The 144,179-nt window shown below is 43.8% G+C and overlaps 1 protein-coding gene across 1 annotated transcript; it reads right to left on the reverse strand.

Annotated features, from left to right (window-relative positions):
* Nucleotides 1-3,502: 3,502 nt before the first annotated feature.
* RBBP8NL (RBBP8 N-terminal like) lies at nucleotides 3,503-99,511 on the reverse strand. Its single transcript, XM_082271621.1, has 14 exons — nucleotides 99,426-99,511; nucleotides 60,697-60,813; nucleotides 46,475-46,517; nucleotides 40,784-40,879; nucleotides 38,825-38,937; nucleotides 25,493-25,565; nucleotides 25,157-25,326; nucleotides 24,222-24,304; nucleotides 23,692-23,849; nucleotides 22,254-23,055; nucleotides 16,815-16,902; nucleotides 11,386-11,468; nucleotides 7,417-7,510; nucleotides 3,503-3,712 (listed from the first exon to the last, which is right to left on the reverse strand). Exons 2-14 carry the CDS (start codon nucleotides 60,761-60,763, stop codon nucleotides 3,597-3,599), a joined length of 1,986 nt encoding a protein of 661 aa, XP_082127747.1. The 5' UTR covers nucleotides 60,764-60,813; nucleotides 99,426-99,511; the 3' UTR covers nucleotides 3,503-3,596.
* Between the last annotated feature and the right edge of the window lie 44,668 nt (nucleotides 99,512-144,179).

A 144,179-nucleotide genomic window follows, 5' to 3' on the forward strand; every position in this document is an offset into this window, starting at 1 on the left:
GATGATTGCTATTAGGGTCACTCAGCAAGGGGGAGGACTCAGGACCACCAGCAGGGGGCCCAAAAAGAAGAGGATCTGGGCTGCTCTGTGCAAAACCATTGCACAGAGCAGGTAAGTATGATGTTATTTATTTATTTTTTAATTATTTCCTTTAGAATCACTTTAAGCCTGCCATACATGGTTTAAATCTCAGCAAGAATTGGCTGAAATTCGATCCGTGGATAGTCCGCGAGGGAGATTCATCAGCTTCATGCTTCATTCAGCATAGATTTCTTTCACTTAGCCCCCAAGCTTAGCTAAAGAAATCCATAGTCCTTGAGTCTTCAAAAAAAAAAAAACAAATGAAATGGCAACACCGTTTCTGAGTTTCTAGCATAACTCCCAGGGGACAGCAAGAGGAAGGACAAAAATGTAAAATGGGAATAGCAGATTTGACTGAAAATACTAAAGTAGCCAAGTTGTACTGTATTTAAAGGAGAAGTAAAGCCAAAGCTTGTTTGGCTATAGTTGGATCACAGGAGTGCAGTGCAGGAGTGCAGTTCGTTCTGCTGAAACCCACTGTTGGCTGACATCAGAGCGGGTCCAGGCTCGGTCAAGATCGCAACAATGGAGTTGGGATCCGCCCACATGCCTGGACCGGCATCCGGCTCAGCCTCTCAGTGAGCCGATGAGAGAAGGCCGTTCCTGTGCACTCCACAGCCCAGCGCTCTGGTTAGCGTGGAGAGGCAGAGCAGAGAGCGGTGACTGACAGTCAGCAGCTCTCTGCTCAGGGAGCTGAGAGAACCGAGTGATCTGCAGTGTTCAATCACTCGGTTCTCAGTGTTAGAGGCACCGGAGGCAGATGCAGCTACCTAGGTAAGTAACAGTGCACTTATTTGCTATATACAGTGCCTTGCGAAAGCATTCGGCCCCATTGAACTTTGCAACCTTTTGCCACATTTCAGGCTTCAAACATAAAGATATAAAACTGTCATTTTTTGTGAAGAATCAACAACAAGTGGGACACAATCATGAAGTGGAACGAAATTTATTGGATATTTCAAACTTTTTTAACAAATAAAAAAATGAAAAATTGGGCGTGCAAAATTATTCAGCCCCTGTTAAGTTAATACTTTGTAGCGCCACCTTTTGCTGCGATTACAGCTGTAAGTCGCTTGGGGTATGTCTCTATCAGTTTTGCACATTGAGAGACTGAAATTTTTGCCCATTCCTCCTTGCAAAACAGCTCGAGCTCAGTGAGGTTGGATGGAGAGCGTTTGTGAACAGCAGTTTTCAGTTCTTTCCACAGATTCTCGATTGGATTCAGGTCTGGACTTTGACTTGGCCATTCTAACACCTGGATATGTTTATTTGTGAACCATTCCATTGTAGATTTTGCTTTATGTTTTGGATCATTGTCTTGTTGGAAGACAAATCTCTGTCCCAGTCTCAGGTCTTTTGCAGACTCCATCAGGTTTTCTTCCAGAATGGTCCTGTATTTAGCTCCATCCATCTTCCCATCAATTTTAATCATCTTCCCTGTCCCTGCTTAAGAAAAGCAGGCCCAAACCATGATGCTGCCACCACCATGTTTGACTGTGGGGATGGTGTGTTCAGGGTGATGAGCTGTGTTGCTTTTATGCCAAACAACGTTTTGCATTGTTGCCAAAAAGTTCTATTTTGGTTTCATCTGACCAGAGCACCTTTTACACATGTTTGGTGTGTCTCCCAGGTGGCTTGTGGCAAACTTTAAACGACACTTTTTATGGATATCTTTAAGAAATGGCTTTCTTCTTGCCACTCTTCCATAAAGGCCAGATTTGTGCAGTATACGACTGATTGTTGTCCTATGGACAGTCTCCCACCTTAGCTGTAGATCTCTGCAGTTCATCCAGAGTGATCATGGGCCTCTTGGCTGCATCTCTGATCAGTCTTCTCCTTGTATGAGCTGAAAGTTTAGAGGGGTGGCCAGGTCTTCGTAGATTTCCAGTGGTCTGATACTCCTTCCATTTCAATATTATCGCTTGCACAGTGCTCCTTGGGATGTTTAAAGCTTGGGAAATCTTTTTGTATCCAAATCCGGCTTTAAACTTCTCCACAACAGTATCTCCGACCTGCCTGGTGTGTTCCTTGTTCTTCATGATGCTCTCTGCACTTTAAACGGACCTCTGAGACTATCACAGTGCAGGTGCATTCATACGGAGACTTGATTACACACAGGTGGATTCTATTTATCATCATTAGTCATTTAGGTCAACATTGGATCATTCAGAGATCCTCACTGAACTTCTGGAGAGAGTTTGCTGCACTGAAAGTAAAGGGGCTGAATAGTTTTGCACGCCCAATTTTTCAGTTTTTTATTTGTTAACAAAGTTTGAAATATCCAATAAATTTAATTCCACTTCATGATTGTGTCCCACTTGTTGTTGATTCTTCACAAAAAAATTACAGGTTTATATCTTTATGTTTGAAGCCTGAAATGTGGCAAAAGGTCGCAAAGTTCAAGGGGGCCAAATACTTTCGCAAGGCACTGTACATAAGAAACCATTGTAACATTGTAATCAACACACTAAAACACTACATTTGTTTAATTAGAAATTTATTGCATTACTTTTATCTCTCTTATAATCATAATATACTATACAATCACAGACATTGCTGTCAAACGATTGGAGGCATATAGGAACATAACATGATACTTTGACCCTTTCTGACTGCTGGAAATGAGATGGGCCTCTTACAGGACTAACATTGAAAAATATGGGCCAAACAAAATAATGTGATTGCATGAATATATACTGTTTATATACATACACCAGGTACTTGGATGTACATCCTGATGTACCAGACTGTAGCTGGGGTCATATGAAGTGAGTGAGCTATGATGCACAGAGAACCGGGTGCCTTGTGAATCCATCAAACAGGACAAAGTGTAAAGACACCATCAGTCAATACAGAGATGAATTCCTTTTGGAAAAATGGGCATGGTTTATATTAGGTGTATATTAAGTACATCACTTTACCAAAATAAATAAAATGTGGATAACGTTATATATGTACAACTGGATAGGATCCATTGAATTAAAGTTAAAGTGAACCTGATTATTCCTTAAGACATTCTAAACCCACCAAAACTCTGGCACACTGGCTTCAACTGGAGAATCGGAATGGCTGCTAAATGTCCAATTTTGTGGGATAATTCTTCCATTGGACACCCACTCTGCCCAGCCCAACACCTAATACTTGTAACAACTCTAGGCACTGAGAATAGGATTCTAAAGGAAAGTGTGTTGCTAATAGTAACAGTCATTTTAGGGTGAATAGCTGCTGGGTTCCAATGATGGGGACAGACTTAAATAAAAATGAGCAAAGACCAAAGTGTCTTCATTACAGCCAGTGAAAGTCCACTGTCCATGGTATTCATATTGTAGGTCAGGAAATGAAATAGAGTTTGCCTGCTGCAGACAACATCCTAGTTTCCCCGTATCTCTGATTGTAGTAAATGAGTCTTTGTATATGGTGGGATTGTGAGAAGCCATATGTGTAGAAGTGCTCTTTCTCGTATCTTTGTATATACACATCTCTAGATTCATCTTTATATAATGGAATCCCATAACTCATGCCGGTCTTTCTCGATCAAGATCTTTGCCGGCAACATTGTCATCTTGGGAGATGTCACTCTCTGCTGGGTGCTCCAGAACCTTCTTCTGCTTCCTCAAACGTTTCTTGGAGGCTATGAAAACAGAGGAGGATCATATATAAAGGTTCAGATGGTGCAAGTCAGGAGTACCGTGGAAATCTCTTTCAGATGTAGAGATTATGAAATTACAGAATACTCCCCTTTATTATGTAAGAAATTACGGTAAGCACATTATTCTATGTGTACACTACAACTACAGAAGCACATGGAGAGATCAGTACCATTATTGCAGAAAAAAATTTCACTGGTGAGTTTTCTTTTTTTTAATGAAAGACTTTCACACAAAGATATGTGGACTGTCATTGCTGAAATTCTTCTAAAAATTGCTAGTTGCCTGTTCTTCTATACTGCTGCCCATGTAGCTTCAATACTTTCTCAGTTACTGTCTGAACTGGACAATTACTATCAGTTCACGGCAAAATAGCAACATCTAGCATAGACGTGCGCAAGCGCAGGCGGCCCGGGCACACCCCAATCATCATCCAGCGCTGTGTTTGCCGCTCACTATCTTCACTTCTAAACACATAAGTCGGCCGTCTGTATTTAGAAGTGACAGCTTCTCTCTGAGCAGCTGCACTACACCCTTCCCACCAATCCTGGGCACAGCTACTGTGATATACAGGAACAGCAGGGAGGAGGGTGGGAGGGGAGTGTGAGGTTAGAAGTGAGCACCAATGCAATCACTAGTGCCAGGCATCCTGAATCCTGCACTCTGTTCATAGTGCACTCCTGAACCCTGCACTCTGAACGCTGTACATAGCGCACTCCTGAACCGTGCATTCTGTGCGTAGCGCACTTCTGAACCCTGAACTCTGTACATAGTGTACTCCTGAATTCTGTATATAGAGCACTCCTGTACCTTTATCTGAACAGAGCGCACTCCTGAACCCTGAACCCTGTGAGTAGCACACTCCCAAACACTGTACATAGCAGACTCCCGAACCCTGTATTCTGTACATAACTGTATGTAGTGCACTACTGAGCTCGGCACGCTGTAAGTAGCGCACTCCTGAACTCTCCATTCTGTATGTAGTACACTTCTGGTATTTAATCCCACTCTAAGATCCTCCCACTCAATTTGGCTACACCCACCATTTGCTGTGACGTGCTCTCCTGCTCCACACACGTGTGTCAGGAGCACACCGTATTGAAATTGGCTGCACACATCTATGACTGCTAGCTTCACCGGATTTGGAGTAAAAGTTGGTGATGTGTCAAATTCTTACCTTGCCCTCCTGTTGGCAGCCATCCTGGACATCACTTGCCTGCTGCTTGGGTGTTGCACAGTGATGATGCTGCACACCTGACTATATCAATCACTTGATGGGTTACAGTCCTTGCCATTGTGTTTGTGCTCCAAGGCGCATCACTGCTAGCAGCCTTCTGTTCTCCGTGTTCCTCTGTGTCTGACCAGGCTTGGCTGACGGCTCTCCTGGCTCTCGACCCTGCATTGGCAGACAACCCGGCATCTGCAGATAACCCACTTCCGGACCCAACCCCCACTTGGATGACTGCCTGCTTCTGGACTCGACCCCAGCTTGGATGACTACCCACTTCTGGACTCGACCCCAACTTGGATAACTACCTGCTTCTGGAATTGACCCCAGCTTGTTCCTGATCCCGCGCCTCATTTTTGCTGTGCGTTTATTGCTGTTTGCTCCAAGAAACTACTTTATTTTACTTGCATCTCGGTGTGGTCTGGTTTTCTGGCATCCTGACATGACGTTACTACTGCTGCTCATTGTTCTGCTTGCTGAGAAGAAAGCTGTACCTGGGGAACTGTAAGCATGCAACTCCCTGCTTCTGCTTCATTCTCTTTGTGAATCTGTGCTTCCCCCACTGATCATACTACATCTTGATTATTTATCCATCATTCATTAGGTGGGCAGCTCTAACATAAGGCGGTAAAGTATTTTCTTCTTTCAAGATAGCCATCCCCACACAGAGATACTATGTGGAACATGCCATGGTACGTCATAAATGGTAAAAAGATTAGCTGCAGGTAGCCTATAGACAATACTTGTGACTTGTCCTCCGCTGGCCTTTCTAGGCACAGTTTCCACAGTAAAAGTAGAACTAAGGGCAGAACATTTTTTTATTTTGGATAGAGTAAGGAAACCCCTGTCATTTTTTTTTTTTTTACATCAGAGATTTCCCTTTAGCCAAAGTGAGAGGAAATTCTTCCAAAGCGAGGATACTGGTTACTGGTTGTCACCATATATACTGCCCCCCTTTGAAGATTTGCCCTTTATTCCTGTTTTAGTCAAAAACCAAAATTTGGGATTTGTTTTTTTATTCACTCTCTGGGATAATAGTAACCAGGAAAATTAGAGAGGGTGAACCTCTCTTATAGGAGCATAGAGAGCAATAAAAACCTGACAATCGCAGTAGTAAACTCCTTAATTAAAAAAAAAAGTGGGCCCCAGGGTGATGAAGGGCATAATACACTAAAATGTACAGCATACTAGCACATTATGAAAGACTTATCCTAAAACAAAGCCCTCCAGAAGTACGCTGTCACTGCTGTCAGCGCTTCCATCTTCACTCAGTCTTCACACAGTCTTCCTTCTGGGTTCTCGCTCTCCAGCTGTATGAATGGCTGGGCCTCGATGACATCACTCCCGTAAAATCAGTGTGCCGTACACTCAGAGCGTAGTGCGCATGCGCTGGTGATGTCATCGGCTGTTTCAATCGGGAATATCTTCTAAACGCAAGTTTAGGAGACATGCACTGTACCTTTAACTGTGCCTATAATACCTGAAGAGTTAACTACCACTTTAATGTGCTCTTTTACCCACTAAAGCAGGGTACACACTAACAGTTTTTTGGGTGGGTTGCACAAAAAAAAAAACTGACAGGTCCGGTCGAAGCCGTTGTACTAACCATCCGACATTAGTACAGCGATCAATTTCCCCTGCTGAGCTGTTGTGTTCTGACAAGGAGACGCGCCCCTCCCCCTCCAAACACTCTGATCGGAAGTCGGTCGGCTGCTGGTTTTTCAGCATGCTTGTCTGACAGAAGCTGGCCAAACAGCTGGCTTCTGTCGGACAGACTGGCATACACAAGGGCCGAATGTCGGATGTTTTTTTTTGAACCGTAAAGGTCTCCCGACACTCAGCCCGTGTGTCCCTGGCTTTAGTCCTAATAATTAGTTTTAGATGAACCTGCTTTTTCAGTGTGGGTTCACACTATTGCGATGTCAGACATTGCATGTGATTCACACCACACTGCTATGCAAATCACATGCGATGTATGTGCGATGCAAATTTAGCCATACAGATTGCATGGTTGAATTCACATAGCATTCAGTTGTGCAGGACCCTTTTTTTTGGTCCGCACCAGAATGGGATCGCATGGGTGTTCACACCCATGCGATCTGATTCCTGTCTGAATTGACAGTTCGCACTGTGATATGCAAACTGATCTGGGGGTGTCATTAACTTTGTAATGATACTCCAAGCAGTTCGCATATGGCAGTTTGAACTACCTGTGAGTCAGGTGCGATGCAGGAACCCGCAGTGGATTCGCAGGGTTCCCGCATCGCACCAATGTGAACCAAGCCTAAAACAGAACCAAAATGGCTTTCATACTAATCTAGCACATCGTGTTGACCTTGTTAATTTGGTAAAAATGTTTCTGTGTAATTCAATAAATAGTTTCCTCAAGTATACTGGCTGCTAATGGAACTGCTGTAGTACACCTCTGTTGTAGTTCCTTGAAAGTTCTACTACACCCACCTTGAGACACCCTCTTCTTCCACCGGCTGTGATTCCTTTCACTAGAGTAATTGCCTCTGGATGTCTCTGCCTGGGAATGCTGGGATCTTTCCATCTCCCCCTGTAAAACAGAATTTAGAAAGAGGATAAGAATTCCAAGGAATTCCAGCAAATTTTGCCAGCTGAAGGATGGAAGGGCATTCTGAACCTTGCAGTTGCAAGATTCAGCATGCCCTGCATGCCTAGAGCAGTGGTCTCCAAACTACAGCCCAGAGGCTGAATGCAGCCCTTTGCTTTCCTTTATCTGGCCCCTGGGGCACTGTTCCTCTCACTGACACCAATGATGGTGCACTATACACCCTACTGACACTAACGATGGGGCACTATTCCTCCCACTGATGCCAATAATGGGGCACTGCTCCTCTCACTGACACCACCAAAGATGGGGCACTATTCACACCACTGACACTAACATTGGGACCTTATTCACCCCACTGACACTAATGATGGAGCACTATTCCTCCCACTGACACCAATGATGGGCCACTATTCACCCTACTGACACCAACGATGGGACACTATTCATCCTATTTACATCAACGATGGGGCACTATTCATCCTGTTTAAACCAAGGATGGGGCACTATTCCTCCCACTGACACCAAAGATGGGGCACTATTCACCTCACTGACACTAACAATGGGACACTATTCCTCCCACTGACACTAACGATGGAGCACTATTCCTCCCACTGACACCAATGATGGTGTACTATACACCCTAGTGACACTAACGATGGGGCACTATTCCTCCCACTGATGCCAATAATGGGGCACTGCTCCTCTCACTGACACCACCAAAGATGGGGCACTATTCACACCACTGACACTAACAATGGGACCTTATTCACCCCACTGACACTAACAATGGGACCTTATTCACCCCACTGACACTAACGATGGAGCACTATTCCTCCCACTGACACCAATGATGGGGCACTATTCACCCTACTGACACCAACGATGGGGCACTATTCATCCTATTTACATCAACGATGGGGCACTATTCAGCCTATTTACACCAACGATGGGGGACTATTCCTCCCACTGACACCCATGATTGGGCATTATTCCTCTCACAGACAGCAACGATGGGACACTATTCCTCCCACGCACACCAACACCCAGTCTCCATAAAGTCTAAAGGACAGTAAACTGGTCCTTTTTTTTAGAACGTTTGGAGACCACTGGTTTAGAGTACCAAGACATGCTGACTCATGCAGTTCCTTGACATCAAAAGAGCTATAGTCTCATTCTCCACATGGAGAGTTCTTGTAATTGAGAATAAGTACATAGTTGGAGGATATACGTTAAAGAGAGTGACACCTTGTTATGTCTCTGTGGGGGGAAGCCGACATGTAATTCAATCTATTAGTGCCAATCCATGACCTAAACATCAGATTTCGGTGGAGTAAGCCTTTACATAGTTTTAATTTTAGTGCAGTATAATGCAGTCTCTTTAGGCCCCAAAAATAGCAAGGTGGCAGCAGGTGGAAGTTGGATCCACTTAATACAAGCCCTTAGTACTGAGCATTCTCGAACACGTTAGATATAATAATGGTTTAAAAAAAATAGATCTGTCTAAAAGTTTAGCAGGTAGAGTTGGGCAAGCAGTTCGGCCCGAACATCACCTGTTTGCCCGTTCGACAAACATCCAAATTTGCAGGGCGCTTGGCAGGATGTTCACTCATCGAGCTCCCCACAATGCACTGCATGCTGCACAGTGCATTCTAAGCCCTGACTGGGCAAAGCTTTGCCAAATTAGGGCACAATGAGTAGCTGGTTGTTAAGGAGTGGGTCGGGAAGGCCAGCCGTGGCATCCTTAATAAAGGATGAGTCATCAGCTGTCAACACAGGCTTCCCTGCTGACAGCCTAATGAAAAAAAGAAACAACTTTGCCGGCAATAGAAAAATTTAAAAAAAAGAAAAAAACAAAATAAAAAAAAAAAAACAGCGTGGGGTCCCCCCACCAAAATTCATACCAGACACTTAGATCTGTATGGATTTTGAAGGGAACCACCATGCCAAGATTTAAAGAAAAAATGGTGTGGGGTCCCCCCAAAATCCATATCAGACCCTTATTCTAGAATGCAGCCTGGCAGGCCAGGAAAGGGGGGACAAGCAAGCGCCCCTACCCTCCTGAACCATATCAGGCCACATGCCCTCAACAGGGGGGATGCTTTGGGGTGGGGGGGGGGCATGTTTATGGGGACAAGGGCCCTGTTCCTCACAACCCTGGGCTGTGGGTGTGGGGGTTTACGGGCAGGAGGCTTATCAGAATCTGTCATTACCCCTACCCATTCACCAAAAAAAAAAGATGTTAAAAAGAAATAAAAACACACACACAGTTTTTGACAATTCCTTTTTTAAAAATAAAAAAAACAATGCCCCCTGATGTAGATCCCTCGTCAATCACGATGCCCACTGCCACTGACGGACCCGAAAAAAAAAAAAAGGCTTCGCCCGTGACACTTTTTTGGTGAATGGGTAGGTCCATACTCATTCACATGGGGGGAGCCGGGATCTGGGGGCTTCCAGATTCTGATAAGCCCCCTGCCTGTAAACCCCCACAACCACAGCCCAGGGGTGTCAGGAAGAGGCCCTTGTTTTTTATAAATGTCAGTTTTGCTGCAGCAGGTTCTATACATGGTAAAGATGTGCCACTTTGCAGTCAGACTAAGGGGACCCCCAGGCACTATATTTAAAGGAATTTTTCATTTTTATTGTTTCACGTTAGGCATCATTAAAAACACTGCTCCTGTAAAAACTTTTTTTTTTTTGCATTGATACATGTCCCCCAGGGCAGTACCTGTGCCCCCATGGCTTTAACTTGCATATAAGCCTTTAAAATAGGGGCTTAGGGTTAGAGTTTGCGACTTGGGTCCAAACATTTACATGTTTGAGAGTTCTGGTGCGAACTGAACACGGGAATGTTCGACCCAACTCCATTAGCAGCCAGGTCTTAGAGCTTTGAAACAGAACTAAAGTCTAAAATAAAAGAAAAAAATTGGGAACATGTAGGCTGTTTATTGCAGCATAGAAAGTTAATTTTGCTTTTATGCAATAAAATATACCTACCTGCTTGCACACAGTCTTCTGTAGAAAATACATACTTTTGCAGCTTGGTCTAGATTCCGGCCTATGTGCCAGGATGACTGCACTCCTACAGTTGCACAGGAGTGACGTCATACCTCACCGGTCAATCAAGATGGTTAAAGACCGGCACTAAGAAAAATTTTGGGAAAAGACTTCTGTGCCAACCAGGGATTTTGTGGGCAATGGACTGCTGAAGCAGAAGTAGGTATTTCTAAATGTAATTTTGCATTAAGGGATATCCAATATTCAAAATAATTTAAGACGGGGGCTATGATTTCTTTTAATACAATACATTTTTAAACAGACAGCTTACAGAGACCCTGTTGTCAGACCATTCATTCAAACAACAGTCATCCCATAAAGTTACCATGTGTAACTAAACCCCTGTTTTTAACGCAAACTGTTAGACAGGTAAATTCGGTTGGTTGCAGGCTGGCTGACAAGTTGAGCTTGGCATTTTCTTTGGTTTTGTTTTAGAAAGTTACAATGTGCATTTACCAAATTTCAGTCATATTATTTACCTGTAAAATCTCCCCTTGTGTAAACATCCAGAAGCTCTGAGTCTGCTGCTGGGCGTTGCAATCTTGGATGTAATGTTATCTGCCCCAGGAGACTCAGAGCTGTCATTCAAGTGACACTTTAGTATTACCTTCGTCCATGGCAGCTACATAATAAGTTATGCAGGTAGGTTAGGGGGTTGGCAGCTAGGTCAGCATTGACAGCAGTTAGACACTCCCAGAAGAGGATCGGGCTATGCTGTGCAAGTAGTAGGCAGGGGCTGTGATAGGGCATTGACTCTTTTTAATAGTATTCGTTTTTGAAGGAACACTACATACCTCACTATCGGATGTATCTAAATCTTCATCCATTTCTTGATGCGGTGAATTCCCATCTGTTGCTTGTCTTTCTTCCTCCTCATCTGTCGGTACAGGACAGGCATGTTATACAGTCCAGTTCCAATTTATATTACTAACTGCCTACATATACAAAACACATGGCTGCTACGAGTTGGAAGAACATAGGATTAAAGTATACCTGTCATGAGAATAAGTACTGCCACTGCTGACCTCTCACAATAGATATGAGGCAACATCACTTTACCCATTCAGAGCAAAGAGACAGTGTCTGTGTAAAGCCCCGGCCCCCTGATACTTACCTGTCCAGAAATTATTCCTTCCTCTTCTGATGCCAAAATACTCCTGTACTTCCAGAAATGGGAAAGCATATGACCTCCTCCTATAATGCAATGCTGAGACCTGCCAGCCTAGACTAGACTAGAGCTGAGCACTGGCACATTACGAAGGGGGCTATGTCACTGATCCCTCTAAGCTTTAAAAGAATCAGAGAGAAGCCAGTATTAAAGTAAATAAACCTAACAACAAACTTCTCTTAGGAAATGTTAAATATTCAATTGAAAGTGTTTTGCTATCCAGTAAAAAAAAAATCTGGTAAGTTTGAATACCAATTTAACCAATAGTGATGAGCCAAACAACCCCCCGGTTCAGTTCGGACCAGAACACCGCGAACGGGGGAAAAGTTTGTTAGAACATGCGAACTCCATTGAAGTCTATAGGATTCAAACATGAAAAATCAAAAGTCCTCATTTTAAAGGCTTAAATGCAAGGTATTGCCCAAAAAAAGTGTATGGGGGTCTGGGTACTGCCCTGGGGGACATGTACCAATTCAACATTTTTTTTAAAAAAACAGTCGTTTTTACAGGAGCAGTGATTTTAATGATGCTTAAAGTGAAACAATAAAAATGAAAAATTCCTTTAAATATTGCGCCTGGGGGTCCCCTTAATGTGCCTGTAAAGTGGCGCATTTGTACGATGTATGGAGCCTGCTACAGCAATACTGACATTTCTAAAGGTAAAAATGTCATTTAAACTTGCTCGCAGCTGTAATATATTGTTGGCTCCCTGCAATACAGATAAAAAACATGAAAAAATGGCGTGGCCCCCCCCCAAAATTCATACCAGACCCTTATCCGAGCAAGCAGCCTGGCTGGACAGGATAAGGGAGGGGGACAAGCGAGCGCCCCCCCCCTCCTGAACCCCCATGGGAACAAGGGCCTCTTCTTGGATAACCCTGTGGTTGTCAGGGTCTGTGGGTAGGGAGCTTATCGAAATCTGGAAGCCCCCTTTAACAAGGGGGCCCCCAGATCCCGGTCCCCCCCCCCCCATGTGAATGGATATCAGTTACATCGTATCTCTACCCATTCACCAAAAAAGTGTACAAAAAAAATAAAGACAAAAGCCAGTTTTTGACAAGTCCTTTATTAAAAAATAAAATTAAAAAAATAGTGTCCCCTGATGTAAATCCATCGTCAATCACATCGCCCACTGCCGCACCCGAAAAAAATAAAAAAATAAAGAAGCTCCTGCCTCCTCAGACGCCTCCCGTGTAATGAGCTGTTTGAATTTGACAGCTCTTTTATTAGGAATCTGACATCACGAGCGCCCCATAATGCACTGCTCAGGTGCAGTGAATACATTACTGACATCACATCAGAAGGGGCGGTGCCACCAGGTGGTGTCCCCGCCCCTTTCCTATAAAAAGGCTGTCACAGCTCCAGCAGCTCATTACGCCGGAGGCGTCTGAAGAGGCAGGAGCATTTTGTTTTTTGTTTTTTTCTATTTTTCGGGTGTGGCGGGCGACGTGATTGACGATGGATTTACATCAGGGGACACTATTTTTCTATTTTTTCAATAAAGGACTTGTCAAAAACTGGCTTTTGTCTTTATTTTTTTTGTACACTTTTTTGGTGAATGGGTAGGGGTACGATATACCCGATATCCATTCACATGGGGGGGGGGCGGGATCTGGAGGCCCTCTTGTTCAAGGGGGCTTCCAGATTCCGATAAGCCCCCCACCCATAGACCCCGACAACCCCAGCCCAGGGTTGTCCAGGAAGAGGCCCTTGTCCCCATCAACATAGGGACAAGGTGCTTTGGGGGGTTCAGGAGGGTGGGGGCCCACCCGCTCGTCCCCCCTTATCCTGTCCAGCCAGGCTGCTTGCTCGGATGAGGGTCTGGTATGGACTGGGGGGGACCCCACGCTGTTTTTTTCATGATTTTTATCTGTATTGCCAGGAGCCGACATCACATTACAGCCGCAAGCAAGTTTAAATGTCATAAGAATCAGCCCTACACTACACTGCTTGATATATATTCTGCAATGACTACATATATATATATATATATATATAGATAGATATAGATATATCACTGCCTGATCTATTACTAGATACAATGCATAATCCACTAAGTACCTGCCTAATCTTACCCCTATCTCTCCTAATACACTATACATGGCTGCCATATAAGCAGCAGCTTTATATAGCGTGGGGCGTGGACACCCTGCCTTTGGCCAATCACGGACATTGTACTGTGGTTGCCCAAAGCTTACAGGTACTGTGCATGCTTTTCCCAATCATCAGACAATCAGTAATTTATTCACTGCACCAGCGGAGTGCATTATGGGGCGCTCATCGGCAGGCAAGCTTCCCACCGAGCGCCCCATTTGTTTGTGTGTTCAGCGAACACACAAACGCTCGATATTCGAGTCGAACTTACGTTTGACTCGAACTTGAAGCTCATCCCCATTCACCAACTTCATGAATGTAGATAAGGCCCGAAACAAAATGGGAACAAATGCTGAAAAACAGAATGTAAGGCCTCATGTACAACGGGCATTTCCTTTTCTCCTCTGTGCACTAGAACTCCTGGCAGGAGAAAAGCTGCTTAAACACAGTTATTCTGTTGCCCTGGAATATTTCTGGTATTTTTGATTTACTTATTGATAATAAAATAAATGTGTTATTGGTTAAGTTTTATCAGCTTAATTGAGCAGTAAGGAAAAGAGAGAGGACGGGAAAAGGGGAAAAGAGAATTTCTTGGTCTGGGTTTTTTTTGTTGTTGTTCTTGTTTTGTTTATTTGTATATGTTTGTTATGTAAAATAAAAAAAAAAGCTAAAAAATAAAATCTAAATAAAAAAAAAAAAAATAAATAAGCTTCTCTAAGATTGCGTTCACACTATGGTGTTTCGGATGGCGCCCGTGATTAGGAATCCCTGCAAATCCCGGGACATGCTTATGATCCCCGTTACTTCCAATGGCACTCAGATCGTGGCGCGATTTTGCCACGATTGTCGCCTGACAAATCGCGATAAAATCAGCCAAACAGAATCGCGGGACGCCTGTTCTGGAACTTCTATTGAACGACAGGCATCATGCGGTTCTGTTTACGTGATTTTACCGCAATTCGTCGGTCGAAAATTGTGGCAAAATCGTGCCGAGATCAGGGTGCCATTAAAAGTAACGGGGATTGCAAGCACATCCTGCATTTTTCATCGATTCGGGATCGCACACAGAATCGCAGCGATTCTGCCCACGATCCGGGACGCCTAGACGTGAACGCAGCTTTAGGATCTTAATATACAATTGAAATTTTTTTGCTATCCAGTTAAAAAAAAAAAATCCAGTAAGCTCGATTACCAATTTCACAACTTCATAAATGTAGATAAGGTCAAAACAAAATGGGAACAAATGGTGAAAAATGGAGTGTAAGGCCTCATGCACACCAGGAATTTGCTTTTTCTCCTCTGGACATTAGAACTCCTGGCAGGAAAAAAGCTGCCTAAAAGCGTGCCCAAAGCCACGTTTTGCACACACGTTTAGGCGCCTAAAGTGTTTGAGCACCAATGGATTCTATTAATTTATCTGGCCATTGGAATGCATTATTGCTCAAATATGGCTAATGCTTCATGTATACACTGCCTACTTTGTCTGCTAGCCGCAGGAAAATGCAAACTTGGCAAAATCGCGGTTTTGGTGCGGTTTGCGTTTTCTCGCAGCCGGCGGTCAAAACGTTTCTATCCTGAACGCGATTCTTCTGAGTTCAGGAGAGGAAGGTTGAGGGAGCTTAAAGCAGCTGCTTCTAAACTCTGGTAAAAGCCTATGTGTACACGACTTATAGCCTTTTAAGGAGTTGAGTTTAGGAGCTTTGGCAAAAAAATGCCAAAACGCTCCTAAATTGGAGCTTAGGAGCTGCTAGTGTACATTAAGCCAAGCGCACTTAACATTTCTAGACCTTGAAATAGGACCCTAAGGGTGACAGTTCTAGGAGGGCAACAAATGAAAGGGATAAGGGAAAAGATTTTATAGTGAACCTACTTCATTTTCAGATATGTTAAAGGAGCTACAGTAATGCTCAATGTAACTTAATATATGTAGCTATGCATTACATGAATGAATGCAGCTACAGTAATGTAATATGCGGAATATAATATAGTGTAAAATATGTAGCTATGCAGTACAGAAATAATGTGCACTTCTCTTTAGGAAGCATATCTTATCTGGCTCGGACTGGCTAAATGGCACATGTGAAAATTGATAGAAGGTTAAATGTGTATAGTGGATTGTTCACAATTCCTGAACATCAAACCTTTAGAATAGGATGCTCTGGGCTTTCTTCAAGGGAAACTACTGTATATACACTATATTTTAGGAGTGTGTCTACGGGAATGTTTGCACTCTAATTCATCTCAAAGGTGTTCTTTGGGGTTGAGGTCAGGAGTCCATGCAGGCCAGTCAAGTTCCACCACCCCAAACTCACTCATCCATGTCTTTATGGACCTTGCTTTGTGCACTGGTCCAAATCATTTGGTGGAGGGGGGATAATGGTGTGGGGTTGTTTTTCAGAGGTTGAGCTTGGTCCCTTAGTTCCAGTGAAGGGAACTCTTAAGGAGTCAGCATACCAAGACATTTTTATCAATTTCATGCTCCCAACTTTGTGGGAACAGCTTGTGGATGGCCCCTTCCTGTTCCAACATGACTGCGCACCAGTGCACAAAGCAAGGTCCATAGAAACATGGATGAGAACACCGTTGGGATGAATTAGAGTGGACACTGTGAGCCAGGACTTCTCATCCATATCAGTGCCTGACCTCACAAATGCACTTCTGGAAGAATGGTCAAACATTCCCATAGACACACTCCTAAACCTTGTATACAGCCTTCCCAGAAGAGTTGAAGCTGTTATAGCTGCAAAGGGTGGGCCAACTCAATATTGAACCCTACGGACTAAGACTGTGATGCCTCTGAAGTTAATGTGTGTGTAAAGGCAGGCGTCCCAATACTTTTCATAATATAGTATACTTTTCTGTGCATCACCCTGTACTTTCCAGCAATCCTCGAATGCTGAGTAGCCTACAGATGCATTTCATTTATTTGCAGAACTTTTTAAGCGGTCTTCCTTTATTCACCTGATTCCCGATGTCTCTTGTTCCCCTTTCCTGGTCTCTTCACGATGGGAATCAACTCTCTGGTCTTGTCTGTGCCCACGCCGTGTTTCTGAAAGAAAAGAACTTTGATTAACAACTGTAATTATTTTTTTATACGTTGTGTCTACAATTGACTTTCCTAAGGCTCCTGATGAAGAAAGTTAGGAAAGACTTTTAAAATAATTCAGCTTAAATACTAGAACTTTTTTTTTTTAAGTGGAAGGATTATGTATAACAGAGTGGTGCATATAAATGGTGCATATAAATATGGGGAAGTATTTTACATCTCTCATTTGACAGTGCTTCAGCCTGACTGGCCAAACCCAGAGGCCCGAACACTCGGATGTGGGGAGAGACAGTTGGGAAGCTACGAGGGAGCATGTATGGGTGAGTAGAATTTGCTGTGAATGGGGTGGTGATTGGGCTATCAACAGATATTTTCAGTTTGCCCTGAATGGGCAGATGACAGCGTCCCTTGTTTATTATTATTTTTGACAGGGGTAACATCATTACTCTCCAAATGTGCAATATGTTTAAGGCCCCTTTCACACGGGCTTTCCGATCAGGTCTGCCTGTCAGTTTTTCAGGCAGGCCTGATCGGATGCTCCATGCAGCCCTATGTAGCAGCGGATGTCAGCGGTGACATCTCCGCTGACACCCGCTGCTATTCGATCCGATCCTGTCTGTGAAATCTAGACGGATGGAAACCCTATTTTCCATCCGTCTGGAGGATCGGATCGGATAGGATCAGATGAAAACAGACAGGCGGTCCGTTTTCATCTGATCTCCCATAGGGGAGAGCGGGGATCTGACAGGTCTGTCTGTCATCCGCCTGCTCAACGGAGTCCACTGGGCGGACCCTTAGTGCGTTGACCTCAGTTCTCTTTCAATATAAGTTGTATGTCACAAGACATACCCCACTGCTTTCTGAATGTAAGTTCTATTTGGCAGACTGATATCGTCAGTATCCAGGTATACTGTAAGTTATAATCAGATAATGACTAAACTGCAATGTAAGTTCTGCTCTACAGAGGGACATTGCTACCTTTTGAATATGTTATAGTTTAAAGTACTGACATCAATACTCATCACATATAAGGCTCCTTTCACATGGAGCGGACCGTTCTGCGATCCGCTCCGACACTTTCTTTTTTTTTTTTTCACGGACACGGATGACATTTGTGTCATCCGGTCCGTATGTCCGCATATCATCCCATCCGTTTGCGGATGATATACGGACATAATGCATGTCTATGTGATTGCAGATGTCTCCTTGGACTAGGGTATACAGTATCTCAGTGTGCATTTGAGAGTCATTAACAACTGTCCTAGTTCTGGAGTAGGGTTACATAGTTACATAGTAGGTGAGGTTGAATAAAGACAACATACCATCCAGTTCAACCTGTGTAGGTGTGTGTGACTGTAATCATCTAACATAGCCCTTAATCTCCTGATCCTTGAGATGTAAGTCTAAGAGTCTTTTGAAAGTCACCATACTACCCGCAGAAACCACCTCTTGTGGTAGACAATTCCACAATCTTGTAGCCCTAACAGTAAAGAACCCTCCTCGTTGCCTGAGGTTAAAACGCTTCTCCTCTATTCGCATTGTATGTCCTCGAGTCCTCATGCAATTCCTTCGAATGAACAGCTTTTTTTCTAAGCTGAGATCCCCATTAAGATATTTATAAATTGCTATCATGTCCCCTCTCCGACGTCTCTTCTCCAGGGAAAATAAATCGAGCGATTGCAGCCGCTCTTCATAGTTAAGGTCCTCCAACCCCCTAATCAGTTTAGTTGCCCTTCTCTGGACTTTCTCCAGCTCCAACACATCCCTCCTGAGGACTGGCGACCAGAACTGGACAGAATACTCCAGATGCGGTCGGACCAAAGTTTTATAAAGTGGAAGGATTATAGTCTTATCTCTGGAATACATCCCTTTCTTTATGCATGCTAATATTCTGTTGGCTTTGGAAGCTGCCGCTTGACATTGCATGCTGTTGCCTAATCTATCATCAACCAAGACTCCCAGATCTTTCTCCATTTTTGATTCCCCCAAGGGTTCCCCTCCAAACGTGTATTGTGTTTTTATGTTTTTAGTCCCCAAGTGCAGAACCTTACACTTCTCCACGTTAAACCTCATTTGCCATGTCTTTGCCCACTCCGTAATTTTGTCCAGGTCATTCTGTAGGATATCTGCTTCATGCTGTGCAGTTATTGCCCTGGCCAATTTGTGTCATCTGCAAAAACTGATAACGAACTACTGATCCCGTCCTCAAAGCTGTTTATGAATAAATTGAACAAGGTTGGTCCCAGGACTGAGCCCTGGGGCACCCCGCTTACAACCTCAGACCAGTCTGAGTATGCGCTGTTTATTACCACCCTTTGGACACGGCCTTTTAGCCAGTTCCGTATCCAAGAGCAAACCCTGCTGTCGATACCTGCAGACCTTATTTCATAAATTAAGTGCTTGTGGGGAACTGTATCAAACGCCTTAGCGAAATCCAAGTACACCACATCTACTGGTCTGCCCCTATCTAGCTCACAGCTCACCTCCTCGTAGAATGCTAAGAGATTGGTTTGACAAAAACGCCCATTTGTAAACCCGTGCTGGTTACTGCTGATGATGTTGTTGTCTTTAGCATACTCTACGATATAGTCCCTTATCATCCCCTCCAAAAGTTTACATATTATTGATGTCAAGCTGACAGGCCTATAATTTCCCGGGATATGCCTCTGGCCCTTTTTGAATATCGGAATCACGTTAGCCTTCCTCCAATCCCCTGGTACATCTCCTGTCCTAATACTGTCAGCAAAGATCAGGAACAGTGGTCTGGATATAACCTTACTGAGTTCCTTGAGTACTCTCGGATGTACGCCATCCGGACCTGGTGATTTGTTTGTGTTAAGTTTATCCAGTCTTTCACTGATTTCACCCTCTGTTAGCCATAGTGGCAAGTCCTGTGTATTACTACTAACCATACAGTCATGGTCAGTGTACCCCTCCTTTTCCTGTGTAAAGACTGACGAGAAAAAAGCATTCAGCACGGTTGCTTTTTCAGTGTCCTCTGTAACCATCCTCCCATCATCGTTAATTATGTGTGCAATATGCTCTGCCCTAGTTTTTTTGCTGTTGATATATTTAAAGAATTTCTTTGGGTTTTTTTTACTATCCTACGCTATTTGTCTCTCAAAGTTGATTTTAGCCATCTTGATTTCTTGTTTACTTTTCTTATTTGCCTCCTTGTATTGCTGGAAGGCCGATACTGTGCCCTCTGATTTATATTTCTTGAAGGCCAATTTCTTTCCCCTAATAAGTTTTTTAACGCTACGGTTTAGCCAGCCAGGTTTGGCTTTGTCTCTTCTAAATTTATTTCCCATAGGAATGCACTGCAAGATGCATTTGCTTAATATGTTCCTAAAGCATTCCCATTTTTCCTCTGTGGTCAGGGATCCCAGTTTACCCTTTCCATCAATGAGTACAATTTTGGAAAGTTTGCCCGTCTGAAGTTTAGGGTTCTTATGTTCCCCACTTGCCTTGTTATATTGTTATTTATACTAAATGTGATCATCCTGTGATCGCTAGAGCCCAGGTTGTCCTGGACTCCTACCTCCGAGATTATTTCTGGGTCATTAGTGATTAATAGATCCAGGACTGCATTTTCTCTGGTAGGGGAATCCACCAACTGTGACATGTAATTATCCTGTAAGGTTTCCGTGAATAGACGAGCCTTCTGTGAGTGTGCAGTCCCCTCTTCCCAGTCAATGTCGGGATAATTGAAGTCCCCCAATATGATGACTGATCCCAGTTTTGCCACTTTACCCATTAGTGCTAAAAATTCCTGCTCTACCTCCTCCCCTTGGTTAGGTGGCCTATAGCAAACCCCCACAACTACTTTTTCCTTATCTTCTTCCCTATCGAGTTCAACCCACACAGATTCTAAATCCATGCTCATCCCATCCGTAATGTCACTCCTTTCTATCACCTTTATATTGTTCTTGACATAGAGACATACCCCTCCCCCTCTTTTTCCTACCCTGTCCTTCCGGTACACCGAATACCCTTGGATATTGGCCAGCCAGTCATGTGAGGGGTCGAACCAAGTCTCTGTTATTCCCACAAGGTCTATGTCCTCCTCATGTACTAACATTTCCAACTCCTCCATTTTATTAGCTAGGCTCCTGGCATTAGCATATACCCCTCTTAGTTTTACGGAAGTTAAACGTGATTGGTGGTTATGTTTATTTCTGTTTGGTCTGCGGTTTTCCCGCACAGACCCGTCAATTGATGTTGTGGACCTACTGTCGCTGCTCACCCTACCACTGCCTTCAGTCCTCTGCTCCCTCCTGACTGATTCTACTTCTGAGCCCTCCCCCCGTCTCCTAGTTTAAAAGCCCCTCCAACTTGGTGGTACCGTCCCCATTAAGGTGCAGCCCATCCTTACTAAAGAGCCGGTAGCCGACTGAAAAGTCAGCCCAGTTCTCCAGGAACCCAAACCCCTCCTTCCTACACCAATTCCTCAGCTCAGGGTGTAGCTCCTATTACAATGTCTTGAACCCTATGTTACTATTTTGCACTATACTGCCTCAATGTATGCTCAAAATTTCAGTAAAAATGATCGAAGAGAAAAACTAGGCCTGTTTCACACGGTTCAGTTTGTATAAGAGCAGTGTGAACAGCAAGCTTTGATAAAGCATTTGCAGAGCTTTAAGCATGCTTTGTTGAAGCTTTTAAAGTACTATTCAGCTCCAGTTTCTCAATGTTGAACACAGATTCTAATGTTGATTGCCACTTTAAAGAAGCTGCTAGCAGGCTTCAGCACTTCTTGAAGCTTATTGAAAGCCTGGTAGCAGCTTGCTTAAAATGGCAATCAGCAATCCTATTATCAACTGTGTTTAACATTTGCAAGCTGGAGCTGAATGCTGAAAAGCTCTGCAAATGCTTTGTTAAAGCTTGCTGTTCACACTGCTCTTATACAAGCGCTTATACATGTGAAACGGGCCTTACATTTTAGGCCTCATGCACACTGGAAGTTAAAAAACACCAGTAGCATTAGCTGTTGAAAGCTGTAGCTGTAGAATGAGTTTTCAGCGTTTTTTAGCTTTTCTTAGCAATGCTATACTCCCACAAAAGCTTATGGCTCAAAAAAGCTGATAAACGCTGAATAGATGCGTTTTTCAGCTTTTATCAGAGTTAGAGCGTTTTTACAGCTGAAAAACGCCTCTCAAAACCCACTAGTTCTGGGGGTTTTTTTCCAGCCAGAAAACGCCCCTGCCAAAAACTGCTGATAACAGCCCATGTGTGCATGCACACATAGGATAACATGTTGGGGAGTTTATTGGCTGCAGAAACAAAACGCCTGGAGCCAAAAACAGCCGCTTTAAAAATGTTCAGCGTGCATGAGGCCTTATAGTTGTACTCACCATTAGGTCCTGCTCAGTGACTCTCTCGCGTTCACTATTAGCCACCAACATGAAATCTTCTGTCCGAACTCCATGTACATGATCAAATACTGATGCCCTGTTTGGAGGTGAATCATTATTTCTGGAGGATAGATTTGCCATATGGCTTTCATAATGGCCCTTTGGTTCTCTGTTGATGTCATTCTGAGTGCTGTGATACCCTCTCCTGGTATCAGACAGATCAAGTGGCTTATCTGGCATGACATCTTCTTCAGAATGGACTCTCTTCTCTGGCTCTGCAGACTTTTCCTCTTTATGTGACCAATCCTTCTCTTCCTCTCGGCTGTCTTGATGTCTGTTGTTCTTCCATTGTGTGCTTAAGACTTGTATCAGTGACAGCTCCTTCTCAGCAGGGCTTTCCCTCGTTAGATATTTAGGCACATCTGTTGGTGAACTGGGTGATCTGAGTCCTTGGTTCTGCTTGGCTTTCACATATTGAAGCTTGTCTTTTTGGTTGGTTAAACTCATTCTGTTTTTGTATCCATGCTCCCTCATGTATAACATTGCACCATGTAACTCTGCCATTGCAGCTTTTTCCTCCCAGTCATCATCCGAACGCTTCCTCTCCACTGGCGGCTCACGATTCTTGGTCATAACATACCGAACTGGCCCGTCACTGGACATGCCTTGATTGCGCTGTGTAAGGCGCTTTTGTACGAAGTGTTGCCGCAGAAGGTTTAGTTGTTCCTCAGGGATGACATGTTTCAGAGAATCCAGAGGGGAAGGTGGTTCAGAAAAATCTGTTCTGTTTTCATTTGGATGTCTGCAAATTAGACTAAATCAGTAAGAATTAAATACTCTTTTCGAATTACTCAATAACGCAGTACTAGAATATATTGCCTGAATGCCCAACTACAGGGCCGGGATAAGGGGTAGGAAGAAGGGATGGCTGCCCTGGGCACTATGAGGTGGGGGGATGCCATAAAGAGATTGGAGTGGAAAGGATTTGAGTCGGAAGGGGGTATTTGAAGCCGGGGGGTGGGATGTGTACTAGGAGGGGAAATTTTAGGGATAGGAATTGTGCTAGGAGGGGTGATTTTTTTTTTTGAGGGGGCATGTTTGCCCTGGGCTCTAGATGACATTGTCCTGGTATTGCCCAACTATATAGAGAAACAAGCAAGCAATACATTAAATCAGTCAATAAAAAGGTATTTCTGTCTAGAAAATACCACACCTTTGCTAAAATCCTTAACCTCCTAAGATGTATGTCCACCCAAGCAATAAACTTGGATAGCCTGGGCCCTTAATCTGCATTCCAAGGCCTAATTTTGAGTTTTACCTGCTGTGTATCTATAAAGATACCTATAGGCAAAGGACAAGAAAACACATTTCTCATTAGGAAACAAGAAGCAATGAGTGGATGCATGCAGTGAACACAAAGAAAGTAGATATCTCTTACACATCATTGGCAGAGCTGTGTCTGTGAATAGGTGACGATGTGCCGCTCTGTCCGCACTTAGCTCCTGGTCTCATTACAGCGATGGTTCCATGAAGCTGGTTGGAAATTCTCTGCTGGTTATGAGTGGACAGAAGGAGCTTCTGCACCCCGGACATAGTCTACAATAGGACAGACAAGGTTGAGCCATATATCTAAAAGGATATTCTCAATAGTTTCATTAGGTACGTTTTGTGTGCTTCCAAGACCTAGTTATGTCAGGCAACTCACTTCACACTTCAAACCAGTTAAAATTTCAGGTAGCTGGAGGGGTTGGGAAGCACTGCAGAGCAGTTAAAGTGCAATTAGTTTCAGCGGGGTCAGCATTAGTCCTGCATGGTGCACACACAGTAAAGTTTGACTCATTCTGCATTTTGTTTTGTGCTCCCCCCTTGGTGGGTAATGATTGATACACTTCATAATCATCCATTCATAGGTGTAAAGCTCACCTTCAAAGGAGGTGCCAGAGAAAAATGCTGTGATACATCACGTACCAAGTCAATATGCCGAGTTTCATTGTTCATCATCTGGACGTTCTTGAGCACTGGTGACAAAGTTAGGACAGCAGGACTTGTTTCTGAAATTAGATAAATGGATTGTCAGTGACGGCATTTTACAATGGATACAGTGACACAGACACTGATAAACCCAAGGAAAAGCATTTATGATTGCCACAACATCCAACCAGAATACAGCTGCCATTTTTATTTTTAAGTAAATCCCATCTCTTTGTGGCTCCAGACTCACTCCATATTGGGGTCATGTCCAAAAGGCTAGGCATATGGTCACAAAACCTTTGCTAAAAGGAAGGAACAGTTCTTCTGAACTCCCCTCTCTTTCAACAGAGGTCACATGACAATGCTCATGCCTTTGGATATGTGGTCAGCAATAACATGAACTTTACGGAAAATTTTCTCTAAAAAAGTAATTCTGCCCTTCTAATACTTTTCTTTATCTATTCCAGCAATATTGTTACTTAAAAAAAGGTCTTCTTTCTTGTAAATCCCCCATGAAAGAAATATTAAGGGCTTTCATTACTGAACTTCTTTTGAAAATGCCTTTTTCCCAGCTATCAAGCTGATGCACCAACGTTAGTACTTTCTGAATCACTAATCAAGTGTCCATCTCAGAAAAGTTGGAGGTAGGTCAGAAGTTCTTATCTACATATCTGTTCAGTGATTCAAATTGCTTAAGCAAGAAGATGAATTATACAACTAGGTAACCAGCATTTTCAGAAGCAAAGGTCACCAATGGCAGCCTCCATGTTTCCCCCCACAGCAGGATTACTTTAAAAATCAGTGTGCTCCCTCTAGTGGCTTCTACTTGTCACTGATGACAGAGTAATTATACCTTGAACCAACTATGATGGGAATGCATATAATGCTATATAAGTCACACTTAGGAAGGCCCTAGGCAGGGTATTACTGACCTTCTGAAGCATTGTGATCAGAAACATTTTCTTGGGCCTCGCCATCTTTACTTGTCTGGGTAATGTTTTGTTCTGGATTGTTTTTGGGGTTGGCAGCAGGGACCTCTGAGTGCGGTGATTGTGACGTAGCATTACTTTCGGGGCTATGGCTTCTGGATCTGTTCTTCTCACTGCAAACAAGCACAAGTTTTGTGTATTATGAGAGTTTCAGCAAACTCTGGTCAGAGTCGCATGAGAGCTCTAGAAGGAAAGCAAAGTGTAAGAGAGAAGAGACAGAATGTAAATTTCTACAAATGGCAGCAACCATCCTGAAATGATGAGGATCCGGTAACTTACTCCAAACGCCTGCGTTTTCTCAGCTCTTCCACGAGAGACTTGTTTTCTTCTTTTAATAAATTAATTTGATTGGCTGAAATAAAAGCAAATGAAAGTGTGCTAAAAATCATAAAGAAAAAAAAAAATGAATAAAATAGCAAAAGATGTCAAAGATGCATTACATGTGTTCTATTAAATGTTTGTTTAAAGCTGAACTCCAGGCAAACAGCTAAATACAGAAATACATACATGAAAGCAGTTTTATCCTCTAAGATTATTATATATGTCACATAGCATAGCCAACCTGGTGACCTAACTTTTCTCTGCTGTAGTTAAGCCTTACAACTTGGTCATCTTCCTGCCCCCAACCTGTGATTGGACAACTATGAAGCACAGGGCAAACCAACGGGGTCATCTCTCTATTCCTGTCAATATGTTTGTTATGAGAATATGTGCATAGAAGACACTCAGATGTCGGAAGACGAAACATGTAGGGCTGGGATTGTCTGGATGTGATGTCAGCACACATGCCAAGGTCTGTGCTCGCAACCAAGTCATTGTGGCTGGAGCTGTCCTGGCTTTAAAGAGAATACCCCTGTATCTTAGTGTCGGTGGTGACACATGTCTTTGTAAGTGCATTTGTTTGGATTATATAAATAAACTTAAAACGTTTTTAATAAAATCCGGAATCATCCACCGCACCCCTGTGAAATGGACGCTCACCGGAAAAGCTGGCTGCCATTACAGCAGCAAACATGCACTCAGTGTAGATCCGCCATCTTTTGTGGGGAAGGCTGTTCAGCAACACTCGCACCAACCATTGGGGAGGAGACACTAGTGCTGACATCAGGCCACTGTCCGCTACTGGGTCGGTAGTGGCACCCATTGTCATATGGTTTTATGATTCATTTTATTTTGGCTTCTAACATACAAATCCAATAAATACTACACTGTGGAGACTTCATCTGGCTCCCGGTGAGCTTTATTTACCACAGCTACATCTGGATGGTGCAAGTTCTGAACAGTCTTCCACACAACAGATGGCGGATCTTCACTGAGCGTGTGTTTGCTGCTGGTGTTTCTTGACCCTGACGGCAGTATGCATACTTCCCTGTACCGGAAAAGTACGGCGGGAAATACCATACTACACTATACAAGTGGCCACCCACGCTCTTTAGTTTCGAGTATTCCATACTCCCAATATCTTAGGATACGACGAAACTGCACCTTAGATGCAGATTTCGAACGCGAAGCCAAGGCCCTGCAACTACGATTATTGGAACGGATCTATACTAAAAGCATCCTAAAGAAAGCATATAACAGGGCCAATAACCAACAAAGAGAGGGTCTAATTTTTGGGCCCCATAAACAAAAAACTTCTAATACTACTAAGATGATAACCAGGTTCAACCAACACCACCAGAGCCTAAGAGGTGTCCTGGCAAAAAACTGGCACTTCCTTACAGATGATACTATCATCTCAAAATATGTCAAACCCTACCCCGAGGTGGTCTACCGCAAGGCGGGTTCCCTCAGGGATAGATTAGTGCATAGTCATTACTCAGTCCCAGTGGAGGTGGAACCAGGTGCTACGGGGGGTTTTGGAACCTTCCGCTGTGGTAACTGCGATGAGTGCCCCTGGGTTAGAGAGGGTCACCTTTTGCCTCTCCCCCGGGGGGGTACACTTAAGCCTAGGTTCTATGCCACGTGCTCTACGGAGGGGGTTGTATATTTGGCTACCTGTATATGCGGGGCCTTTTACGTCGGCAAGACGAAAAGGCCCTTTACCCGGCGCATACACGACCACCTGTACTACATTGATACGGGCCTGATGTACACCCCTATCTGTAAGCACGTCGGCATACACCACAAGTTTGATCCTTACACCATACTTTTCTCCGTATTGGAAGTAATCAAACACAACCCACGGGGTGGTAATTTTGATAACAATATACTTAAAAAATCAGGTTAAGTGGATTTACAGGCTTCAGGCCACAAAATCCCCCGGTTTAAATACCGCTATATCCTACAAACCCTTTCTGGAATAGGATGGTTGCATTGTGCCCCGTTGTGGGTCCCCTCTTTGATCCTCCAGCCTTTCTTTCCCCCCTTTTTTTCCCCCCTTTTTTCCCCCCCTTTTTCCTTTCCCTTTTCCTTCCTGTTTCTTTTATTCCCCCTTTCTTTATTTTTTTCTGCTACTTTCTCAATTAATTTTCAGTCGCTTTTCCTATGCGATTTTTTGCATTGGATGTTTTGGATATAATTATATGTGCACTTGTTGCACCCTGACACAGCCCCCCTTTTCAGGGCTGTGTCTAGGGTGTTGAAAATTGGAAGTTATTTATTATTCTGTTAATTGCTTATGTTTTTATGCTGATGTAAAACTGCCTACTGCATTTTTAGCTGGAACGTGCCTATGTGGTTTACCGACACCTGTTGTGTGCCCCTTGGCCTTCGGCCAGTGCTCGGGCGCCAAGCCGGGGGCTAGGGGGGTGTTTCAGCGGAGTCATCCGCTCCTCCCCCTGAGGCTCCCGCATCCGCCCTCTCAAGGGACGGATGTTTTGGCAGGACGTTGGTGCTCCCCGCGCATGCGCGGTGTGCGCTCGTCTGACCACTAGTTAGCGCCCGCACCGGAAGTGACCTATAGAGGCCGGTTATGGCCGTGTCACTTCCGGTGGGACCGGACTACATAAGGACCAACGGCGGCGCAGTATGATCAGGTCATCACTACCTGACGCTGCAGTGCGCGGGACGGGTACAACTCTGATTTGGCTTGCTGGTAAGTTCTGCCTTCTGGCGGGAGTACTTTTTGTATCCACTACCTCCTCTGCATTTATCACCACTATACAGTCTTATTCACGGGCCCTTTCTTCTTGGACCTAGGTCTCACTGATCTCTAGATCGCATGCTTGATCACTTGGAATCTATTTCAGGTTATCATACTGGTTCTGATTTGGGTGTATCCTTCCTTATTCACTGCCACTCAGGTGCTCAGCGGAGATATATATATTCTTCACATGCTGTAACTTTCAACTATCTGCACCCTCGATTTCATCACTTTCCCACTTTTGTTCCTTTCTCATGGCGTCCCCATAACAACCTGGGGACTACCTACACAACCACCCCTTAAACCCCCCCCCTTTTTCCCTTTTCAGCTTATCACTGGTTCTCCTTTATTTCCCTAGCATGCACTTGGTGTTGCATGAGGTCCTATTTCTGTTTCCTACCCCTATTCTGGGACTTCTGGCTTTCCCCTGTGGGCCTCTTAATTTCCCCTTTCTACGTGGAATATGTATTACCCTTTACCAATCTGGTATAAGGTATAATATGCTTGACCAAATACAACTTCTAACCAGTTTGCAACCAATCCCTCTCCCCTTTCAGAGGCTGGAATTTCTTATCCTGCTTTGATGCAATTGATAAATTAGCCGACTGTTCTGTCCCAGCCCGGTCCAGCATTGGCTTGGCCTATCAAGGCATTCACTACCCCGCGTCCATTTAGGAACTGGGGGAGGGTCCGGCACCACCCAACATGCACGACCAGCTATGCAGTTCACAGTTGCTCTGTTTATGTTAATTACGTGTTGGTAAGTTTTGAATGCTTATCTGTATGTATATGCCTCAAGTAACAATGCATTGATCTGTAATCCATGCGTTTACATGCGCACAATAAATACTACTAACATTTCTATTTATTAGTGTTTAGAGCCATTGCGAGAGGTCACAATTCACTTGGTCCCTGACGAAGCCATTGAAATGGCGAAACATGTAGGACCCCGGTGACCCCCTGCATCTCCTCGGTTCACACGAACGTAGTATTCACATGTATATCAACTGTAACCTTTGTTTTATGAAATAACCTTTGACTATGAACTTTTGGATTCAGCTTACGTATCCTTTTAATTCACAATGTTAATTAATAAAATTTAATATTTTTAATTCACTTTTTGTTTGCTCTGTCTGTGCCACAACCATACACCTTTAAAGTCCCATCACTTTGGTGGTCCTATGGCTGGTTTTCCAGTCCATCGAACACCGGATTTTGCTGTTATATGTTCATACCAGGGATGTGGTGGTTTTGGTTGGCAATAGGTGTAACTCTGTCAGTCACCCAATTCCATTTTGTCTGTATCTAGTCTATTGGGGTGAAGAGCCCTTACCTTTTTTGAATGACTGACTTTCGTTTCACCCAGACAGTATACTTCTAAATCTACTTTGTATATTATTTTTCAGTGTTTATTATCTTGAATATTATTTAATAATGTACATTATGGTGATTTTCCATCTAGCACAGATGGTTTAGTTAGACTGAGAATTCTAAGAATTAGCATCCCCCTTTTTTGTTACGTATTTTGTACCCCTTTCCTACTCTTCTTTTTTTTTTTTTTTCCCTTTTCCCAACGGTTGTGCCCTCTTTTCCTTTGGGGGGGGGGGGGGGATCCTTCTCTATCCAGGTGGTGTGCCTCTTGGGTTATTCTTTCACTTTGCATTCTCTAATCAAAAAATTATTTTTCAATTTCTGTCATAGTATCTCCCTCAAGTGGAAAAATGGCTCAATTCAGTGGGGAAAAATGGAATGAATTCCTTGATACTATTGAAAGGACATGCACCATGGAAACCCACGTGGATGTTGGGTTAGAGGTATTTTTCCAGAAGTTTAAACGGCTCTTGGAAAGAAAATCCAACTTAGGCTGGCACATCCGATTCTTTGACAAATATATTGCAGAGGGCCTTAACCCCATGGGATTACGGATCCAGATTTTTCCCTCATTTGAGATGAATGATATACTCTTTAGAGAAAAGTGGGAGAAAAATCTGACTCTATGTACCTCCACAATGATGGAACTAATAAGGGATAAATATAAATCTGATCTGATAGGCATTGATAAAGACATTGAAAATTTACAATCTAAATATCGGTCCCTGAGTAGAAACGCAGACTTTATCAAAAAAGAGCAGGATCTGCAGATATACTTGGAGAACTACAACAAAAACATCTTAATTAAAAAAGATCAAAAGTTTTATAAAGACAAACTTGCCTTTACCGGCGGTTACGCGTACAGGTGGCAACGCCCCAACTATACGCGGAAACAGAAACCATCCAGATTCCCCACAGATCGAATCTCTAACAACTACCGCTCAGATTCTGAGATATCATTAATATCATCAGTATCATCCTCTAAATCCCATACAAAAACTGGCCGTAATAGACCCGGGGGTAAAAGAGGCACGAAACCTCGAAAACCGAATGATGAGGGTAACAGTAGCGCATCAGGTGTCGATGAGAGGAGTAACCGGAAACGCTTATTGTCCTCAATCGGCACCTAACGCAAAAAGGTCCCCTAACATGCATATGGTCCGAGACCTGGGCGCAATTCCCAAAACAATCAGACCAATATCTGATACCAATCCTCTTCCCTCCCTTTAGGACCCCCTTTAGGCACACCACTTCCCCCAACCTATCCGGAGGAAAAAGAAAAAAGAATAGGACCCCTCGACACCTACATGATAAGAAACTCCATTATCCAATCCGAGTAACTCATCATGATTACCAAAACATAGACTCCTCCCCTGCTGTATGTCCCGTGGACATTAACCATGCACAGGGTGATATAACTGAGGCCACTGAGACCACGTCCCGTGTAAGCGATGGAAATGATGATGTGCAGGCCAATTCAGTGGCCTTGGACATTATCAATCTATCGTCTTACTTATTATCAGAGGAAGAAAGATCTGTTTTACAGTTAGGCCTTAGTTTCTGCCCAGATCAAGGCCTCAACAAGTTTGAGGTCGTTAAAGATCTTCATCTTTTTGCCAGAAGCTTGACTTACAAGTACTTGTTCGACAAAGACAAATATAAAGTTAATACACGGGACGAGGATCTCTACAAAGGCTTCAAAGCAAAGGACTTCAGGAATCTTAAAACCCTTATGCAACTCCTACAGGAAAACGAGGAGATGGAATGCGATGATTCCTCGTCCTCGGAGTCTGACTCTGACGACGAGGATAACCATGCACCGAACCCTCGTAAATTTAGGGCGAAATCCACCAAATTCCCCAAACTTCAGACATGCCCAGCAGTTTGGGCTTTCCTTAAACAAAGTCAACGGCACATAGACAACTTGACGGTTCCCACCCATGGGACCTCCAATTTGTCTGTCTCCCAAAAACGCGCTTTGGATAGTCTTGTCCATAACGACCACATTGTCATTAAACCCTCTGATAAGGGCGGCAATGTGGTCGTTATGGACAGACACCAATACGAAAATATGTGCATGGACATACTTACCAATGCAGACTGGTATGTCCCAGTACCACAGGAGAAAGTAGAGGAGTTCAAGATCCAGTTTAAAACTATCTTGATGAATGCTCTATATACTCACATTATAGATCAGGAGACATATGAATTTCTCAATGTTAAGTGGCCAATCCTTCCTACATTCTATTCCTTGCCAAAAGTGCATAAATCTTTGGATAGACCCCCCGGTCGCCCCATTGTCTCGGGGATGGGTTCAATGACAGAACCAGCCAGTCAATTTGTGGATGACCAGCTTCGACCACATGTGACACGCCTCCCATCCTACCTCAAGGATACACTAGAATTGCTTCAAGTTGTGGAAGGACTAACGGTGCCGGTGGGTTCCCTGCTGGTCACCTTAGATATCGAAGCATTATATTCAAGTATTCCCCATGATCGAGGTATGGAGGTGATTACTACCTTTTTAAGGAAACAAACCCACAAAAAATGGCCACTGGCAGAGTTCACTTTACAGTTACTGAACCACATCCTCAGGACAAACGTCTTTACCTTCGCTGGCACTACATTCCTCCAGGTACAGGGGGTGGCGATGGGGACGTCATGTGCCCCATCGTACGCCAACCTGTACCTGGGGGGATGGGAGAGAGAGCTGTTCGCCGACGATTCCGCCTCGATGTATCTGCGCCACTTGGCCTTGTGGCGCAGATACATTGATGATGTTATCGTCGTGTGGACAGGTTCACCAAATGAACTTTCGGAATTTATCAAATATATTTCCAACAATATCTTCAATCTTAAGTTCACTTACCATTTTGACTATGTCCAAGTGCCTTTCCTGGACACCATGATGTTTCTTGACCCTGACGGCAGTATGCATACTTCCCTGTACCGGAAAAGTACGGCGGGAAATACCATACTACACTATACAAGTGCCCACCCACGCTCTTTAGTTTCGAGTATTCCATACTCCCAATATCTTAGGATACGACGAAACTGCACCTTAGATGCAGATTTCGAACGCGAAGCCAAGGCCCTGCAACTACGATTATTGGAACGGGGCTATACTAAAAGCATCCTAAAGAAAGCGTATAACAGGGCCAATAACCAACAAAGAGAGGGTCTAATTTTTGGGCCCCATAAACAAAAAACTTCTAATACTACTAAGATGATAACCAGGTTCAACCAACACCACCAGAGCCTAGGAGGTGTCCTGGCAAAAAACTGGCACTTCCTTACAGATGATACGATCATCTCAAAATATGCCAAACCCTACCCTGAGGTGGTCTACCGCAAGGCGGGTTCCCTCAGGGATAGATTAGTGCATAGTCATTACTCAGTCCCAGTGGAGGTGGAACCAGGTGCTACGGGGGGTTTTGGAACCTTCCGCTGTGGTAACTGAGATGAGTGCCCCTGGGTTAGAGAGGGTCACCTTTTGCCTCTCCCCCGGGGGGGTACACTTAAGCCTAGGTTCTATGCCACGTGCTCTACGGAGGGGGTTGTATATTTGGCTACCTGTATATGCGGGGCCTTTTACGTCGGCAAGACGAAAAGGCCCTTTGCCCGGCGCATACACGACCACCTGTACTACATTGATACGGGCCTGATGTACACCCCTATCTGTAAGCACATCGGCATACACCACAAGTTTGATCCTTACACCATACTTTTCTCCGTATTGGAAGTAATCAAACACAACCCACGGGGTGGTAATTTTGATAACAATATACTTAAAAATGAGTTTAAGTGGATTTACAGGCTTCAGGCCACAAAATCCCCCGGTTTAAATACCGCTATATCCTACAAACCCTTTCTGGAATAGGATGGTTGCATTGTGCCCCGTTGTGGGTCCCCTCTTTGATCCTCCAGCCTTTCTTTCCCCCCTTTTTTCCCCCCTTTTTTCCCCCCCTTTTTCCTTTCCCTTTTCCTTCCTGTTTCTTTTATTCCCCCTTTCTTTATTTTTTTCTGCTACTTTCTCAATTAATTCTCAGTCGCTTTTCCTATGCGATTTTTTGCATTGGATGTTTTTATGCTGATGTAAAACTGCCTACTGCATTTTTAGCTGGAACGTGCCTATGTGGTTTACCGACACCCGTTGTGTGCCCCTTGGCCTTCGGCCAGTGCTCGGGCGCCAAGCCGGGGGCTAGGGGGGTGTTTCAGCGGAGTCATCCGCTCCTCCCCCTGAGGCTCCCGTGTCCGCCCTCTCAAGGGACGGATGTTTTGGCCGGACGTTGGCGCTCCCCGCGCATGCGCGGTGTGCGCTCGTCCGACCACTCGTTGGCGCCCGCACCGGAAGTGACCTATAGAGGCAGGTTATGGCCGTGTCACTTCCGGTGGGACCGGACTACATAAGGACCAACGGCGGCGCAGTATGATCAGGTCATCACTACCTGACACTGCAGTGCGCGGGACGGGTACAACTCTGATTTGGCTTGCTGGTAAGTTCTGCCTTCTGGCGGGAGTACTTTTTGTATCCACTACCTCCTCGGCATTTATCACCACTATACAGTCTTATTCACGGGCCCTTTCTTCTTGGACCTAGCTCTCACTGATCTCTAGTTCGCATGCTTGATCACTTGGAATCTATTTCAGGTTATCATACTGGTTCTGATTTGGGTGTATCCTTCCTTATTCACTGCCACTCAGGTGCTCACCGGAGATATATATATTCTTCACATGCTGTAACTTTCAACTATCTGCACCCTCGATTTCATCACTTTCCCACTTTTGTTCCTTTCTCATGGCGTCCCCATAACAACCTGGGGACTACCTACACAACCACCCCTTAAACCCCCCCCCCCTTTTTCCCTTTTCAGCTTATCACTGGTTCTCCTTTATTTACCTAGCATGCACTTGGTGTTGCATGAGGTCCTATTTCTGTTTCCTACCCCTATTCTGGGACTTCTGGCTTTCCCCTGTGGGCCTCTTAATTTCCCCTTTCTATGTGGAATATGTATTACCCTTTACCAATCTGGTATAAGGTATAATATGCTTGACCAAATACAACTTCTAACCAGTTTGCAACCTATCCCTCTCCCCTTTCAGAGGCTGGAATTTCTTATCCTGCTTTGATGCAATTGATAAATTAGCCGACTGTTCTGTCCCAGCCCGGTCCAGCATTGGCTTGGCCTATCAAGGCATTCACTACCCCGCGTCCATTTAGGACCTGGGGGAGGGTCCGGCACCACCCAACATGCACGACCAGCTATGCAGTTCACAGTTGCTCTGTTTATGTTAATTACGTGTTGGTAAGTTTTGAATGCTTATCTGTATGTATATGCCTCAAGTAACAATGCATTGATCTGTAATCCATGCGTTTACATACGCACAATGAATACTACTAACATTTCTATTTATTAGTGTTTAGAGCCATTGCGAGAGGTCACAAGTCACTTGGTCCCTGACGAAGCCATTGAAATGGCGAAACATGTAGGACCCCGGTGACCCCCTGCATCTCCTCGGTTCACACGAACGTAGTATTCACATGTATATCAACTGTAACCTTTGTTTTATGAAATAACCTTTGACTATGAACTTTTGGATACAGCTTACGTATCCTTTTAATTCACAATGTTAATTAATAAAATTTAATATTTTTAATTCACTTTTTGTTTGCTCTGTCTGTGCCACAACCATACACCTTTAAAGTCCCATCACTTTGGTGGTCCTATGGCTGGTTTTCCAGTCCATCGAACACCGGATTTTGCTGTTATATTTTCTCTGCTGTAGTTAAGCCTTACAACTTGGTCATCTTCCTGCCCCCAACCTGTGATTGGACAACTATGAAGCACAGGGCAAACTAACGGGGTCATCTCTCTATTCCTGTCAATATGTTTGTTATGAGAATATGTGCATAGAAGACACTCAGATGTCGGAAGACAGAACATGTAGGGCTGGGATTGTCTGGATGTGATGTCAGCACACATGCCAAGGTCTGTGCTCGCAACCAAGTCATTGTGGCTGGAGCTGTCCTGGCTTTAAAGAGAATACCCCTGTATCTTAGTGTCGGTGGTGACACATGTCTTTGTAAGTGTCTTTGTAAGTGCATTTGTTTGGATTATATAAATAAACTTAAAACATTTTTAATAAAATCCGGAATCATCCACCGCACCCCTGTGAAATGGACGCTCACCGGAAAAGCTGGCTGCCATTACAGCAGCAAACATGCACTCAGTGTAGATCCGCCATCTTTTGTGGGGAAGGCTGTTCAGCAACACTCGCACCAACCATTGGGGAGGAGACACTAGTGCTGACATCAGGCCACTGTCCGCTACTGGGTCGGTAGTGGCACCCATTGTCATATGGTTTTATGATTCATTTTATTTTGGCTTCTAACATACAAATCCAATAAATACTACACTGTGGAGACTTCATCTGGCTCCCGGTGAGCTTTATTTACCACAGCTACATCTGGATGGTGCAAGTTCTGAACAGTCTTCCCCACAACAGATGGCTTCACTGAGTGTGTGTTTGCTGCTGTTATGTCAGCCAGCTTTTCCTGTGAGTGTCCATTTCACAGGGGTGCGGTGGAAGATTCTGGAGCACTGTGCTGGATCACTTCTTCACTTTTCAAGTCATCACCAATTTTTTGTGCACATCTGTGTACTGAACTTTGTACTTTCACCAATAAGTTTATATTGCTGATCCTATCATGGGACTGTGCATTTAAATCTATATTTTTCACTATATTGTTTTTTTATTGTTGATTTTCTTTCAAGATTGGACCGCTCCGTATGTCCGTAATTCATCCCATTTTTTTGCAGATGAAAAACGGACATAATGCACGTCAATGGGATTGCGGATGTCAGTGGATGACCAACCGCTGACATCCAATTTTCGTTCTTTCAGTTCTGTTCCTTTTTTTGGAACGGAACAGAACCCTATTTTTCTTCCGTTTAAAAAACGGAAAGGATGCAAAATCGGATGTCAGCGGTGTCATCTGCTGACATCCGCAATCCCCATAGACCTACATTATGTCCGTATATCATCCGCAAACGGATGGGATGATATGCGGAAATACGGAGCGGATGACACAAGTGTCATCCGTGTCCGTAGAAAAAAAAAAGTACCGGATCGGAATAAAAAATCAGGGCGGCCGTGTGAAAGAGCCCTTATTGTGGTCAGCACATCACAAGAGGTGGATTACATAAGGAACCAAGGTATTTGGGAGAGAAGCATTTTGTATGAAATCTACAAGTTTGGCACGGGACACTTTAATTATTGGAGACAAGTGTCTGAGTTTTTTCACACATGTGAATGGGACGTTTATAGGTGTGATTTTATGCACTGGTCACTTTAATACTATTGTTTATTAACAATATTTATTTATTTTTTTATAACATTATTAATTAAATTTTTTTTGGCCCGTTTGCACTTTCAGCACAAGGCCCTTTACAGTATATCATTTATGAATTATTTGATTGATGAATTGCTTAATTTTTAACAGATTTTGTGTAGTTTATTGTGGGTGATATCACTGTCTTTTTATATTCTACTTATCAGTTGGTAAATAGGTTTTTAGGTTAACTATGAAAGTTTTAAATGGCTTCTGTAGGTTCTAGCCCTCTGTGAATATAGCATTATGCTAAATTATTATGCACCTAGAACTGGATCCCCTGCTACTAACAACAACATATACATTTTAGGGACACTCTTGGTTATCTCACATCCCAGCAATACACCTGCTATATTTTCTAGCAGCAGAAAAGAGCTTACATGGAGTTATCGGGAGAAGTTCTTTCTTCAGAGTCCAGCATTTAAAGCAAGAACAGGGAACAAAGAAATCCTGTGACACAGAGTCTATTCTCCTGTAATCACAACACTCCTTTGTATAAAATATTGCTGTACTTTTATTATAGTGCTTCACACAACATGTGACTTGATGTCTGAGACTTCTGTAGGCACGATAGCTGGCCATACATGGATCGAAATTCCGGTCCCTTTTGAACCGTCCCAATTTCAATCTATGTGTGGCCACTGTGGTTGAACAGAATTCGATCTTCAGATCGACTTCTGTTTAACCACCTTATCAGATTTTAATCACTTGATCAGTGCTGCAGGCTACAGCCTGCAGCACTGATCTGTGTATTCTAATGGTGGGGAAGTCTACCCACTGTCAGAGCACAAAGACAAAGTGGGTGTGATTGACCTATCCACATCAAATGTGTGGATGGGTGAATCGGTCAGTTTATTTTGTTTAACCCGCTGGCTGAATGAAAAAAACAGACTCATCTATGGCCAGATTTAGACAGGACTTGGGCATCCCTTACCAAAGTGTGTGAAACAGGAATTCAGGGTTACAAATCAGATGTTGATTTTAATTTCCTAACTTCCTAAAAAAATCAGATATGGAATCTGACGGGCCAGGATGGGCAATGCCTCCTTTTTCTTTCCACTGTTTTTCGTCAATGATGACCAAAGGACTGAAAAGAAGTTTTGAGGAAATTTTGAAGTGTTTCAGTTACAGGTTAGAAAGTGATTGGATTCATAGTAATAATGTTAATGGTTTAACAACTATCACATGTAACTCTGTACAAGTATTCTGTTCATGTCACAGTTATTTAGTGATTTGTGGTTCATACCGCACTGTGTCTAAATTCAATGGCTCAGAAGTAAGGTGTCTCTAGGCTCCATCTTAAAGGATCGGCCCTTCCAAAATAAACATTAACATTTTTGGTAGATGCTAGAGAGGTAAACCTTCTATCTCTTGGGAACTCTAGTGGTGAGATCGCTGTGCAGGGTCCCGTGATCTGCACACCTGCTGTGCCCATTATGAGGGGCTTCTACCATCCTTGCTGGATTTTTAGATTTTTTTAGATTATGGAGAATATAACAGGTGAAGCTGGAGCACACAAAGGTGAGCAGGAACACCTCAAACTCCCACCTGTACAGGAACACAGCCAAGATTTATGGCAGGGAGATCTCACTGTTAGAGTATCCAAGACATATAGGAAAACAATGGCTGACAAAGCCAACCACATTCCAGCTAATGCTAAAATATCCCATTTGGGTGGACTGACCCTTTAACATGATGGTAACTGTGTCAGTGGGGCACTCAGGGCCCTGTGGGAATACTGTGGCCCTCTGAGTATACTTACTTAGAGAGGAAATCTGCTGCAGATTGTGGAAATGATAGTTCTCATATTCTTGCTGCTTCTTCTTGGCCAGTTCTTGGGTCACCGTACACCTGTCACACAGTCCGGCTCTCAACCTAAACAACAAAACAAAAAAATAACATAATTAACTAATTTGACATAAATAATATTTTAAGCTGAACTGAAGGCCAAAAGGTAAAGAATTTGAACAGGCAGACTTTTTATTTCAGAGGAGACATAAATGGTCTCCTCCGAAATATAATACCTGTTCACAGTCCCCTTACCTGTTCACAGTCCCCTCTAGAATTTACAATGAGCTGCACATGTGTGGGAGTGACATCATCCCACGCCTGCCAATCAAAGCAGCCGAAGACCAGCACCCGGAAGCTGGGGAGAAGATGCCGACCCTTGCAAGAGATCTTGCAGGCATTGGACTGTTGGAGCATAGGTGAGTATTTGTGCCTATATTACAGCTTTAAGTGCATGTATAGCCAAAAATGTTTTTTTTTTTTTTTTTTTTTGTGATAAAGTAAGGATTAGATTCCCAGTCTTGCTTTTTTGCTTTCTGTGGTCCTGGTAGGAAGAGTCATCCTTCAATTTGTCCTGGTGGATATTTTCATCAAAACACAGTGAGAGAAAATCCAATAATTTACTGCTGTCACCCAAGCAGGAGTTGAAGGAAAATCTACTAATGGCAGGGGCGTACCTACAAGGGTCGCAGGGGATTCAATTGTAACCGGGCCCCATGCTCCAGGGGGCCAGTGTGGCGCCCTGTACACCTGGATAGGAGGGGTGGCTGCATTTTGAAGAACCAATCCCCTTCCTCCTATAGTCGCTGAATGCCCGCTTCTCCTCTCTCTCCTGCAGGCATTTAGTAGCTGCAGGAGGGAGGGGATTGGTTCCTCATTATGCCGCCACCCCTGCCGCTCCTCCTATCCAGCTTCTTAATGCTTCCCCTGGGCTCCTGTGCTCTCCCTCGGCCCCCCCCCATCCCCTGAGGATGCTGTCAGGATGGAGAGCGAGGAAGGGGGTCTGTAAATATTTAATTTACTGGCCCCTTCCTTGTCTGAATGAATAGAGTCAGTGATCTGAACCAATCACTGTCTCTGTCAATTCATAACTGAAACATAGTAAACTGTGTTTACTATGTTTCAGTTTGTGAACTGAAGCTATTCCTGTCTATTCATTCTGTACAGTGGAGGCTGCAGAGATGGAGATTGGGGGCTGTGTCCTCAATCTTCTTTCTTTGTCTCAAAGGTAAAACATCAGAGGTCTGTTTAGACCCCTGATATCTCGCCAAAGCCCCCCAAAGGCTTCTAAAAAATTGTAAAAGATAGTAAAAAATAATATTATAAAAACAATAAAAATAAAATAAAATGGTAAAAAAAAACTACTGACACCAGTGGCGGAACTACCAGAGTCACAAAGGAAGAGTTCCGCCACTGGGCTTGGAGGGAAGGGCCCTAGATGGAGGTAAGGGGGGCCCTTCATGGTTTCTTGCACCGGGGCCCTGAAGGTTCTAGTTATGTCTCTGACTAATGGGATACCTGTTTTAATGACAACAATCTAGGAGGCTGATATGCTTACTTTGGAGACATTTCCTTAAACTCTCTGTTGTATCACTAGGAAAGGAAGTGAGGAGAAATCTCCCCATTGGGACGCTGACAGCAAAAATATACTGACCCTTTCCTATGCTATTTAAAATAAGAAAAAACACTTAAAGAGGGAGCTCTGTTGTGTAGTATTTGTACCTGGGGGATTGGTAGTTTCTGGAACAATAGAGCTGAGCCCTGCTTGGTGGAGTTCTTATTAAACACATTAATTTGTATTAATGAAAACCTGTGCTGAAATTTTTAAAAGCGATTTGAGAACCCACACACCTCCTGATGCATAGATAATTTTCTCTTCATTCCTGGGGTGACATGGAATGTAGGCAAGACCCAGATGAAACTCTGTTCTCACCTGTTCTCAAGCACTTTAATGTTTTCATTGAGGATTTTATGCTGCTCCCGCAGTATGTGATTCTTAGAGAAAAGCTCTTCAAGCCTCTGGGTGTCCCTAAAGGTATAGAGAGAAGACAAAAAGATATGACACTAGGAACAGCTAAAACATTCTGCAAACCATACAAGTAAAAGTGTCGACAGATATTATTCTCAATGCAAGAGGAATGGTTATTAGTGGTATGAAATGTTGATCAGACATTAGGCCGTCAACTATTTTTTTTCCGCTCACACTGGCATCCATGTGCGTTTTCCTATCTTGTATAGTATATTGTGAACCACTGCTACCACTTCTACAGCAGAAAAATGCATGGCGGACAAATAATTCCACACCATTCTATCTTGAAATTTTATGTAAAGGTATTTTTAAAGCGCGGAAATGGTTTCAGATGCAAATCCCCACTTATATGTTCATGTATCCCCTTCCCATGAAAATCTCCCCATGTAGTGTCTTTGCTGCCATGAGTATGTTTCATCTGATCTATAAGGTGAGCTGTAATTCCTGGGATTTTGATGTTCATGTTGTCTATATGGTGTATGCTCTTGTCTTAAAAGTTTAATATCTGTTTTGGATCTCTCTTGCTACCTTCTCTTATGTTTGTCTATGAGGAAAAATACAACGCCATGGCTTACTAACGTGGATCATCGCCAAAGAGGAGGACCACAAGTTCCAGCATGTCCAGAATACTCTGAGGACGTCACAGGAAGTGACGAAACGCGTCAGTTTGGAACGCATAGCGGCATTACGTCAGTCAGTTGGAACGCAAACCGGAAGCACCGCTCGCCACTCTGCAGCCCGCACCAGCCAACCACTGACCACCACTGCTTGTTTTATTTTTGCAATCCTTTACTATTTAACCCATTACTATTGGGTAATAAACTTATTTGCTGATACTGCACTATCTGGAGCCTCTTTTTCCTTTTATAATAGGCCAAATACCATGGTGTGAGGAGGAGCCAGTTACCAATCCAGACCAGCCCAGAGGAAAAAAGGGGGAACCCACCCCAGCCCAGGGGGCACTAAAGCGCGAAAGGTCCTAGTGCTGTAAAGCACATAGGACCCACTGGTTCTGGTAAGTGGTTTCATCTACCCACAAATCACGGCGAAACTGATTGATGTCATAGAATTATATGGACACTCATGCTTGAGCACTTGCACCTTTGAAAACTTTGAACCATACAGTCACTAAGGACTTTTTGATTATTCTGAGCACTAAAGTCACTTTATACCTATTGGACTCTCTATATATGACCAGTCACGTTTTAGTATTTATTTACCATTGTTTGCCATTATGATTGAATTATTTATTTAATTATGTGCTATGTATTATTCATACAGTCTACACTACACTAATATAATCATTGGGGGTATATATTTGATATCATTAACCTTATTCAGCAAGTGCTGTAGTTAGCTTTTTGCCCCAAGAGCTAATCCCTTTTATGTCCAGAATACTAATAAGCATTGATGACTCCTATAATATAGCAGTCCACACTAGTCGGTGAGTGGGGACACAGAAGGGGAGTACGATTTGTACTTTATTTAAGGAAAAGCGATTTGAAAAAACGGCATGATTGCACGATTGATCAACAAATGTTGTCACGTGTTTATTTATAAAAATCACATGTTAATTACTTCGTATTCATTTGTTTTTAATGTAATCACATTGTTTCACACTCATTTTTCCACAGTCTATTGGAATTTTTTTTTAATATGTACTGTATGTGTTATTATGAACATATACCGTAAGTGGGGATTTGCATCTGAAACTAGGCAGCGCTTTTAAAAATACTTATACATGCAATTTAAAGGTATAGTACCTTATTAGAACCTCACCAGTCTTCTGAAAAAACTGTATGCAAGTCAAGAAGCAACAGTTAGAACAGGACATGGAGCAAATGACTGGTTTAAAATTTAGAAAGGAGTGCGGCAAGGATGTATATTGTCACCCAACTTATTTAATCTATATGCAGAGTATATCATGCAAAATGCCAGGATCGATGAATCACAAGCCGCAATTAAGTTCGTAGGGAGAAAGATCAACAACCTGAGATGTGTAGACGATACCACAATAATGGCAGAAAGTGAAGAAGAACTAAAGTCTCTTAATGAAGGTGATAGAGGAGAGCGCAAAAGCTGGCCTGAAATTGAATCTTAAGAAAACTAAGATCATGGCAACTGGTACCATCACTCCTTGACAAATAGAAGGAGAAGAAATGGAAACAGTGACAGATTTTTATCTTCCTAGGCTCCAAGATTAAGGCAGACGGTGACTGTAGCCATGAAATTAAAAGATACTTGCTTCTTGGGAGGAAAGCAATGGCAAACCTAGACAACATTATAAAAAAGAGACATCACCCTACCGACAAAGTGCCTTATATTCAAAGCTATGGTATATCCAGTAGTAACCTATGGCTATGAAAGTTGGACCAGGCTGAAAGCCAAAGAATTGATGCTTTTGAGCTATGGTGTTGGAGAAGACTCTTGAAAAGTCCCTTGGACGGCAAGAAGATCAAACCAGTCAATCATGAAGGAAATTCCTCTGAATATTCACTGGAAGGACAGATCATGAAGGTAAAACTTGAATACTTTGGCCACCGAATGCGAAGAGAGGACTCAATGGAAAAGACCCTGATGCTGGGAAACATGGAAGGAAAAGACAGAAGAGGATGACAGAAAACAAGATGGATAGATAGCATCATAGATAGCATCATCAAAACACTGAACTTAAGCAAGCTCCGGGAGGCAATGGAGGACAGAAAAGCCTAGCGCACTATGGTTCATGAGATCAAGACTAAACGACTGAACAACATCTACAACAACAATCTTATTAGAACAGCAGCCAGTAATAGGATCTATTCACATTGGTTTATATATAGATTTTTTCACCAAGCGTGGGTAATTTTACCACAAATATCTTTGAATTTTACATAATCTTCTGTAGACAGATTAAGCAGTCCTTTCAAAATGCTTCTTGGTGAGGCCGCTGCTTCTCACTACCTGATCTAGGAAAATGTATTATCAGCCAGATGAATTTAGCTAGAGGACAGCAAGTTGCAGAAGACCAATGACACAGCTGACTATAGCTCTGAGGGTTATGTCTTCTGATTCAGTTTTAAGCAGCCTTTTTCAATCAAGGTGTCCAGGCACCCTGGGGTGCCTTGAGGATTCTTCCGGGGTGCCTCAGCAAAATGGCTATAAAATACCCCAAAATTGTATACAAGGCGGTGGGTGGATGAAGCCTGGCTTTTAGTAACACAAAGCCACAGGTTTCCATTGTGCACCATTATGACCTTCTAGCTGCCGATCAGCTAACGACCAATGACATCATCAGTTGATAAGGAAGATGTCAGTTTCTTGCATAGCATGCATGTCTGACCCTCCTCTGCCTTTCACCATCAGTTTTAGGGTCACATTAGCTGGGTGATGGAGAAAAACTGAAGAGAAACAATGGAATACTACTCAGTACCAACTTACAACTCTAACGTTGGGTGTCCCACATGTGTGGATGTTGCTGCATTATGTAAAGCTATTAGAATAGTTTTTACATTTTAGGATGGGGTGCCTCAAGAATGTCCACAATTTTAAAGGGTGCCTTGACTTAAAAATGTTTGAGAAACACTGGTTTAAAGGGTTAGTTCACCTTTAACAAAAAAGTGCCTGTTCAGGTAAGGGGCGCCTTTAAACTGTGGTGTTTACTTTTAAAAACGTTCATCTGCACTTGCAAGCTCTCACCTCCAGCATGGCTGCCAGGCTGCTCTGCTAGAGTGGCGCTCTAGTTTTAGATGAACTCTCACTATTCCAGATCTACTTCCCATGTCCAGTGGCTCCAGTGTCCCTTATGCCTTGCTGCCCTGCTTAGACTGGGGTAGTCCAAAATCACTACGTACAAAAGAACAAAGAGAGGGTCCACTAGCCTAGTGCATTGTCTTTACACACCATTAATTAAGAAGGAAATAGGTGATTATACTCACAAACCAAAAAAAGGAACTTGTTTATCACAAATGATCAAACACAGGAATGGAAGAAACGTGGAAAGTTGCCAAACAAGTCTGCAAATGCTAATGTGTTTCAAGGGGGGTGCCCTCTTCATCAGAGCTTTGATGAGCATGTTCCTTTTTTTGGTTTGTGAGTATAATCACCTATTTCCTCTTTCTTAATAAACGATGTGTAGAGATTATGCACTAGGCTGGCATACCTTCCAACTTTTTGAGATGAGAATGAAGGCCACCTATTAGCAAAAGTATGTAGCTATAGGGTACAACCCCCTGCCACGCCCCCTAATGGACAATTATACAAAAAAAAGATCAGTTAAACCCAAAAGTCCTTTACTACCACTACTATTTCTTTATACTGGCTTTTGAAATTTAAAAATGCAGCAATTTATAAATTGGATTAAAGATTAAGCTCCGGTAAAACACTTTTTGAAAGATAGAAAAGTGCATTTACATGCAACTATATAGATCAGACCAAAATGAGGGACAAATGAGGAGGAAAGAAGAAAGAGAGACTTTGTTCTAAAACAAAAAAACAAAGAAATGGCGCACCGGGCCTAGCGCATTATCCTCAGTAAGGCTTTTAATAATACAAAGTAAAAATGGCTACTCACAAACAGGTGATGTAAACCAGCATATCAGATTCAAATGTCGGAGTCCATGGTTACAGAGTCCACAGACTTTGACAGAATGACGGCTGAGGCGTTTCGAGGCTTTGCCTCTTCCTCAGAGCCTGCTGGTTTACATCACCTGTTTGTGAGTAGCCATTTTTACTTTGGATTAATAAAAGCCTTACGGAGGATAATGCGCTAGGCCGATACGCCCTTTCTTTGTTTTTTTGTTTGCAGTACTTTGTTGACCACCCGGTCTTAGAGGGCAGTAAGGCCAGGCCATTGGTGATGCCAAGTATGAGTCCCGTGATAGGAGTGGTCTGGGAGCCTTGTTTCTGAGCTCAGGAGAAAGGTGCTAGGCATCGCAAATTTCTTTTGGACTTTGTTCTAAATCTGGGACAGTCCCTCAAAATCAGGGACAGTTAGGAGCTATAGGCTGGTGCGCCCTGTTCTTTTGTATGCTCTGTTCCAATTCTCAAAGCTATCCCTACCTACCTACTTTATTCTTGTGGTACCCTTTAAGCATAGTAGGTGGCCAGTATCTTAGCACACCTCCTGGCCCCTAGCTGGCTCTTGGACTCTATTGATGAACAGGTTGGTACTATGCTTTATGTGTGCATGTTGAGGAGGAGGCAAATGTAATGTCAAGAGCTTGTTAAGAGGCAACCAGAAACTCGCTTTAGGAGACACAACATGAGCTATTACTTTAAATAATGCTGTAGATAGAAGTAACTAATCATTCCGCATTAGTCATTAGAATGAATAGCAAAATCAAGAGGTTGGGCTGTGACCCCTCTGTTTTGCAATTATTAATATTATAGCCTGGGACCACTGCTGCTCTATAAGTAGATGAGATTTATACCATACTTAGTGCTGTCATTCACCAATGACTCTCAAATTGAATGTTTTAAATGATGTAATTAGAGTTTGAAAAGTACAATTTTGTGAAAGTAAAAGCAGGTAAATAGGCTGTAAGTACATGTAGCAGAAAGCAGTATTGTTATTTATTATTAGAATGACCATCTGTCACCTTGTTTTGCACTCACCTGCATCTCTCCATCGTCAGCTCTGTAAGCTTTGCCTGCATTCCTGTAACAAAACACAGAATGTCCATTAACTCATCCATCAACTCCAAGTGCTGGGCTCCTGGTGCTAAAAACTGATGTACAAGATTTGCAGCTTATCTGTGAATGTACAAACCAAAGGCTTTATAAAACATAATGCATGCTTCAGTCACGGTTCTGCTTTGTGCTGCTGGTACTGAAGGGGTATTGCTCTAGGATGTATTATACTAGAGAAGTTTTGCAAGTTAAGATTATCTTGCAAGTACCCATCAAGGACAGACTTTTATTACTTTATTCCGACATTACAGTCACATTAAGAGATGATTGCATGCCTATTCACACTTAAACTGGTCATACATTATACAATTTTCCTATTTAATTTCCTTTAGATTTACCTTCAACTATGTAGTGCAAAGGCCCGCCTGATTGCATACAAATTTAAAGTTTTAGCTTTGACCTCATATTATATGGTTTTGGTAAATCTAAATAAAAATTGCACATAGTATGGCCAGTCTAGGTTTTTTTGAAAGATCTGTTTATTCAGCATTTTAATGCAATTACATATAAAAAGACATAAAAAACAACAAAAAGAACCAAACAAACAAAATTGGAGTATACAAAATGTCACCCACGCAGGGGAGTAAAGCAGACAATATGGCATAATCATGGTGTAACAACCTTGGTGGCATAAAAAACAGTAATGCTGCAGTATGCAGTATAGCCTTTTAAAGCGGTTGTAAACCGGCTGGTTGTTTTTTTTTTCTTTAGGACCTGCAAGGTAAAGTCATAATGTGCTAGTATGCATCGCATACTAGTACATTATGTGAAACTTACCTAAAAACGAAGCCCTCCAGCGATGCGATGTAACCGCTGGAAGCAGCGTCCATCTTCACCCAGTCTTCCTTCCTTTCTTCGGGGTCCTCGGACTCCTGTGTGACAGGTACCCAATCCTTCAGAGCAGCGTATGCACCAATGACATCATGGGCTGTATTTAATGTAAATATATCCTAAACAGTGTACGTTTAGCAGATATTTACAGTGCCTATAGGTAAGCCTTATTATTGGCTTACCTATAAGTACAAATTTTGCACAGGAGTTTACTTCCTCTTTAAGGAACCTTTGAAACCACATATAAAATTCTATCGCGCATTAAGAGATGATATAGCTTTAGGGATGACCCCTTCAGAGGCAAACCCTGAAATAATTCCATAAACATGAGCATTGAAGATAACCAGAATAACTAAGCAGTGTAAGGTTCTTCCAACCATTTTGACCAAACCCGTTCACATTTAGTTGGGCAACCCCTGTTGGCATACTGTAGGTGTCTTTATATAGTGGAAGAATAGCAAGGGATTGGCTAACGTTCTATCCGCCATTCTGGAATTGAGGCTTCCTACCGACCCAAGAAGACAGACTTCGATGGTCACAGGTAAAGGAGTTGGTATTACAGAATTAATGATGTTGAGCATCTCTGCCCAGTACCTGGTGATTACTGGACATGTCCAGAAAATATGGGAAAATCTCCCGGGCTTGTCCACATCTTCAGCACTCCGGAGAATGAGACTGACTCATTTTATGAAGTCTAGAAGGAGTGTAATACAGCTATATTGTAATCAGATGGGTGTAAAGATAAGAGGTGGGCTTCTTGGAGCACCTATACCTGTTTGGAGTACCTGTTCAAAGGATGATAGTACTATTTGGAGAACAGAAACTGGCTTCTGAAGGCATGGGAAAGCTGCAAAGAATGGAATAGATATAAGGAAGGGATATTGAATTCAGGGACCAACTAAGAAAAGGGCTTTAAGGTATTCTTGGCTATCACCGGAGAAAAGATTTTAATTTTATATTTCACCCATGCACCTGGGTCAGGTAACATACAGATGAGGAAGGGTTCATGGCCAGCCTATGTTAATTTTCAGATACCCCAACGAACCATGGGGAATCTGTCAGATGAGTTAGAACTTTCTCAACTGATCACTTTAATTCCCCTGACATAAGACTAAGCCATAAATATATGCACAGTCTATAAATGTGCAGGCACACCCAATACGTTTATCCATGCCTATGCATCCAACATTCTGAAAAACGATCTGATGTTAGAAGTTATCAGAATGGGTACATGAATATAGCTGTAAAGCTAGGGCTTTCCTTTAAGCAGGTCACATGTTCTGGTTCAGGAGGTACATATCCAAATGCCTCCATTGCAGGAGAACAGGTAAAGGTGGAGGCTTATTTCATATCCTTTTACATGTTTATCAAAGGAGTGGTTAATAATTATTCTAACAGCACAATTGCTGCAAGCAAGAAAGAGATTGCAGCTTTCAAACAGTGTTTGTGGTTAAAATAACTGAAAGTGATGTCATACTAATAAGTGGGAGCTTTGGAGACAGTTAAAAGATTTTCTATCATCGTTTTAAAAGACTCGTAAACTTAAAGGCAGATTTTGCGGTACCTGTCAGGATGGCAAAAAAACTAAAATCTTCCCAGATTTGCAGCCATCACTTGACGTGCTCATTTTTTGTTTTATCCTATCACTTATTCCTCTGCAATTCAACCACTGACCACAAGTTTAAACGTTTTAAGATTCTGGGTTTCTTCACCCATTACGGACAGCTGCCAGCGGCCTTTTAATGCGAGGAAGTGGAGCGGCTTCCCAATCAGGTGACCAGGTATCATTGGCTCTCGCATTGGTCACATGATTGGGAGCCCATCCCACCAGTCCCTGATCAGAAGCCATGACTTAGACCGCACATAGACAGTTTGGTCAGTGTGCTGGAAGCGCACAGTGAGCACACAACCTCAGACTACCATGAAAGCGTATGTACGGCAGCTGGGTTTTAAAACCCACTTTGACTGCAGCAGCATATATACAACGTTTAGAATTTTATCTGGGTGCAGCACCAAAATTGTTGGTGCTTGTGCCCAATTTATGTACCTCTCTCAGCAGGTACATTCATTTACCACTGTCTGCACTCCTTTCCCAGTGCACTCGCTCATGCCTTTCCTCCCTGGCCACCGCTGTCTTTGGCTCTCACGTCAGTCACATGATCGGGAGCTAATCCAGCCAGCCCCTGATCAGAAGCTGTGACTGAGACCTGTCAGAGATAGTTTGGTCCTAGAAGCATTCAATCCAACAACACAACACAACCTCAGACTACCATGGAGGCATTTACACGACGGCTGGGTTTTAAAGCCTACTTTTCCTGCAGCAGAATACCGTGTTTTCCCGAAAGTAAGCCCTACCCCGAAAATAAGCCCTATCTCGATTATTGGGGCGGGCTGCAATATAAGCCCTACCCCGAAAATAAGCCCTAGTTTAGTGTATGAAAGATCCTAGGATGCACTTTATTAGCGTTTTAAATAATGTCCAGTGTGTTTTTGTAATATAATACTGTGAAATACCTTCCTTACATTGTCGCTCTGCTCTCAGCTGATTCCCTGCTGTCTTTCTCCTCTCATACCGTAGATGTCAGAGGGGGATCTCAGCCCCTCCCCTCTGCACTGTACACAGAAGCGCCGGGTGTTCGATAAGAATTTTGGGAAATACCTTCGGTACATCGGCGCTTCCGTAACCCCCAGCTGACAGCCAGGGAAAAGAGGACAGCAGAGCAGCAGATCAGCTAAACCTATTCTAATCTAACCTACCACGGAACACCGGCTCTTCTGTGTACACTGCAGAGGGGAGGGGCTGAGATCCCCCTCTGACAGCTACCGTATGAGAGGAGAAAGACAGGAGAGAGCAGGAGATTAGCTGAGCACAGAGCAGCGATGTACCATAATGAAGGTATTTCACACAATTGTATTACAAAAACACTCACTGGACAGTATATAAAACACTAATAAAGTGCATCCTAGGATTTTATATACACTAAACTAGGTTTACACGGGATTTCTGGCAGGCAGGGAGGGCAGAGAGGGACAGAACATTATAAGACCTACCCCGAAAATAAGCCCTACTGTGTCTTTTGGTGCCAAAATTAATATAAGACCTGGGCTTATTTTCGGGGAAACACGGTATATACATTCTTTAGAATTCCATTGGGGCAGAGTAGCACCAAAAGTGTTGTTACTAGTGCCCAATTCATGTACCTGTCACAACATCAATTTTTCCATTGTCTGCACTCATTTTCCCTGTGCACTCACTTGTTCCTTCTCTTCCGGGCCTCTGTGTCCATCATACTGACAGGTGCATTACCGAAGAGCTTTATACTAGGTGTGGGCAGAGCCTGATGGGGAACTGAGAGACTAGTTCCTCATCAGGTCCATTCCACTTTTGACTGACAGAGTATGACAGTGGGTTGATCCATAGCCACTATTCAGTCCAATAGTGGCTTTCGAATCTGCATGCTGATGTGCACTGTCACTCTAAAGTGAAGCAGATCTGATGGGGAACTAGTCTTTCAGTTCCCCATCAGGGTTCACCCACTCAGTGACAAGTAATTTCCCAAATATTGGCATTGCCCATATTTGGGTATGGACCTCAGCTATATCCCTGTTTACTTCCGGCTGGGAAATGGAGAACTGGCGGTAAATTTTTAAGAATTTGTCATGGCCACAGCAATAAATTCCTAATGTGTTCAAGTTCTAGTTGACTCTTTTCCAATTTGTAGCAAATTTGCGTGGCAAGTCTCAAGCAAGAGCAAAGTTGCAGTGGTGAGTCTACAGCAAGAGCTCTTAAAGTCTACAGCATGAAAATTCAGGCACAGCGACCCCTGTGGTGGGAATGACTATTGCACAGCATAACTGAACCAGAACTTGCAGCAGATGTGCAGAATGTTTGCAAAGAAAGTTGATCTGGAGTCATGTACTGCAGACTTTCTGCAATTGTGCAACAAACTTGTGAAGCCTGGAAGGACTAACAATAGCTTAGCAAGTCATTTTCAAACTTGCAGAACAATTGCATGCTATCTGGGCATGGGTTGCAGAAAAGTAATTCGCACGATTCCCCCATCAACACAAACAGTGCTCACAGTCCCTCCTGCCAGGCCATTATCTTCTCACTGCGGGGGTCGGGGGGCGGGCAGTGGAAGCAATGCCCACCAGGAGAAGACAGTGATTTTTGCTAGCAACTATAGCAATCGCAAGACAATCCGGCAAGCTCGATCGATCAACTTGGTACATTCAGCCTGTCCATTAATGGTTGGAATTTTGGCCGGTGCCTGCTAAATCAACCGTGTATGGCCGGCCTTAGTTAGGGTTTGACAAGAATACCACTTTAAGCTCTAATGAAGGGGGCTTTTGAGGCCCCTGTAACACATTGCCTCCATCCTTTATTCTAATTTATATTGGAATAAATATATACAGAACCTGGATAATTAATTCCTGGTGTGGCACTTTGATTTCAGATCCATTCAGGCACAAGCAAAGGAAACGGTGGAAATTCTTTGGTGTGGAAAGGCTGCACTCTGAGAATTTAAACACTCTTTTCAAATACCACCACAAATTTCTATACCAATAGGAATTTTCCAGCACCAACTTTCCTGCTTTCCCAAATACACTTTATTTAAAGAGAGTACAGGATGGAAGCACAGGACATGAGAAAGGCAAGAGAAACATTGACCAGAGATAACAGGTAAATGTATAAGCGGAAGTCTGACCATTTTATTGGTGAAACTAGTACAAATGTACACACACCGATAAAAAAAAAAAAAAATATATATATATATATATATATATTTTGCCTTAAAAATTGTGTTTTATGTTACATTTTTCCTTGAAACTAACTGGAAAAGCGGCCTGCCTCCTAGTGTGTGAATCATAATGGCTTATTAAGCTCTTTCCCAATCTGAAGCTCAGTGTTGTTGTATTGAATGAAAACAGCTTGGAATATTGCAATGTGTTTAGCTCTGTGCCAAATGCATTGTTAAACGTCTGCTCAGGCTCATTAAGTATAAAATATTCAATGCGGTAACAATTCAAGACCATGTGACAAACCCGTCTTGCAAGTTTCTGTCTTTTTGCACAACTCTAACAGGTATTTGCACTTCAACTTAAACTGTGTTTGTGTTATAAGAAAAGGTGACATTGAGGAAGGTCCAAAATGCCAGGTAAATTCCATATACCATCAGCTGGTCATATACTCACAACCTTATTTTACTAGGGGCAATTAAAAAGGTCACTACATGCAAGTCACAAGCTACCTTATGTAAAATAGGTTTTGAAAATTAATCTGACCTTGCCTAAAAGATTTCTAAGATAAAAACAGTGTTAAAGTACAGGTACCTTGAGCTGCCCTATGTCAGCCTTCTGATTCCTAAATTGCTGTTGAGCCCCCTTGTATTTAAAGCTAGTTCGAATATGGGGTCTCAGCTGCAGTCCTAGTTAAGATTAACCCACCTTTTGCCATTCATACGTCAAAGACTAGAACCTTAGCAGGTGGTAAAGGCTCCGCCATGCGACGGCTGAATGAAAGGGGGTGGAATTACAGACTTGTCACTCTAGTGATTCTATAGCTGGTGACAACCTATGGTTTGGCGTGGCTTTGCTGCTGCCCAAACTAGCTAGTTGCCATTACATCCATTCTCTTTTTTTCTGACGAGTGACAGGGTGATCTCCACTAAGGATAGTTTCAGCTGCTGTGATTCTATGACACCATTGCCAGGGTATAGGAGAAAGTTGTGGGATGCTGGATCACCTAAAGCAGGTGTTCTCAGTTAGGTCTTAAGCAATGTAGAGGGAATTATCCTTCGGGCGGCCATAGATGAAGACCACAGGTTGCAGGAAAGAAAATCACTTGATTCCCCCATCAACACAGACAATGTTGATGGGAGAATCCCTCCCATGGAGCCATTGTGTTCTCCTGGCTGGTGGAGAACACAGTGGCATCATGAGAACACAGTGAATATTGCTACCAGCTATATCAGCCGCTAGCAGTAATCGCATGTAAAATCCGGCAGGCTGGTTGTACCCAAGTTGATCAATCAACTTGGGTACATTCCACCTGCCCATACATGTTTTGAGTCTCAGCCAGTTCCTGCTGAACTGGAGAAGAATGGAACCGTCTATGGCCGTCTTTAGGTAGCTCTCACAGGAGTGTTGGCTGAAGGTCAGCTCTTTGCTTGAGTAGAAATAGGTTATCCAAGGAGCAAAGCACCAAAAGTGGAGCGTAAAATTTTATATCTTATATAATAAAAATCCAAACCATTTTGGGGATTTAAAAGTAGGATCAGTAGTTTTTCCAGGATCCCTCCAATTTTATGAGTCCAGTACATACTTTGTTCAACAGTATCAAGCCCTGGTTAAGGGGGACCCTTTGAGCCTCTCAAACTGTGTTGGTTTTTTGGGAGATATATGTTCTGCTTTTGTCGCTTTCCTCCTTGTGCACCCATTACCACTGACAGTGTAGCATGATCCAAAAGGTGGAGGGTTTTTTTTCTCATAGAGAAGTCTTTGCCCCGCACGCATGCTAATCCTAGGATCCAGGGGGCTCTATAGGTGCACTGGGATCGATCTGAAGACTAGAACAGGTATTTATAGGCAGCATAAGGTAGCCGCACTTTAGTGTGCTTTGTTCCTTTTGAATGTTTTAGGTCAGGTCAGGGTTACTGTAATACCTTTCATGGATGAATAGCTGAATTCTTTAACCAGGCATCCAAGGAAAGAAAAGCACAATCATTTTGGCTGCTGCCATACACTGCAATATTTGAGATAACATGCATTGTTCAGACTGCAAGCAAAAAATACCTGGCACTTTGTTCAAAGTCAGCTATAGACCCTAGACAGCTGGCTGCAAGTTCTGTTCAGATCTCAAATCAATTACACTCCTCTGGGTACTACTGTCACTTTACCATGCACTATAAAGGATTGTTCTGTTTTCTTATGAAAATGGGAAGATCAGAGAATCTAATGCAGGAATTTAAGTAATAACTCTCAAATTATTATAACTGTATGTAGCACCCTCTAGTGTGCTAGAATAGGCTAGTTGTAGAGTTCGAAAAGCCAAGCCTGGGTTGAATCTGGGTGAGAGCTGAGTGACTCAGGGAGGCTGAATGATGCAGCAAGCAACATCTCTGGTAACTCCCTCTTCTCTCTGGAACCTTGAAGAAGCTTCCAGAAGTAGAGGGTGGAGTCTAAAGGGAGCTGCTTGGAGTATTGATGAGGGCCTCAGCCAACCCCCAACAAAATGGGCTGGCAGGGAGCAGGCACCTCAAAAAAGCTCATGGGTCATGCCAGCAGGGGCAATTGGGTGGAAGATGGAGAAGGAGTGCTGAGGAGGCTGTTGGTGGCCCTTGAGGGTGCCCCCTAGTCTGAGGGTGGGGGGGGGGGGGTGACCTCGGGCCTGGGGCTCGGGTGCTGAAGAGACTCTCTACAACACACGGAGGAAATCCTTCCTGGAGGCACAGTAGCAGGGAGAAGACAGAAAGGACAGGTCAGCACATCCAGGAATCTCCAGAGGAGTCAGTGGGGTAGGCTGGTGAGTGAGCAGTCTAAGAGGACTGTGGCGTTAGTCAGGGAGGGCTGTGGAGAAGTAGCCAGGAGGGCTAGTGAGAGGGGCAGCTGCAGCCAGGCGGCTGGCAGTGCCTGAAGAAGTGGCGCTGGGATGTAAGCTCGACACTGAACTTTGCTACACAACCAAGGGGCCCGGGGTCCCTGCCTATAAAGGGCTTTTGCTTTTGATCTGGCTTAGTGTCTGGTCAGATCTATTAAAGTGTTGCAGCTGAGTTTTTCTGCAAGCAAGTGTGCTAGAGGAAGTGAGAAGTATATATAGACTGCACATAGGAGAAGTTGTCCAAAGTCATGTGGGCATCTTAAAATACCCCTATTCCCCATCCAATCCCTCAAATAAAACAAAGTGCTGGACTGTTTTCTGACTCTGGGAGACTGTGAAAATTCAGTGTCCCTGGCTGTGCAGGGTGGGGGAACCCATTCTACTTGTGGGTCCTTAGGGGGTGCGCTACATGTACAAACTTACTTATGAATAATATTTGCCCCTGTATTTAACGTTAGTTGCATAGATTAACCCTCTGAACCGATGGTCAGCCCTGACAAAAGACAAGAATACTGATGATACCCAATGGGGTTTATTTACTAAAGGAAAATCCACCACGCACTAAAAGTACTTGTACTTGGAAGTGCAGTTGGTGTAGATCTGAGGGGGACATGCAAGTAAAATAAAAAAACAGCAATTTTGCATGCACAAAATTGGATGATAGAAATCAGCATAGCTTCCCCTCATTTCAGATCTTCCCCTCAGATCTATAGCGACTGCACTTCTAAGTGCACTTCTAGTGCACAGTGGATTTGCCTTTAGTAAATCATACCTGTTGGTTGTGGGATTGTGTGTGAGTGCACCTGGCCTAAGTCATCCAACCCATGTGACACTGGTGGTTAGCTTTTTTTGTAAGTAAGACTGGCCACACACACAGGCAGGCCACGTGTAAGCAGGAGTTGGGCTGCAGGACATTCACCATTTTGAAACTGGAACTGTGCCTTTTCTTCAGGCTGGCAGGAGACCACTGAGAAATAAGTTGGGTTCCAGGCAGCAATATTGGGGAGGATAGCATGCTTTATTGGATGCCGAGATCCAAGAAATTTAGGTGTCTATCTTGAGACAAATTTAATAGCAGATTCTGCATCATTTATTGAGCCCGCAGTTTGGGAGTATTTTAAGGACAGGACCCCACTGGTTAAGGAAAGAGTCGAAAGATGTGATATGATTGGGCACCTTATGAGGAGGGAAAAAGTAGGTTTCATGCCACAGGGTTTTTCTTCTGCAAGCTTCCTAGAACTGACTCCCACTGGCAGCTGGATAACTACAAGGAAAAGATCTCCTGCTACCAGCTATTGTATTCTAACAGCATGGCAGGTTCATCAGGGACTGGTTGTAAAATGGATGTGTATGGCCAGTTTAAGATTTTTAAAGAACTTTTTGGAAGTTTGGGGGGATGGCTGCATATAGAGGAATAGTGATAGATACACATGTAGGGGCCACTGATTGATGACTATGAGACGGCTGTACATTGTGGGGAGATTCTGATGGATGAACAACATAAATGTGATTTACTTTGAGGGGGGGGCTGCTGATGGAATAAGTGTGCTGTTAAGGATATAAGCTGTTAAGGAGATGCTGATAAAAAAAAGGGTTGTAAGCTCTAACGGGCTGGGTTCTCTGATTCCTACTGTATCCTACTGTATTATATTGTATTGTAATTGTACTGTGTGCCCTTATGTTGTAAAGTGATGCGTAAACTGCCGGCGCTATATAAATCCTATAAAAAAAAAATAATAATAATAATATTAAGGGGGATGTACACAGGGGGGTTTCAATGGATGAAAAAAAAGGGTGCTGGCAGGGTCTGCTGGTGGATGAGTATAAGAAATACTGGTGTGGCTGCACATTAGTGAGTGTCTATTTGTTTCAATTTAAATTGCAGTAATTCATATTTACGACTGATTACTCCCTTTTTTTGTGAATTCACTGTAGATGCTGCTGACCCGCATTTTAAATACTTCCGTTGCTTTTGCATTCCCATAGACTTGTATGAGGAGAGAAGCTAATTCTACAGCAAACAATCCCTGTGGACCCAGGCCCTAACTGTTTCATTGTTTACAATTCAACCCTTTACAATTCTCTGTTTTTATAGTTTTATATAATAAAAGATGAGTGCACAATAAGCAATGTTCTTTAGGAAAATGCCCACCTTTCACCAAGGCCAACAATCATTGCGGCACCTAAAACTTTCCCTACTATGATTTGGCCAGTCGGTTGTTCTTGCCTTGATATGACAGAATCATAAACAGCGACTGACTGAGGAGTAGGACAAGTCTGTTCAAGAGCCGTTGTCTTGCGGCCTGTCTGAACGAGACACAGAACAATGCAGTCTTACCACCAGATCTACTAGTTTAACCAACACAGCCCAATTCACGTGCTCTTTCCCAGGGCATTTTTCTCACGATTCTTTCAAAGCGTGCCTTGTCCTGTCCCTCAGTACACGACAAAGAATAAAGGACCAACAATCCCAAATTGACACTTTATTTCCATTACATATGTAGAGCTTCTAATTTTTTATACAGATAATAAGATATCTGACAGTTTTTTTTATATTTGCCATGCAGCCTATTATTCTATGTTAGGCCCAGAGCGGGTTCCATTGGAGTCCACCTGCTCAGCAGGGAACTTGTCTGCTAATCCCCACTGAGCAGGTGGATGGCTGGTCTGTGTCCAATCCGACACAGATACAACCTTCTCTATGGGCGGCCACATGTACACGGACCACCGGTCCATTCACACCCAACTGCAATCTGATTCGATCCACCAGTTTGGTCGTTGGCTGGTGTCAATGGACACATGTATGTTGACCCCAGCTGCTCCATAGAAAAGACTAGAGGGTCCTGTCAGTTTTTCAGGTGCACCTGATCAGTTCGCTAGTGTGAAAGGGGCCTTAGCTGCCAGTTTAGGATTGTATACCCAGTGTGCAAATCATTTGAATTCTCATTGCAGTGTTCAGCTGTGCTTTGCCCAGTGTGACTTACATAGGGCGAAAGACCCTCTCCCCACCCCCATCTGACAACAATGAGCATTTGAGCAGTCAATCACCGTGTGCTAGCACTGTCATGTGAGAGGAAAGAAAATGAGTCACATGCTTCTTCATACATGGAGAGGTTGAATAGAGCAGTGTGGAAAAGAATGGAATAAAAAGGTGAGCAATGACTATAGTCTATGCCACTCTAACTAGGCCTTTTGGGACTTGGAGACTTCCTCGTCTGTTTTTGTCTTGTAAGTTTGGTTTTGGTTTTGTATTGTATGTGAAAAAGTTTTTTTTTCAATAAAAATTATCTGATTAATAAAATAAAAAGGTGAGCAAAATTAGCCTGTTGCTTCACTCTGTATAACTTTAAAGTCATCTTTTTATATGACTTTTAAACACCAATTATTACTGTTATGTATCCAAAAGGAGCAAGTGAAACGGACACAAGTGGGGACTAAAAATACTTACTCAACCGGCGCTATTACCAAGTACCTATATGTATATAGAGTGATATATAAAATGCTAAAAAGCTAAAACAAATGATATATCTAAAAGCTGCTGCTATAAATCTAACCACATAAAATGAAGGTGCATGATAGTGACAATCAAATAGGAAGTACTAAAACACACTAGCAGCGCTAAAATTCATAAATGATAAATGAAGTGCAGTCCACTGGGATAATGTCCATATGTTCATATAATCATGCAATGTGCCCAGAAACCGTGAATGGATATATTGCACTGGACCCTCCACCGCACCAACGTGCTCCCCCTAATGAGAGACACTCACCAGAAATCTGGTCATACAAGGACTTGTAATGCCAGCCTATCTCAGGCTCAGAAAACGATATCCACAGGAATTTCCCAGGACAAACGGCCCTCGATCAGTCTCAATCGGATCAATTCTCGGCTGGCACGTGTCCCTTCTGTTGATGTCGGTGGCTGCACTTCATTTATCATTTATGAATTTTAGCGCTGCTAGTGTGTTTTAGTACTTCCTATTTGATTGTCACTATCATGCACCTTCATTTTATATTACTGTTATGTGTTCACAAAAAAAAAAAATCTAAATATTAAGGGCTTTTGTCAAATGCAGCTTGATTTCAGGTATATTCTGCTTGCATTAACAGTTTGAGATGCTTTTGAGATCATTCAAATGACCTGCAATTGACCTCCTTCTAACCTGCATTTGACCTTCCTAGTGGCATCTATCTGCTTCATGCTTTTACTTTCCCATTGACTTTTGTGGGGAAAAAAGTCAGCTCTAAGATGTGCAAAACCTCATAGACAAAGGTATTTAATCCCCTGCACAGCAGCACTTAGAAAGGGAGAGCAAGAGCTAGCACAAGGTGTTGGTCAGGCAATGCTGTGTTGCAAAGTTCTGTTGGTCTAAGGCTTGTTTCACACAAATGTGTTTTTTCATGCTTTTGCTTTTTGCAGAAACGCAGGATGTTATTTTTAACATGGGTTCATATGCAACACGTTCACATCAATGCATTTTTGTGCCTCTGCATTTCTGAAAAGTGTCCGGGACTTCTTTAAACACAAAACAATGCTTTTTTGCTCTTTTTATTTAAGTAGGCTTCAATGGAGAAGCAGCAGAAAAGTATGTAGTGCCAGAATATTGGCCAAATAAAAAGAAAAAAGAATCAAAAATGTGTCAAAAACGCATGTCCGAAAATGCAGAAAGCACAGCAAAAAGCACTGCTGAAATGCTCAAAAGCACCATGCATAGATGTGAATCGAGCTAAAGGTCCATTTGCATGGGGCGCTTTACTGCAGGCCCCATGCAGGTCTGTGTTTTCCTGGAACGGGGGTGTACAAGGGTTGCGTGCATTCCCATGCCGGCACCCCAAGCTTTTCTTTTGGGAAATGTGGCTGCATGGACACAGCTGCTGTGTCCTAATATGACATGTGGGTGAGTGTAGGGTGTATTCTGGGACCCGCACTCACCTGGATGTCATATACGGACACAGTGGCTGTGTCTATGTCACGAGCGTGCCAATAAAAGTTAATAGGATTTGCACTGGTCAAAATCATTTGGTGAAGGGGGAATTATGGTGTGGGGTTGTTTTGTCAGGGTTTAGGCTTGACTCCTTAGTTCCAGTGAAGAGAACTCTTAAGGCGTCAACATATCAAGACATTTTGGACAATTTCATGCTCCCAACTTTGTGGGAACAGTTTGGGGATGGCGCCTTCCTGTTCCAACATGACTGCGCACCAGTGCACAAAGCAAGGTCCATAAAGACATGGATGAGCGAGTTTGGGGTGAAGGAACTTGACTGGCCTGACCTTAACCCAATAGAACACCTTTGGGATGAATTAGAGTGGAGACTGCAGGCCAGTCCTACTCGTCCAACATCAGTGCCTGACCTCACAAATGCGTTACTGGAAGAATGGTCAAACATTCCCATAGACACGCTCCTAAACCTTGTGGACAGCCTTCCCAGTAGAGTTGAAGCTGTTATAGATGCAAAGGGTGGGCCAACTCAATATTGAACCCTACAGACTAAGACTGGGATGCCATTAAAGGCCATGTGTGTGTAAAGGCAGGCGTCCCAATACTTTTGGTAATAAAGTGTACCATATATAAATTTTGGGGATTCCCAAAGCAGTATGGGAATGGTTAGTAGGGCAGCCCCAGATCACCTTCATAAAACTAGCCAGCAATGGCAGTTCCAATATTTCACTGCAAAAGGAAGTGGATAATTTGATCAGGAAGAAGTAGCACCTTACCTTGCACATCCTTTTCATGGATATCCTTCAGTTTGTGGAGAGCTTCGCAAAAGTTCTCACTTGCCATGTTGCCGTCAGCAGTAGCCAAAATCTGTAGCAATCATTTACTTGTTGTCCCTGAAAATAAAAAAAAACAAATATAATCATTCTCAGAGTGGTAGGTTTTTTTTTTGAGAATTATTTTTATTTAATTTTAGCAAAAAAAGATATAAAACAGTGACTGCATGTAGAAAATTACAAAATGTTTGTTTGAAGCTACAAGTTACACTATGCATGAGGCCTAATTGTCTGTAATATGGATGTAACCTTCTCCAAATTGTTGTTAGCCACTAGCTTTGGCGCTTGTTTACTACTTAATGAGTTTGTCTTTATTCAATAAAAATATTGTGAAAGAAAATTACAAAGTGGTGACAAGCAGTCGGGGTGAGAAACAAAAAAGAAAAAAAAGCAAACAAAACAATAGTGCCTACTGTGACCAATACAGCATATTCACACACAGCTGGCCATACATTATACAATTTTCTTATTTTGTTTCCTTTAGGTTTACCTTCAACTATGTACAAGGGCCTGCCTGATTGCATAAAAATTTACTGAATTTACTAAAAATTTAATTCAGGTTTACCTCATATTATATGGTTTTGGTAAATCTAAAGAAAAATCGTACAAGAAAATTGTATAATGTATGGCTAAACAGAGAGTCGAGGATGCAAGACCTTTCTACATACAGAAGACAGAGGTGACGATGATGGTAAATTCCACACACTACAATGGATTATGAAAAGCATAACTAGTACATTTAAATATTCTAGTTCAGTGGTCTCCAAACTGCGGCTCTTTGCTTGCTTTTGTCCTTGGGGCACTATCCCTCCCACTGACACTGACAATGGGGCACTATCCCTCCCACTGATATTGACATCAGCCTCCTACTAACACCAACATGGGGGCACTATCCCTTTCACTGACACCAATGATGGGGCACCATCCCTCCCACTGACCCCAATGATGGGGCACTATTCTTCCCACTGACACCAACGATGGGGCCCTATTCCTCCCACTGACACCAACGATGGGGCCCTATTCCTCCCACTGACACCAATGATGGTGCACTATTCCTCCCACTGACACCAACGATGGTGCACTATTTCTCCCACTGACACCAACAATGGGGCACTAATAATTCCCCTAATACCAAAGTTGGGACATTGTGTACTCCTAATGGCCATAGTCTGGCCCCCCTAAAGTCTGGAGTACAATAAACTGGCCCATTGTTTAGAAAGTTTGGAGACCCCTGATTGAAATGATCACAGAATAACTTGTAGTTTATTTCAAGTGAATGGACAATAAACCATAGAGAGTATAAGGAGAACGCAGTTAATCAGAGACGGTAAGAGGAGACCCCCCCCACCTTCTTAAAATGATGGGGTACACCTCTATTTGAGTTAGGCTCGGTTCACACTGACACGACATGGGATCCGACTTGTCGCATGACATGTGAAATCCCATGTTAATCAATGAGAGCTGTCCTAATTATCACTACTGAAGTCACACTGACTTAAGAAAAGGTTCCTGACCTAAACCCCAAAGAGAATCTGTGAGGTATTGTCAAGAGGAAGATGAGAGACACCAGACCCAACAATGCAGATGAGCTGAAGGCCACTATCAAAGCAACCTGGGCTTCCATAACAACTTAGCAGTGCCACAGGCTGATCGCCTCCATCCCACGCCGCATTGATGCAGTAATTCATGCAAAAAGAGCCCCCAACCAAGTATTAAGAGCATACTATTCTGTACATGGACATACTTTTCAGTAAGTCAACATTTCTGTATTAGAAATCCTTTTTTTTTTATTAGTCTTGTGTAATATTCTAATGAAAGCCATAATCATCAAAATTAAAAAAAAAAATTCTTGAAATATATCACTCTGTGTGTAACGCATCTATATAAAAACATATATGAGTTTCATTCGCTTTTTGAATTGAATTACTGAATTAAATTCACTTTTTGATGATATTCCTGATTTTATGAAATGCACCTGTATATTGATCAGTTTAGAGCAGGGGTAGACAAATCAATTGCAGCTATACAAGACAAGGGCCCTCAGTGACTGAGGGACCCATTTACAGTAAGCTAGATGCGGAACAGAGGGGTGCATATCAGTGCTGTATTTTGGCCTAGGCCAACAAGGCCCAGGCCTAGGGCGGCACTTTGCAGGGGGGCAGCAAAAAATCTGCCCTCCCTCCACCTGAGACTCTATTGGCCACTGGTTGCTAGAGCCACCTCTCTCACCCCCCCTCTCTCTCTCACTCACCCCCTCTCACCCACCCCCTCTCTCTCCCCCCTCCCTCTCTCTCACCCCTCCTCTCTCTCTCCCTCTCTCTCACCTCTCTCTTTCTCTCTCATCCCCCTCTCTCTCTCATCCCTCTCTCTCTCTCTCATCCCCCTCTCTAATCCCCTCTCCTATCCCCCCTCTCTCTCTTATCCCCCTCTCTCTCTCATCCCTCCTCCCTCTCTCTCTTCTCTCTCTCATCCCCCTCTCTCCTCCTCCCTCTCCCTCTCTCTATTCCCCCTCTCACTCTCTCTCACTCTCATCCCCCTCTCGCTTTCTCTCTCATTCCCCCACTCTCTCCCCCTCTCTCTCACCCCCTCTCTCTTTCATCCCCCCTCTCTCTCACATCCCTCTCTATCTCTCTCTCTCTCATCCCCCCTCCCTCTCTCTCTTCTCTCTCTCATCCCCCTCTCTCCTCCTCCCTCTCTCTCTCTATTCCCCCTCTCACTCTCTCTCACTCTCATCCCCCCTCTCGCTCTCTCTCTCATCCCCCCTCTCGCTTTCTCTCTCATTCCCCCACTCTCTCCCCCCTCTCTCTCACCCCCTCTCTCTTTCATCCCCCCCTCTCTCTCACATCCCTCTCTATCTCCCTCTCTCTCTCTCTCTCATCCCCCCTCTATCTCTAATTCCCCCTCTCTCTCACCCCCTCTCTCTTTCATCCCCCCTCTCTCTCTCCCTGCCTCCCTACCTCACCCCCTCTCTCTCTCCCTCATCCACCCCTCTCCCCTCCCCCTCTCGTAAGATCTCACGGGTTCATGCTGGGACTTGTAGTCCTTTAATTTTGGAGGGAGTGACATCTGTTAAAAAAGGAATGGGGCAAAGTTACATAGGAGGGGGGTCGCCCAATTTTAGTCTTGCCTAGGGCAGCACAAAACCAAAATACACCACTGGTGCATATAGACCTGGACTTGGTTCAATCAAGCTAGAAATTGATACAAAGTACTGCAAATAGTTTTTTTTTTAACTTGGCCAGTGTTTAGATGGGGGCCCAAAAACTAGTCTTGTGCCTTTGATGACAGTTAGCTACAGTTATACAGCTTTGTTTGAGTGGGGTCTTCCCACATTTTTTATCTTTTGCAATAATTTTTAACATTTTATAACCAGAAGGAAAAACTTTGTTGCATTGTGCTTGGGTGCAGCGGACAACAGAATGCAGCCTAGTAATATAAATGACACGAATGGCTGCTTGAAAATCATATAATGATTTATGCTACTGGCTTACACCTATTTAGCCCATGCACAAGTTTAGGACCAGTCAGCTATAAAAGTGGGAGATCTTCTGGGTGAATGGGCAGGGTCCACAGCAGTACAAGCTGGGATCTCTGGTTGTAGGGTGTGTTTAGCTGACAGTTTTAGAGCTGTATGCAAAGCGTGTCCCTTGACCAATTATACAGAAAACTTGTTATTTCAGTTCATGTTGACTGTCTGGTTGAACTTGTGAGCACCGACGTTTAACTCCACCTCATTATAACAACCATGCCTGTACTTATTCATAATGACTGTTACTGAAACATTTTTAGTGCTTTTTTCTTGAATCTATGAATCTGTATGGTGGTAAAGTATAACTATAGGCAAAACTTGTTTTTTTTTTTTTTTAGTTTTGGATAGAGTGGAGAGGATTAAGTGTCCATTCACACTACCGCGACTTGTCAGGCGACTTGTGAGCCTGACAAGTCGCGGTCCGTCGCGGTCCATGCGCTCCGACTTAGAAAAAGGGTCCTGTACTACTTCGGGGCGACCTCGGAGCGACTTGCATAGACATTCATTATATGAAGTCTGTGCAAGTCACACCGAAGTCGCGGTGCACGGGACTTCACAGGTCGCCTCCAAAGTCGGAGCGACCTAGTGTGAACCGGCACTTAGACCCCATGTCAAGTTTTGATTGCTGTTTGTGCCCCCGGTAGGGAGATTCACCCTTTCTAATTGTCCTGTTTACCATTATCACTGAAAGTGAAAGTAAATCCCAAATTTTGGGCTGTCCCCAGAAAAGTAGAGGGGACATCTTCCAATGGGGACACTAGTTCTGATGGCCTGGGGGTCCCCCAGGAATTCCCTTAATTTGCAGGAATGTCCTCTAACTTCCTGTTTGGCTATGGGACAGGAAGTGAAGGGAAACCTCCGCAATGGGACACAGATGGCGAAAAATAAACCTTACAGGGGTTATAACCCTCCCTTACTCTATCCAAAATGACAAAAAAAAAAAAAAAAATTCCCTATAGTTCTATTTTAAACTGCCCATAGGAATACGTTGACGGTCGTCCAACATGGTAGACTTGGCCAAAATGACTGTCTTTGGGGTCAGTTACATGCCTATCTGCATTTGGGGGTAACATCGATCAGAAAAGTTAGAAAATGTGTTGCTTCAAATTTTCCCCTTGATGATAATGCATTTCTTTTCCCCCCGATACTGTAATAACAGTATTTGCATGGACACAATAAACACTAAAATAAAGCTTCTCAATTCACTTTTTTGACAGATTTTCAGGATGTTTTGGCACCTGGAATTAGTATTCATTTTCTAAAGCCCCCTGTCACAGCTGTGCCAAACTTTTTTCTTACACCGACATGAATGGCCAGGGCTGCAGACATTGTTAAGTGTGGCGACTAATGTTGCCCCAAGATATATGGGCAGTGAAGGGACACACCTAAACAAGTACGCATGAAAGTAGGGAGTGCTTGGTGTTGGTCACAGACATTATTCAACAGGAATTTATTTTTTCATGCATTCTCCTGGTTTACTCGCTTGTTAAACCCCACAGAGGTTGCAGAATTGAGGTAGTGAATGAACACCCCACAGTTGGCTACGTACAGTAGGCACATTTTCAGGTTGCATATAAGAACTATACTTAACCGCTTGCCGACCGCCGCACGACTATTTACTGCGGCGGTCAGCCCCTCACAGGCAGAGCGACGTAGGTCTACGTCGCTAGCCTGTGAGGGTCTAGGGAGCGAGCGCGCGCCCCTGGAGGCGTGCTCCCGCTCCCGCGCAGTCACGGACCCCCCCGCACGTGTGACCGACCGGCGGACCCGATGTCGGTACAGCGGGAGAAAGGCATGCGGCTAATGTAAACAAGCCGCCTGTCATTCTCCCCTGTGTAGAAACAGTGCTCATACGGTTCTACTATGTAGGACCGTTGATCATTGTTCCTACACATCAAGCCACAGCCAATCACAGTTAGAATCATGCCCCTAGGGACACACATAGCCCCTCCCTCTCAAAAAGTTAACCCCTTCACTGCCAGTGTAATTTTACAGTAACAGTGCATATGTATAGCACTGATTACTGCAGTAATGTCACTGGTAACCCCAAAAGTGTCAAAAATGTCAGTCAAGGGTTTGATCTGTCCGCCGCAATGTCGCAGTACCGCAAAAAATCGCAGATCGCCGACATTACGCGTTGAAAAAAAAACCCAACAAAAATGACAAAAATCTTTCCCTTTGTTAGTAAACGCGATAACATTTGCGCAAACCAATCAAAATACGCTTTTTGCAATTTTTTTTACCAAACATATGTAGCAGAAAACAAATTGGCCAAAAATGTTAAAAAATCTAGATTTTTACATTTGTTTTGGGGGAATTTCATATAAAAAAATGTGAAAAATATTGTTATTTTTGCAAAATTGACGCTCTTTTTTTGTTTATAGCGCAAAAAGTAAAAATCGCACAGGTGATCAAATACCACCAAAAGAAAGCTCTGTTTGTGGGAAAAAAGTACATCAAATTAGTTTAGGTACAGCGTCGCACGACCGCGCAATTGTCGGAATGGGGGTAAAATCTTCCGGGGCTTAAGTGGTTAAATAAGTGCCATGTTAGTGCCTGTACACATATGGGCTATAGGTGTCCGACTTGATTCTGACTTCATGCCTATTCCGGGTTAAAGTACGTTATACAGCAAGGATGAAGATGACAGCCCTTGGGTGCTTTTAACACCTTTCCAGTGAGGTCTTTGACTACATAAGTTGCATTGACTTGGGAGTTTTGAACACTAGTCTGCACTTCAGTGCAGAAGATTCAAAGTGGCCAAGCCTGATCAAATATAATGTTAATCTACACACAGATAATGTGACTTTCTACATAATTAGTGACCTACTAGAGGTACTTGGTGACATACATTATCTCCTTTAACCCTCATTAAGGCTATAATGGCAGCTAAGACAAAATATCAGGCCACCACAATTTTTCAGATCTTCTACGAATGTGTGGTGTTACAGCGGTTCTGGGGCAAAGTAGGCAGTATAATTAAGAAAGCAAGGGATGCAGATCTTTATGATAGCCCAGCAGTGCTCCTAAACCCCCATTCCCTAATATCTTTGGTATACACACATAAAGTACATATTTGTACATTTATAAAATGCTGCCCGCCTTTACATCCCAATGTGTTGGAACTAAACAAACCCGCCTTCCATTAACCTATGGTTTAAAAATATAAAGAACTCAAGTTGATTGAAGCCTTCCTTAAAACTCACAGGAGACAGATTCCACATTACTTTACATTACTTGCACAAGATTTGCTGTCTGAAAAGGGGAGCACCTTCTGTAGGCCTGATGTGCCTTTCTATTCCAAACGTCTTTATCCCCGAACCCCCTTTCCTTACCGCCCACCCCTCTTTCCCACTTTTTATTCCCACCTCTAAAAATTCAGTCCTTTGCACCCTTCCATCTTTTTTCATACGATTATCCCTGATGTAAAACTTCACTTTAATGGAACAAATATAGCAAATAAAAAAAATATATATATACAGCATTTACAATTGCTACACAAGCCATATTGTAATTTAATGTCATAAAAATGATCTTTTCATTTCAATCTGCAGTGCTGTAATTTTCTGTAAAATTTAATGCAACATGACAACTCCTCCAAAAAATTTTATTTCTTGCTTGTGTGATTGGCTCACTGATTTTCCCAGATGTCTGCACTATGATACAAGTAAGATTTTTGGCATCCTATGCAACAGAAATTTCATTTTTTGATGAGATTCCTAAAGGAAGCAAACTTCTAAAGACATGCAGTTGAGACGAACGACCCATTTTTGGACAACCTTACTCTTTAAAATACCAATACCTATCCCCTATCCAGTAAATAAAAGTAATACTTAGGGCTCAATAACCGGCATGGGCTAAAACCAGGTTAGGCATCCGATTGCCTCTTGATAATTAGAGGTCTGGTTTCAGATTAGAAGCTACTAGGGATTAAGACGCTGAGTAGATAAACTGACTCTGAGTTCCAGTGCCCCACCATGGTTTCTTCTGGTGAGGAGCTGTGTTCCAGGCTGGTTGGACAATGGTTGGAAGATCTCTCCATCACCATTTCTTTTCAGGTCTCCCGCATGAGGACAGATGCCACATCGCAATCATCCTTACGGCCCCTGCAATTGAACTTTGCTGCAACAATCATCTGCAGGTATCTTTATTAAGAACGATATACTATATCATATATAGGTATATGTGCACGATTCCACCAGGACTTTTGTTGGGCCCTTTGCTGATAATACCTGTTTGTACATTGAATATATGTACTACTATTATTATTTTCTTATGTAAAGCTTGTATTATTTTCATACTGATGTGCATCTATAAAGTTATATGCTGGTTGTAGTAGTTCCGCTGCCCCCCGAAGACTTTGATTAGATTACGAGTTAATTTCCCAGGAAGGGAATCCCCTCTGTTCACAGAGGCCCTGTCCTGAGTGGAGGCACTGCCAAGTTTATTATCAAACCCGCTCTTCCACTTAGCAAAGATTCAGCTTCTCTTATTTACCTACAGGTTTATCACAATATCCTGCTTGGGGAGGGCCATAACTCCTTTCTTCAAAAAAGGCCTACACATGACTGTTAACCACTTCTTCTTAGGTGGACGTCATATGAGGTCCTGGACTTTGAGTGGAGATATCAGAATGATGGGTGTAGCTACAGGCATCATCCAGATATTTTTTTTCAGCCAGCGATTCCCTCATATGTAAAAGCCATCTTAGCGTCCCCTCAATCCCGCCGCCCTTTAGGGCTTCTCAAGTCTCTCCCTTGCGATCAGGGAGCCGGGGAATGAATCGGTTTACCATAGAGCTGGCCGTGGCCCCCGCCATCTCTATGACCCTAGGAGGCCAGGAGCAACGTCATACTGTCACTTTTGGCAGATGTAAACACTGACGGGTTTTTTTTTGCTGGAAAGCCTGAGATCGATTTTTTTTTTTCAGGCCTTTCAGCAAACAGGAGAGATGTGGGGACTTATAAACCCCAGATCTCTCCGTAAAGAGGACCTGTCATGCCCTTATCCTATTACAAGGGATGTTTACATTCCTTGTAATAGGAATAAAAGTAAAAAATTAAAGGGAAAGTATAATAATAACATAAAATAAACAATAATAAAATGTTTTTAAAGCAGCCCCATTCCCTCGTGCTCGCAAACAGAAGCAAGCGAATACGTAGGTCGCGCCCGCATATGTACACGGCATTAAAACCACACATGTGAGGTATCGCCATAAACGTTAGACGCATGGGTGTCCAAACTTTTGGCTTCACTGGGCCACAATGAGTGTAGAGAAATTTTCTCGGGCCGCATATAAAATATATACTATAGTTAAGGTATATAAATAATAAAATGCTGCCGCGCCCTTTCCGCGCCGCCGCGCCCCCGCACTAATTTAACACAACTAGAGGATGATCAATTGAAATGGAATCAGTATACAGAGGTTTACTTCTTCTGAGAGATAATAAAGGAACACTCTAACCACCATGACCACTTCAGTGATTTGAAGTGGTCATGGTGGTAGGAGTCAGAAACACTGCACATGCTCGCCTCCCCCCCCCCCCCCCCCTTTCCGAGGCAGCCTCTGCCTACAGTTGGAAGCTGCTGTGCCATGCCCCCGACCCGACTTCCTTCCTTCCCCAGCAAAAAAAAAAATTGTCAGGGGGCAGTGGGCCGCATTGCCTGCGGTTCTGGGCCGCATGTAGCCCTCAGGCCGCAGGTTGGACATGCCTGCGTTAGAGCAAGAACAATTATTCTAGCACAAGACCTCCTCTGTAACTCTAAACTGGTAACCTGTAAAAAATTTTAAAGCATCGCCTATGCAGATTTTTAGGTACCAAAGTTTGGTGCCATTTTAAAGTGTGATATGTTAGGTATCTATTTACTTGGCGCAACATCATCTATCACATTATACAAAAAAAATGGTGTAAACATTATGTTTTTTTATTTAATTCATGAAAGTGTTTTTTATTCCTAAAAAAGTTGCGCTTGAAAAATTGCTGCGCCAATACCGTGTGACATAAAAAATTGCAACGACCCCTTTATTCTCCAGGGTCTCTGTTAAAAAAATATATATAATGTCTGAGGGTTCTGAGTAATTTTCTAGCAAAAAGATGATTATTTTTACATTTAGGAGAGGAATGCCAGAATTGGTTTGGGGTGGAAGTGCTTAAATACCCCAATTTTAATGTTTCTTTAAAATATGTCCAAAGCCTCATTCTTTTTTTTTTTTTTTTAGTTTTGGATAGAGTATGTAATTGTTTAGATCCCTGTGAGGTTGTCCTTTCTTTTCTTGTTCTGGTGAAATCACAGTATTTTTGATGTTCCATAACTTTCAGTCCTGCTACCAATGGTTAGACAAGGAAAAACATACAGTGCAGTGGTCTCGGCCTGGGGGCCATTATCCACCCTTTGCTTACCTTTATTCGGCCCTTGGGGCACTTTTCCTCCCACTGACTTTAACAATGGTTCATAATTCCTGCCACTGACTTTAACAGTGGGGCACTTTTTCTTCTAATGATATCAAAGATAGGGCACTATTGCTCCCATTGCCACCAACGATAGGACACTATTCCTCCCACTGTCACCAATGATGGGGCACTATTTCTCCCACTTCCACCAATAATGGGGCACTATTCCTCCCACTGACACCAACGATGGGACACATTTCACTCACTGACACCAAAGATAGGGCACTATTCCTCCCACTGCCACCAATGATGGGGCACTATTCCTCCCATTGACACCAACGATGGGACACTATTCCTCCCACTGCCACCAATAATGGGGCACTATTCCTTTCACAGCCACCAATAATGGGGCAATATTCCTCCCACTGACACCAATGATGGGACACTATTCCTCCCACTGCCACCAATGATGGGGCACTATTGCACTCACTGACACCAAAGATAGGGCACTATTCCTCCCACTGCCTCCAATGATGGGACACTATTCCTCCCACTGCCACCAATGATGGGACACTATTCCTCCCACTGCCACCAATGATTAGAAAATATTCCTCCCACTGACACCAATGATTGGACACTATTCCTCCCACTGACACCATACGATGGGACACAATTCCCCCCACTGCCACCAATGATGGGGTACTATTCCTCCCACTGCCATCAATGATGGGGCACTATTCCTTCCACTGAAACCAATAATGAACCATTAATGCCAACCAGGGCATTTTCTACCCCTGCTGGTCTCAGTCCAAACCCTTTTAAAGTCTGAAGGATAGTAAATTGGCCCTTTGTTTAGAAAGTTTGTAGACCCCTGACGTTGTCTTTAGATACACTTTAATTAAACAGAAAAAAAGGTTCCGAAAGTCCTTATAAAACGACCAAAAAGACACACTGACAAACAATGTCGGAACGATCATACAATTGTTTAATTGCCAACTGACATTCTGAGAGCGCCAGGAACGCAGTCATGCTATTAAGAGCATCAGGAATGGGCTCAGGTTTTGCCCAGCACAAATGTTCTTCAGATCATTAGTGCATAGCTAATAGAAGGCATCCTGCACGCCGATCGATTTTGTAATTCTGCCAAAATAACCACCCAGAAAATAAACAGATTCCCTGCAGCAGAGAACATATCTGAATCAATGCTGTTGTATATACAAGCGGTGCAGTCCTGAGACAGTAAATTCGTCCAGTATTAGGGTGTGACCTGTCTGCCGGGTTTCATTAGAAGGAAACCTGATTACTTCTCAAAAACCTTGCTGCAGAAAAACACCCCACACAACACAATGGTGAACAGCCTGTAGGCCATAATCTTTGGAATATGATGCCAGAGTTTACCTCCATCATACTGTATATCCAAGAAATATACGGCATCAAAGCGCAACTCCTGACGCTTCAATACACTTGCACATATGTGTACTGTTTTATCTACTAAAATATTTGCCAATCTGTACACGCGATTTGGTAATACACACACATTCCTGCCGCACTATGTAGTCAGGAAGATAAGACCACCCTTTAACCACTTTACCACCGGAGGATTTTGCTGTCTTACGTCTGGGCCACTTTTTGCGATCCGGCACTGTGCGACTTTAACTGACAATTGCGTGGTCGTGCGACACCGTACCCAAACAAAATTTACGTCCTTTTTTTCCCACAAACATAGCTTTCTTTTGGTGGTATTTTATCACCTGTGCGATTTTTACTTTTTGCGCTATAAACAAAAAAAGAGCGTAAATTTTGAAAAAATAACAATATTTTTCACATTTTTTTATATGAAATTTCCCCCCAAAAAAATGTAAAAATCTAAATTTTTTAAAATTTTTGGCCAATTTGTTTTCTGCTACCTATGTTTGGTAAAAAAAATCACAATAAGCGTATTTTGATTGGTTTGCGCAAAAGTTATTGCGTTTACTAACTAAGGGAAACATTTCTGTCATTTTTGGTGTTTTTTTTTTTTAACGAGTAATGGCGGCGATCTGCGATTTTTTTTGCGGGACTGCGACATTGCGGCGGACAGATCGGACCCTTGACTGACATTTTTGACACTTTTGGGGGTACCAGTGACATTACTACAGTAATCAGTGCTATAAATATGCACTGTTACTGTAAAAATTACACTGGCAGGGAAGGGGTTAATTTTATTGGAGAGGAAGGGGTTAATGTATGCCTGGTGCTTACTAACGTGTGTGGGGGGAGGTGACTGAGTGACACAGGGACAGATCGCAGGTTCAGCTATGCTGAATCCTGTAATCTGTCCCTGCCTGTCACTTAGGAGATCCGCCCGCTTTGTTTATACAAGCGGGCGGATCTCCAAACTCGATTCCCCGACGTTCGGGGAAGAGCGGCGGTGATCACCGCCGCTTCTCCCCTGGCACGACTCCCGTTGTGACTGAATACAGCGAGAGCGAGCCTCCGGCGGCGCGCGTGCACCGCCCACAAGGGGAGGAGTTCAGCGACGTAGGTCTACATCGCTGGATGGGAACGAGCCACTTTGCCGCAGTAGAGCTCCAGTGAGCGGTCGGCAAGTGGTTAAAGCCTGCAGCTTCTTTTGTCTCACTCCTATCCTCTGTCTGCTCAATGCCATGTGACCCTGCCTAAGCACCTCCTTCTCCAGCAATAACTGCCTGAAACATGTTAGAATGACATACTGTGTAATAATAGTAGTGGTGTTTGCAATATGCACTCTATCTAAAAGTAAAATAAAAATGTTTATTTGCAAATCAAAGTCAATGAAGGTACTGGAAACGTTTGACCTGTTTTCAGCAGAGAGCGGGCTGAAGTCCACTCTCTGCTGACATCACAGAAGTCAGTCCAGGCACTGCGTCATCACGACAATGGAAGTCGGGATCCACCACCTGCCTGTACCGAAACCCGTCTCAGCCTCTCAGTGAGCTGCTGAGAGGCTGAGCCAGCCACACCCCGCCCCTCCACAGCCCAGCGCTCCAGTGAACGAGGAGGGGGCCGAGATCTCTGCTCAGGGAACTGTCAGAACCAAGCGATCGGTCGGTTCTCAGTGTAGAGGTGCTGATGCTGCATTCACCTATGTAAGTATGTATATGGAAAAAAAGTCTATAGTCTGTAGGGTTCAATATTAGGTTGACCCACCCTTTGCATCTATACCAGCTTAAACTCTTCTGGAAAAGGCTGTCCACAAGGTTTAGGAGTGTGTCTATGGGAATGTTTGATCATTCTTCCAGAAGCGCATTTGTGAGGTTAGGAACTGATGTTGGACAAGAAGGCCTGGCTTGCAGTCTCCATTTTAATTCATCCCAAAGGTGTTCAGTAGGGTTGAGGTCAGGACTCTGTGCAGGCCAGTCAAGTTCCTCCACCCAAAACTCACTCATCCATGTCTTTACATACCTGGTTTGTGCACTGGTGCGCAGTCATGTTGGAACAGGAAGGGGCCACCCCCAAACTGTTCCCACGAAGTTGGAAGCATGAAATCATCCAAAATGTCTGGATATGCTGATGCCTTAAGCATTACCATTACTGGAATTAAGGTGCCAAGCCCAACCTCTGAATAACAACCCTACATCCTAATCCCCACCTCTACCAAATTATTTGGACTAGTGCACAAAGCAAGGTCCATAAAAAACATGGATCAATAAATTACAAAATAGACAATTCAGATGCTGTGCAATGATACTCCGTTCATAAATTGGTGGAACAAAACTGAAACCCCTCGCAGCTGGGAGGTAAAACCGTGAGCACCAATTATGATGCCAAGCATAACAATTTAAGCACAAAGATCCTAAATGAAAGCGCCGAGGGATTCTATAAGTCTGTACATCCACAAAACAGTGTTGTGAAAGCTGGTGGCTGGTAATTGTAGTTCCACACAGGTGAAAGACTAAAAACACAGTTAATGCAAACATAAAATGTTTATTGGTCCAACAACAAACTCATGTGTGAACAGACTGGGCTGTGTAAGTGTCAATAACATGTTGCAATAATCCCACATGGATGTGGCTTGAAAAGCTGAAAACACATACCAGTAATCAAGGGGAGAGAGGGGATCGTCTTCCCAGGTCAATCCACTCCTTCTCCCAGATGGAAAAAAGCAGACCTGAAGACATGACCTGAAGATGGGCCATGCCCGAAACGCATTTTCATGATGACAGCCTTCTGAGGGATTTCTCTACAGAACATTGTTTCTATCCCCTGGTGTCCCAACATGCACCGCATCCAGTGACCACAGCAGCCGTGACATTGCATCTGTTGCACCGCCCGGAAGCTTTGGCTACCCATCTTCTGTCTGAGTCTCCTAGGATGGTCCTGGGATTGATTGGTGAGTCCGTGGCCATGCTGCACAACCTAATGCCATCTTTGGCTGTTTTTTTGTACCTTTTGGTATCCTTGCTTGAAAAATACATCCCTGGCTTTTCCACATTGTGCCAGTAGTTCATCATAGCGGTACACATTGGGCTTTTCACCATATCCTTTATACAGCATCTGCTTTTTTCCATCTGTCATTACATCAATGTAAAGACATGGATGAGCAGGTTTGGGGTGGAGGAACTTGACTGGCCTGCACAGAGTCCTGACCTCAACCTGATGGAACACCTTTGGGATGAATTAGAGCGGAGACTGCGAGCCAGGCCTTCTCATCCACATCAGTGCCTGACCTCACAAATGCGCTTCTGGAAGAATGGTCAAACATTCCCATAGACACACTCCTAAACCTGGTTGACAGCCTTTCCAGAAGACAGCATTTGTGTGGAGAATGGTCGGCTGAATAAATACAACAGCACCGTCCCCAATGAAAATTGAAAAAATGGACAAGGACAATGGACACCTGCACACCTGGACCTTGTCCATTTTTTCAGCCTTCCCAGAAGAGTTGAAGCTGTTCTAGCTGCAATGGGTGGGCCAACTTAATATTGAACCCTACAGACTAAAGGGTCATACACACTATACAATTGTCTTTGGATTTTTTCCTTTAGATTTACCAAAACCATATAATATGAGGTCAAATCTAAACACTTTCAATGTGTATGCAATCAAGCCGGTCCTTGCACTACATAGTTAAAGGTACTGTAAATCTAAAGGAAATCTAACCACAAAAGTTGTATAGTGTGTATCCAGCTTCAGGCTCGGTTCACACTTGTGCGATGCGGGAAGGCTGCGAGTATGCAGCGTGATCCCGCATTGCATCCGCACATCTGGCAGTTCACACTGCCATATGCGATACGCAGGGGGCGTCAATTAAATGTTAACGACACCCCCAGTTTGATCGCATATCGCAGTGTGATCTGACAGTTTGCACAGAATCGGATCGCACAAGTGTGAACCACTGTGGATCTGATCCTGATGCGGCTGAAAAAATGCCTCATGTGCGTGTTTGGTGCGGATACAGTGCGAATTCAGCCATACAAAGTGTATGGCTGAACTCGCATCCGCACCTCCGATCGCATTTACATTCGATCGAATTACATGCGATCTCGCAAACCGCACTAGTGTGAACCGGCACTTAAGCCCCGTAGACACGATCAGATTATCGAACGATCTGTCGTCTGTTTTTTGTGGCATGCTAGTCTGATGTGGAAAGTGAAGAGGTTATTTTCATACGAATTTTCCCGTACGACAGAATTCTACTTCAGAAGTGATGTCATGTGTTGGATTGCTTTGTATGTGTTCTTTCATCTCTGAGCATGCCTAGTCTTGCTCTTAAGATTCTTTTCCATCAAAATCTGTACTAATGAGACGAAAATCGGATGTTGTATTATGGACGACAAAAATTATATAGCCTGCACATCAGGATTTTGTCAGCCGAAAAGTCGGAGTCGGCTGTCGAAAACACCATACTAACAATCCGAAAATCGGCAGATCGATCGTCGGACGAATTTTCCCATCAGATTTTCTTATCGTGTGTACAGGCCTTAAGACTAGGATGCCATTAAAGTTCATGTGCATGGAAAATCAGGTGTCCCAAACTTTTAGTAATATTGTGTATTTTCACACCACATAAACATGTTCTATATGTAGATAGTGTATTCTTCCTTAGTAACGCATGGCATGGCCACCTTCCTGCTTGCTGCTCTATGGAGTACTAGTGAGTAATCCTAAACTCCTATTTGACCATCTAAATATTTCATGCCTAGCAAATTACAGAGCAGCCACTCCCACCATAAGTCAGATTTTTGCTTCCAGCTATTATGTGACAATGCAAAAATTACTGGTAACTACAAAGATCAGCTAAATAGTGTTTTATATGTTTGCCTTCAGTTGTCCTTTTCACCTCAATTCTACAAATCTAGAAGACTTCCATGTTGTTCCCCCATGTATTGTGGACCCTCCAGACACTTCCTGTATTTTTTTTCTCCCCATAGCTCTTCTGTCGCATGTTTGCAAACCTGCCAGACCTGAAGAGCAAGAGAATTTCACAAAAAGCTGCAATGAAATCTCACTACAATATGACAAACATGACTTTAAAAGACAAAAAAAAATTCTATGGGTGGATTTCATATTGTGTAAATGAATGGGTGCTGTAACTCAAGATTGCTATAGAAATTCCTGACTTATATTTCTTGTTCGTTCCATCTGTCTATCTATCTATTTACAAAACCATTATAGTATATCTAAAGCTGAATCTCTTTTTTTTTTTTTTTCATTTTTAGTTCTGAATGCAGTGGGGAAGAAGAGAAGAACCCTTTGTATGCCCAGTGGGAAATTTCACACTCTCCGTTTGTACTGGTGACCACTGTCTCAAGGACAAAAATAAGAAATCCAAAACATCGGTTTCACCAGAACATATGCTCTGGTGACATCTGTCTAAGAGGGGATTTCCTTCAATTTGAAAATGTTGTGGCTCCAGGACAGAAAGTAAAGGTAAATCTCCCCAATGACAGCAAAAATATTGATATGGATTTTAACTATTACCTCAAGTGGTGGTCAACTTTCTTGATATGATGGGACTTGAAAGGGCCACTAATAAATTTCAATGAATATTCAATGTCAGAGGCAGCAGATACACAACAGGATATAGTCAAATACTATGGGTTGGTAGAAGACATTGTAAAGCCCCGTACACACGATAAGAAATTCGCTCGGGAAATTTCCTCCGGCGAGCGATCTGCCGATTTTCGGATTGTTAGTATGGTGCTTTCGACAGCCGACTCCGAGTTTTCGGCTGGCAAAATCTTGATGTGCAGGCATTAAAATTTTTGTCCTCCGTCAACACACGTCCGATTCTCGTCTCATTAGTACAGATTTTGACGGGGAAAAATCTTATGAGCAAGACTAGGCATGCTCAGAGACGAAAGAACACATACAAAGCAATCCAACACATGATATCACTTCTGAAGTAGAATTCTGTCGTACGGGAAAATCCGTGTGCAGTCTAGAGCACATTCCAACCAACGGACACCACTCTGGACAAAAGACGGACGACCGGTCGGCAAAAATTTGTTGCGTGTGTACGAGGCTTTACAGACTGCATCCAGGGTACTAGAGATGTTCAGAGGTTGTGGACATAATTCGGGTGATTATCAGAGACTGCAGACATGCTACAAGAGATGGATTTTTGCTCCCATAGATGCGCTAGGTCTTATTTTCAGGGGATGTCTTATTTTTCCACGAAGAAGAATACGGTACACATTTATTGTTGAACAAAAATATAAGGAAATGTATTACCTGTATACGGTACGGTAGTAGTTGTCATCACAAACCAACAAACCATCGGGGGGATGTCTTACTTTTGGGGGAAACAGGGTAGAGATCAATGCTAAAACAGGGCAATGGGGGTACATAGATTAGCGTCTGCAGGGGCCCTAAGGGCCGCACAGTAATTGCCATAGGGCCCCATGCAGCCCCCAGGAGATTAGTTGGGCACCGGAACCCTATTCAAAACTAGAAAAGAATTGGCTTTGGAAATTCTTTAACCACTTGCCGACCACTCACATGGAGCGTACTGCGGCAAAGTGGCTCGATTCCGTCCAGCGACGTAGACCTACGTCGCTGGACTCCTCCGCTTGTGGGCGACGCGCGTGCACCGCCAGAGGCTCGCTCCGGCTGTATTCAAACACAGCGGGAGTTGGGCCAGGGGAGGAGAGGCGGTGATCACCGCCGCTCTTCCCCGATCGTCGGGGATCGAGTGAGGAAATCCGCCCGCTTGTGTAAACAAAGCGGGCGGATCTCCTATGTGACAGGCAGGGACAGATTACAGGATTCAGCATAGCTGAACCTGCGATCTGTGCCTGTGTCACTCAATCCCCTCCCCCCACACACGTCAGTAAGCACCAGGCATACAGTTAACCCCTTGATCACCAATAAAGTTAACCCCTTCCCTGCCAGTGTCATTATTACAGTAACCGTGCATATTTTTAGCTACTGTAGTAATGTCACTGGTACCCCCAAAAGTGTCAAAAATGTCAGTTAGGGGTCCGATATGTCCGCCATAATGTCGCAGTCCCGCAAAAAAAATCGCAGATCTCCGCCAGATCCCCGCCATTACTAGTTAAAAAAAAAACATTAAAAATGACATAAATTTCCCGTAGTTAGTAGCTGCGATAACTTTTGAGCAAACCAATCAAAATACGCTTATTGCGATTTTTTTTTACCAAACATATGTAGCAGAAAACAAATTGGCCTAAAATGTTAAAAAATTTAGATTTTTACATTTTTTGGGGGGGAATTTCATTTAAAAAAATGTGAAAAATATTGTTATTTTTTCAAAATTGTCACTCTTTTTTTTGTCTATAGCGCAAAAAGTAAAAATCGCACAGGTGATCAAATACCACCAAAAGAAAGCTCTATTTGTGGGGAAAAAAATACATAAATTTAATTTGGGTACAGTGTGGCACGACTGCGCAATTTTCCGTTAAAGTAACGCAGTGCCGAATCGCAAAAAATGGCCTGGTCAGAAATGGGGTAAAATCTTCCAGTCTTAAAGCGGTTAAAAATACGCTCATTGAGAATTTTTTTGTCAAAGACTTGTAGCTAAATACATTTTGGCCTAAATATATGACAAAAATGTAATATATTGGATATTTTTTAACTGTCAAAGAAGAAAAATATTGTTATATGTTCAAAATTGTTGCGCTTTTTTTATTAATATCGCAAAAAATTAAAAGCGCCGAGGTGATCAAATACCACCAAAAGAAAGCTCTGTTTGTGGGAAAAAAAGGACGTAAATTTTGTTTGGGTACGGCGTTGCACGACCGCGCAATTGTCAGTTAAAGTCGCACAGTGCCAAGTTGCAAAAAGTGGCCTGGACGTAAAGCAGGAAAATCCTCCGGTGGTAAAGTGGTTAACATTCATGTATGATAATTCACATAAACAGATCATGTCTTGAGCCACTGAGAAAATTTTAATATAAGAGAATTTCCAGTTACTGGTAAGAATCTTTGTTATCATATGTGGCAGGCTTCTTTATTATGTTACTTTGATTATGTTGTAATAACGTGAAGACAATATACTGTTTATTGTTCTGCTCTTGTTCCTGTTGGGTGGCTTCTTCTGCTTGCAGGTCGATTACAAAGCTTCACTTATAAGGCGGCCAAATCTCCTGCATTTTTGTGCAGTATATGGAAGTCACAGCACTGCCATTGAGGTACGTGCAGTCAAATGCATTGGTTAACCCTTATAGCTGTGTTGCAATGCCACTTCTATTGCCCCAAATGACAAAATGAAGAACAAAGTACCAAAAAATGCACCATACCCAACATGCGGCTGTGTTGCATAAACAAGTTCTATTGAAGACAATGGAGGGATTTATCAAAACTGGAGCAGACAAAATCTGGAGCAGATGTGCATGGCAAGCAATCAGCTTCTACTTTTTATTTTCAAAGCTTAATTGAACAAACAGAATATAGCAGCTGAATGGTTGCCATGAACATCTGCTCCAGTTTTTATAAATTCCCCCCAATATACTTTCCCTTGTGCAAGCATTTTGGTGTGCTAAGAAAGGCAAGAATATGTACGGCCAGGGCTTTTTTTCAGCGGGAACGCGGGGGGACGCAGTTCCGGCACCTCCAATGGGTGCTGGAGGGTCTACTGATGCTGGCTGCTGGGAGATCTATTGTTGCTGGAGGGGATCTATTTTTGCATGGCAATCTATTGTTGCTGGTGGAGGATCTTTTGATGATGAGGGTTAATTGTTGCTAGAAGGGATCTACTGTTTAGGGAGGGGTCCACTGTTCCTGGCTGCTAGAGAGTCTATTGATGCTGGCTGCTGGGAGATCTTTTGCTGCTGCTGGGGGGGGGGGTCTATTGATGCTGGGGGGGGGGGGTCTATTGCTGCTGGCTCTGGGGGATCTATTTTATTGCTTTTCTTGTTATCATAACCTAATTCTATACATTCCAATACAAAATTATACTTGGCTCTATATTCTCTAAAAGGGGCTGTACTGGAAGCTGGGTAGGGGGTGGAACCAAGGGTCAGTGCTCTGAGGTTAGAAGGGGTGGAACCAAGGGTTAGTGCTCGGAGGTGGGTAGAGGGCGGAGACACAAAGTAACTTAGAAGGGGGAGTTCCTGCACCTATTCTCTGAGAAGAAAAGCCCTGTATGGCAATGCTTCTATATTCAACATGCCCTTATATTCAATGACTATGTTATTTTTCTAGCAGGTCCAATTCATTATTGATCCATTATAGAATGCTGTATGGATTTAGGTTCTTGCTAATACAGCACCCTCCTAGGTTAGGTACATTTAGTTCTGGCTCACTGTACTCAGTGTAGCTGCATTTGATTGCTCTGGCCTGTTCTGTTCTGTTTCAGTAGCTGCAGGATTAACTGTTCCCCTGATTGTCTAAAAATGATCTGGAAGATAGTCGGCAGGGAGAGTCTAATCAGCAGCTGAATATTCATGCAGCCCTAGCCAATTCCTGGGGAGAGGGGCTCAGATGGTGACTGGGAGTGTGTATAAATACTCTGAGGCTGGGAGCAGAGGGGTCTTTTTCCTTGAGGAGTAGATCACAGCCTAGGCAATTTTGCCATGTGCCTGTGCTTCATCAAGGACTCAGTTGTGCTTGCTGGAGGCCTAATTTGCTGAGAGTTTGCCAAAGCTTATTGAGGGGTTGTCGTCTGAGGATCTAGTCTGGTTTTACGAGGAGAAAGTGGCTGGAGGATGTCAGAAGGAGGCAATCAATTATCCAAGGACTTGAGTACATTAGTGAATACAGATTGGTATGAGAGATTCTCTTATCAGCGTGTTTAACCACTTCAATACCGGGTAGTTTTACCCCTTTCCTGACCCGGCCAATTTTCAGCTTTCGTGCTTTCGCACTTTGAATGCACAGTCATGCAACACTACCCATTTGAAATTGCTAGAATTTTTTACACAGATAGAGCTTTATTTTGGTGTTATTTAATCACCACTTGGTTTTTTTTATTTTTTGCAAAACAAACGAAAGAAGACAGCCATTTTTGGGGAAAAAAGTGTTTTCTTAGTTTCTGTTATAGAATTTAGCAAATAAGTAATTTTTCTTCTTTACTGATGTGTGCTGATGAGGCTGCACTGATAGGCTGCACTGGTGGAAACTGATGGGGCATCACTCAAAGGCAGCACTGTTGGGCACTGATAGGTGGCACTGATGGGCACTGATGAGGAGGCACTGATAGGCGGCATTGATCATCAGGACACTGATGATCAGTGCCCTGATTATCGGTGTAAATGATGTGCTGACAGGCTTACCGGTTAACGGCTCTCCTTTCCTGACGCAGACACAATGTGGGAGGAAAGGACTGCGGATAATCAGCAAGTCTGTTTACATGTGATCAGCTGTGATTGGACACAGCTGATCACACTGTAAAGGGCCGCTGTGATTAGCCCTTTACCCCCGATCTGTGATCCGCTGTGTCCAAAGGACACAGTGGGCACAGAAAGTGCCCGATGCGTGCCACAGGAGGCTCACAGGGGGCAGGGTTCTGGGAGGACATCTATGGACACCCTCCCAGAACTGGATGACCATGCTGTAGCTGTCTTTTGGCTATAGCACGGTCGGAAACTGGTTAAAGAAGACATTGTGTCCAGTGTCCTCAATAGCTCAGTCTATTTAATTCCTAGTAAAAGGACTTTGCTCAGAAGTCTAAGACGAAGATTAATCTCCTCAAGTTGCTACTCCAAAGCTCAGTTCTTCATTTACTTGTGCAAGGACTTGGCTCCTTGTTACTAAGGGTTACTGGAGTATCCTACAACTACCCACTACCTATCCCAGTTCCTGTTTTCATTAAAGCATCCAGAAAAAGAACACCCCTCGGCCTCGACTAGTTTATGAGTCCGAAGTGTGATCGGAATTGTGTGCCTGGCTGCGGGGCAATAACTGAGAAAAAAAGAATCCTGGGCATTTATTGAACAGATCCTACGAGGTTAGCACTACACACTAGTAAAGCATTTAATCAGGAAATTAAAGGGTACAGCTAGCCGTAAATCCCACCCCAAAGTGATACTCAAGAGGGATTGCTTTTGAAAAGTTCCGCTGAAATTTCAGGTGAAAAGGTTTCTTTGGGGACTTTCTTCTATTGTTTTTGGGGAGCAGCCATTTGTCATAGTACTTCCTTTTTCTGTTTCAGTCATATAGAAAAGCTCCCTACAAAGTATAACCATTATGCACTATGGTCCCACCTTATAAAGATTAGGGATGATCGAACTTTTGAAAAGTTCGGTTCGACCAGAACACCCGAACTTCACGAAAGTTCGGTTCGGATTTCAGAACCCCATTGAAATCAATGGGACCCGAACTTCTGTAATCAAAAAACACCATTTTTAAGCCCTAAAACCCAATAAATGCCCCTAAAAAGTGCCTAGGGTTCTGGGTCATGCCCCAGGGACTATTAATCACACAAAAAAAAGTTCTTAAAAATTGTCGTTTTTGATAGATAGCCAATTATTGAAAAAATTAAAAAAAAAAAAAAAAAAGAGATTTCTTTGGATTTAGTGTCTGGGGGGTCTAAAAGTTGTACCTGTGAAGTTTCAGCTCTGTAGCATGTCCAGAACCAGAATTACAGCATACCAAACCTTCAAAAATGACTTTTTTGCTTAACCGCACCTTTCTTTTGCTCCTAATCAACGGCTCAGCCAATGTGTATGATGGGGACATAATGCAGTGCACTGGGAACAAGATTAGAGGTTTTTTTGGAAAAAGGTGCTGTCTCTTTAAATGTGCATATAATTAACGGGTGTATTTCCACAATGGGGCTTTTATTACCAAATGTTTCAAGAAGTCCAAAGATGTATGTAATTGCACTTTATTTCATGTAAAATGGTGTTTGGTGCACTTTAACTTGAAATCTCACAAGAAACAGACATATATGCACGGATACATTGAGGGTTAGGGGTAGGGGCCACAAGGTAGTGCAGAGTGAACAAGATTAGAGATGTTTTGGATGAATAGTGTTGTCTCTTGACTTTGAATAGAAGTAAAGGATGCTTAAAAATTGGGCATTTGGTGGTGCGGACGATGCCTTGACACCATATCCCTATGAAAGTGCTGGTAATGAAAGCAATAATTGCCTTTGTAAGGAAAAAAATTACAATGATATGCATCTGTGTGACAGGTGCGCAAAAATTGTTGTTTGGGTGTTGGCGGAGCCATACCACTGTAAGCCCAAAGAGCTGGTGTTGAAGAAGGCGTAAAAATTATGAAGGTGTGCACCTGTGGAACAGGTGCGCAAACATGGTAGTTTTGGTGTTGGCGGAGCCTCCCCACCATAACCCCAAAGAGCTGGCTTTGAAGGAGGCCCAAAAATTGTAAAGGTGTGCACCTGTGGAACAGGTTCGCAAACATGGTAGTTTTTGTTTAGCATAGCCTCCCCACCTTAACCCCAAAGAGCTGGTGTTGAAGGAGGCCCAAAAATTGTAAAGGTGTGCACCTGTGGAACAGGTTCTCAAACATGGTAGTTTTTGTTTAGCATAGCCTCCCCACCTTAACCCCAAAGAGCTGGTGTTGAAGGAGGCCCAAAAATTGTAAAGGTGTGCACCTGTGGAACAGGTGCGCAAACATTGTCGTTTTTGTTTTAGCATAGCCTCCCCACCTTAACCCCAAAGAGCTGGTGTTGAAGGAGGCCCAAAAATTGTAAAGGTGTGCACCTGTGGAACAGGTTCGCAAACATGGTAGTTTTTGTTTAGCATAGCCTCCCCACCTTAACCCCAAAGAGCTGGTGTTGAAGGAGGCCCAAAAATTGTAAAGGTGTGCACCTGTGGAACAGGTGCGCAAACATTGTCGTTTTTGTGTTAGCATAGCCTCCCCACCTTAACCCCAAAGAGCTGGTGTTGAAGGAGGCCCAAAAATTGTAAAGGTGTGCACCTGTGGAACAGGTTCGCAAACATGGTAGTTTTTGTTTAGCATAGCCTCCCCACCTTAACCCCAAAGAGCTGGTGTTGAAGGAGGCCCAAAAATTGTAAAGGTGTGCACCTGTGGAACAGGTTCGCAAACATGGTAGTTTTTGTTTAGCATAGCCTCCCCACCTTAACCCCAAAGAGCTAGTGTTGAAGGAGGCCCAAAAATTGTAAAGGTGTGCACCTGTGGAACAGGTTCGCAAACATGGTAGTTTTTGTTTAGCATAGCCTCCCCACCTTAACCCCAAAGAGCTGGTGTTGAAGGAGGCCCAAAAATTGTAAAGGTGTGCACCTGTGGAACAGGTTCGCAAACATGGTAGTTTTTGTTTAGCATAGCCTCCCCACCTTAACCCCAAAGAGCTGGTGTTGAAGGAGGCCCAAAAATTGTAAAGGTGTGCACCTGTGGAACAGGTGCGCAAACATTGTCGTTTTTGTGTTAGCATAGCCTCCCCACCTTAACCCCAAAGAGCTGGTGTTGAAGGAGGCCCAAAAATTGTAAAGGTGTGCACCTGTGGAACAGGTTCGCAAACATGGTAGTTTTTGTTTAGCATAGCCTCCCCACCTTAACCCCAAAGAGCTGGTGTTGAAGGAGGCCCAAAAATTGTAAAGGTGTGCACCTGTGGAACAGGTTCGCAAACATGGTAGTTTTTGTTTAGCATAGCCTCCCCACCTTAACCCCAAAGAGCTGGTGTTGAAGGAGGCCCAAAAATTGTAAAGGTGTGCACCTGTGGAACAGGTGCGCAAACATTGTCGTTTTTGTTTAGCATAGCCTCCCCACCTTAACCCCAAAGAGCTGGTGTTGAAGGAGGCCCAAAAATTGTAAAGGTGTGCACCTGTGGAACAGGTGCGCAAACATTGTCGTTTTTGTTTAGCATAGCCTCCCCACCTTAACCCCAAAGAGCTGGTGTTGAAGGAGGCCCAAAAATTGTAAAGGTGTGCACCTGTGGAACAGGTGCGCAAACATTGTCGTTTTTGTTTTAGCATAGCCTCCCCACCTTAACCCCAAAGAGCTGGTGTTGAAGGAGGCCCAAAAATTGTAAAGGTGTGCACCTGTGGAACAGGTGCGCAAACATTGTCGTTTTTGTTTTAGCATAGCCTCCCCACCTTAACCCCAAAGAGCTGGTGTTGAAGGAGGCCCAAAAATTGTAAAGGTGTGCACCTGTGGAACAGGTGCGCAAACATTGTCGTTTTTGTCATAACCAAAATGAGGTTCTGTGAACGTAAAGAGAATGAGAGGAGGGTTTGAGGGTGGCACCATGGTCCAGGCTTAAACTGAGGCTCAACTGCCACATCACAACGATAGCCTAGTCTACAAGGTCTGCATCAGGTGCATCAAAGCTTGATATCCACGACTGATTCATCTTAATGAATGTCAAACGGTCGACTGAGTCGGTGGAGAGTCTAGTTCGATGGTCTGTGACGAATCCTCCTGCTGCGCTGAATGCCCGTTCCGATAGGACACTGGAAGCAGGGCAGGCCAACAACTCCATGGCATACTGGGCCAGTTCTGGCCAGTGGTCTAATCTTAAGACCCAGTATGCCAGTGGATCGGATTCGTCACATGAAAAGCCCTCTGTGTCACTTTGTGCCCTCACGTAATCGTCCACCATGTGATGCAGACGCTGTCGATGCGATGTGGCAGCTGAGAGGCCTGGGCGGTGAGGACTAAAAAAAGACCGAAAGGCATCCGTCAACCGCACGCCTTCTCCAACGCTCCTCTCGTGACCACCAGTAGAATCCATGGTAGGTTGTCCCCGCCCCTGCACCCTACGGGAGTCGGGGAACATGTTCACCAGATTCCTCTTGAGACTGTCCTCAAGGGATTTGATCCTGTGGACTCTATGGGTGGATGGGAAAAGCTCCGAGACTTTACACTTGTACCGGGGGTCAAGTAGGGTGGCCAACCAATAGTGGTTAGTCTCTTTAATGGCCTTGATTCTGGGGTCCTTTCGCAGGCTCTGGAGCATGATGTTTCCCATGCGTCGCAAATTAGCGAAGGCCTGAGAAGCTGACTCCTCGGGGTCACTCATAACGACATTATCTTCAACGGGCTCCTCCTCCTCCCAGCCACGTACTACTCCAAAGTGTCCCGAGGGAGTCAAACTAGGCCTTGCAGATTGCCGCATGTCTTCCTCCTCCTCCTCCTCAAACCCTGCAAAAGTTCCCGCAGAATCGTCCTCCTCCTCCTCCTCTTCCACCCCTGGATCCTGCTCGGGCCTCTGGGAGCTAGGCATAATGGGGTCAGGATTCTCAGGATAAAGGGGGCCTTGAGAGGCAAGGAAGTCCTCCTCTTCCTCCTGCTGCTCTGCCTCCAGTGCCCTGTCCATAATGCCACGCAGAGTGTGCTCCAACAAAAACAGTACCGGTAGGGTGTCACTGATGCATGCGCTGTCCCGGCTGACCATCCTTGTGGCCTCCTCAAATGGCGAGAGGACAGCGCATGCATCCTTAATCAAAAGCCACTGCCGTGGTGAAAAGAAGCCCAGGCGCGCAGAGCCAGTGCTGGTGCCGTACTCGCATAGGTATTCATTGAGGGCCCTCTGCTGCGTGTACAGGCGCTGCAGCATAGCCAAGGTGGAGTTCCAGCGGGTGGGCATGTCACAGATGAGGCGGTGTACCGGCAGGTGAAACTCGCGCTGCACTTCGGCCAAACGTGCAGTGGCACTGTACGACCGCCTGAAGTGACTGCACACCCTTCTTGCCATCCTTAGCACATCCTGCATTCCCGGGTACGAGTTCAAAAACCGCTGTACCACGAGATTCAGGACATGCGCCAGGCATGGCACATGGGTTAACTTTCCCTGACGAAGGGCGGCCAGGAGGTTTGACCCATTATCAGTAACCACCATCCCTGGCTGCAGCTGGCGTGGTGTCAACCACCTCTGGGCCTGTGCCTGCAGAGCCCCAAGAATCTGAGGGGCAGTGTGCTGCCTGTCCCCTAGACACACAAGCTGCAGCACTGCGTGACACCTTTTGGCCTGAGACATAGAATAGCCCTTTGAACGTTTACGTGGTATCTCATCATATTCAAAGGACCATTCTGCAGAGGAGGGCATGGAGGAGGTAGAGGAGGAGGAGCAGGAGGGGGTAGAAGTGATCGATCTACCCGGATCAGCGACACCACCAGCTGTTTGCAGACGTGGGGGCAACACTGGCTGCAGCACCGAGCCCTGGCTACAATCCCTTCCACTGGCAAGCAGTGTCACCCAGTGAGCAGTGACAGAAATGTACCGTCCCTGCCCATGTTTGCTTGACCAAGTGTCAGCCGTCAAGTGTATCTTACGGCTGACTGACTTGGCCAGGGATGACACTACATTGCCTTCCACATGTTGGTATAGGGATGGCAGGGCCTTACGGGAAAAGTAATGCCGACTTGGCACCTGCCACTGTGGAACTGCACATTTTGCGAAGTCACGGAAGGGAGCAGACTCTACCAGGTTAAATGGTAATAGTTGCAGAGCCAGTAGTTTAGCCAAACTACTGTTTAGACGCTGGGCATGTGGGTGGCGGGGAGTATACATTTTTTTTCGTTCCAGCATGTGTGGAATCGAAATTTGGCGTCTAGATGATACAGCTGGTGGTGTGCTGGAGGTAGATGCGACACTGCCTGCTATATCATCATCCCTGCCAGTGGAGGCTGCCAACAGGTGACGAGTGACTATAGCAGGGCCAGGAACAGACTGATGTGCAGGTGGAGCAGGTGGAGCAGATGGAGCATGAGGAGGAGCGCGAGGAGAACTAGGAGGCCGACTGACCAATCTTTGGCCCTTTTGTGGGTTCTTTAAATGCTCCTGCCAACGGGCCGAGTGGTGGGTTGTCAAATGCCTGTTTAGGCAGCTTGTACCCAGGTGGTTGACATTTTTGCCACGTTTTATACCCTTCTTACAAATCTTGCAGATCGCAACTGTTTTATCTGCATGGGATGTCTCAAAAAAGGCCCAGCAAGATGAGGTGTGTATAGTGGCCCGGGAGACAACAGGTGCGGCCTTAGATGGAGTAGGCCGTCTGCTCTCCCCTCTTGCTTGCTCTGCCTCCTCCTCAACCTCAGACCCAACATCTGACTCCATCAAAGACTGAGCATCAGGCCTGGCCTGGGAGACAACAGGTGCGGCCTTAGATGGAGCGGGCCGTCTGCTCTCCCCTCTTGTTTGCTCTGCCTCCTCCTCAACCTCAGACCCAACATCTGATTCTATCAAAGACTGAGCATCAGGCCTGGCCTGGGAGACAACAGGTGCGGCCTTAGATGGAGCGGGCCGTCTGCTCTCCCCTCTTGTTTGCTCTGCCTCCTCCTCAAACTCAGACCCAACATCAGACTCCATAAAGGACTGAGCATCAGGCTGGAGTAGATGGCCGACACTGTGGTCAAACAGCTCAGCTGACTCCTCTGCCATGTCTGAAATTGGGTCTAAGGGAGGACATGAGGTGGACATGGACTCATCTGTATTTGTTCTGACAACTGCAGAAGACTGACCACTTTTCTCTGCCTGGGTCACTGTAGTTGCAGATGATGCCGATGATGAGGGTTTGTTCATATAGTCCACCACCTCCTGTACATACTGTGGACGTATAGCTTGGCCACTGCCGGAGAACAATCCAAATGGTGGCCTGGCTGAGGACTGACCACCACGTCCACCCCTGCCTCTAGACACCCTAGAAGCTGTGCCCCTTTCCGCAGCAGGGCCACGTATGCCTTTTCTTGGTCTACCAGGCATATTTGTCACTGATGCGTTGGCAACTGTGTGCGGTGAAAAACGCACACTGCTATGCGACCCACAGTTGTCGCTGGATACAGCACAGCAGTTGCGGTTCACGCACAGTAGCAAAGCCTTTTGCACAGTGGACCTAACGCTTTGAACAACAGGCGTTAGGTTGTCACTGATGCGTTGGCAACTGTGTGCGGTGAAAAACGCACACTGCTATGCGACCCACAGTTGTCGCTGGATACAGCACAGCAGTTGCGTGTCACGCACAGTTGCAAAGGCTTTTGTACAGTGCACCTAACGCTTTGAACAACAGGCGTTAAGTTGTCACTGATGCGTTGGCAACTGTGTGCGGTGAAAAACGCACACTGCTATGCGACCCACAGTTGTCGCTGGATACAGCACAGCAGTTGCGGTTCACGCACAGTAGCAAAGCCTTTTGCACAGTGGACCTAACGCTTTGAACAACAGGCGTTAGGTTGTCACTGATGCGTTGGCAACTGTGTGCGGTGAAAAACGCACACTGCTATGCGACCCACAGTTGTCGCTGGATACAGCACAGCAGTTGCGGTTCACGCACAGTAGCAAAGCCTTTTGCACAGTGGACCTAACGCTTTGAACAACAGGCGTTAGGTTGTCACTGATGCGTTGGCAACTGTGTGCGGTGAAAAACGCACACTGCTATGCGACCCACAGTTGTCGCTGGATACAGCACAGCAGTTGCGGTTCACGCACAGTAGCAAAGCCTTTTGCACAGTGGACCTAACGCTTTGAACAACAGGCGTTAGGTTGTCACTGATGCGTTGGCAACTGTGTGCGGTGAAAAACGCACACTGCTATGCGACCCACAGTTGTCGCTGGATACAGCACAGCAGTTGCGGTTCACGCACAGTAGCAAAGCCTTTTGCACAGTGGACCTAACGCTTTGAACAACAGGCGTTAGGTTGTCACTGATGCGTTGGCAACTGTGTGCGGTGAAAAACGCACACTGCTATGCGACCCACAGTTGTCGCTGGATACAGCACAGCAGTTCCGTGTCACGCACAGTTGCAAAGGCTTTTGTACAGTGCACCTAACGCTTTGAACAACAGGCGTTAAGTTGTCACTGTATTTTGCTGCCTAGCAAGCACGTATACCTGCTGTGATACAGCAGCACTGTGCCACGTGCTCACTAAACAGAACCCTCACACTTTCCCTACAGAAACTAAATTTTCAAATCTAACTAATGTAGTACAAAGTTCCCTAACTACACTAGATATCCCTTTCCACTAAATAGAAAGCTCCATACAGCAGAAGACTGACACTGTCCCTTAAGTTTTTTTTTTTTTTTTTTTTTTTTTTTTTTTAACTCTAAGAACCAGCACAATCGCTGTATCTAACTACACTGGCTGTAAGCTAAATACAATTCTGCTATATGGAGCTTTAGAACCACTCGATATGTAGGAAATGTAGTGTAGCAAGCAGGAGTCAGACAGAACTGCTTCAACTCTCTTCAACAGGCTCTGGATAACTGTGCTAGGGGTTAGGCGGGGCCATCTTATATAGTGTGGGGCGTATTCACTCCTGATTGGCCTCTGGTCCCCGTAGTCACTCCAATCACGTTCCTAGGAGACTCCTGCCCCCTCATTGGCTTTTGCAGACGTTTCTGGGCCAATCACGGGCTTTTAAAGCCCAGTTCCTGTCCCAGTGCATTTTGGGCGGTTCTGGTGGCCGAATACCGAACTTTTGCCGCAAAAAGTTCGGTATTCGGCCGAATATCGAACATCCAATGTTCGGGTCGAACCGATGGTCGACCCGAACCGTTCGATCATCCCTAATAAAGATATTTGCCACATCAGTTTAAGCAAAGTTTGACTACACACATGCAAGCTATGGCTAATTTTTATCCCAGGTCCCCTGCTGTCTATTTGTGGCAACTTAGCAACTTTTTTAAAATGTAAATTAGTGCAGCTCAGTGTTCATTCATTCATCATTAAATGTATTTTTTTTTAAATACAAGCAGTGTACGTATTGAATTTGACCTAGTATCGGCATCTTGCTGTCCTGGTACAGAAATGTGAGAGGAAGAAGCAGCACATCAGTTCATATGCTGACAAGGAGCATGCTGATAGGAGGAGAGTGACAGAGAGAAGAACTCATCACTGTGCTGCTTCTCCTTTCACTGTCCAGTCACAGGCTAGGGACGGGACCAGGAAGTGGGGTGAATGAGGCTGGCCGTCAGACTGAGGGCATCTAGCAGCAAAAAAAAAGGACTGTGAGGGCAGTGGCGTACCTACGGGGGGGGCGGGGGGGCGGGCCGCCCCGGGTGCCACGCACTGGGGGGGTGTCAGGCTGCTCGGAATATCAGCCAGTGGGAAGGAGCTGCAGTTTCTAAAGTCCGCGCTGCTCGCGGGGGCGGCGGCCGGCGGGAAGAAGGTGAGCACTGAGCAGCCTCCTCCTGTGTGTCTGTGTGACTGTCTGGACTGGAGAGGAGATGGGACAGCTGGATATAGAAGGATTCATCTTTCCGTATTTCTCCTGCTGCCGTTGAATGGCCGATTCTCCTCTCCCTCCTGCAGTCAGTTAGCGGCAGCAGAAGGAATATGTAAAGATCAAATCATCGATATGCAGCTGTCCCATCCCCTCTCCTATACAACTTGCTGGCCCCCTAGTGCTCTCCAGCCCCCCCTCCCCTTGCTCTTAACACCCCCTTCTCTTAACACCCCCCCTGCTCTAAACACCCCCCTGCTCTTAACACCCCCCCCTGTTCTAAACACCCCCCCTGTTCTAAACACCCCCCCTGCTCTTAACACCCCCCTGTTCTAAACACCCCCCCTGTTCTAAACACCCCCCCTGCTCTAAACACCCCCCCTGCTCTTAACACCCCCCCTGCTCTTAACACCCCCCCTGCTCTTAACACCCCCCCTACTCTAAACACCCCCCCTACTCTTAACACCCCCCCCTGCTCAAAACACCCCCCCTGCTCTAAACACCCCCCCCCTGCTCTTAACACCCCCTGCTCTTAACACCCCCCCTGCTCTAAACACCCCCCCTGCTCTAAACACCCCCCCCCCTGCTCTTAACACCCCCTGCTCTTAACACCCCCCCTGCTCTTAACACCCCCCCTGCTCTAAACACCCCCCCTGCTCTAAACACCCCCCCTGCTCTTAACACCCCCCCTGCTCTTAACACCCCCCCTTCTCTTAACACCCCCTGCTCTTAACACCCCCTGCTCTTAACACCCCCCCTGTTCTAAACACCCCCCCTGCTCTTAACACCCCCCTGCTCTTAACACCCCCCCTGCTCTTAACACCCCCCCTGCTCTTAACACCCCCCCTGCTCTTAACACCCCCCTGCTCTTAACACCCCCCCTGCTCTTAACACCCCCCCCCCTGCTCTTAACACCCCCCTGCTCTTAACACCCCCCCTGCTCTTAACACCCCCCCCTGCTCTTAACACCCCCTGCTCTTAACACCCCCCCCTGCTCTTAACACCCCCTGCTCTTAACACCCCCCTTGCTCTTAACAGCCTCAGTGCTCTTGCCCCCCAGCGCTCCTTAGCCCCCCAGTGCTCTTCAGCTCCCCGCAGTGCTTTTCATCTCCCCCCTATGCTCTCTGGCTCCCCCAGTGCTCTCCACCCCCCTGTGCTCCCTGCCTCCCCCCTCAGTGAGTTCCACCCCTGCGCCTTCCAACCCCCCTACAATGCTTTTCAAACCCCTCTTAATTCTCTCCAGTCCCCCCCCCCCCCGCGCCCTTCAGCTCCTCCAGTGCTCTCTGCTTGCCCTGTGCTCTCCGGCCCCCCTAATGCTCTTCTCAGTCTCTGACCATCTCTTGGATCATGTCCTCAGTCTCTGACTATCTCTTGGATCATGTCCTCAGTCTCTGACCATCTCTTGGATCATGTCCTCAGTCTCTGACCATCTCTTGGATCATGTCCTCAGTCTCTGACTATCTCTTGGATCATGTCCTCAGTCTCTGACCATCTCTTGGATCATGTCCTCAGTCTCTGACCAACCATCTCTTGGATCATGTCCACAGTCTCTGATCATCTCCTGTATCATGCCCTCAGTCTCTGACCATCTCCTGTGTGTTTTCTGCAGTCTCTGACCATCTCTAGTATCCCGTCCGTAGTCTCTGACCATCTCTTGTATCATATCCTCAGTATCAGATTTCTCTTGTATTAGGTCCGTAGTCTCTGGCCATCTCTTGTATCATGTCCTCAGTCTCTGACCATCTCTTGTATCATGTCCTCAGTATCTGATTTCTTTTGTTTTAGGTCCGTAGTCTCTTACCATCTCTTGCATCATGTCCTCAGTCTCTGACTATCTCCTTTAGCATGTCTCCAATCTCCTACTCAAACTTAAACACATTGATAATAGTATTAGCTATCTGTCTATGCCAAAGGTAGGGAGGCAGAGAGTGCAAAAGGGGGAACTGTGATTAGAGAGACAGGGGGGGGGGGCAGACTGCAATGGGCACTGTGATAGGGGGGCTGGGAAATTTGTGCAATAAATATTCTTGGAGACATTACAATTTTTTGCGGGTGTTTTTACATTTTAAAGTGGGGGGGGGGGGGGTGCCAGATATAGGATCCGCCCCGGGTGCCAAATGCTCTAGGTACGCCACTGTGTGAGGGAAATGTCTGGACTGAAGCTGAATACTGCAAAAACTGCTTTTGTTATGTTATTTTAATGAACTACTCATTTTACTCTTAGTATTTTTGACTGGAGTCCTGCTTAAATTTTTCTCAAATTTTTCTTGTTTGTCCAAAAGAGATATTTCCTTTTAATTCCAGTCATAGAGACGCAAAAGGCAGTAAGAGGAATATTCTACAAAGTGAGAGGGCAATTCTCCTTTAAGGTCCCGTTCACACTTGTGCAACTTGTTCTGCGACTTGGGACTGCAAAATTGCATGACAAGTCGTACCTCATGATTTCCAATGATTACCATTTATATATGTGCAACTGCAACTCACAGAGACTTTAAAGTAGTCCCTGCACTACTTTGGTCCAACTTTGATGCGTGCGTGGCAAAGTCGCATCAAAGTCACGTGACTTTCAGGTCGTACAAATATAAAAGGGGCCTTAGACAGTTTTACTCCTTTGTAAAATTTTCCCTTACTCCCTCTTCTGGTGACAACTCTAAAATGTTGTATTTGCTATCACTCAGCCTTGGTGACAATGGTCATCAGGATTATTACAGAGAGTAAAGCCCCGTACACACGTACTGATTGTCGGTCGTAAATATTCGGCCGACGACCGATCGGCCGATTGTCGGCTTGTTAGTATGATGCTGCCGACAGCCGACAGCGCATTTTCGGCCGAACAGAATCTGTCGTGCAGGCATTAAAATTTTTGTTGGCCAACACCAGAACGGCCGATTGTTCGCCAGTCAGTACAGAATTCGGCCGACAGACAACAGATTTGGAAGACTGGGCATGCACAGAAAGGAAAAAAGACACGGAAAGTTAACCATCACATGACATCACTTCTGCAGTCGGCTGTTGTTGGCCGACAAAATTCGTGTGCAGTCTTTTGCAGTTTTCAACAGACACGACAGCCCTGGACAAAAGATGGCCGATCGTTCGGCCGACGATTGGTACGTGTGTACGGGGCTTGACTCTACCTCAAAGGGACACATACAGCAATAAAAAATTACTCTATCCAAAACAAAATAAAAAAAGTTTTGGCTATGTTTCCTTTCATACACACTGACAGCAACTTACTACTTCGTAAACCACGTCCTGTTTTTGTGTAAAAACTAGGCAAATAAAAGCATAGTCATTGGGGGCGCACCAGGTGGTACTGTATATCAATCATTCCACTGGTATGTACTATACATAAAATTTAAATGTAAAATCACACAGTTTGACGTTTTAGACTGATACACAGATAGACACATTCTATAACAAGATTCATTACCTTGGATTGCGGAACCACTCTTCAAGTGAAAATTCTCTTTCTGAATATTAATATTTTGTTTCTGTAAAATTCATGCAGAAACTGAGAGATGTTGTCACCAAAACAAGAATAAGGTTGGGTTCACATATGTGCGAATTAGATGCAGAATTCCCCGCATCCAATTGGCATGATATGTGAGTGTGACCGGCTCTCAATGGAACCAGTCCACACAGGTCAGGGGAGGCCGCAAAGTGAACTGCAAAAGGGTCCTGTGTGTGTTTGGTTCAGGTGCGAATTCAGGCGAAAATTTGAACCTGATTCACACCTGAATCGGTGAACAGACATGCACTGGACCCCAGGCAGGAACCCGAGGCCCCACATATGTGAACCTGGCCTGAAGAAAAAAATTTTCCAATGGTAACACTTGTTCCAGTGACAGCTCCTCCCACTTCCTGTTGTCTCTACAGGAAAGGAAGTGAAGGGAAATCTCCCCAATAGGGCACACATGGTTAAAGAAAACTGCTGGTCTTCTAACCCTTCCTTAAAATCTGTCCAATAATGAGGAAAAAAAAACTTTTGGCTTTAGATATTATTTATTCTACACCTAACATCTCACAGAACAGCATTTATGGGTCCTGGTGGGCCCCAGGCATAGTGGATCATACAGTCAAAGAATCAATGTGCATAAGCCTAAACTAAAAATTAAAATAATTGTTGGGGAGATTTATCAAGCAGGATATTGGCAAATCAAGCACATGCCTAATACTGTCTCAGCTGCCTGTCATTTAGCCCAAAGATTGCATTGACGCCACCACAGTTTTGCCTACATCTATGACAGAATTATCGTGCTAGTTTAGGGAACTGAGCACATTGAGCGTGCTTCCAACTGATGACACCTTACTACACACCATCCTGATAAAAACTGGTTTCCAGGGAATTCAATTATTGAATCCAGTATAAAAGTGGTGCAGCGCTATTCAATTAACAACAGAAGTCCACATCCAAAGAGAGAGTCCCAGTGGAAAAAAAGGAGCGTATCTTCAACCTTTATGTGAGGACCACCACCGACACCTAATCACACAGCCTCTTACCATATAGTATAGACTCTAACTACAAAGGTCTATGAGAGTGGTGCTATATACATCAGACAAAGGTGATATTGGAATCCTCCAGTACTCATCTAGTGATCCTCTCCTCAGACATACCATATCATGTGGAGATAAATGAAACACTCCTCATGGTGTAGACGTAACAACTTAATTTATTAAAAATAAAAAATCCACTCACACACTAGTTATGAAGCTCCAGCATGTCTGAGTATATCAGTACTGTGTTTCAAGCCAACATAATGGCCACCAAGTCCAAGCATGTACCAGCATCATACGTCATCGACTCCTTCTTATGCGTTTTGTCACTATATGACATCGTCCAACCTGAGCACATTCATTATAGTCTTGGATTTTCAGGGAAGGAGTCTTTCAGGTCTCAGTGACACCTGTTTTCCACACTTGTGGCTGTTTTACCACAAAAAATTCTAAAAATTTTTCCCATGGACAAGCCTCATACAGAGTGTCAAAAATTTGGTGGACAGAAGCTTCAGATTTTGTTTTTAAGAGGATATATTAAATGTCTATGTGCAATGCCATGTGATTGACTTTAAGTGACACCTCCCATATCCCTGATGAAGGAGTTTTTGCTCTCTGAAACGCGTCAGTTAGAGGAAGTTACTTCATCATCGCATCCTTCACAGGTGGTGTATTCGCAGTCCATCTTAATATGTATACATTGTGTCGTGTGAACATTTTCATGTATTTTTTGTATATGTAATAACTAATTTTTTAACATGTATTAATAAAATATATAATTTTTTTTAAACAATTTTTTATTTGTATGATCAAACATAAAAGTACGTAAAAAGTCCCAATATTCATGGGAAACAATTTTGTTTAATAAGGGGTCAGGTCATGTTGGATGCTGGGACACGTGTATATATAATAAGCTTGGAATTTATATAAAAAAAAACACTTTGAAAACTATCACTGCTCTTGTTCTGTGCTGCCTTGCTTTGTTGCAAATCCGATAAATCTCCCAATTATGTACACCTTCCATGCTGTCACCTTCCATGCTGTCCCCATCAGCCTGCAGTAGGCCCAGCAGGACTGCCCACTGCAGAAACTCCTCTACAGCTGTGCTGACTGCACCCAATGACCAACTACATCGACTCTAAAAGTTGACCATAAACTTTGTATGGCGGTCGCACGATCTAAATCCCGAAAGATCTCCCCAAGAACATGTGGTGCCCTTCTACATCGACTCTAAAAGTTAGCCATAAACTTTATATGGCGGTCGCGCAATCGAAATGCCGAAAGATCTCCCCAAGAACATGTGGTGCCCTTCGACATCGACTCTAAAAGTTAGCCATAAACTCTGTATGGCGGTCACGCAATCTAAATGCCGGAAGATCTCCCCAAGAACATGTGGTGCCCATCTACATCGACTCTAAATGCTGGCCATTAACTTTGTATGACGGTCGTACAATCTAAATGACAAAAGATCTCCCCAGGAACATGCGGTGCCCTTCTACATCGACTCTAAAAGTTGGCCATAAACTTTGTATGGCAGTTGTAAGATCTAAACGCCAAAAGATTTCCCCCAGGAACATGCGGTGCCCTTCTACATCTACTCTAACAGCTAGCCATAAACGATGTATGCCGGTCACTCAATCCGATTGCCAGAAGATCTCCCCAAGAACATGTGGTGCCCATCTACATCGACTCTAAACGTTGGCCATAAACTTTGTATGGCGGTCGCACAATCTAAATGCCGAAAGATCTCCCCAGGAATATGTGGTGCCCTTCTACATTGACTCTAAAAGTTAGCCATAAACTTTGTATGGCGATCGCACAATCTAAATGCCGAAAGATCTCCCCAGGAATATGTGGTGTCCTTCTACATCGACTCTAAAAGTTAGCCATAAACTTTGTATGGCGGTCGCACGATCTAAATGCCGAAAGATCTCCCCAGAAATATGTGGTGCCCTTCTACATTGACTCTAAAAGTTAGCCATAAACTTTGTATGGCGGTCGCGCAATCTAAATGCCGGAAGATCTCCCCAAGAACATGTGGTGCCCATCTACATCGACTCTAAATGTTGGCCATAAACTTTGTATGGCGGTCGTACAATCTAAATGCCGAAAGATCTCCCCAGGAACATGTGGTGCCCTTCTACATCGACTCTAAAAGTTGGCCATAAACTTTGTATGGCAGTCGTACGATCTAAATGCCGATAGATCTCCCCAGGAACATGTGGTGTCCATCTACATCTACTCTAACAGCTAGCCATAAACTATGTATGGTGGTCACACAATCTGATTGCAGAAAGATCTCCACAGGAACATGAGAATTCAGGTTGTACAAGCATGTGCACTTATGCCTATTGACTCTTAATGTGAGATCAGCTAGCCATGAGTTGTATAGTTCTCATAGACATACAATCAGCCTGTAACCAACTGAAATATGCATCTAATATTTTATGTCAATGGAAAAGAAAAAATGTTGCTTTAATAGAGTGTTATACAGCACATAAACAGCAGTTGAATGAAAGAAGAATAGAAGTTATCTCTGGGCCCTCTGAATTACGGGGTCCAGAGGCAGCTACACATTCTGCACCCCCTGTAGTTACAGCCTAGGCTCTACAGCTTTTAAAGAAACAAGCTACCAGGACATTCTGGCCATTGTAGTTCCTTGATCACACTGGATAGCACTAAGTTACCCTACCTTGATGTGTAGGCACTGTCAGGACCGTGACTCCAAAAGGCATAACAATGGCACTTACGCGTGCCTCCCAGGCTGGTCCTTCAACCCCCGATGTAGCATCCACATGGAAATTATGATTTCTGAAAGACAGATAAGAGCCAGCAGTCTGTCCGCACAGACACCAAACACACAAATAAAATAAATTTGTCTCTTTTTTTTTTTTCTACGTTCTTTTTTTTTTCTTTTCTTTTTGACAAACCCGTTGGACAGGTTTAAGTTCCTTCATCCCTGCAGCAGGAACGAGGCAAACCATACTGGGAGTAGACAGACCGGTTCTGCTGTTTCCCAACAAAGCTGCAAAACTTGTATGGTGTTGGATCAAATAGAGATACGATTGTGGCTAGGAAGGAGCACAGGAGGTGGAGGCTGTGCGGTAGGGAGAAAAAAATGTGACACCTATTTGTGTGCATGTAGCAAGGTATCGATTTAGAGGACAATGTGACTTGAATTTTTTTCATGCCTCTTTGCAAGCTGACTACTATTCACATTAAGGGGAACTCTGTCTAGAGCTATGTTTATTTTAGCTTTGAGAGCCTTTGCACAAGCTTTACAACATGTGCCTTTTAGGCACACACTCACTCCTGAAAAATGATTACGAAATAAAGTAAAACTGTGCTTTGCCTGCACACGTTTTTGTTGCTCCAGGAGGCGGGTCAAAGAAATGTCTGGGCTCAGAGAAAGTGAGATGCATGAGAAGACTGGTAAGCATCTAGTGGCAAAAAAGTATTACTGCAGGGGACAGCTTTGGATTAAAAGTGTGTGTTGTAACAAAAGCTGCTTTTTTTTTTTTTTTAAATGAAAAAATAAAATAAAAAGGAATTTCATTTTAACATGGTCCTTGGTAGCAGCATAGGCTTTTATAACCAAAAAAGCAATAAGTGCAGTCAAAATGTATAAAAGTGTATATGTATACTAGAACCAATAATTAAATAAACAAGTTGCTGCTAAAACACCACTGCACCCCTAAATGTATACAATAATAAACTATAAAGTAGCGCAACTCAAAATAAATATCTCTAAAAAAAAGTCCAGTATAGCATAAAGTCCATATTGTATTGTGCTTCCAGCCACCAGTGTGTATAATGAATGCTCCGCCCCCTATATGCGTTACGCCCGAATGATAGGCTTCCTCAGTAGGTCTGGAGCTGTCCAGCTATGCATGCCTATATCACTTTCCCTACTCCTTGCCATAGTAACCTTAACAACCGCCAGGGAAATTAAATCACAAATTATGTCACTGGTGGCTCAATTTTCTCCCATACCCCAGAAGAGGCAGAAACAGCTCTAGAGAGAGAGTAATTCAGGCTTAATGCATATAGGGGGCAGAGCCATGCCCATGATGTCACATCGTGGCCATCTTTGGTTCGGGGAAGTCTATGTGGTGAGGAGTGGGTTGTGCCATACATTGTATTTTTGAGCATTTCATAGCACTTAGTGTGCTTTTATTGTGCGTGTACTTTTAACCTTGAGCTTTAATACATTTTATATACAGAGAGCGCACTACGAGTCCCAATTTTGCTTTACATGGTATAGGTCTATAAGTGTGGTGGAAGTGGTGGAAGCAAGGAGTCTGTCTAGGGATCAGTTCCGATCAGCAGGGGGCAAAAAAGCACATTTTGACCTTGGTTGACTATTGAGATCAAAAATTAAAGGAGAGCATTCACTGTCTACACGAGGAGGAAGCATGCATAGCACGGGTGGTGTTTGTTAATTTGGAAGATATCTGAAATCTGGAAGCATGATATTTTATGGACTTTAAGTTATTATTATACTTTTTTAGAAATATTGTTTATATTGAGTTGCGCTACATCATAGCTTATTATAGCAGCATCTGCTTGACTTCGTTTTACTCCTCCATCACTGAGACAGTTAAGTCCTATGTAAGCTAGAAGGCACCAGATGCATAGTTAAAGTGTCATTAGACCCAAATCATCAAAAACTGTCAATACATGCTGTATTACTTTGTGATTTATACTCACAAATCCACTGGAACATTTGTATTCTGTAGAGTGCAAAGATCCTGGCTGATCCTACTGTTCACTGTCCCTCCCCCCTTGTCTGTGTTCCCCCTGCAGCCTGAGATTATGTAGAGCAGCTGTTGACATCTACTGAGCATGCTCCAGTTTCAGTTCCCTTCTAAGCTGTTCCTTTCCTCCTTTTTTTTAACTGTGCAGCCCATGTGACTATAGAGTCACACATGCAGGTGTATACACTGTGGCAAATGACACTCCCCACTCTCCCTCCTCCTCCATGTCCTCCTATTGTTAAAGACTATAGGGGCAGGATATAAGATTGCAATTAATGGAGACTTCACCTCCCTGTTTGTCCCAGCACATACACACCATAGACACAGGCTGGATGGGCGTGACACAGTCTGATTGGCAGAACCTCCTCCAGATCTCTGTACAGTGTGAACAAAGTGAGAGCTATTGTCAGTCAACAAAAAAATAACATATTTTTGTTTTTAAACACATATACAGTATATATATATATATATATATATATATATATATATATATATATATATATATAATTGGAATAATTTTTTAAAAACTTTGTTGCTATTATTTATTTATTTTTATTCTGTATTCTGAAAACCTTTATGTCATATGACCGGCATAGCACCAAACAACGCTGTGCAGACATAGATTCATACATCAGCAAAGGACTAGAAACTCATCTGTCAGAACTTTCTCTGAGGACTGGAAAGTCCTGAGAAATGTCACGTGACCTTTGAAAATGAATGATTAAAGTGGTTTTAATGCCTCAAGGTTTTTTTACCCTAAGGGCCCTTTTACACGGGCGCTCCATATGTCCGCAAATCATCCTATTTTTTTGCGGATGATTTACGGACATAATGTATGTCAATGGGATTGCGGTTGTCAGCGGATGACTATCCGCTGACATCCGATTTTTTTCCTTTCAGTTCTGTTCCGTTTTTTGGAACGGAACAGAACCCTATTTTCCTGACAGACTCCATGGCAGCACACGTATGGGTAGGCTCCGCCTCCTCTCCTACCCTATAGGACCCCACTCCCATAAATTTTTGCTCCGAGCCAGGAGCCGTGTTCCTTTTTTGTCCTCCTTCTGCAAGAGAAGTCTTACCTTATAGGATGCGTTTTCTTACATACCTGGTGGCGTGTGGCTTTCCTTGATGATGCCTTTTCTACCTTAGTCCAGCAATCTCAGTACTACTGGGTGGACCCGGGCAATTTGAAATGATGCCGGAAGATGCCATAAATCCTGAATGAGAGGTGGGCTGCATCGCTTGGCCAAACGTCCTTGCTACTAGCGGGAGGCCCTTATGCCCTGACGCACACGCTAGTCTCCGGTTGAGGAGCGTTCCAGGTCCTTCTGTCGGTATTGGTGGTAATGTATTGCTTACTTTATATTTTATATCATTTTGCTTCCTGGTTAGTATGGCGGCTGGAGCGCTCCTGCGTTCCAGGCCGTCGCTCTCGGCTCCTCCCCCCGCCTCCTGATTCCCAGTTGGGTGTTCATTGTGAGGCTTGGTTCCTAAGTGGTCTGCGCATGAGCGCACGCCACTTCCAGTCCTCCATGACGCGGTGGCGTTGGGGGGGCGTGGCTTTACGGCTCCCGGGAAATTTAAACAGCTGATGGAGCTGTCATTCTTGGGATGTCTGTGGGCTTTTGCGGCGGCCTCCCCACGCTGTGTCTCTGCCTGTGTTTGGTAATGCCCCGTACACACGTGCAGATTATCTGCAGACTTTTGTCTGCAGACTTACCTTTTCTATGTAGTGCAAGGGCCTGCCGGATTGCATACAAATTGAAAGTGTTTAGGTTTGACCTCATATTATATGGTTTTGGTAAATCTGCAGACAAAAGTCTGCAGATAATCTGCACGTGTGTATGGGGCATAAGTCCTGTGCTGGGTCAGTCCTGCTTGAATGGGGGAGGGGAAAGGCGGCTATGGGAAGGTAAGATTGAGTTCTTACATCCTTCCTATTGCAGGTCATCTCGCTGTGATTTGCAATGGATGCCTCACCGCCCCCCGGTGGCCAGTCCCTGCGCAACAGGTGAGCTTTAGCTTTTAACTCTCGCTTGTCTGCCAGCTGGCATACTGTAGCCTGAGCTTTTCTTTCCTTTGTTTTCAGCCCTTTTAGGTCTGACCAACGTCCTGCATCGGGATCAAAGGATAGATCACCTTCAGGCCATCACCATGCATCATCCAAATCCAGGCACCATAGATCCAGGTCTAGGCGCCATGATGATTGTCCAAGCCGGTCTTCCTGCCATGCTGACCGCCCCGCACGCAAATCTTGCTGGGGTTGTAGGGCTGTAGTCCCTGAGGATAGATCCTTGTGTGATGCCTGCTATTCTCGGGCAATCAAGGAAAAACAAGTCCCAGATCCACCAGTGGAAACCCTGGTCAGGCGGATCGTGCAAGAATCCTTAAGGGATTGGGATTCCAACCGGCTGTCTGGTCATACAGCTGATACTCCAGTTCTCCCTCAGAGGGAAGACGTAGAGCCAGGCACTTCCCAGCCGAGTCGCTTCTCGGATTCCTCTGAAAGTGAGGATGACCTAGAAGACCAAAGTTCAGGCTTTGATTTTGCCATGATTTTCCCGCTAGTGAGAGTGGTAAAAGAGGCGTTAAAATGGGAAGAGCCAGCAGATTCCCCAGCAAAACAGAAGAAATACTTTAAACACCTCAAAAAAGAACGGGATCATTTCCATTTTCTGAGTGAGCTGGGGGAAATCATTACAGACGAATGGCATGGAGTTGAAAGAAAGAATTCCTTATCGTCCAAATTTTCCAGGTTATATCCTTTTAAGACCGACAAAGTGAAGCATCTTGATTCTGCACCTACAATAGACGCAGCCTTGATGAGGCTAGTCAAACACGTTACCCTACCTTTGGAAGATTCCGTCTCATTTAAAGATGGTCTGGATAGACGAATTGATACGGATCTCAAAAAGATCTATCTGTTAGCTGGTATGACCTGCAAGCCAGCCCTAGCCCTAGCAGCCACATCCAAAGCTATGGAGGCTTGGGTAGATAACGTGGAGACCACACTGCAAAGTGTCTCAGAGGAAGCAGCCAGAAGCTCGGCTGTGTATGAACTAAAGTTGGCAACGGCCTTTTTGGGAGAGGCTTCCATTGATATCATTCGCCTGGTGGCGCGGGTCATGCTCTCTTCTGTCACGGCCAAACGTGCTTTATGGTTACGTCCCTGGCTGGCCGATCCTGCTTCCAAACAAGCCTGGTGCAGGATTCCGTTTGAGGGTGCGTCCCTTTTTGGCAACAAACTGGACAGTGCCATTACCCGTGCCACTGGTGGTAAATCAGGTTTCCTCCCTCAAGATCGCCGTTTGCTTGACCGCAGAAGATTTCAGCACAAACCAAGTTCAGATCGATCCAGAGAAGCCCGCTCTTACAGGCCTGGACGTGAGTTCAGAAAGAATTGGAAAAGATCTCAACCTACAGGTCAGAAGTTCAACAAGGGAACACCTTCAAGTGGTCGGGAGACCACAAAGTCTTTTTGATATCAGGCCTGCTCAAGCGTTGCGAGTAGGCGCTCGTCTACGTCAGTTTGCGCACGTTTGGGCAGCCTCGATTACAGACCAGTGGACCGTCAAGACCGTGTCTCATGGTCACGTTTGGTCTTTCGAAGAAACTCCAATTCTGCGGTTCATCCCTACGGCTCTACCTCGCGTGGAAGAAAAGAAGTCAATTCTTCTGTCATACGTAGATTCCCTGATCTCTCAAGGTGCTGTCATCCCAGTTCCGGCCGAAGAAAGGTTTCAAGGCCTTTATTCACCTCTATTCATGGTGCTAAAGAAAAACGGTTCTTGGAGGCCGGTCATAGACCTGACTCATCTGAACTCTTTCATAAAGAAAGAGAGGTTCAGGATGGAGACACTCTTCACTATCCGCCAAGTGGTGCAACCAGAAGATTGGATGATCTCCATAGATCTAAAAGATGCCTATTTCCATGTCCCAGTGGCAGCAGAACTACAAAAATTTCTTCGCTTTGCCGTGGGTCAAGTGCATCTCCAGTTTACCTGTCTCCCTTTCGGGCTTACCACCTCACCTCGAGTCTTTTCAAAGATCTTACTGGCTATTGTAGCTCTGATCAGATCGAAAGGGATCCGACTGTTTCACTACTTAGACGATCTGCTTCTTCTTTCTCAAGACCAAGCACAGATTCTGCAACACAGATCTCAGGTAATCTCCACCCTTCAAGAATTCAGGTGGCTCTTGAATCTGGAGAAAAGCCATCTGGATCCGACAAAATCCTTGATCTTCCTGGGGGCACTCTTCAACACCTCCAGAGGCACCATCTCTCTTCCAGTGGAGAAGATTCCGGTGATCCGCAGCAGAATACAACCGGCAATGTCAACCCCTTATCTTCGGGCATCACAGTGTCTGAAAATAATAGGGACCATGGTCTCCACGGCCCCCATGGTCAAGTGGGCACAGTGGAGGATGAGGCCCTTTCAAATCGGTTTCCTCCGCCAATGGAGCTCCGGGAATCCAGACACTCCTGTACGGATAACATCCTCTATGAGGGCGAGTCTGTCTTGGTGGCTACAACGGGAAAATCTCCTGAATTGTCATTCGATCGTTCCCGTTCCTTGGATCGTTGTGACATCGGATGCCAGCCAGACGGGCTGGGGTGCGCACTGCCTGTCAGAGGTGGCCCAGGGCAGGTGGGACTTTCCCACCCTCGGGTTGGTCTCAAATGTCCTGCAGCTTCGGGCAGCTTTTCGTGCCATCATGGCTTTCCGTCACTTGGTGAAAGGGTCCTCGGTCCTCCTACGGCTAGACAATACGACGGCAGTCGCATATATCAAGAGGCAAGGGGGCACCCGCAGTTCCTCCCTTCTGGAAGAAGTGAAACCGATCATGGCATGGGCCCAACGGAATCTTTCCAATCTATCAGCTGCTTATCTTCCAGGAGTCCAGAACGTTCAGGCAGATTTTCTGTCAAGAACCAATCTAGACAACAACGAATGGTCTCTTCATCCAGAAACCTTCAAGTGGGTCATCTCTCTGGGGATTCTTCCGGAGGTAAACCTGTTTGCCTCTCCAAACAATGCCAAACTGACGAAATTCTACTCGAGATGGCGTTACCCCCAAGCCTACGGGGTAGATGCTCTGACGGACCACTGGAAGTTCCACAAAGCATATGCTTTTCCCCCGGTCCCAGTGATATTCAAGTTCCTGCAGAGACTCAGGAGAGAGAGGGTAGAAGTCATAGCAATTCTTCCATTTTGGCCAAGGAGGCCCTGGTTTCCTCTGCTGCTCCAACTGAGCTTTCGGGATCCTGTTCCCCTACCATTCAGGCCGGACCTTCTATCTCAGGGTCCAGTGCTGCATCCATGCCCAGCGCAGTTACATCTCATGGCATGGTCCTTGAGAGGGAAAGACTAAAAGCTCTTGGCTGTCCAAGTGCGGCAATGTCCACAATGATGAGTGCCAGGAGACCGGACATCAACAAAGTCTACGAGAGGATCTGGTCTAAGTTTGAGGATTACATGTCTAATGAGTCCGATTCCATCACTAATCCTAAGATCCATCACATTCTGGGGTTCCTCCAGACAGGCTTAGACCTATCTCTGGCTGTTGGCTCTCAGAGTACAGATCTCAGCAATCTCTGCCTTCACGGGGACCTCATGGGCAAAACATCCACTGGTCCGGCAGTTTTTCAGAGGTGCGTCAAGAATGAGACCTCCCAGGAAACCCAGGTTCCCCAAATGGGACCTTCCACTAGTCCTTGAGTTTCTCTCAGCAACAGTTTTGGAACATGGAGATTCCTTCTTCCTTAAGAATCTGTCTATGAAGACGGCCTTTTTAGTAGCCATCACATCGGCTAAACGTGTCTCTGAAATTAGTGACCTGGGTTGCAAAGAACCCTTTCTGACATTTTTTCCTGATCGGGTCGTCCTGGTCCCTATGCTAGGGTTCAATCCGAAGGTAAATTCAGTTTTTCATGTCAACCAAGAGATTGTTTTACCTACATTCAAGTCTCAAGATGACCAGAGTACCCATCCGTTGGATGTGGGTGAAGTCCTACAATCATACTTGAAGTTCACAGCTTCTTTTCGCAAAACAGACTATCTATTTGTTCTCTTCTATGGAAAGAACAGAGGCAAGAGGGCTTCTTCCAGAACTATTTCTAGTTGGATAGTTCAGACCATCCAGTGGGCATATAGAGCCAAGGGACTGGCTCCTCCGGAAGTGGTGACTGCTCATTCCGGTTGCACCAGATGTCATTTGCAGAGCGGCCTCATGGTCCTCAATTAACACTTTCATGTCACACTATTGTGTTGAACCTGCTTCTTTATCCTCAGTTGATTTTGGTTTAAAAATTTTGTCTGTTGACGGTGCAAATTAAACCTATTTCTGTTTGACCAGCAGTTGCCCACCCGGGTGTGTATGGCTAGTTATTTCCCATACGTGTGCTGCCATGGAGTCTGTCAGGAAAACTGAAAATTTATATCAATACTTACCGTAATTTTCCTTTCCTGATAGAACTCCATGGCAGCAGGAGTTCCCTCCCATCTGCTGGAGTAGTCTATATATGGAACACAAGAAAGGAGAGAGCGGCGCCAGCTTAGTATAGTACAAGTTTATTTAACACTGTTAAAATTGGTGACTCACTGTCCGAGGTTGGGTGAGACCGGTACACAAAGACTGTTAGGGTCATCGCCTGACGAAGGAGCACGGATGCTCTGAACGCGTGCAACCCCTATTTTTCTCCTGCCAGGAAGTGATGTCATCAGGGATCAGAAGTCGGCAGCCGGAGCCCTGTTGTGCATGCTCCGCCGCGGCCAGTGACAACTAGCAGCCCCACAGCGGCTCGGCTATACCTCTGGAACCTCACCACCTTCTCCTATGACCACTATCCTGGAAGAGGAAGATGGATGACCCTAACAGTCTTTGTGTACCGGTCTCACCCAACCTCGGACAGTGAGTCACCAATTTTAACACTGTTAAATAAACTTGTACTATACTAAGCTGGCGCCGCTCTCTCCTTTCTTGCATCTCTCAGGGCTTCTCCACGCTTCAGCCGGCTGCCACGGACTATAGCTTCCCTACAGTACCAAACTTTGTCCCCCCCCACGCAGCCCCATAACCCCCCCTCCCATCCACCCACATTCCTTGTACCATCTTGGGATATTAGAAGAGCGCCATGACACCCCCCACTTTCATATATATGGAACACGGCTCCTGGCTCAGAGCAAAAATTTATGGGAGTGGGGTCCTATAGGGTAGGAGAGGAGGCGGAGCCTACCCATACGTGTGCTGCCATGGAGTTCTATCAGGAAAGGAAAATTACGGTAAGTATTGATATAAATTTTCAGTTTTTCCTCCATTAAAAAAACGGAAAGGAAGCAAAATCGGATGTCAGTGGTGTCATTTGCTGACATCCGCAATCCCTATAGACATACATTATGTCAGTATATCATCCGCAAACGGATGGGATGATATGCGGACATACAGAGCGGATGACACAAATGTCATCCGCTCCGTGAAAAAAAAAAGGACAGGAGCGAAGCCAAAAAACTGAACGGCTGTGTGAAAGAGCCCTTATGCTTTCTATGCATCAAGGTAAAAAAACCTTCTTTGCCGGAAGATTCCCCCCCCCCCCCTTTTTTTCTTACCTGAGAGCCCGATACGCTCAATCGATGCTGATGTCTCCCTCCTCATTGGGCAGATTGATAGCAGCAGGAGCCATTGGCAATTAAATGCTGTGAGCAGGGGGGTGGGGCAGAGTTGCCTGGTCTGTGTCAATAAGGGACTAGGACGCAAGCCCACCCAGCTTTCCATGGGGGCACTCGCTGAAGAGGAGGGGCCTTGAGCGCTGGTGGGGGACCCCAGATAAGGAGGTTTGGGGCTTCTCTGTGCAAAACCACTGCACCGAGCAGGTAAGTATAACATGTTTGTTATTTTAATTTAAAGATTTAATTAAAAAAATTAAATTTTTAATTTTTTAAATATTAAAAGTCAGCAGCTTCAAATACTGTAGCTGTTGACTTTTAATACTAGGGCACTTACCTGTCCACGAATGCACCGGTGTCTTCACCCAGGCCGATTTTTCATTCGGCTCTCGAGTGCTGCTGCCGCCATCGTTGCTAGGGGAAACCGACAGTGAAGCCTTGCGGCTTCTCAGTTGGTTCCGTACTGCACTTGTGCAAAGTGCGCTGCACTGTCTGAATGGCCCAGCGATGGGGGAAAGAGGAGGGGGGCCGATCTTCCGGTATCACTTTAACACTATAGACGGCTGTCATCTAGAGTCACATGACTTCTGAAAGAAGAGAAACCACAGAACGATGAATGAATGACGACCTGCATTAGAAAACCTACTTATGTAATGTGATTGGTTGACACAGGCAACACAGACACCTCTACAGAATTTTTAAAATGAATGAACTACAGTATGATTTCAGTTATTAATTTGTTTTATTCTGCGGGCAGCAGGGAAGGAATGAACTCTTGGGACCTGAATATAACAGTGATCCTATTATAATGGGATTACCGCACAGAGTGGCCTGATCATTGAAGGAGGAAATCACCATATGTCTCACCATCATTGTAAGGATCTGTTCCAGATCTGTGTGTAAGGTGATATGCCGATACACTTAGCTGTCCACACCCAGCTTGAAAGAACCGGTCCGATATAGCCCTTTCATGACAAAAAAAAAAAGGAAAGAAAGTAAAACATGTATACACTATACCAGCGGCACTCTAGGGATCAGCTGGGAACCCGCCTACAGTATTTTCCGCAAAATATGTATACATGCTGTGTAGATGTAGGCTACATCGTCCATAGAGTGTGTGATGATTATTGATGAGGGGGGAAAATAATGAATTATTCTGGAATTAATTGTTGTAATGAATGTCTGAATCTGATTGGTTGCTGAAGACTACACTGACAGCTGCCAGTATCTTACATTTAAACATTTTTTGTTGATCCAGGAAACTTAGAAAAGCCTGACAGAGGTTCTAACTAGTGATCGACCGATATCAGTTTTTCGTTGCCGATACCGATATTTTGGTCAATGCATATCGGTATCGGCCAATATGAGCCGATATTTTTGTGCATTTAAAAAACATTTTTCTTTTTATTTTATTTTTTTGACAGGTACTTTTGTGGAGGGATCTGGGGGTCTAAAAGACCCCAAACCCTTCCTCTGCACTTAAAAGCATTCAAATTGCCAAGTTTGGCTGTTTTATATGCTGTCTTTTTTTTTATTTGGCGCCGAGTACCCAGAAGTGATGTCATGACATCACTTTCAGGTTTTTGCATGGAGACCCAATCAGAACTGAATGCAGCTTTGATCGGGTCTGCGGCGGCTGTGCAGGCTGGTTGCCCGGGTCTCAGCTGCTTCTCAGCCGCATCGGTTGTCATTACAAGACAGCTGTCCGTCGGTTATGGATGCCGCTACCAGGGTGATGCCTCTAACTACAGGCATCACTCCGATACAACACTTTCCCGAAATATCGGCAATTTCGGTCACCTTGGTGTCCGATTCCGATATATCAGGGAAAGTGCAGATCGGCCCTCGATATATCGGCTTTGCGACTAATCAGTCGATCCCTAGTTCTAACCCTTCCCTGCTCTATCCAAAATGAACTAAAACTTTCAGCCTAGAGGTGGACCATACAATAAAAAACACTGGAAAAATATTTTATTGTATCTGCAGACCTGTATGTTGTCAGGAAACAGGAAAGTGTAGACATTTGTATTTTTATTCCTTTGTGTGGTCCTCAGCATGTCGCAGATGAGTAGCCTTGAGCCAAGTGTTTGTGTTTAGTGGAAAAAAAGTAGATTAACCCGAAGTGAGCCTGCACTGTTGACTGCCATTGTATGTTTATTGCCACTTTTTGCTGCAGTCCTTCTTGCTGACACTTTTTATAATGAACAAGGTTGAGCAGGTGTATTTTGGGATAGTCTTTCAGTGGCGTTTTGTACAGTATATAATGGATGCCTGCTTAATATTCCTGCTGCCATCTAGTGGAAGTCCCCTGAATCACTGACAGTCTCCTGTTTGCTCCAAAGATTCAGGCCAAGTTCACTTATGTGTGCATTGGATGTGGTTTTCACCGCATCCAATTCGCATGACATGCGAGTGTGACCTGCTCTCGATATCTTACATTTTTTATTTATGTTTAAGGCCCTTTTCTTATGGGGTGGATTCATTTTGATGGACTCTGTTTGCTCAGCGGGGATTGCTCCGTTGATCCCTTCTGAGCAGGCGGGTGACGTCCGTCTCCACTCAGTGTGCTGAGACGGACCTGTCAGAGTCCCGCTCTCCTCTATGGAGAGATCAGATGAAAACTGACAGCCTGTCCATTTTTATGTGATTCTATCCAATCAGACCCGCTGGGCGGATGGCGAACCTAATATGTCTGTTTTCACCAGATTTTGACGGATCGGATTTCCGCTGACATCCGCCTCTATATAGAGGACAATGGATGGCCCAATCAGGTTCGCCTAAAAAAGGGACAGGGGGACTTGATTGGTCCGATCGTGTGCAAGAGGTCTTAATGTCTTTATTTTGCAAACCTTTATCTAAGATATTTGCAGGATAATTAAATAAATCAAAAACAGATCGTTCAGAGACACAGCTCAGGTTTAATATTCTGCCTTGCAATAAGCTGGAAGCTAAATGGTTGTCAAAGGCAAAAGTATGTATTAATTTATAAGAGGAATATGGAAAGCAATTATTTTAACAATAAAAGTAATAGTACAATATCTAAAACAGTTTATAAACCAAAGTGGAACTCCAGGCAAATCTAAACAAAATCTTTAAATCTATAATTACTAACTACTAGATTAGATACTAAAATAGGTATTTGGTGGAAAAAATGAATAAATACTGCTATTATAAGTGCCTGTTAACTTTGTATTAATTTCCTACAACATACTTAATTTTTACACTAAAGTGTACTTATCATTTAATGTATACTGCTCAAAAAAATTAAAGGAACACTTTGAAAACACATCAGATCTCAATGGGGAAAAATATCATGCTGGATGGATATTCAGTATAAGGTTAATGTAAGGGGCATTTAACTTGGATTGCTATGATAGGTCCCTGTATTTCAATAATACATGTCCGACCTAACCAAAGCATGCATATAAGATAGTGTTCTGTACAGGGGTCAGAACTGTAGATGGTTAGATGGTCAGGACAAATTTAGGGACTCAAATGTAAAAGGTAAATCATAGCAATTTATTAGTGAAAAAATCATATATACTTTTATAATCGTACAGATATTTGATCATATATATGTTATACCAGTATAAACAAGAAACAAGACATACAACATTAAACATAGAACAGTTAACAGGGTACCGGCCGGTGCATAATAATTGTATTCACAGGGCTAAGTGTGTCAATAATAGTACAGGTGGTGTACACCACTGATCTATCCTTCTTGTGACACGTGTCTGTGGACATGCGGGATACTATTAAATAATTAATCACTTTATACTTAGTTAAGTTAAATAAGTGGGGGTCTTAGGTATCAAGTTTGCTGGGATGGCTATTTTTCCATTTAGCATCATTGAAAATTCTCAAGGGTATGGAGATATTATTCCAGAGTCTGTATAATAACTTGTACCTCCGGCGGCAATTGCCGTTATTTCATCTTTTTCCCCCTTTTTATGATGTAAGTGGAATACCGGACTTTCCAGCGGTTTTGGTATGGTAGGTAAAGTTTGTGAGATTTTTCCCTCTTTAAATCTCAAACGGCTAGAAATTTACTGGGTATAGGGATTAATTACCTTTGTTAGCGGCGGTATAGTGGAGTGTCAGGCATGGCAGTCCTAGCGCATCTAGTGGGGACTATGCAGAGTGTACTTTTAAAGTCTCCTTTGCTGCTTTGTGGGAGATGCCTTAGCAGACTAACCTTTGGGTCTCCACACTCTGTCAGCCAAATGGCTGATGCTTCACCCCTTCTTCCCGGATGGTGTGATGCTTTTACTTACCTGACCTCCGATCTATAGCCGCATAGCTCCGATTCCTACCCTCCGCTGCTTGTCTGGTACGAGCGCCGGTCTCGGTCTCCTTGCTTCCGTCTGCTCCCTCCGCCGTCCGCGTCTAAGACACTCGCGGTTGCACCGGCGGTGATGATGACGTCAACGCGTTTCGCTTCCGAGTGGCGTAGCTTCTTCTGAAGACGTCATCACGCTCTGACGAAACGCGCGTCAGGTGGAACGCACACCGCACGCTTCCGGGTAGCCTGGTGGGACGCAAACCGGCAGTCACCATTCCCCATTCCCAGGCAGATACCTAAAGCGGACGTGTACTGTGTCTGTTACTTGTTTTTATTTTTTTGGCAATAAAATCATCAATTTTATTGGTACCGCACTATTGGAGCACTTTCTTTCCCCCTTACATTGGACCGTGAGGATCGATCCCTATTATAGGAGTGGAGGATTACAGTGCACCTGCAGTTACCCTAGGCTTTGCAAGCCACAAGCTCGGAAGGTCTTGTTGCCATACGGCATTCAGGACCCATCAAATCCGGTGAGTTTGCACCCCTTATGATTGGAGTTTTTTGCCTGTTGTCACCAGCAATTGGAACATTGGAGAAATCATACTAGGACTTTTTTTGCACAAATCACCTTTGTGAGACTTATCACTGCACAGAATTTTTGATCAAATTTGCACTTTTTGTATAGTAAAAGTCTGCATTATATATTTATTTATATTTATTATTAATTTTATATTTTGTATTCAGCTTTATAGTCATTTAAATTCATCATTCAGTATATTTTGCACTTTAATACACCTATTATCAACATTAGGGAATAGCAATACTCCCTCATTATACCACTGATCACTCAGGTGTGTGAACAAGAAATTGCTCACTCTTATTAGTGTAAACTAGCAAGCGCTATATAAACTCCTTAGGGGGTTAATTATTTTTATTTCCTGTACAATGTCCGCAGCCCATGACATCTCCTGTACTATGTCTGCAACCTCTGACCATCTCCTGTATCCTGTCCGTGGTCTCTGACATCTCCTGTACTGTGTCCACAGCCCCTGACCAGCTCCTGTAACATGTCTGTAGCCTCTGACCAGCTCCTGTAACATGTCTGTAGCCTCTGACCAGCTCCTGTAACATGTCTGTAGCCTCTGACCAGCTCCTGTAACATGTCTGTAGCCTCTGACCAGCTCCTGTAACATGTCTGTAGCCTCTGACCAGCTCCTGTAACATGTCTGTAGCCTCTGACCAGCTCCTGTAACATGTCCGCAGCCTCTAACGAGCTCCTGTAACATGTCCGCAGCCTCTAACGAGCTCCTGTAACATGTCCGCAGCCTCTGACCATCTCTTGTCTTTTATCGTGTCTTCAGTCTCTGAGAGGGAGCCTGGAAAGAAGTTTGCTCTTATATTTATATAGCCCTATGTGCTTTCATGTCTTTCTTATCTATATATAATACACTCTTCAAATGTACTTTAAAACTCATGGTTTTCCCTATTATGAACAAGAAAATAATGGCGTTATGCTGTTGGGTCGGTATAAAAATGCTATGGGGCTGGTATGAAATTATTTCCAGGGCTGAATTTTATTCCCAGTCCGGTTCTGCTAGGGAGGCCCCATAGACAAGTCATCAGAGAGCAATGCAGACATGTGGATGGTTTGCTACTGTTCCTGACAGGCTCTGCACAAGTTGTGAGAAAAGAGCGAAGAAGAGCTAAAGTAAAATAAGTACATTTACAAGCTTAGAAAATGTATCTTCATGCAGAATGAGCACTCATTTTGAGAGCAATGTAGAATGACAAGGAATGTATTGTACGTTGTACATTCAAATCCCCAGATTGATGAGTACCTCCTCCCATTGGGTTTTTATGAACTATTTTAAAAGCCCAATAGGAAAAGGGTGTTTATACTTTTGCATTCTTCTTGTACAAAAATATTTATATAACAACGGGGGGGGGGGGGGGGGGCAGTTATAGGTGGCCTAACTTGGGATAACCTGGGAGGCAAAGATCTCTTATTTTGGGCAAACACAAGTGATCACCAGCCCAACCACTTGATCTTACCATACATGGTGAAGGGTAGTGTCTACAGCCCTGGTGCTCAATGTACATCCCAAGGGTTGCATGTGGCCCTTTGGTACTTGTTGTGACATCTTCAGACCCTAGCCGTCAGCAATGGGGGTCAGATTACCAGTTTGGGGCTGTCATGGCACTGCTCTTCAGCGGTCTCAGGTAACAGGTTTCCAGTCCCGGTCCCCTGAAGCATGCTCCCAGTCTCCTATCACTCCTGTAGCACATCCACAGTTACTGACCGACTCCTGAAAGATGTCAGCAGTCTCTGACAGTCTTCCTTAGTGTTACATTTACTGAATATTATGTGCCACCCCTTGGGGAGGTCAAGGAGAACAGTAGATGCCCCCTATATCACTGAGCTGTGCATACAGGCATAGTCACCATATTAACTTCCACTCCAGTCAGAGTTTAGTATCCATGAGCCTATGCTCCAATAAAAAAAAAAAAAAAAACAGTAAACAGAAGAAGGAGAACAGAAGAAACAATAATTGCATTTAAAAATGATTTAATGGTACAAAACATGGATATTATATATATAATAACAACAACACAAACAGTGCATATTAATGAATTCTTAAGCATATTTATATGATAAAATCTGCCCTATGAGAAAAAATGTATAGGAAACTAAAATATATTGATCACCCTTGGATTACAAAGGGTTTACAAAATGCCTGCAAAAAGAAAAATAAACCAAATAAATAATTCATAAGACAGAGAACTAAGGATGCAGAAATTAAGTATAAAAATATAAAAACAAGTTAACCAATATTATGAGAATAGCTCAGAAAGAATTTTATAATAAACTACTCAAAGATAACAGGGAAATTAAAGGGATAAGTGTATACTAAATATTGTAATAAAAAATTGCTCTAAACAATTAAGTTACTGTAAATATTTTATTATTGATAATAATGAAAAGTATAAAATATAGAAAGTGGTTAATAGTTTCAACACATTCTTTGTGAGTATTGGACCTGATCTTGCAGAACAAATATCTCATCCAGTAACATTTAAGGAGCAGAATGGCAATTTTATAGATATAAATCTGAGTTTAATGTTCCTCATAGTAGTGAATAAAAGGGAAATTATAGATACTGTTGCTAAACTCACAAATAAAACATCTACTGACTGTGATGGCATTATTATGACTATTGTTAAACGGGTAATTGAGGGGATTTCAAAGCCTTTAACACATATCTGTAACTTGTCATTCCAAACTGGCATATTTCCAAACAAAATGAAAAAAAGCAAGTCATATCTCTGTATAAATCAGGGAACAGACACCATTTCACAAACTAAAGGCCAGTGTCATTACTGCCTCAATTCTCTAAAATTCTAAAAAAAAATTTTAAAAACTGACTGGACAAATTTATAGAAAAACATAAATCACTCACAAGATCAATATGGATTCAGATCAAACAGAATCACTCGCATTAACAGATTAAATCGAGCAAACTACAAACTCAATAGACTAGAAACTCTATATAGTTGTGATATTCATAGATCTAAAAAAAGACATTCACCACAATAAACTGTAGCACCCTCCTTGGTAGGTGCTAGGCAAATGCATAGAGTGGCTCTATCTGCTTATTAGGAGAGCCTAATCTGTCTGTTTGGCTTGTCACATGTTTCCAGGTGTGATTCATTGGGTCTTAGGGAGTCTCCCCACTGTATCCAATAAGGGAGCTTGTTGGACAGTGGAGGAAACCTAACCTATAGCAACCCCATGGTTTCTGACTGTCCCAGTGGACGGGCATTGCTGCAATGCATCCTGGGATTGGGAATAAATCCGGAGGGGACATGTGACAGGGTGTCTTTTGGTGGGAGCAAAGTCCCAGGAGGAGATTGACGGCTGTCACTCCTCCTGCAGAGTGAGGAAGGTGGTCCAGGCGGTCAGCCTAGGGACCAGGAGTGGAGCTGGGCTGCAGAGGATCCAGTGTGCTAACCAGTGGAGCTGTTGGGCAGAGGACTTTGGGAAAAACAGTATTGTGAGTACTGAGGGACCTGCCTAAGGGTCTGCCTGAAAGAGGGGACCACTCCAGAGAAGTCAAGGGGATCAAAGAGCCAGCTTACTCAGAGTGTTACAGCAAAGGGGGTGCCTAGTAGTTAAACCCTAAAGATAGGGATAAAGAGGGCACCAGGAAGGGCCCTGAAGTTGTTTAGCAGTACAGTCTACCTCAGAGTACAGCTTGCCTCAGGATAGAGTTTACCTTAGGAAGCTTAAGCAAAACCTTTCACAGTGTTACTCAGCATTACTCAGCGTTAACCAGCGTTAACCAGCGTTAACCAGCATTTATTCAAGTCGTCCCAGCCCATTATACATAGTTCTATTCAGTTGGAGTATCCCACTCATCCCTTCTCCTATCCCAGTTCCAAATAAAACATAAAAACCAAAGATACTGGACTGATTCTTGTCTGAGGTAAAACACTTGGAAAAATGTCAGAATGTTCTATTGTTTCTAATGGTAACCCAGGGGAACCCACACACAGCGGCTCCCATGTGAGTAGTGCTACAAAACCATGATATATTATTTAATAGATTTGAACACTATGGTATCAGGGATTCTAGGACAAGATCCCCCCCGGACAATATCCCCCGGACAATATCCCCCTGGACAATATCCCCCCTGGACAACATCCCCCCGGACTATATCCTCCCTGGACAATATCCCCCTAGACAATATCCCCCCTCTAACCCTAGCCCTAACCCTAACCCTCTAACCTTAACCCTAACCCTATGTCCAGGGGGATGTTTTCGGGGGGGATATTGCCCGGGGGATGTTGTCCCGGGGGGATATTATCCGGGGGGATGTTGTTCCGGGGGGATATTATCCGGGGGGATGTTGTCCGGGGGGATATTGTCCGGGGGGATATTGTCCGGGGGGATATTGTCCGGGGGGATATTGCCCGGGGGATAATGTCCGGGGGGATATTGTCCGGGGGGATATTGTCCTGATACCGGTATGAGGGGTAAACTGTTAGACTGTGTGAGAAGTTTTTTGCCTGACAGAAGGCAGTTTGTTAGATTAGGTCAGTGGTTCTTAACCTGGGTTCGATCGAACCCCAGGGGTTCGGTGAGTCAGTCTCGCGGGTTCGGTGGAGGTCAAGACACACACCCGACTCATATGATTCGTGATGACACGCCCCGCTAATTGGCTGCAGGTGATCACGCAACATCGCTTGGCCTATCTGTGCTGCAGGGAATTTGGCGCGCCCAGTAGTCGAATTGTAACTATCGTGATGGTCAGTCATGTGATTTCTATCATAATATTAATCCCTTCATACTAACTATGTCAAGCAAAAAAAGAAAGTGGTCGGACGAATATGTACAATATGGATTCACATGTATAACGGAACGTAATGGGAGTCAGCGTCCTAACTGCATGATTTGCAATGCCAAGTTGAGCAATTCTAGTCTAGCACTGGCAAAACTAAGAGAACACTTTCTTAAGCTGCATGGAGATGGAAAATACAAGAACACAAAGCTCGCTGAATTCAATGTGAGTAGAGCCAGATTCGATGAAAAGGCATGAGAGTGGCACTTGCCAAGGTAAAGCCGTGCATTTCTAAACTGGTCTCTGAAAGACAACAGCAGAAGTCACACTGATTTGCAGTAAATATTCATTATTATGTTTTTGTTTTTGTGTGAAAATCATGTTTTAATGGTTTTGTTCTTTGTTCTTAATGGTTTTGTTCTTAAATGGTTTTGTTCATTTTGTGCACCTATGTATAAATAAATACTTATGTTTTGAATTTGAAAAAATCATATTTTATTTTTCCAATTAAGAAGGGTTCGGTGAATGCACAATTTGAAACTGGTGGGGTTCAGTGCCTCCAACAAGGTTAAGAACCACTGGATTAGGTAATTATTTTTCATCATGTTTGGACATTACTTGTGGTGTCCCCCAGGGGTCAGTGTTGGGCCCTAAATTGTTTATTCTTTAATAATGATTTATGTAAGGTATCAAAGTATTTGCTGATGATACTAATATTTTACGTTCTGGCAGTAATTGGCAGTCTCTAATAAAGGTGATCAATAAAGAATTGAGTAAAATGAAATTATGGTTTGATAGAAATAAACTATCATTAAACCTGAATAAAACAAGACTAATATTTTTTGGGAACTGCAGAACTAACACACAAATAGATATTTAGATGGAAGGGGTTAATATCAAAAGAGGTAATAAAATGTAATTTCTCAGTGTGATGATAGATGATCAAATCTGCTGGAAATCACATATTAAGCATGTGCAATCCAAAGTGTCAAAAAGCATTGCAGTATTAAATAAAGTAAAACATGTTCTGTATTATAAATAACTCTGTATTTTATACTATTCAATGGTTCTTTCATATCTTAAATATTGTGCAGAGGTTTGGGGCAATAATAAATATACAGCATAACTAGAATATATCCATTGCAAAAGAAAGCAATACGGATCACTTATGGCGCAGGATATAGAGATCACACTATTATTTTAGTAAGAAATTCTGAAATGTAGGGATATGGTGCAATTACAGACAGCACAAATAAAATTTAAAGCAAAAAACAATTTACTACTGAGAAAAATGTAAAAAGTATTAATGAAAAGAGAGGGGGGCTATAAGCTAAGGGGAACATTTGAGTTCAAGACTTTGACTGTGTGGACAACTAAGAACATTTTTGGATTTCCATTTGTGGAGTAAACTGTGTAAAAGTTTCAAAATGGAGCTCAAGAAATGTCCAAGTATAAACCAGTGTAAAAAGAGGAATAAAGAGATGATTTTTACAAGGTTTAAGAATGAAGTGGTTTGAATTATTATTGTGTCTTTAGGCTACGTTCACATCTTGGCGTTGCTAATTACAGGCGTTTTTTAGGCGTTTTTTCAGGCGTTTTTGCAGGCGTTTTACAGGCGTTTTTACAGGCGTTTTTTGTGCAGGCGTTTTTAGATTGAATAGAAACCAATGGAAAACGCCTGTAATCTGCCCAAAAAGAAGCTCATGTACTTTTTTGAGCGTTGGGCGTTTTGCTAACAGTGACAAAACGCTCAGATGTGAACAGGGGCCATTGAAATTAATAGGATTTGTCTTGTTGGGCGTTTTGAGAGCTGATCCTAGAGCAGAAAAAATCCCCAAAAACGCCCCAAAACGCCTACATGTGAACGAAGCCTTAGGCTGCATTCACATGTCAGCGTATAATCGCGGGCAGAACCGCCGCGGTTCCGCCCGCGATTCGGAGATTTATTGCAAATCGCGGGACGCCTAGCGTTGCCCGTTGATTTGCAATAGCCCCCCAAACGCCGAGCGATGTTGCCGCGATTTACGCCCGCCGAATCGCGGCAACATCGCGCAAACAAAATCGCGGGACGCAATACGCTCCAAAGAAGCTCTTGTACTTTTTTGGAGCGTATTGCGTCCCGAGATTTTGTTTGCGTGATGTTGCCGCAATTCGGCGGGCGTAAATCGCGGCAACATCGCTCGGCGTTTGGGGGGCTATTGCAAATCAACGGGCAACCCTAGGCGTCCCGCGATTTGCAATAAATCTCCGAATCGCGGGCGGAACCGCGGCGGTTCTGCCCGCGATCATACGCTGACATGTGAATGCAGCCTTACTGTCTACTTATTTGCTATTATTTTTTGTTTTATCCTTAGATTTGTCTGGGTGTGTATGGTGCATATGTATGTATGCACTAGTATATGTACAGTATGTATGCATATATGTGTGTAAGCGTGGCTGTATGTATGTATGTATGTATGATTGTTTAGCAAGATTATTAGTAATTAGTATAATATATTAGAATGATTATTATTGTATAACTTTATACTGATAGAAAGCTAGATCATTTATTATTATTAATTATGGAGAAGGGGTGGAATTAATAATCTGGTATTTCTTCCCACTCCTTTTTGGATGTGTGAACACATTTTTTTTGTTATGTTTACAGTTTTATGTTTGTTTTTTGGTGTGTTTGATTATTAGTGCGGGTTCACACTCATCCGACTTGGACCGCAACTTGTCAGCCTGACAAGTCGCGGTCCGTTGCGCTCCCATTGTTCTGTACAGGAACCGTTCTAATAGGAGCGACACAAGTCGCTCCGACTTAGAAAAAGGGTCCTGTACTACTTTGGGGCGACCTCGGAGCGACTTGCATAGACATTCATTTTATGACGTCTGTGCAAGTTGTGCCGAAGTCGCGGTGCACGCGACTTCACAGGTCGCCCCCTAAGTTGGAGCGCCGTAGTATGAACCGAGCCTTACTGTATGACTACTTTGCTATTTTTTCTTTATGTTGATATTTTTTTACATGTTTGAATAAACTACTACTAACTAACTAAAATAGATACCTTTTGTACATTGTCTAAGCCCTAATGAATTTGGATTTTTGGCCTCCAAAATTTGTGTTCCTGTCATACTTTTGATTTAAAAAAAGGAATTTTGAGATGATCATTTGCCACTCTTTTTGGCTTACTTATGGGTATATTTCTCAATCTGGGGGACACCTTTGTCTTTGGAGGCCCCCCAATTTTGTAAAGAGCAGCCAAATCCAAGTACTTATGCTAAACCCAGGACTTCTTTTGACAGGTAAAGATTCAGTGCCTCACCCCCACCTCCTCTTGGACATTTCCCAAAGGATGTCAGTAGTCTGAGAGACTTCACTAGTTTTACATGTGCTAAATTTTAGTGTACCCCTTTGTGAGATCAACACACACATTTGAGGTCCCCTATACCTAATGGTAAACAATCACTGGTAAACAACTTCCTCACAGAGATCATTGCACAATCTGGGCAAAAAAAAACAGGGGATCAGGGAAAAATCATCTTACAGGTACACCTTAAAATACATTTTGTAAGCAGGATGCACTCAGGTGCCTGTATCCTCAGCAGGTGTGGGAAACAATTCCCGATTATGACCATCTCTGTATGACACATTTGTGACTTTCTGCGCGGTTGCAATCTGTGGCATTAGATTGTTTTTCTTGCTGTCCTTTCTGAGCCACCTAAATGAGGCCTTTATCAAGCCAGAAACACTCCTGAGATAAGACTTCAAACAAAACACAGCCTAAATACACCTCTTGAAAGCCTTAAAAAATGTTGTTTCATAAATGTTTGTTATGTGATTTATAGATAAAGGCTGGGGGCATTGTCCAACTGCATTGTGTTCCCCCTGAATTCTGACCAAGTGGCTTCTCCTATCAGATAAATAGCTAACTTATTACACCATATCGGAATATAATGTCTAATTGTCAGCTAATCTCCATTTGTATAAACACCAGCTGGAGTATTTAATTAGCCCTTACCTGGAGAGACTGAGAGAGAAGGATAGAACACTCTAGACTTCACCTGTAACCTGCCAGGAAAGAAGCATAGGAGCTGGGTTGCTGACTTGTTTTTGAAGTTGCATGCTTCGGGGCTGCTGTTATAATCCTTCCTTCACTACTAGGGTATTCACTATTGAAGAGCAAGTACAGTGGGTACGGAAAGTATTCAGACCCCCTTAAATGTTTCACTCTTTGTTATATTGCAGCCATTTGCTAAAATCATTTAAGTTCATTCTTCTTCCTCATGAATGTACACATAGCACCCCATACTGACAGAAAAACACTGAATTGTTGACATTGTTGCAGATTTATTAAAAAAGAAAAACTGAAATATCACATGGTCCTAAGTATTCAGACCCTTTGCTCAGTATTTAGTAGAAGCCCCCTTTTGATCTAATACAGCCAGGAGTCTTTTTGGGAAAGATGCAACAAGTCTTTCACACCTGGATTTGGGGATCCTCTGCCATTCCTCCTTGCAGATCCTCTCCAGTTCTGTCAGGTTGGATGGTAAACGTTGGTGGACAGCCATTTTTAGGTCTCTCCAGAGATGCTCAATTGGGTTTAAGTCAGGGCTCTGGCTGGGCCATTCAAGAACAGTCACGGAGTTGTTGTGAAGCCACTCCTTCGTTATTTTAGCTGTGTGCTTAGGGTCATTGTCTTGTTGGAAGGTAAACCATCGGCCCAGTCTGAGGTCCAGAGCACTCTGGAGAAGGTTTTTGTCCAGGATATCCCTGTACTTGGCCGCATTCATCTTTCCCTCGATTGCAAACAGTCGTCCTGTCCCTTCAGCTGAAAAACACCCCCACAGCATGATGCTGCCACCACCATGCTTCACTGTTGGGACTGTATTGGACAGGTGATGAGCAGTGCCTGGTTTTCTCCACACATACCGCTTAGAATTAAGGCCAAAAAGTTCTATTTTGGTCTCATCAGACCAGAGAATCTTATTTCTCACCATCTTGGAGTCCTTCAGGTGTTTTTTAGCAAACTCCATGCGGGCTTTCATGTGTCTTACACTGAGGAGAGGCTTCCGTCGGGCCACTCTGCCATAAAGCCCCGACTGGTGGAGGGCTGCAGTGATGGTTGACTTTCTACAACTTTCTCCCATCTCTTGACTGCATCTCTGGAGCTCAGCCACAGTGATCTTTGGGTTCTTCTTTACCTCTCTCACCAAGGCTCTTCTCCCCCGATAGCTCAGTTTGGCCAGACGGCCAGCTCTAGGAAGGGTTCTGGTCGTCCCAAACGTCTTCCATTTGAGGATTATGGAGGCCACTGTGCTCTTAGGAACCTTAAGTGCAGCAGAAATCTTTTTGTAACCTTGGCCAGATCTGTGCCTTGCCACAATTCTGTCTCTGAGCTCTTCAGGCAGTTCCTTTGACCTCATGATTCTCATTTGCTCTGACATGCATTGTGATCTGGAAGGTCTTATATAGACAGGTGTGTGACTTTCCTAATCAAGTCCAATCAGTATAATCAAACACAGCTGGACTCAAATGAAGGTGTAGAACCATCTCAAGGATGATCAGAAGAAAGGGAAAGCACCTGAGTTAAATATATGAGTGTCACAGCAAAGGGTCTGAATACTTAGGACCATGTGATATTTCAGTTTTTGAAAAATTTAAGGGGGTCTGAATACTTTCCGTACCCACTGTATGTGTATATCAGAAGTTCAGGCAAGCCAATGGCTACCATGCTGGTTGCAGGCCAGTGACTCACTAAAGTTCACATGTAGGCGTTTTGGGGAGTTTTTCTGCTCTAGGATCAGCTCAAAAAACACCCAACAAGACAAATCGTATTCATTTCAATGGCCGCTGTTCACATCTGAGCGTTTTGACGTTTTAAGCAAAACGCCCAATGCTCAAAAAAGTACATGAGCTTCTTTTTGGGCAGATTACAGGCGTTTTTATTTTTTTTCCATTGGTCACTAGTCAACCTAAAAACGCCTGTAAAAATGCCTGTAAAACACCTGAAAAAACGCCCATAAAAACGCCTTAAAAACGCCTGTAATTATCAACGCCAAGATGTGAACGTAGCCTAAGCAGTGAAACAAGGACTGGAGTTACAGCCTTGACAGCAGACGGACTGCACCATACTACCCCCCCCCCCGACCACACCACCCCCGGGGTCTCTCACCCTGCCTGGAAAGTTGGAGGGAGAGCAGGCAGCACACGGCGACGGCGGCTTCAGCTTCGGCTTCTTCCCCCTGTCTTCTGTGTCTCCTCTCTCCTCCTCCATGGCCAATGGCATGACTTCTTCTTTCGGCCAATCGGGAAACGGCTCTCAGACCCGCTATCTAATTGGTCAGGAGGAGGATCCGTGTGACAATAGCGAATATTCATTCGCTATTGTCACAGAACTGGGTGGGCTCGGGGCGCAGTGCCCACCCTTTTTTTTTTTGCCAATTAGAGCCTCTGGCTCTAATACATGCTAAAAAAAAAGCCCCATTGAACTCAATGCGTCTGGCACCCCGCATGTAGATTAGGGGGCCAGACACATGGATGGAGGGGCGGCACCCCTGCACCCCAATGCACCAGCCGCCACTGCCCCTGAGTACTGCTCAGACCTTAAAGTGTACAGTTCACCTTTACAGAAAATCAGTACACTGGACCCCCTTCCCATCCCATCCTGTCCTGCTGTACCAGATTCCAGCGATCCCCCACTGTGAGACACTGAAAAGCCAACTCACCGGTTGGGAGATTTGAAATCCCCATGGCCTAATCACGTGTCTGTATTGCTGAGCCAGTATGGATTACAGGGATTCTAATTGGTCAGCACCGTCACATGGATGGCGCTGACGTATCAGAAGCCACCTAGCCCATCCTGTCAGAACTGAGAGGAGAGGAGAGAAGTGAAAGCCGCTGAGATTTCTAATCCCTAGACCGGTGAATCGGCTTTTCTGTGTTTGACGGCCGGGGATCATGGCACTCTGGTACAGCGAGACTGGGGGGGGTTATAGGAGGGGGTTCCAGTGTAAGTTCACCTTACAAATTTTTCTGTAAAGGTGAACTTAAAGGGGGTACACCCTGAAGGCTTGTTCTGAAAATTTGGATATTCGAGCAAATAAAAAAAGTATCATGGGCAGTACTATTTTATGTACATGAAGTCCAGGCACTAATAAATAAGACCCCCTGTAGTGGGAATAACCATGAAGACATTGGATGTTTAAGAGAAAATCCCTGTGCTCCCAGTCCCAGGCATAGGATGTGGATGCAAAGGAATTGAGCAAAATTAGACATATGGTCACCGCCATTTGGACCATATGTGGTAATGTGCCTGCAATCCCTGTTTTTAATACATGTCCAATAAATCGTTATTACCTATGGACCGCTGCCTGCTGATCCTCCTTTGATACCACATTGTCATTCCTGTTTGCTGTACAATTTTGTTGCTAAACTATTTTATGGTTTACACTAAACAACTGGAGTCAGACCTCAAACACCCCCATTTACTTTCCCAATGATGTAAAGAGGTAATGGTAATAAAGTCCATTGCTTAGTGTTGGTCACCCAAAGGAACACTGCATGGTCTCAAGCACAGTGAATGTCAGTGTGCTTTTTTTTTAATAGTATATTTTTTTAAAGATTTTCATAAGAATTTACAAAAAAAAAAAAAAAAAAGGGAGAAACAAACCTTAAATATAAATAGGAAGTAAAGCCCATGAGTATTAAAAAATACAGTTGACAACATAGGCATGCTCTTGGCATGGATTGTTTTAAGAGAATTAAAACAGCGTTGCAAATTTGAAAGTCCGTAATTTAAGACATTTATGGCCAAAAATAAAAATAAAAAGCTTGTGTAGTTAGGATGTTAAATAGCAAAAATCAAAAGTTGAATATAAAGGGACAAGGGCTCCAGAAAAGGAAAGGAAGGAAAAAAAATTAAAATGGACATCCAATGCTATGTGAAAATCAAATTGGATTTAGGAAGATTCCAAGGCCATGTAGTGTTAGTGTGCTTAATTAGGGCAAAATAAATGCAAATATAACTTTAGATAATAATAAAGCCTGGTATACATGCATCGAAATTTGGTTGGTTCAGCAAGAATCTACCAAGCTGTCTGTTTAACAGAAGCCAATTGTTAGATAATGCTCAATAAAACAACGCTTTCCATCTCATACATATGCATACAAAAATTATAGCTGCAAATGAGTGTAAAGATTCAAAGCCAAAAGTCTGGAAATGCTAACACAAAGTGAATATAAGTAAAAGGTCCCTGACAAAACATGCGCTGGGTGTGGCCCTGCATGAAGTGCCATTTCCAGTGGTGTCACTCAGCAGGAGGTTTGATCTCTCTGTGGGTGGTTGTACAGCAGCCTCTCTCAACCTTTTCAACACCGAGGAATCCTTAAAATAATTTTCAGGTCTCAGGGAACCCCTGCTAAAAATGACTATATTTACAACTCATGATACCTGGCGCGTTTCCACTGAGCTTTCTGGTACGGTTCGGTACGGTACGCTATTTATGCCGTTTCCATTATGAATGGTACCCTAATTCCGAACTGTACCGTACCACTTTTTGGTACCCTTTCGTTGGGGTACCAAGAACATTAGTACCGTACCAACTGGGTGGAGCTACACTCTGCAGAACTTTGATTGGTTGACAGAGAATCGTCTATCACAGCTTTCCTGCTGTGACCAGCTACACCACGCCTATCATGAAAAGGGTACTATTGGCAGTGGAAACGCAATGTGTACCGTACCGAACCGTACCGTACTGAACCGTACCGTACCACTCAGTGGAAACGAGGCATAGTGATGGTCAGTGGGATGAACGTTCCTTACACTTGTGGAGACTGGGAAGAATTGCCTTCTTGCAGACAGCTAAAAAGATCAATGGTGTCAGGGGGAACTTTTTTGAGAGGAAGAAATTTGCTTATTGCTCAAGGAACCCCTAGCAACCTCTGCAGGAACCCTGGTTGAGAAACACTGTTGTACAGTATATATTGTGTTGCTGAACTGGATGGGAGCTGGCTGCAGCAGTATCTGTCATGCCTGCTTGCTAGTAGGGATGAGCTCAGGCATGTTTGGATCCCACCTGAATGATCCTGCCAGGAAACAGTACAGAGACTGTGCCAATCATAAGCGACTGAGGCATTCCCCACCCCACAAGGGTGTATACAGGGGACATGTATGCGTACACCTGCAGAGCGGGGAATGCCTCAGCCACTTACAGAATATTTTCAAAAGTATTGGGACGCCTGCATTTACACGCAAATGCACTGTAATGACACGCACTTATGATAGCTTCAACTCTTCTGGGAAGGCTGTCCACAAGGTTTAGGAGTGTGTCTATGGGAATGTTTGACCATTCTTCCAGAAGTGCATTTGTGAGGTCAGGCACTGGTGTTGGGCGAGAAGGCCTGGCTCGCAGTCTCCACTCTAATTTATTCCAACGGTGTTCTTTTGGGTTGGGATCAGGACTCTGTGCAGGCCAGTCAAATTCCTCCAACCCAAACTCGCTCATCCATGTCTTTATGGACCTTGCTTTGTGCACTGGTGCACAGTCATGTTACAACAGGAAGGGGCCATCCCCAAACTGTTCCCACAAAGTTGGGAGCATGAAATTGTCCAAAATGTCTTGATATGCTGACGCCTTAAGAGTTCTCTTCACTGGATTTAAGAGGCCAAGCCCAACCCCTGAAAAACAACCCCACACCATAATCCCCCCTCCAATGATTTGGACCAGTGCACAAAGTAAGGTCCATAAAGACATAGATGAGTGAGTTTGGGGTGGAGGAACATGACTGGCCTGCACAGAATCCTGACCTCAACCCAATAGAACACTTTTGGGATGAATTAGCGTGGAAACTGCGAGTCAGGCCTTCTCTCCAGCATCAGTGCCTGACCTCACAAATAGAAGAATGGTCAAACATTCCGATAGACACACTCCTAAACCTCGTGGATAGCTTTCCCAGAAGAGTTGAAGCTGTTATAGCTGCAAAGGGTGGGTCAACTAAATATTGAACCCTCCCGACTAAGACTGGGACGCCATTAAAGTTCATGTGCGTGTAAACGCATGCATCCCAATACTTTTGACTGTTGGGATTGTTCAGGTGAGTTCATACTAGATTCTAAACATGCATGAGCTCATCCCTACTTGCTAACAAGTGCTTTTATGCTATACTGCTTTGATGCCCTAAGCAATTTCTGCTTTTTAACCCTTTTCTGGAATAAAGTTTTAGGGTCGGTTCACCACACAAGTTCTGCATTCCAGTGCATTTTTTATGCGTTTTTTTTTCCATTTTTTTTCTCTTCATCTCAATTGAGAATGCGTTTTGATCTGTTTCAGATGCATTCCATACATAAAAACTGCAACATGTTCTACTTTTGTTGACTTCACTGGCATGCACTGCACTGGTGTGAACTATGGCCCTTGGAATCTATGTTAACCACTTTGCCTCCGCTCACATTGCTGCTACTGCAGCAATGTGGCTCGTTATCGTCCAGCGACGTAGACCTACGTCGCTGGACTCCGCCCCTTGTGGGCGGCGCGCGCAGCCGGAGGCTCGCTCCCCGCCGTGTTCAGTCACAGCGGGAGTCGGGCCAGGGGAGGAGCAGCGGCGATCGGCGCCGCTCTTCCCCGATCGTCTAAAAGTCACATGACAAGTCACATAAGTGTGAACAAAGCCTTAGGTCAGTTGAACTTATCATTGGGGAATGGTTGATTACTCCACCTGTGAAGATACACAAAGGACTGTAGGAAGCATTGCATTCAATTGTTTGTAGATGTCACACTTCAGACTTTTTCTTATATTCACTTTATGGGACTTTGCATTTTCAGAATTTTGTCTTTGAATCTTTGCACTTTGCTTCTAAAATTTGTGTATGCAAAAATGTGTGACATGGAAAGCGCTGCTTTATTCAGGGAGAGCGATGAGCTTGGGCATCCTCCAAGCTCATTGAACTTTGAAACTCTTTTGTTTGGATAATTCAATAAAGCCAACGTTTTACATGGTGGAGATAACTTTGGCTTGAAAAGAACTTCAAGAACTGAGTGCCCACAGGGTGGCGCAATAACACAGTTAGAAGGAACACAATACTTATCAGCGTTGTCATATCTACAGTATGAGTATGCAGACCTGCACGTTGGTTTGGTTGTCTATATTTCCAATAATAGGTCAGCACATTAGGACTCATTTACATCTTTGAGGTGCATTGGTGAAGGCAGTCTATTCCAAATGATGGATTCTTGCACCATTGCATTGCATCATTGGTGAATGCACCAAAATGCAGCGCACTGCAACTGCAATGCACATTAGTGCGCTGTGCTGCGACGTACATTCATCAGCAAGGTGCGTTGGGGTCATTGCCATCTTAAGAGCATTAAATGGCACCGGGCAATGCAGTGCACTGGGGCCCTGTCTACACAATCACCCAAGAGAATAAAAATGCAAATTATCGATAAGGCGATATTTACTGGTACAGCAGTGCCAGGCTAATGACAGCTTCCAAGTTCAGCGGCTGGGTCCAGTGAACACACACGCGAATGGGAGTCAGACTCGACTGTCCTGTTTGTGCCTGTTCCCATGCAGGTGGACAGGCATTCCTGCCATTGTGGGCTCCCCCTCCGCGGCCCAAGTGGCCTGACAGCAGCGCATGGCCCACAGGCGCTTCCCACCTGCTAAGTTCAGCGGGACTAATTCTTGGCTGGGGCTGGGTCGCTGGGCAGGTAGGGTTCCCGGGCAAGAGGAGCCCCCGGGCAACTGTACATATTTTATTACTTATATACCTTAACTATAGTATATATTTTATATGGGGCCCAAGAAAATTTCTCTACACTGAATGTGGCCCAGAGAAGCCAAAAGGTTGGACACCCATGGTATAGGTGGAGGTAACAGGACAGCTTCAAGACGCCTCCTGTATGGAGAAAGTAGTCCCATACATTGCTCAGGTGTGATTTTAGCCCATTCTTCCACACAGTTTTCAAATCTTGAAGGTTCTGTGGGCCTCTTCTATGAACTCTGATGTTTAGTTCTTTCTACAGATTCTATCGGATTCAAGTCTGGCGATTGGCTGGCCATTCTAGCAGCTATATTTTATTTCTTTGTAACCAATTGAGAGTTTCCTTGGCCTTGTGTTTGGGATCACTGTCTTGCTGAAATGTTCACCCTCGTTTCAACTTCATCATCCTGGTAGATGGCAGCAGATTTTTATCAAGTATGTCTTGGTACATTTTTCCACTCATCCTTCCTTCAACGATATGAAGTATGCCAGTACCGTATGCTGAAAAACAGCCCCACACCATGATGTTCCCTCCACCAAACTTCACTCTTAGTATTGAGGTATGTAGTGCCATTTCAACTCCAAACATGGTGTCTATTATGGCATCCAAAGAGTTCAATTTTGCTCTTATCTGACCAGACTATATTCTCCCAGTATTTCACATGCTTGTCTAAACGTTGTGCAGCAAACTTACTTCAAATGAGCTTCAACATGCTTCTTCTTCAGCAATAGAGTCTTGCGTGATGAGCGTGCATACAGGCTATGGTGGATGAGTGCATTACTTTTTGTTTTCTTGGAAAAAATTGTACCTGCTAATTCCAGGTCTTTCTGACGCTATCCACAAGTGGTCCTTGGCTCTTGGACAACTCTTCTGATATTCCTTTCACTCCTCTGTCAGACATCTTGCGAGGAGCACCTGGTCATGATCGGTTTATGGTGAAATTATGTTTTTTTTCACTTCCGTATTATGACCCCAACAGTGCTCACTGAAACATTCAGAAGTTTAGGAATCTAAAGTTTAGGAAAATTTAAGGTTGCAAAGGTCTTGAGAGAGCTCTTTGCTTTTACCCATCATGAGATGTTTCTTGTGAGACACCTTTTTATAGGCCATCAGTTGAGATTGAACTAGCTGATATTAATTTGCACGGACAAGGGGCAGGATTGCTTTCTAACTGCTTTACTGATAGACTTCAGCTGATGTCTTGGCTTTCCATGCCTTTTTTGCACCTCCCTTTCTTCATGTGTTCAATACTTTTTCCCTGTGTCATTCCATTTTATTACACATAACCTAATTTCTGAACGTATGTGTTTTGGTTTCTTTGTATTAATGGATTGCATATGTTGTTACCGACATGTGGATGTCAGTAACAACCTATGCAATCCAGTTAAAGAAGTTGTATGGTCACAGTATACGCTTTTATTTTATAACATCAGGATTGTAATAGTAATTTAAACAATAGTTATATTTCACAGTCCAATATAGGGTTACTTGAAAAATCTTCTTTAATGTTGTGAGTTCTGCCTGTCTGCTGGCAGTCTCTTTCCACAACTTCCTGGATTCCCTGCATGCCTTAACCACTTGCCGCCCGCCCGGCGTCAATTGACGGCGGAGCGGTGCGACTATTATCCTGGGAAGACGTCATATGACGTGATCCCAGGAAACAGGGCAGCACTGCCGGTGTCGGGTTGTCCCCGGGACACCCCCCGTCACCGGCAGGGGGGAAACAGCCAATGGGCGTGGCTGTTTCCCACAATAGAGGAGTCCGGGAGATGACCGCGCATGCGCGATCGGGAGCGCGCAGCGCGGTCATGCCGGTGGCACTGTGTTCCGTAGGAACACAGCTGTCACTGGCAGTAGTAAACAGTCACTGACAGTGACTGTTTACTATGTGATCGGCTGTGAATCCATTCACAGCCGATCACAAAATGTAAACAAAGAGCAGTAACTCACTGTTACTAGCTCTTCTCCCCTCATACATCTTCCAGTGTGAGGAGAGCAGAGCTAGAAACAGTGAGTTACTGCTCTGTGTACCTGTAAAAAGTAAAATCACACTAATAAAGGTCCCCACACAGTCCTCAGCCCCCCCCCCCCCCCAATGTCACCTGTCACCCAACAGTCACCTCATCAGTGCCCAGAAATTGACACCCATAAGGCTACATTCATATGTGAGCGCAGCGATCGCGGGCAGAATCACAGCGATTCTGCCCGCGATCCGGAAATCATTGCAAATTGCGGGACGCCTGTGCGTTGCCCGTGATTTGCAATAGCATCCCAAACGCTGTGCGATGTTGCCGCCATTTCCGCCTGCCGAATCGCGGTAACATCGCGCAAACAACGCATGACGCCCAAAAAAGGTACAAGAGCTTCTTTGGGGCGTCATGCGTTGTTTGCGCGATGTTACCTCGATTCGGCAGGCGGAAATCACAGCAACATCGCACAGCGTTTGGGGTGCTATTGCAAATCAGGGGCAACGCACAGGCGTCCCGCAATTTGCAATGATTTCTGGATCGCTGGCAGAATCGCAGTGATTCTGCCCATGATCTCTACGCTCACATGTGGACATAGCCTAAAGTTCACCGGTCACCAGAGACTGCCATCAGTACCGCCGTGCACCATCGCCCGTCAACTGTCACCCATCGGTGACCATCGCCCGTCACCTGTCACCCCATCAATCACCGTCACCTGTCACCCCATCAGTCATCGTCATCTGTCACCCTATCAATCATCGTCCCTTGTCACCCCATCAGTGATCGTCACTTGTCACCCCATCAATCATCGTCACATGTCACCCCGTCAGTGATTGTCATCTGTCACCCCATCAATCATCGTCACTTGTCACCTCATCAATCATCGTCACCTGTCACCTCATCAATCATCATCACCTGTCACCTCATCAATCATCGTCACCTGTCACCCCATCAGTCATCGTCACCTGTCACCCCATCAGTCATCGTCACCTGTCACCCCATCAGTCATTGTCACCTGTCACCCCATCAGTCATCGTCACCTGTCACCCCATCAGTCATCATCACCTGTTTGCCATATACATGCAATCACTTACTGACCGCCTAACGACTATATGCGTCGGCCATTAAAAGCTAAATACTGGGGTTATGGCAGCAGATAGCCCCCATAACCCCGGTATTTTTTGAAACGGCGGGCGGTCGGCTTTCAGATAAGGGTGGTCCCAGTGGCGGATTCGCCGTGAAATTACCCTTACGGTGCAGGGGAAGAGGTGCCCTCCAGCCGCGTCCCAGACGTTTTCCCAGCTTACCGGACCCGCCGGCAGCGGGGAAAACTATCCGGTCCCGGATCCTCAGAGACAGGAAGTCGAGTGAGGGCAAGATGGCCCTCACTCGATTCTATGGTCTTGGAGGACCGGAGCTACGTCAAAAGACGTTGCCTAGCAACCGGTTTAAAGGGCCGCTTTTTTTTTCTTTTTTTTTTTTTCCTCTTTCAACAATTTTTTTTTTTTCTTTTTTAGTGTAGTTGTGAGGTGTGAGGTCTTTTTGACCCCAGATCTCACAATAAAGAGGACCTGTCATGCCTATTTCTATTACAAGGTATGTTTACATTCCTTGCAATAGGAATAAAAATGATCAAAACATTTCTTTTTTTAAAACTGTGTAAAAATAAAAAAATAATAAATAAAATAAATAGGAAAAAAAAAAAAATTAAAGCGCCCTGTCCCCGTTAGCAGAAGCAAACGCATACGCAAGTCCCGCCCACATATGTAAACGGTGTTCAAACCATACATGTGAGGTATCGCCCCGATCGTTAGAGCAAGAGCAATAGTTTGAGCCCTAGACCTCCTCTGTAACTCTAAGCTAGTAACCTGCAGAAATTTTTAAAATGTTGCCTATGGGGATTTTTAAGTACCAATGTTTGGCGCCATTCTGTGAGCATGCGCAATTTTGAAGCATGACATGTTGGGTATGTAATTACTCGGCGTAACATTATCTTTCACATTATGGAAAAAAATTGGGCTAAATTTACTGTTTTCTTATTTTTTAGTTCAAAAAAGTGAATTTTTTTCAAAAAAATCGCATTTGGAAGACTGCTGCGCAAATTTGGTGTGATAAAAAATATTGCAACAATCTCCATTTTATTCTCTAGGGTCTCTGCTAAAAAAAATATATAATGTTTGGGGGTTCCAAGTAGTTTTCTAGCAAAAAAAATGATTTTAACTTGTAAACACCAAGTGTCAAAAATAGGCCCAGTCTTAAAGTGGATAAATGGACAACTTTGTGTAAAGCGCTACTTGGATGTTAGGCCTATGTATGTGGCCAGGCTGTGAAAAAGTGTTACACATGTGGTATCGCCATACTCAGGAGGAATAGCAGAATGTATTTTGGGGTGCAATTTTTGCTATGTACATGCTATGTGTTAGAAATATTGCATAAATGGACAGCTTTGTGTAAACAAAATGTGTTTTCATTTTCTTTCCACATTTTCCAAAAACTTGTGGAAAAAAATGACATATTCAAAAGACTCATTATGCCTCAAAAATTATACGTTGGGCTGTTTGCTTTCCAAAATGGGGTCATTTTATGGGGGTTTCCATTGTCCTGGTGCTCCAGGGCCTTCAAAAGTACGATAGGTTGTCAGGAAATTATATGTGTAATTTGTGCTCCTAGAATGCCGGATGGTACTACTTGGATGTTAGGCCTCTGTATGTGGCCAGGCTGTGAAAAAGTCTCACATATGTGGTATCGCCATACTCAGGAGGAGTAGTAGAATGTGTTTTGGGGTGTAGTTGCAAGTATACATATGCTGTGTGAGAGAAATAACCTGTTAATACGTCAATTTGTAAAAAAAAAAAAAAAGAAAATCTTCATTTTGCAAAGAGTTGTGGGAAAAAATGACAACTTAAAAAAACTCACCATGCCCCTTATTAAATACCTTGGAATGTCTACTTTCCAAAAAGGGGTCATTTGGGGGGTATTTGTACTTTCCTGACTTTTTAGTGTCTCAAGAAGTGAGATAGGCCTTCAGTACATCAGGTGTGATCAAGTGTGATCAATTTTCAATGATTAGCACCATAACTTGTGGACTCTATAACTTTCACAAAGACCAAATAATATACACTTATTTGGGTTATTTTTACCAAAGATAAGTAGCAGTATAAATTTTGGCCAAAATTTGTGAAGAAAAATTACTCATTTGCTAAATTTTATGACAGAAACAAAGAAAAATGCGTTTTTTCACAATATTTTCAGTCTTTTTTTATTTATAGCACAAAAAATAAAAAACCCAGTAGTGATTAAATACCATCAAAAGAAAGCTCTATTTGTGTGAAAAAAAGGACACAAATTTTTTATGGGTACAGTGTTGCATGACTGAGTAATTGTCATTCAAAGTGTGAGAGCGCTGAAAGCTGAAAATCAGTCTGGGCAGGAAGGGGGTGAAAGTGCACTGTAGGCAAGTGGTTAAAGAAGAAATATAGGCAAAACTTTTTCATTTAATTTTGGAAAGAGCAAGGGAGAGTTAAAACCCCTGTCAGGCCCTCCAATAAAAAGTCAATCATCAGACATCTTCTCAATGCCGCCAAATCCTGTCTGTATTCCCCTCCAGTGGAAGCAGCCCCCCCCCCCCCCCCCACACACACACAGTTGCGAGTTGGGTGCGAAGAGTAGAGGACATAAATAAGATGGAGGACCTTGTTATGTCTTCCCAACATAAACATGACAAATACTCCAAACTGTGGTGAAACTGGGACCTATTTGTTGTATCAGAGGAGGGAGCTGCCCTACTGGGACCATAGTCTTCTCAGGGGTGGAACGCTCCCTTTTCATTTACTGCCAACCTTTATCGGGCACCTTTCTCCCCCTCCGCCCCCCCTTTTTTTCTCCCCTCTCTCTCTTTCTTCCCTTCTTCTTCCTTTTCTCACCCCACTCCCCCTTCATCTTTCGTCTTTTCTTTCCTTTAACGAAAACAAGTTGGGGAAGAATTGAGACCTTCGCTAGAGTGTAATTTATGAATATATATTTATTTTTTATTCATTTCTGTAATTGATATTGACACCTTGCCGTTTGAATACTGTTTTGTATTTCTCTTCTTCCTTGCTTCAATAAAATGTATATTTGAAAAAAAAAACCCTGTCAGATTTTTTTCACTAACTGTGTCCCATTGCGGAAATTTCCCTTCACTTCCTGTCCCATAGCCAAACAGGAAGTGAGAGGAAATCCCTGCAAATTAAGGGAATTCCTTGGGGACCCCCAGGTCACCAAAACTAAGGTCCCTATTGGAAGAATTCCCCTCTATTACTGTTCTGGGGACAACCCAAAATTTGGAATTTTCTTTTACTTTAACTTTCAATGATAATGGTAAACAGGACAGATAGAGAGAGTGAATCTCCTTAACAGGGGCACAAAAAGCAATAAAAACTGACAGGGGTTCTAATCCCTCCCCACTCCACCCTTTGCCTTTAGTTATATTTTAACCGCTTGCCGACCACCACACGACTATTTGCTGTGGCGGTCAGCCCCTCACAGGCAGAGCGTCGTAGTACTACATCGCTAGCCTGTGTGGGTCTAGGGAGCGAGCGCGCGCCCCCGCTCCCGCGCGGTCACGGACCCCCCCGCGCGTGTGACCGGCGGACCCGATGTCCGCCGGTCACTCGGCGATTGTCGGTGCAGAGGGAGAAAGGCAGGCTGCTAATGTAAACAAGCTGCCTGTCATTCTCCCCTGTGTATGAATGGTGATCATACGGTTCTACTATGTAGGACCGTTGATCACTGTTCATACACCTCAAGCCACAGCCAATCATAGTTAGTTAGAATCACGCCCCTAGGGACACGCATAACCCCTCCCTCTCAAAAAAATGTAACCCCTTCACTGCCAGTGTAATTTTACAGTAACAGTGCATATGTATAGCACTTATTACTGTAGAAATGTCACTGGTAACCCCAAAAGTGTCAAAAATGTCAGTCAAGGGTCCGATCTGTGCGCCGCAATGTCGCAGTACCGCAAAAAAAAAAACCCGGATCGCCGCCATTACGCGTTAAAAAAAAACAACAAAAATGACAAAAATCTTTCCCTTTGTTAGTAAACGCGATAACTTTTTTGCAAACCAATCAAAATACGCTTTTTGCGATTTTTTTTACCAAACATATGTAGCATAAAACAAATTGGCCGAAAATGTTACAAAAATTTAGATTTTTACATTTTTGGGGGGGAATTTCATATAAAAAATGTGAAAAATATTGTTATTTTTGCAAAATTGACGCTTTTTTTTGTTTATAGCGCAAAAAGTAAAAATCGCACAGATGATCAAATACCACCAAAAGAAAGCTCTGTTTGTGGGGAAAAAATTGACATCAAATTCGTTCAGGTACAGCATCGCACGACCGTGCAATTGTCCATTAAAGTCACGCAGTGCCGAATCGCAAAAAAACCCCTGGTCGCAATGGGGGTAAAATCTTCCGGGGCTTAAGTGGTTAAAGTGGAACTACACTGTATCTGAAAAGAACAAACCAAAAACATTACTTAATTCATTTATAATATTCAAAGCAAACTCCCCCATCCATCCATGTCTCAATGCTTTATTTTGCTGAGAAATCACTTTGAAAAACACCCCCTACTATTATAGCTGTGGCCATCTTGAGCAATGGAAGATGATTCATGTAGCATTTACTTTCTGAAATCCATCTGCCCTTCGCTTAGGCATGCATGCAAGAAAGTGTGCTCAGCTGAGAAAACCCCTCTTCCGCTCCTGAAGACTCCTGTGATGTATGACAATTTGCCTAGGCCTGGAAACCAGGAAGCAACTGAAGAAATAGGGATTAAAAATAGTTAATGTTGATTGAGATAGTGAAGTTCCGCTTTAACTTTTAATTTCCACAGACTGAATATCCCATGGTACTTTGCTGCCTGTGAGCAGTGACTCCTGTACTGACTCCGCCTCCTGAAGCTCCTCCTCCCAGCTCCTCTGTAGTTCAGAAGGCAGGCTCTGTGAAATTTGTGACACAGCAGTGCCTACCTACAGGGCATAGTGACCACGTGTCACAGAATTCAAAGAAGTCAATGTATGAGGATCTTCACAAAGTAAGTTTACAAACTTCAAAGTTCAGATTTTTTGGAGTAGGCTAGAAATAATTTGAATATAACGTGGAAATGAATACTGTATATGACATCAAATGTTGATCAAACATCCACCATACACATTCTCTGTTCAGAGCACTGGGCAATCACCCTTTTTTATCCCAAGGTAACATAACCGGAAGTAAAAACGGAAATTCCATTGGTTGCTTCTGACTGTCTCCATATACCATTATTGATAGCAAGACTGTTGCAGAGCTGCATCAGAAGCATTTGTAATTGTATACATCCTGTTTGTTGCCTGGTATTTTTTGGACTTATCCCAGAATTCAGCTCCATTTCCTCTAACACTCGCTCACATTTCGCATTTCCAGGCAAGGGAGACTCGTGTAATTCCTGCGGTTTCAAAAAATAAACATGATGTTTAAACATTTTCTTTCCTTTGCTCCTTTTTATTTTATTCTGTCACTCTGAGAGTCCGGCAAATCTGTGACGTGTGTATTTGCTTTGAAGCTTGGAGCTTGTCTTTATTTTTGTTGGAAGAAGATCAGAAATTTGCTCATAGTCCACAATTTGGAAATATCATGTACACCAATACTTGTGAGGGCTTCAGGACACCCACATGTGTCATGTTCATCACAAGTGATGCTCAGATCAGGCATGGCAACTGGGCTGTACTGAGGATATAAGATTGGTGCACAGAAGACCGATATTATCGATCTGAGTAGATCAGCTGCTGCTTTTGAAGGTGTCTATTTCATCCTGAAAGCTAGTTCAGTATGGCATTGCTTTGATTACACAATTTCTAGTAAACAGACAAATTGTTAAAGTTGTCATAGACAAAAGAGTAAGATCTGCCATTTAGGTTTAAAGATGTCTAAATAGAAAAATTCCCTTGTTCGGCTAGGACGCACTGGGAGGCTGACGTGGGGGATATTACTAATGATCAGTGGGAAGAGGCCTTGGAGTCGGTATGGCTCTGTTCCTTAAATGTTACTCCAACGCATTTCACAACTATACATTCTCCTACGAGTGCATCTCACCCCGCTTAGGTTGTATGGTATGGGTTTGAGACCGGATCCGCTGTGTACGAGGTGCGGCAGTGATAGTGGTGATTTGATTCATCTCCTGTGACGCTGTCACAGGTATTTGACGTCGGTGGTCCAAACCATTAATAGGGCCTACCTACTGTCGATACCAATTGACCCGAAGCCCTGTCTACTTGGCATGGCAGGGGAATACACTCAAGATGTTAATATCAGGGTGGCGGTGTCTAGGACACTATTCCAGGCTCGGAAACTTACTCTACAACATCGGACTTTTCAGCTTCCTCCGACACTGGAGATGTGGGTACATAATATGGGAGCGCCTGATAGATATGATAGGATTTGGGGAGGGTGGCTGGCAGTTCCGGGTCTGGCTTCTGCAGATCTGGTCCTAGACAGGTTGTTACAATAATTTTCCTGGTACTCTTCCTTTGACCCTTCTAGTGTGGCGGGTGGGCATGCTTAGAACATGTTTAATATGCTTACTCTAATGTTTATTTAATGTGGGACGGTGTGGTGTATACAGTGCCTTGCAAAAGTATTTCGGCCCCCTTGAACTTGGGACCTTTTGCCACATTTCAGGCTTCAAACATAAAGATATAAAACTGTAATTTTTTGTGAAGAAACAACAACAAGTGGGACACAATCATGAAGTGAAAAGACAAGGACTCACTGCTCAAGGTGGTGTAATCGCCTGATGACTCGTACAGGTGCATGCCCCGGCTCGCCTCCGTGAAAACTTGATAAAAGAAAAGGAATTGGCAGCACTCCAGGTTGAGTCAAAATCCAGATTTATTGACTAGACATCCAAATATGACAATCGTGACAAGGTAGACGCGTTTCACACACTGACTGTGTGCTTAATCATTACGCACACAGTCAGTGTGTGAAACGCGTCTATCTTGTCACGATTGTCATATTTGGATGTCCAGTCAATAAATCTGGATTTTGACTCAACCTGGAGTGCTGCCAATTCCTTTTCTTTTATCACAATCATGAAATGGAACGAAATTTATTGGATATTTCAAACTTTGTTAACAAATAAAAAACTGAAGAATTGGGCGTGCAAAATTATTCAGCCCCTTTAATTTCAGTGCAGCAAACTCTCTCCAGAAGTTCAGTGAGGATCTCTGAATGATCCAATGTTGACCTAAATGACTAATGATGATAAATAGAATCCACCTGTGTATAATCAAGTCTCCATATAAATGCACCTGCACTGTGATAGTCTCAGAGGTCAGTTTAAAGCGCAGAGAGCATCATGAAGAACAAGGCACACCAGGCAGGTCTGAGATACTGTTGTGGAGAAGTTTAAAGCCGGATTTGGATACAAAAAGATTTCCCAAGCTTTAAACATCCCAAGGAGCACTGTGCAAGCGATAATATTGAAATAGAAGGAGTATCAGACCACTGCAAATCTACGAAGACCTGGCCGTCCCTCTAAACTTTCAGCTCATACAAGGAGAAGACTGATCAGAGATGCAGCCAAGAGGCCCATGATCACTCTGGATGAACTGCAGAGATCTACAGCTGAGGTGGGAGACTCTGTCCATAGGACAACAATCAGTCGTATACTGCACAAATCTCGCCTTTATGGAAGAGTGGCAAGAAAGACATTTCTTAAAGATATCCATAAAAAGTGTTGTTTAAAGTTTTCCACAAGCCACCTGGGAGACACACCAAACATGTGGAAGAAGGTGCTCTGGTCAGATGAAACCAAAATCGAACTTTTTGGCAACAACGCAAAACGTTATGTTTGGCGTAAAAGCAACACAGCTCATCACCCTGAACACACCATCCCCACTGTCAAACATGGTGGTGGCAGCATCATGGTTTTGGCCTGCTTTTTTTCAGCAGGGACAGGGAAGATGGTTAAAATTGATGGGAAGATGGTTGGAGCCAAATACAGGACCATTCTGGAAGAAAACCTGATGGAGTCTGCAAAAGACCTGAGACTGGGACGGAGATTTGTCTTCCAACAAGACAATGATCCAAAACATAAAGCAAAATCTACAATGGAATGGTTCACAAATAAACATATCCAGGTGTTAGAATGGCCAAGTCAAAGTCCAGACCTGAATCCAATCGAGAATCTGTGGAAAGAACTGAAAACTGCTTTTCACAAAACGCTCTCCATCCAACCTCACTGAGCTCGAGCTGTTTTGCAAGGAGGAATGGGCAAAAATTTCAGTCTCTCGATGTGCAAAACTGATAGAGACATACCCCAAGCGACTTACAGCTGTAATCGCAGCAAAAGGTGGCGCTACAAAGTATTAACTTAAGGGGGCTGAATAATTTTGCACGCCCAATTTTTCAGTTTTTTATTTGTTAAAAAAGTTTGAAATATCCAATAAATTTCGTTCCACTTCATGATTGTGTCCCACTTGTTGATTCTTCACAAAAAAATTACAGTTTTATATCTTTATGTTTGAAGCCTGAAATGTGGCAAAAGTTTGAAAAGTTCAAGGGGGCCGAATACTTTCGCAAGGCACTGTATCTGTCTGATGTGATGCTGCATTGTAGTTGCCTTGGAATGGAACTTTTCGGGAAATGCATAAACTGTACGACGTATGTTCCTTTTTACTTTTCAATAAACGTTGTTTCTGATTTAAAAAAAAAAAGATGTCTAAATACCCATCCTGTGGATGCTTCCTTTACATCTCTTGGAGATTCCGGTAAAATGTCTGCAGTTCTCAGCTCTTTCCACCTGATGTGACTATTACTGGAGAATGAAGAATTCTGGAATAAGAGCTAAACTGGAAATTGCACCACTGAGTTCTAGTTAACAGGATCCCTGAGAGATAGCAGCTTTTATAAACGTATTTTGGAGTCAGCCATATTAGGTCCTGTGAACCCAGACGATAAAACAGGAGCAGGTAATGCTGAGGTGCTGGGGCTGAAAGGGTATACCTGAGCTAAATAGTGTGCATATGACGTTCTGCTGGACCCTTGCAATACCATTAAAATTTAACACCTTTTACAGATTGTCTCCTCTTTGAGTGGGATTTTTTAGACAATTGGACAACAATATATATTTAAAAAGTATCATTTATTTTTACACTTATAAAAAAAAAATTCATGAAATTCATTGTATATGAAGAGGCCAATGACAGCATAACATAGAACACAAGAGATATTGAAATTGCATGGATGGTGGTATTCCACAGCTACTTGCTGCTTGGTTCCATCATTGTTTGAAAGCAACCACCAGAGATAGTTCCCAGTAGGGGGGATAACCAACACATTTCAAATAATTACAAACAACATCTTCTTGAGGGATAATATAACCACTTTCTGCAACATAGAGTAAACTGATTTTAGAGACAAACAATCCAAAACAAGTATAAATTTACATTCACTTGGAATTGCTTTTACAGTGTATGCTGACCTTAACTATAGTGCTCCCAAAGCCTCAAGAAAATGACCATGTTCTCACTGCATTATCATAATTATGCCATACAGGACCACTGGATACTAGTCCAAAAAAGTTTTGACACCCTAACTAGAGAAAAAATACAGAGAGTAACTACTTTGGAATAATATGGATTTTCGGATCAATTTTGCCCTCATGAAAAGGTATCTGAAAACAGGGAGTAAATAAACTTACATGAAAATGCCTGCATATTTCTAGCCTGTTAGAGAAGAGAAAAGAAGAAGTCCATTCCTCTGTGTAATTCCCCCATAGATAATGGAGCTCTCGAAAGAGCTATCTTCTCCTAGCAACATGAATGGAGAAAATGGCGTCAAATGCGGTCCACAGTGTCCCAAACATATAGTTGAAGACTAAAAACCGCCTACACAGAGTATCCAGTGCCTGAAACACGGGATAACATCCCAGAATCCTCAGCACTTGCACTGGAGTTTATGCTGCCCCCTCATAGAATAGGAGGGCCTTCCTGTGCCGGGCATGGTCATGAAAGATGCGGCAATGCCCCTTGGAAGTGAGGGCAAAAAAAAAAAGGCTCGCCTCAATCATAGCACACACTGTATTACATATTATTTTGTATAAACAGCAAAACATGAACATGGATATCCCCACCTATGAGGAACCATCTCTGGTTGCTTTCAAACAATGATGGAACCAAGCAGCAAGTAGCTGGGAAATACCGCTATCCATGAAATTTCAATATCTCTTGTGTTCTATGTTATGCTGTCATCGGCATCTTCATTAACAATGAATTGAATGAATTGTTTTTTATAGCTTTATCTTTCAAGTGAAAAAATAAATCATACTTCTTAAATATATATTGTTGTCCAATTGCCTAAAAAATCCCACTCAAAGAGGAGACAACCTGTAAAATATTAGGAAGGGATGATGGCAATTACACCCACAGCCATTCGAGTTTTTTTTTTATTTTCTAAAGTTTACCACCTTTCCCACGTGGGCTCTTTTGCTTTGTGTGGCTTGGAGGAAGCTGAATAAAAAATTTGAAAACACAACTGCTTAGTGTGGTTATGTAGAACAATTTCAAACTTATACCTTCAGCTATGGCAACACAAGACATGGAGTGTAGGCACCAGTCATTTTTCAACAGAGCTCCTGATGTTGGAGATAGGTTTTACTGCATGCTGGTACCAGGTCACGACTCTCAGCATTGCCCCACCAGTGGGTGAGTAGGGACAGG

The sequence above is a fragment of the Pelophylax lessonae genome (genome assembly GCF_965119305.1).
Source record: "Pelophylax lessonae genome assembly, chromosome: 11".
Taxonomy (NCBI): domain Eukaryota; kingdom Metazoa; phylum Chordata; class Amphibia; order Anura; family Ranidae; genus Pelophylax; species Pelophylax lessonae.

Excerpts from the sequence above, each read along its gene's own strand:
- RBBP8NL (XM_082271621.1), bottom strand. The coding sequence starts at position 60,763 with ATGGCAAGTGAGAACTTTTGCGAAGCTCTCCACAAACTGAAGGATATC. Across the intron at positions 23,056-23,691 it reads CACAGCTCTGCCAATGATGT|ACATCCAAATGAAAACAGAA; the intron begins GTAAGAGATATC and ends TCTAATTTGCAG. Across the intron at positions 11,469-16,814 it reads CAAGAGACATCGGGAATCAG|ATGAGGAGGAAGAAAGACAA; the intron begins GTGAATAAAGGA and ends CTGTACCGACAG.